At 40.3% G+C, this 144,179-nt stretch overlaps 2 pseudogenes; one reads left to right on the plus strand and one right to left on the minus strand.

Moving 5' to 3' along the window:
• Positions 1-66,023: 66,023 nt before the first annotated feature.
• On the plus strand, positions 66,024-85,491 carry LOC102903296 (ribonucleoside-diphosphate reductase subunit M2-like; annotated as a pseudogene).
• An 18,071-nt stretch (positions 85,492-103,562) lies between these two features.
• Positions 103,563-106,915, minus strand: LOC102903594 (malate dehydrogenase, mitochondrial pseudogene; annotated as a pseudogene).
• Positions 106,916-144,179: the final 37,264 nt, after the last annotated feature.

The following is a 144,179-nucleotide window of genomic DNA, read 5'->3' on the forward strand; positions in this document are numbered from 1 at the left end:
GAGTCCCCTCCTCCCTTCACCAAGGCTAAGCAAAATGTCTCAGCATAGGCCCTAGGTTCCAAAAAGCCAGCTCATGCACCAAGGACATGTCCTGGTCCCACTGCCTGGGGGCCTCCTAAACAGTTCAAGCTAATCAACTGTCTCAATTATCCAGAGGGCCTGGTCCAGTTCCATGGGGGCTCCTCAGCTATTGGTTCACAGTTCATGTGTTTCCACTAGTTTGGCTATTTGTCCCTGTGATTTTTCCAATCATGGTCTCGATATCTCTTGCTCATATAATCCCTCCTTTCTCTTGCCGATTGGACTCCTGGAGCTCCACCTGGGGCTTGGCCGTGGATCTCTGCATCTGCTTCCACCAGTCACTGGATGAGAGTTCTATCATGACAGTTAGGGTGTTTGGCCACCTGATCCCCAGAGTAGGTCAGCTCAGGCACTCTCTCAACCATTGCCAGTAGTCTATAGTAGAGTATCTTTGTGGATTTCTGGGGACCTCTCTCTAGCACTCTGCTTCTTCCTATTCCCATGAGGTCTTCATTTATCATGGTATTGCTGGAGAGCAGTTAAGAGCACTGGCTGTTCTTAGCCAACATTATAATTCACCTTTTTGTAGTGTCTAAAGTAACATTGGCTCTAAGATATCTAATAACCCCAAGGAAATAAGTTCTAGTTTTCTGTATGTGCTTTCCCATTTTCCATCACTTTAGACTTTGGGAATAAGATTCAGTCATTTTAAAACTCTGTGACTTGGCATAGAATACCACTGGCATTATTAACTTTCAAATCAACGAAGAGAGGAGAAGAATATTTGAAACAAAGAGCTAATGGCTGTTTTCTTTAATATATGATTGAACGACTAAATAGTGAGGCCTTTTCATTTGACACCAAACATAAAACCAAAAGATTAATTTTTTTATCTCTAACTTCTGAAAAGGATAGCGTTGGCAGGTGTGTAACTGGTTTTTATTTTATTCTTTCTTAACTAGATATTGTTTGTGGCATGAATGATATCATTCATTTAATGTAATGTAGTGTGTGTGTGTGTGTGTGTGTGTGTGTGTGTGTGTGGTTATGGCAATAGATTGAGCTATACATTGAATTTCAGAGTAGGGATAATCCCTTCCTGATGAGCATTGCATTAAAAAATAGGACAATCATGAATAAAGTGCTTGCCTCACCCTCATGAGGACCAGAGTTCAGATCCCCAGCATCCATGTAAAAAACGGGGCCCAGCAGTCTGTACCTGTAACCCCGGTACTGGGGAGGGAACTACAGAGGGGCCGAGTGGTTGAGCTTCCAGTACAGTGAGAGACCCTGTCTCAAAAAATGTGGAGGAGCTGTTGAGGAAGACACTGTTAACCTGTGCTCTCCATACACACAGACACCCGTGTGCCTACATACCTGCACATGCATCTGCACACACACAAATACATAAACACATAAATACCTACATACAAACATACAACGAAAAAATTTGAAAAGGATCATTATCCATGCACTAGGTATAGTTGAACCCCATACAGGTGCCCTAAACTTTCAGCTGGAATATCACTAAGACATAAGGTGAACTAGAATGCAGTACCATGGTACTGATACTGGCAAAACAGGAGCCCACCACTCCCATTCCCAAGCCTGAGTTAAAAGACACAGTCCAAATACGGACAAAGAGCCAGGCGTGGGCTTGTGGATATTGCCGTTACTTCTAGGAGGCTTTTCCTCGGTAATACGGTGATTTAAAAGCAGATGCGGTTTCCCTAACATTGCTATGCTTTCTACCACCCAGCCATTTTGCTCCTTTGTGATTTTGAATGAATTATTGATAAGAAATACTTCAAAGGTGAGCAAAAATTTCTTCTTGGCTTAGCATTTATGAAACAATGATGTTGATGAAGGGAAGAAAGAAAACCACTGTCAATATTTCTCTGAGACTAAACAATAACAAAGTGCCTTCAGGATCCATTTTAATGAGAAATACGAGTGGGGCTCCGTAGAAATCTGGGGACAGGCAGTGCACACTAGCAAATTAATTACCGCTTGGCAGCCAGGCAAATGCATGAGGCTTGTGGTGGCACAGAAAATAAATATTCTTTTAATCAGCGATCTGGCCTCTTTTTCTCTAAGGTAACATCCAAGTTTAAATGTGCAAGTCACATATATTTAAAAAGGGATTTCAAAACAAGGTTTTCACCTGGCTTTACTGATTACTACTTTCAGGTTAGTGTTTGCACGAGATTTCTGCCACGTAAGGCACAACTGATCCCTTCGTCTTGTCCATGGTCAGAAAACAGGGCTATCATTACCGACAGCATTTTCTCTAAGCCGGACTCTGATCTGAGCTGGAGTAGGCATTGACTTTCATCAGGGCTTTCTGGATCGATGGTTTGGATGGTGCTTGGATAGCTAAGCAGGGTTCCCGTGCCCTGTTTGCAAGGCAAAGCTGCGTCTCCTCCCCCAGGTGGAATTTCTCAGTTCAAGGATTCACCACTCAGCCGCCTCCAGCTCCCGAGGTTGGCAGCGGAAGGGACAGCCGCTGTTCATGCACAGAGTCTTCAAAGAGGCCTGCGATAAGAGACTCTGGGATTTTAATGGCGTAGTGAATTAATTCACAAACTCGCTGAGCACAAATGATAACTTTGCTACATTTTCCAGTTGCAATTAGGAGGGTTTGCATTGTTTTCTGGGATAAACGGGTTAGTCCTGATTCTTGTAATGTAATGTGCAGCACACTGGTGTCTGGGAAAAAAAAAAAGAAAAGAGAAGAAAAAGCTGGTTTCTGGATGTGTGAATTTGCCCGTAACCAACCCCTGAAATGGTTGCAAATTAAAATGAGAGATTTCTGTGATACAGGGTAGCATACCCTTAGCCTTCAGACCCACATCCCTAAGGGGCTGGCAGAGCCCCAGCAGCGCAAACCACCCTTGTCCAAACATATCCCCAACTTTTATTATATTTGGAGCGCATCCAGACTCAAGGCGCAATCTTCATTTTGTTCTTTACCCTGTTACTATTTTAGTGACTGTCTTTACAATGAGCAAACACATGGCAACTTCTAATTTCTGGGTTTGTTTTGCACAGGAACTGTTCATATCTTCACGTATTATTTCTGATGTTTTACCCTAAGAGTGTTCCTATTAGAAGAAATAAAATTTTATATTTCAGAGACAAGTCTCAGAAACACAAGTGTTTTGTTTTCAGGGTTTGATTGGCGTTATCTACTGAATTTTGAAATGTGTGTTTATAGGTTAATAAATGAGTCTGTGGGCTAGTGCCTTTCAAAAAAGCATTTGCCATTCTTTTCCTTTATTATATTGTTAAACTATGAAAAATAATCAATAAAATCTTTTATCTGTAGAATGCCCAGATAAGTACTGGTTATACATAGTATTTTTAAAATGGTATTTAAAAAAATACCATTTGATGATATTAGAGGTGATAAATGATAAGCTGCTCTGTCTTTCAGACGACTGACTTACGCTGAAATGATATATTCATTCAATACAATGAATATTCAATGTAATTTAATAAATATTCATTGGACACCTGTGCTAGGCCCCAGGGACATTAAGATGAGAAAGATTCAGTATTGGTTACTTACTGTGGAGAGTGTTTTGTCCTTAAATATTCCCTCCCCTTCCTATAATAATATTATACCTCTCCACCTGTGTCCATGTATCTTCTAGTGTGTTCTTCCAAAGAGGATGAACTCAATTCTGATGGGTCATGTGACTATGTTTCATGCCACATCTGAGTAATAGTTTTAAAAGGCATTGTGTGTTTTGCTCAACTCTCTTCTCTCTGCTGTGGGAATGCATGATAGGTCTCAGCAGAGAGGTACAGCTCCAAACCCCCCAAATAACCCTAACCCTTATCTGAGTCTTGGAGAGGAAAGACTGAGCAGAGTGGAGGTAGAAGAGCCACTGCTGTTGGGTCATTTTTGTTAACTGTCCACCATTTTTAGGTCAGAAGTTGCTTTTCTGTGATGATGAATATACTCACAATGCTTTGCATAGTGTTGGCCTACAGTCCTTCTAAGACATTTAAAGTTCTGACTGGCCATACAGAAACATGAACAACATCTATTTGAGGAATCCTGAAATGACACAAGGGTTGACATGGGCTGTGAACTGATTTTTTAAAGGTTCTGTTAGTCTCACTAAGACCACTACCACAATTTTTGAGCCAAATTTAAAGCAAGCTTTATTAAATACTGGCCAGGATGATAGACACTGCCCAGGTCCATACCTGGGATTCCCAGAATATGGTACCAAATTACATTAGTCAGAGGCTTATAAAAGAAAACTCACAAGGCTACATACTTCACACTTTCATCCCAACAGGAGAAAGCACATATCCTAATGAACTTCCTGATTATGTATCTCCTGCTTACATGTGATCAAGTACACATTCTGTGCAGTTGGGGCAACCAAACTACAGGTTTACAGAAATGAAAACACCTGACTTTTTATCTTGCATGAACAACAGCCCCCAGCTGTTTCAGCTGTTTACAGATTCCAGAAGTTATCCGTCCTTGAGCAAGAAGGGCTTACAGGGTACAGGCATTTTTGTTTATAGAGCTCTTGAGCACAGTAATTTAAACTTGAAACATAACTTTAGCCATCACAGTTATTTGCTGTGGGATCTTCTGTATGTTAAATGTGTTGCTCTGATTGGTTAATAAATAAAACACTGATTGGCCAGTAGCCAGGAAGGAAGTATAGGCGGGACAAGGAGAGAGGAGAATTCTGGGAAGTGGAAGGCTGAGGCAGAGAGATGCTGCCAGCCGCCACCATGAAATGCGAGATGTAAGGTACGGTAAGCCACGAGCCACGTGGCAAAGTATAGACTAATAGAAATGGGTTAATTTAAGATACAAAAACTAGATAACAAGAAGCCTGCTGTGGCCATACAGTTTGTAAGCAATATAAGTCTCTGTGTGTTTACTCGGTTGGGTCTGAGCGGCTGCAGGACTGGCGGGTGAGAGAGATTTGTCCTGACCGTGGGCCAAGCAGGACCAGGAAAACTCCAGCTACAGTTATTCTGATCAAAGTTTAACATCATCAAATTTTAGAGAATTAATTGTGCTTCTGATGCTATGGTGTGTTTGATGCAAACTTATTATTAATAGATAGATCTGTCAAAATTAGAGATTTCTGGGGCTGGAAAGAAGGGCAGCAGTTAACAGAAAGTTCTACTTTTGCAGAGGACTTGGGTTCAGTTCCCAGTGCCCACAGCTGCCTATAACTCTACCTCCAGGGGATCTTACACCTATTTCTTGCTGAGGCTTGTACCTGCACTCATATACACATGAGCACACACACTTTAAAAATAAATGAACCTTTAAAATAAGTTAGAAATTTCTTCCCTCTTTGGTTCAGAGTAAGTGCTTTGAGGTTTTCAAAAGGAAAAGGTCTACATACTAGCACCAGAGTTTTATCCCACCTTCTCCATGAAAGAAATAATATCAAGTCATGTTCCTATTTGGCCTTTGGTTCACCTGTCCTCTGCTGATGGAGGGAGTCCTCACCACATGGACAGACTCCTGGATCCTGTGATGGTTTATGTGGTGATGGTCACATGAGCAAAGGTCAAGTCCCACTGTAAAGGGAGGGGCAATACAATCTCTTTTCTTTGGGAAATGTCCATGAACCAAGGATTATATCTCATCACAATTTAAAAACACATTCTTTGGATTATAAGAGGTCTCCATAGTGGTTTTTGTTTCTTTTTTGTTTTTTTATGGATTTTCCCTACCCACAAAGAACATGAAGGCTTTTGAAATGTTAAGTTTCAGTGAGTGTTGTTGACGACATTGTCTTCTGCCTCTCTGCAGGTGAACAGTTAATTTCACTGGAAGGGACATAAAAAAATGGGCTTCATGGAAGATTTAGAAAATTCAACAATAGTGACTAATTATGTTATTTGTTCCCCTTGAGTAGCAAGCAGCATCAGTTGTTTGGGGGCCTGTAAGGGGAACTGGCCCCTCTGGAATGGCTGGTCATGAAAGTGCCTCTAAGTATGGGTAGGTAAACAGGAAGCTAGTGTGGAGAGAAAATTAAGATGCAAATGAAACATGCTCGAAACTGTATGTAGAACTTCATGTAAAAGAACATGAATGGCAAAGTCTGTACTTTGCAAATTAACCAAAAACTTATGCTATTCAAATGAGGCCTCAAAACCATATTGTGCAGCACAAAAACCTCATCCTTAGAGCATTGGCAGTGTTTGAGCTACTGAACTCTCTGTCCCAACCCTCTTCTCCCCCCTAGAAGTGTTGTCTCTTAATGAACTGGCCCTGCCCTGCTTCTATGGCAATTGCTTATTTTTTTATTTTATTTTATTTTATTTTATTTTTGTCTGGGACACAAGAATCTGAAATTCCTGTGGAGATGTCCAGTGAACTAGGGTATCTGCAAATATGGTTGAAAATTTTTTTAGTAGCATTGTAGACTTTCTTCTGGGACCTTGAATTTGACTATAAAGCACAAGGTACATGAACAAAGAGTCAACAAATCAAGGGGGATTTATTGAAGGAAAAGAGAAAACGCTAGGTGGCCCAAGGAGGACATGAAAAGTGTATGCTGAAGAAGAGGCTGTGTCTAGTGGTTTTTATAAGTTTAAGTGAGCTCTGTTTGGGTTGTGCATATACAGACTAGGTGAGAATTAAGGACCAATCAGGAGAGAGTCTGATAATCTCGGGGTGGGTTCTCAATTAGGTCCAACCAGGTCCTCTTCACCCCTGAAGTTCTAGAAGATAATGATAAGATGAAATGAGGAAGACAGCCTTTGGCTATCATAATGCTTGGAGAGCAGGATGAAATGGTGTTTACCTACTGAGTGACCATGCTCCCTTTTCTGGCTGCTTGGTCAGAGCCAGGGGACTCCTCCCACTTTAATCAACAGCATGATGAAATGACCAGAGCATTGGTGTATATATTAAAGATGCAAATTCTGAGTCACATTTCATCAGAATGTCTAAAGATGAGGCCTTGCCCTATGTCTGTGGACTATCTCTGAGGTGACTTTCATGTACATAGGAAGGTTTCAGAGCTCACAGGTTAGGACCTAGTGTCTTCTTGTAGTTTGTCCTTGGTGAAGGCCTAGGACTTCTCCACATACCCGTGCTAAGAATAAACCACTGCTTATTTTGGAAGTAGACATCAAAAACAGGAGGAACCATGGTTCACTCTAAGCTCTCCAATGGGCATTTTTAGATAAAGTGTCTGTTCCTGAAAGAAATTCACACTCAAAGCAGCCTCTCTTTGAACAGTTTTTTTAAAAAAATTCATTTGCTGCCTTGCACATCCAGATTGCCTCAAAGCAGGCACCTTAACTGAAGGCCCACCAGAGGAAGGTGAAAGTCGGGTCGACTTCACACACTGCCGGTGGCTGTCACCACCACTACCCTTCAACACCGTACCCTTCCTTCCTTTCCCTGGGTTTCCTTTCCTGGGCACACAATGTTCTTGTCTCTCAAGCACCTTCCTGCAGCCTCAACTTGAATATTTTTAAAGCAAATATTTAGGTTGGAGCTGAAAACCTTCTTATACCATTTGCAGTGAAGTCCATGTCTCAGAAGCTTTAGTTAAAGGAGGAGAGAGAGAGAGAGAAAGGGAGAGAGAGAGAGAAAGGGAGAGAGAGAGAAAGGGGGAGAGAGAGAGAAAGGGAGAGAGAGAGAGAGAGAGAGAGAGAGAGAGAGAGAGAGAGAGAGAGAGAGAGAGAGATATCCCCTGTGCATTTGAGGAGTACTGGGTTTGCTTGAAGAAACACAATGATGGGTCACAGGTCCTGTGGGAAGCTCAGCAAGAAAACATTTCAAATGTGTAGCAGATAAACCCCTCCAAGTTCCAGAGGGGGAAAGAACCCCAAAGCCCTTCTCCTTGCTGCCCCAAGTTACGTAGGCTATGGATTACTTCATTGGGCATCCCTGTTGAAAAATGAAGACCTTATTAATTATTTGAAGTTTGAAGTAATTAAGCCAGGCACTGTCAGGCTGACACAGTTTTTCCACAGCAGGCGGCAGGATTCTTTCAGCAGAGTGAAGGATTTTTTTCCTTCTAGCCCCATATGCTGGGCTACAGGTGAGCCAGTTGGTAAATATGTGACACCTTTTAATTACACCTCCCTGCAAGCTGTAGCTTGCCTTACGATTCCTTGATCCCATGTTGTTCTCTTAAAAAAAGAAGATAGACACGGTTGAGCTTCATTAGGAGGGGGGAAGAAATGGAGGAGAGTCTGCTGTCCGTAGAAAGCAGGGAAGTCCCAACGCCCTGGTAGGTGCTGTTTCCATATGTCGGGTCCTCCTATGACCTTCCTCGGTATCTCAAGAAAGGGTCCTATGTTTGCTGGCTAAGCTGGTGCAGGGATGTTGGGAGTGAAGCTGCAGGTGTAGCTCAGTGGCCGAGCATGGATAAGGTGTCCAAAACCCCCCTGCACTGCTAAACCAACAAAGTTGCCATGTTGGCTTTTCTGGCAGAAGCAATTTATTAGCAGGCCCATCCCAGTAAGGGGTAGGAAAGACTGAAAAGATTCCCTCCCCTTCTGGGCTTTCCCTGCAAATTGTACCAGCTGCAAGCTGCCCTGCTGGAGTCTAGCTGCCCAATGCAGAACTCTGGAGCTCAGATCTGCTTATGAGAGGAACAGGGCTGGTGTTGCTGACAACACTGGACTGGAGAGGAAACGTTAGCAGGAAAGGTAGACTTCTGCAAGGCTGCGGGAGTTTCCTAAGTTCTGTGTTTTAAGAGGCTAAAATTCAAAGGTCTTCTGTAGTTGTGACAGCTTGAATTTGAAAGACTTCCCCTCCGCAAAGGCTCATGTGTTTGACACTTGGCCTCCAGCTTAGGGGGCTATTTTGGGAGATGGTGGAAACTTAGGAAGTAGGATCGGCCTGGAGGAAGGTGTGCCCCCCTCCAGGGTTGAAACTTTGGAAATTGTACTGGGTCCCTTGTCCTGTGTCTCTTCCTGATCACCATGCCCCTTCCACCATAATGGTTGAAGCTTTGAGAGAAATGAGTCCTTCTCCTAAGATGTTGGGTCAGGATTTTATCATGAGATGAGAAAAGCAAGCTACTCCAATGGCCAGGTTCCTAACCATCCTTTCCCTTATGCTAGCAAGAACAGAACAAACTTATTTTGGCAACCTGACCCAATATCCCACACAATGAATATTCCATATTCAACACCAAGTTCAACAAGCTGACATGCCTTCCACAGCCCCGTGCAACAAAGCAAGTCTCCATCCTGGGTGGGTCTTCCGGTGTAGGAGAAATTTCCCTTCCTTGGCCTCAAAATTTATTGGTTCTTACTTTGTACCTTCTGCTGAGTACTAGCTAACTAATTCAGTAATGACATTTGTAAATCTGGGAATATAGAGCTGTAGGTAGAGTGCTGGCCTCCTATGGATGAAGCTTTGGGTTCAGTCATCAACACTGCATAAACTTGGCATGGTGTACACATTTGCAATCCCAACACTCAATAGGTGGAGAATAGATGATCAGTAATTCAAGGTCATCCTTGGGTATATAACACATTGAAGACTAGTCTGGGCTACATGGGACCCTTGCTCAAGAAAACACATTACCCTTATGTGTTCATCCACTTCCTCATGCATCTATCAATTATTCAACAACTCTGTATTTCATGATCTGTAAAATGTGAGCAGAAGACAAACAAAACCCCTCCTTCCTAGGACTTACCTTTTAACAGGAAAGACAATCCCTGCTGGTACTCAACTTGAATGTTCCAAGTTCAAATGCTCAAAGAGCATATTAACTCTTCAAAATGTTCCCAATTTCAAGCTGAAGTCTTACAGAGTAGATAAAAATCCAGTATAAATACTTTGAAAAATGATTTATATACTTTATGAACAGTTATAGGAAGCCAGGTTAGGCTTCTGCATCACCTATAATATAGGCCTCTTCCTATAAAATATAAATAACTTAATAGTTGGTATGATGAATAGGGGAAGGGTATGAAATGGGAGGGAAAGATTTGAGCTCCTGTCACACTCTGGTGGGTCCAAAGACAGGGCTAAGAGGGAGAACACTCACCTGTGAGAGAACACGAGACTTTATAAAGTTGACCAAGGCTGGGGACCTATGCCCATGTCAGCAGCCTGGAGCCTCTGAGGTCAGTGCTTGTGAAAAGATGATTATAGTAGGATGGAGCCCAATAAACAGAAATAAACTGTGACAAAAATAGTATGACAGCCAGAGGCTAGAGGGTAACACAACGACTTCTTGAGGATGCCTTCTGGAACATCTTAGAATAATCTCAGTGGGGGCAGAGAACAATGAAGAAGAGGACAGAGATTAGATGAGAGAGGAAAGGACTCGTGTGGGGCTGGGGGCTGGGCTTTAGAGATTTATGCTGTTATGGGCTGAGGACCTCTGAGGCTTGAAGACTAAGCAGGACAGAGAGTATGTTAGTTACTTTTTTGGTGCTGAGATAAGACACCACAACCATAGGCGACTTGAAGAAGCAAGAACTTATTTTAGCTTCCAGTTGAGGGAGAAGAGTCCATCACAACAGAGTGGAGGCGTGGCAGCAAGTGGCAGTCATAACTGCAGGAGCAGGCAACAGTGACTCCACATCCTCCACTGTAAGAAAGAAGCAGAGAGAACAAACTGGGGTGGCAGGAGGCTTTCAACTCCCAAAGCCCGCCTCCGGTGACGCACTTCCCCAGCAGGGCTGTGTCTCCTAAATCTCCCCAAACAGTGCCACCAACTGGGATCAGATGTGCAGATATGCAAGCCTATAGGGAACATTCCTCATTCAAACCTCCGCAGAGGGCTAAGGAGTGATGTGAACAAAGGGCTATGAACCTGAGTGAGGGACCAATGACTGTCGGAAGGAGACTCTTTCCCAAAGAATCCCTGAGAACAGGGCCAGAAAGATCTACACTCATACTACCCAGATTCCCACTTGGTTTTCAGTGAAAACGTGAAGAACACAGCCCTCCCAGTGTTTGAGGAAACAGCTGCAGCTTGACTAACCTGTGTTGTGTGATATTAGAGTCAGAGGGAGGAGCTAGCCACTAGCTGGCCATAGAGGTTTGGAGGACTGTGGACAAGAGAGGAGACAGGAAGTGGTAAGGCAGGGCTGAGGGAGGATCTCACCCTTTTGGATGGAGGAACCATAGAGGTAGAAAGCAACTATGGCTGCTCCCTCTTCTCTGATCTTACTGGTTCTTACCCTAATATTTGACTTTTGATTTTTTTATTGATAAAGATGAACTAGATTAATGCTTCCAACCTGGTTAGTTTTTAAAGTCTGAGTGTATCTGATACACATTTAACCAACACATAACATTTCATAACAAGAGCTGTATTAAAGAAACAACTGACCAAACAGCTAAAAGGAAAGAAAAGCCGGGCATTTCCAAGGTAGGAACAGTGAGGATGCACTAAGGACAGAAGGCATCATTTGGTCCTCCAGGAAACAGCTCTCATGAGCCTGTCATCTTTTACCCCAGTGAAAAGGATGCTGTGGGCTTGTGATTATAGACTCCTATTGATTTCCAATTTTCACCAGGCATGTTCACATCCCTAGGGCTCTGGGCACTTGTGGATTCTTATTAGTCTTGTAGTAAGGAAACTATGATAGTATAATTGGCTCAGTGTAGCAATAGGAGGCTTCATTCTACTTTCAATTTAGTCCTTTGTTTCAGTGTCTTGATTATATTTGTTAACATCTATTTGAAAGCTTAACTGCTTATGTATGTAACTGTGCACACACACACACACACACACACACACACACACACACACACACACACTTTCATGCTGTTCTGCTCAAAGAAGTTCTCAGAGACCATTTTTTTTTTGTCTTTTTTGAGGCAGTTCTCTTACTATGCCACCCAGGCTGACCTTAGATTAATGATCCTCCTGCTTCAGCCTCTGGAATGTCAGGCTTATACAGGTGTAGCTCACCATGTGAAGCTTGAAGTAATTCTAAGAACGTCAAGACATACATGTGTTATGTTTCTGACCCCAGCCAACCAAGCAAGAAATCAAAACAAACCAAGCCAAACAGCAGCAGAAGCATAGCAGTATTCCCTTGTTCCATGAGCACAGTGCGTGGCTGGTCTGGGATCCTTAGCTTGCTGTGAATTTAGTGTCTCCAGTGACACCCACTGCTTCCTCCAGCTGCTTCCATGTGGAATCTGCATTTGGGTAGTACTCTTTTTATATAGTAGAGTGCTGCCTAGACAGACTGAGCTATTACCATAGAATCACCCAGAAGCACCCTTTACAAATCAGTGTCAAGTACTTTTACTTTTTTCATTATGTAATATGTGGGCGGCACTTTTATTTGATCTAGGTCAAAGACTTCCCACCCAGTCTTCTTTTCCCCAAAGTAGATATATTCATGTTCTTTATCTTACTAGTTAATACAAATTCTGAGGCTATTAAATTAATTGATTAATCTTTTGGATAAAGTCTAGGCTGAGGCTCCCTATGAAGCCAGGGTTGGCTTGAACTCCTGATTTTCCTGCTTCTGCCTCTCAAGTGGGATGACAGCTGTTTGCCAGCATGCCTAACTCAGAGGCTTGGCACGTGCTAACCTGTAGACCCACCTTAAACCCCAAAGTGGTTGGTCAAAATGGAGGGGAAGTGCAGATGCCTAGAGATCAACTTGCTGCTGAAAAGAGGGAATATTTTTAGAGAGCTGACCAGGATGAAGGACAGTAAATATTTTTATTTCTTTGTTATGAGAGAGGAAAAGAGTCCCTGCTTTTGAATAGTATCACCCTGCACTTCTGGGTCCCCTGCAGCTGCAGCAGCAGCAGAAGAGAGTACACACCTAGATCCAGCCTCTGCATTTCCCACTGTTCACTTGTGAGATGAGTTTGACAAGTCTGCATACTTTCCAGTCTTGCCTCTAATTTTCATGCACACAACCTTAGAAGAGATGGGAGGGAAAACCCACAGCTCTGATAGAAATAAATGTAGCAACCTTGTAATCTTGAAGCCTGTGATTAAAGAAAGACAAAAACAAATAAAGACCTTTGGGTTTAGATGAAAGCACAAAATTATTTCTTTGCTTCTACCTATATTCTTTATTTCTACTTTCTGATCATTCTACTGAGACTAGATTTCACCAGAGTCCCTAAGGTAATGGGACTTGGTGACTAAGCCACTGAGCCATGCAAACCCCATCTGCTTACTCACTTTGACATTTTAATAATATCCCATTTGGACCTTTGCTTAATTTTACTCTGTGTGCTACATCTTTGTTTTAACATTAGAGCAGAAATAATTTATTATAATGAATACTATAAAGTCTCAGTAATTAAAACACACAGAGAGATTTTGTGTATCTCAACTATGTGTAGTGGCAATGGGAAATAGACTTTCTGAAATCCCTCAGTAGTCCATCAAATTGTCCTCTTAATTATTGTTCATTGTGTGTTTTGTTTGAAATAAAGAAAAAAAATTATGCCATGCCTGCCCCTGCCCCTGCCCCCACCAAGAATGCTATGCATAAAAAATAAATACCTTATTTTGTTTTCATCTTATTTTAAATATCTGGTATGTGAAGTGAAATGAGCTACAGTATCCTTATGATACAGGATCGTCTTAAACATCATTGTCGATGACAGAAGTGGTATTAACTGCTGACTTCCTTCCTTTTATAAATATGTGATTTCTTTAAATGAAGATTGATGATGATTTAGAACTTATGTACATAAATCACACATATTGTGACAGACATGTAACACGCTGTGTGTGTTGCCCTGTGGGACTTGATTGTACTGAGCATATGTCACAGTCACAAGCTTATTAATTATTATTGATTAATTCATATATGCCTTCTCATCACACAGAGCTATAATAAAGGGATATGGTCAGAAACAAGAATTAAGGCTTAGATATACATTCAAAGACTCCTCTCAAATATTTAGTCACATTTTGGTAGGAAAGGAAGTACACCAAAATGTTTTCCTATAGCCTAGATTTTGCAGAAGACACAGATGGGAATCCAAAGGAAAGCAAGTGGTACTTCAGTTGCACGATGTTAGGCTGCAAACTGAAGGTTACCAGACTACAAAACCATGTTCAAATGTGAAGAAATTTAAATAATAGAACAGTTACATGCAACATATTTACTCTTCATTCCTAAGTAGCCTCAGTATTGCAAGAACCGGCCTGTTAAGGCTGCTCTAATAAACTAATGATCATTGCTTAAATGTATAGAGTGCTGTTCAAACATGACACCTTTTTACATATGTTATCTCCTTTAGTCTATTTGATAATGCTGTGAAAACAGTGCAGAAGAGGCCTATAAAGTTAAGTGGGTTGTGAAATGTCCTTGGTCTCATAAGTTGTGAAACAGATTCTTGATGTGAGAGTGTGACTTTAGGCCTCATGCTCTGACTTTGATCACCACCATGGTTGGGTAACATTATATCCCGAGCACATTTCAGAGTTTATTCATTTATTTCAGTCCTTATAAAGCAATGTCAATGGCTTTGATGTTACTAACTATCCAGTGATCTATAGAGGTTATATAGAAAGTGAATGAATTCTCTATGCCCAGTTTATTAGTTCTGCTAAATTTAATCTGTGTAGGAAAAACAACAGCAACAACAAAAATGATTGTGATGGCCAGTTTTAGTTGTCAACTTGTCACAGTCTAGAGTCACTTGGAGGATGAGTCCCAGTGAGTAATTATCTAGGTAAGTTTTGCCTGTGGTCTTTTCTGTAGGGGTTTGTCTAGATAACATTAATTGAAGTGGGAAGACCCATCCAGTGCTGGGTGGCACTATTCTGTAGGCAGGGATCTTAAACCACATAAGAATGGAGAAAGTAGTCTTCATTTACCATGGTCTCCTATTCCTTGTTCTCCCTCTCTTTTCTTGATCCAGCTAGGATCTCCCACTCTCTTTCCCTCGACCCTCGCCCTTCATTGTTCCCACTCATGTCCAGGCTGTTCATGTAGATCTCATCCATTTCTCCGTGTCTTTCTTGGGGTCCCGTTTTCCAGGTAGCCTCACTGGTGATGTGAGTAGCAGTCCAGTCATCCTTGTTCCACATCTAGCATCTTCCTATGAGTGAGTACATACCATATTTGTCTTTCTGAGTCTGGGTTACCTCACTCAAGATGATTTTTTTCTAGATCCATCCATTTGCCTACAAACCTCATGATGTCATTGTTTTTCTCTGCTGAGTAGTATTCCATTGTGTATATGTGCCACAATTTATTTATCCATTCTTCAGTTGAAGGGCATCTAGGTTGTTTCCAGGTTTTGGCTATTACAAACAATGCTGATATGAACATAGCTGAGCAAGTGCTCTTGTGGTATGATTGAGCATTTCTTGGGTATATGCCCAGGAGTGGTATAGCTGGATCTTGGGGGAGATTGATTCCCAATTTTCTAAGAAAGCGCCATATTGATTTCCAAAGTGGTTGTACAAGGTTGCATTCCCACCAGCAGTGGAGGAGAGTTCCCCTAGTTCCACATCCTCTCCAGCATAAAGTGTCTTCAGTGTTTTTGATCTTAGCCATTCTGACAGGCGTAAGGTGGTATCTCAGAGTTGTTTTGATTTGCATTTCCCTGATGATTAGGGATGTTGAGCAATTCCTTAAATGTCTTTCAGCCATTTGAGTTTCCTCTGTTGAGAATTCTCTGTTTAGTTCTAAAGCCCATTTCTTAATTAGACTGTTGGTTGTTTTGATGTCTAATTTCTTGAGTTCCTTATATATTCTGGATATCAGTCCTCTGTTACATGAGAAGGGGAGGAAGCAGAGAGCTAGGGAGGCCCACGGAGATCCACAAAGATACCCCCGCAAAAGACTGCTGGCAATTGTCGAGAGACGGCCTGGACTGACCTACTCTGGTGATGGGATGGCCAAACACCCTGATAGTTGTGCCATAAACCCCATCCAAGGACTGAGAAATCTGGATGCAGACATCCATGGCTGGGCCCCTGGTGGAGCGCTGGAAGTCTAATTAGTGAGAAAGAGGAAGGTTTATATGAGCAAGAATTGTTGAAACCAAGGTTGGATAAAGCACAGGGACAAATAACCAAATGAATGGAAGCACATGAACTATGAACCAAAGGCTGAGGGGCCCCCAACTGGATCAGGCCTTCTGAATGGGTGAGATAGTTGATTGGCTTGATTTGTTTGGGAGGCATCTGGGCGGTGGTGCTGGGTCCTGGGCTCATTGCATGAGTTGGCTGTTTGAATCCTGGGACTTATGCAGGGACACTTGGCTCGGTCTGGGAGGGGGGCACTGGACCTGCCTGGACTGAGTCTATCAGGTCGATCCCAGTCCTCGGGGGAGACCTTGATCTGGAGGAGGTGGGAATGGGGTGTGGGCTGGGGGGAGGGGGGAAGGGGGGGAGAGCAGGGGAATCTGTGGCTATTATGTGGAACTGAATGGTGTTGTAAAATAAAAAAAAATCCTAAAAAAAAAAAAAAGAATGGAGAAAGTAAGCTGAGCACTGCTAAACATGCATTATTCACTGCTTTCTGCTCTTGACTGTGGATGTAGCATGAGTAGATTCTTCAAGTTCCTGATGCCTTGAATTCCCTGTAATGATAAGTATAACCTTGTGAGTCAGATAAGCCTTTCCTACCTAAAGTGCTGTTGTTAGGTAATGTATCACAGCAACAGGAAAAGAATCTAAGACAATGAGATAGAGATTTTCCATTTTACTTCTCTATCTATCATCTATCTATCTATCTATCTATCTATCTATCTATCTATCTATCTATCTATCTATCTATCTAAAATCATCTATCTGTTTTTGAGATAGAGTCTCACTGTGTAGCCCTGGCTGTCTTGATACTCACTATGTAGACTGACTGGTCTGGAACTCAGAGATCTGCCTGCCTCTGCCTCCCAAGTGCTAGGACTAAAGGCTCTTACCACCACACCTGGTGAGAGTTGGGATTTTAATCAGATGCAAGATGATTAAAGAAATAACTCACTTGTAAAAACAGACACAAATTCTGGACCGGAATAGTCCAGGTTCAGATTATGAATCTCACATAAGTAAGTTGAATTGCACAAATAATCTCCATGAATTTTCTCTCTCTGTTTCTCTGTCTCTTTGTCTCTTTCTCACACACTGTAGTACAGTATACACATGTTTGTGTGTGGGGGGGTGGGTTCACATGTGCCTTTGGGCGGAGACCAGAAGTTGATGTTCTAATGTTTTATTCTATTTTTCTCTACCTTATTTTTGAGATAAATTCCCAGACTCAACCTGGAATCCATGAATTTGGCTAGGTTATCTGGCCACTGAGCTCCAGGTATCTATCCGACATGACACCCTCACCCTGGGAGTGTGTGCTGCCATGCCTTAGCTTTTATATGGGTGCTGGGGTGTGAACCCAGGTCCTAATGCTTGCATGGCCCCCACTTTTACTGAGCTATCTCTCCAGCACTATAACAGTCTCTCGTAAAAGACGCAGTATAAATGAGATTAGTGTAACACTGTAAGCATTTGGTAATTGCCATTGTTACTAGTATATTTCAAACATTTTATTTAGGTACCATATTTGGTCCAACCAGAAAATTCTATTGACATGGTTTTAATATTTAAGTCACAAGTAAAGTATAAGGACAATTCTTAACAATTTCTGAAAATTTAAAATGTTTGAAGGGCTAGGTATTAATAATATTTTCTAGGAAGTCTGGATAAGCATTCCTGATTCATGTATGAAATTGTACTTGAAAGATAAGGAACTTATTAAGAATTTAAAGGTCACGTATAAAATATGGTCAGAGGAAGAAAGTAAGAGCTCATCGCATTTAAGACCAATTGGTATATATCTCTGTAAAAGTAAGGAAGTCAAGTTTATGTTTGATGGTATCAGCATCCCAGTGTAAACTAAACTAAAATAAAAGCTATTAGTTGGGATCCAAAGCTCTATAAACAAGGTGTCACCTCTTAATATTGGGAAATGCCAATATAAGAGCATACCATAGTTAAACTAAAAAAACAGGGAAAACAGCCGAGAGAACTGGAATAGAGAGATGGCTCAGCCCTTAAGGGTATTCACCGCTCTTCCAGAGGACCCAAATTAGCTTCCTAGGACCCACATGGAGTGGCTTATAATTGATTGCAACTCTAGTTATAAGAGATCCAAAAACTCTCTGGTTCTCTGGACACCTGTTCTGAACACACACACACACACACACACACACACACACACACACACACACACACACAACCAAAATGAAAACAAAACAAAACAAAAAAACCCTAAATCTTTTTTAAAAACCTATAAATTGTGAGATAAAAGCAGAGGGGATAGTCAGTGTTTTGAATCTAGTGGGTAATAACTGATTTATGAGAAGAGAAGGTTGTTTCCCCACTTTCTTCTTTCTTTGCATGGTGTATAAGTGACTGATGGATAATTAAAATTAGAGGCAAATTTTTAAGAAATCAGGAAATGACATATTATTACCTATAAGATGAGAAAGGCAACAGAAGTATGGGAAGAAAACCCCAGGGAACAAAGCCAGAGAGAAAGAAGTCCGCCTGGCCATAATGATAAGAGCAAAGGCAGCATCCGCAAAGGCCTTTGGGGAAATGACAAATATGAAAAAAAAATTGAAAAAGACAAGGATCTAGAAATGTAGCTCTGAAACCACAACAGGAAGCTCTTCGAATTCATCAGCTTATTTTTAAAAACGTAGACAACCAGCTAGACAGACAAGTAGACTGTAGGGATCAAAGAAACTCTGCCATACTGTCTCCAAAGACTGTAAGTTTTGAAACACAGATGTTGCAAATCCAGATAAAGGTTTCAATGAAAGATCCAGAGGAAAGTTCACCTCCTGCAGTTTTACAAACCAAAGAGAGGCTGAAGCATTTTTTCTTTTTCTTTTCCTTTCTCTCTTTCTTTCTTTCTTTCTTTCTTTCTTTCTTTCTTTCTTTCTTTCTTTCTTTCTTTCTTTCTTTCTTTCTTTCCTTCCTTCCTTCCTTCCTTCCTTCCTTCCTTCCTTCCTTCCTTCCTTCCTTCCTTCCTTCCTTCCTTCTCTCTCTCTCTCTCTTTCTTTCTTTTTTTTTTTTTTTGAGACAGGGTTTCTCTGTGTAGCCCTGGCTATCCTGGAACTCATTCTGTAGATCAGGTTGGCCTCGAACTCACAGAAATCCACCTGCCTCTACCTTCCGAGTGCTGGGATTAAAGGCATAGGCCACCATGCCCGGCTAGACTGAAGCATTTTTAAGTCAACAGTGGGAACTCTTAAAGTCCTACGTAAGTTTATCATCTATCAAAAGTCTAATGATTGAATCAAATGTCTTGTAAGAATCCTAGATGTTGAAAGCAGATCATCTGAGAACATATAGTAGATGTTGAAAGCAGATCATCTGAGAACACATAGTACTTCAAAGAAGTGTTCAAATCTTAATTGAGTAGTATCTCTAGTTAGAAGGAATCTATCACTGCACTCCTAAAATTTAGAAGACATAGAAAGCATTCAAGCAAATGAATTTACACAGGAATATATAATTGCATAACACACACACACACACACACACACACACACGCATACGCGCACGCACGCGCACACACACACACACTCATACACACACACACACACACACACACACACACACACACACACACACACACACATACACAAACACCCCTATTCAGTCAGTAAGCCCAGCTGCTTCATCTTGCTGGAGGCAGCACCAGACTGTTTTCCAAAAGAAATCATTGCCCAGCTGATTGTTGGAAATGCAGAACTTGCTTTTCAGTAGTATGAAGATTATAAATGCCTGTTAGCACATTAAGTTCACAATAAACAAGGACACACTTGCTAGCCTGAATCTATAAGGTTCTAACAGCAACAGCTAAGTGGACTAATTAAAGAGGATGTTACCATGAGCAGTCATCTTACCAAACTTTCTAATTTGTGGTTCTTTGAAGAGGTCTAGAAGTCTTCTTCTGGAAGTTCTTCTGAGTTCCTAGTAGTCAAGGACAGACAGACAGTTTAATAATGTTTATTATGATCAAATTTATGAGGCAGATTAGATTGCGTGTGTTATAGATGTGAATGCTCTTTATAGTATAATACTCTCCCTTCAGTTATTGAATATAACTGCATTTATAGTTTGTCCAGTTGCATGAAACTTCTTTTGAGACCCTTGCTTTTAAGAATGCTTACTATTGCTAAAGTTTCCATTTCTAGATTTCTCTCAGTTTGGGTTTTCTTTTTTGATTCTGTCCACTTTCAGATCTTGAACTGTTTTCTTCATCTCCTTTGTATTTTCATAGATTTCTTTAAGGGGTTTATTCATTTCCTCTTTAAAAATCTCTATTATATTCATAAAGGCTATTTAAGAAAAAGTTCTTGTGCTTCAACTATGTTGCAATACTCAGGGCCTGCTGTGGTAGGGTTGATGGACTCTAGGAGAGATACATTGTCTTCACTCTAACTGATTGTTTTTAATGCTGGCTTTGAGGCATCTGGGGTTGGGAAGATTATAATTCTAGATGCTGATGTCTGGTCTTGTCTTTGTTGGATGTGTTTTTTGTTCCTTGGTTTCTGTTGCTCTACCTTGTTCTTAGGAGTGTGTGGTGGCTACATGTTGCCTCCTAGGAAATTCTTCTTGACAGGTGTGGCCCACAGGGGTTCCAGGTAAAACGTGTTTCTAGGTATTGGGAGCTGACACTTAGGAATGAGGATGGGTTGGGGGTGGGTCTGAGGTGGTCCACAAGTGAGAGAACAGCAAGGTATTCCCCCCAGAATCTGCTTAGTCCTCCTGGAATGGGGTCAGAGAGTGAGGAGAGGCTGCAGCAGCTGGTCTGTTACAGAGCTGAGGATTGGGCTTGCAGGAGCAGAGAGAGAGAAGATCTGCAGTGAGCCTACTTGCTTACCTAGCTTCAGTGGCCTATAGGTTCCCAGAGAATGCCTGCTGGAGTTGGGAGCTGGAATAAAGCAGTGTGTAAGGGAGGGAAGTTTGGAGCGGAAGATCTGGGAAACAAACTACTCTTAAGGGTAGGCAGGCTGCTTTCCCAACAGTAGACCACTAACAGAAAAATAAATTAAAGGTATCTTGGGAGGTTCCTTGTCACATAATTTCGTGTTGGGGCTTTTCCTTTTTTCTTTTTAAAAATGTTTTTTATTATTCATATATATATATATATATATATATATATATATATACACACACACATATATATATAGTACCCTATAGATCCTTTATGTAAATATTATGTCTTCCAGTTTATTGTTTTTATGGTATGACTGAGTGTGTGAACAAGTGTATCTCTGTTTCTTACACCTTTTCTTGGGCTCTTTTCCTTCTTTTTTTTTTCTATTCGGATGTGTTTCATTTTATTTATTATATTATATTTTATTATGGTCTCTCAGAAGCCTGTTTCTTTTCTAATGAGACACCAAAAGGGGGTGGATGCAGATGGGAGGGGGGCTGGAGAGGAAATGAGAGGAGTAGAGAGAGAGGAAATCATAATCAGGATATATTATTTGAGGGAGAATTCTATTTTCAATAAAAGGAAAAAATAAAATAGAAAACAGAAAAGAATGCTTACTTACTATTCATTTTTTAATAATTTGTTTGATGATAAATATCCTGCCAAGAATGTGGCATTCAAATCATAACTTTACTCATGGGGTCCTTTTCCACATCAGCAAACAGTTCTCCAGGTACCACCTAGGTATCTAATAATTCAGTTCAATCAAACTCAGTTTAGACTACTATAGTCAGTGCCAAATCACTCAAGTCAAAAATGTGTCAGTCCCTACTTTAGACGCCAATCCCAAGTCCTGGGCTTGAATTTCAAACTGACTGGCTACAGTTGGGAATTTCCATCCCACGTTCCTCATGTTTGAAGTCTTGCTAGAGCAGCTCAGGGAATTTAGGTCCAGTAGTTGGCTTACATTTTCCAGTGTAATATAAGTAATATAAGCCAGAACAGCAATGTGGAGCAGAGAAGGAAGGGACTGGAGGTGCGGAGCAAAGGACATGAGGGAGAGCTCAGCTTCCTGCTTCTCGCGGAGCTCCAGTCTGCCAGATACTTGGCTGTGTTTTCCAGTTGGGAACTTGTGGAATCTGCTTGTCCAGAGCCCAATCTCCAGCCCTTCTCCCTCGCCCTTTCTTAGAGAATAGCATTGGGCTTGAAAAGTTGATCCCCTCCCCACCCCTGCCCCCCATCATTTCATCTTTGCTGAGACCAGCTCCATCCCGAGGCTCCCTAGGGGCGCCTTCTAAATCACCTCATTAGCAGAACTCAAGTATGATTGAAAGGGGCTAGTTATGAACAAAAAAAGGGACTATCTTACACATCATAAAATCCTAGAGATTTTAGGGCTCAGTGCCAGTAACCAGAGACAGAGATCCAGTGAATATATTCCTCTTTAGAGTACAATTCCCAAGCTACTTGTCACAGTCCATTTTGTGTTTCCGTTTAAAAAATTACCCGAGGCTGGATACTTTATTTTAAAAAGAAGTTTATTTAGCTAGCAGTTCAGGAAGTTTAATATTTAATATTAATAACATGCCATCATTGTTTGCTCTGCTCTTGTGAGGGCCTTATGGAAGATGGCATTGCAATGGTGTGTGTGTGTGTGTGTGTGTGTGTGTGTGTGTGTGAATGAGGCATAGGCAGAAAGGGAGTCAGAGAGAGGTGGTGAAATTGCCCTTTCAATAGCTTATCCTCCCAGGAATTAGGAACTAATCCAGGTCTGTAAGACCCACATTAGCCCCTTCCGTGGGTGATGCTAGCACCCTAGCACCCTATACTGGAATTATACCTCTGCGGGACAAGGATCCAAACCATGGCTCTCCATTATAACTCTGTATGTGTGCGGCCCTGGGTTCAATCCTCAGCATGCAGAAAATAAGGAGAAGAAAAGATGGGGCCAGTTCGTGGAGTCAACATAGCATCTAAAGTGGAAACTTGCTTTCATCCATTTCCAATTGTTTATACTTGATCAAGTTATATAATGTTCCATAGCCTCAGTTTCTTCATGAGAACAGAGCAGGAGCGTAATAAGTTTGCAGAATGTTTTTGAAGAATGCAGTTAAATTGTACAAAAGACATTCTTAAGCTAAGCACAGTGGTGTATGACTGTAACCTCATGATTTTAGGAATTGGAGAATCATGAGTTGGAGCCAAGCTCGGCATAAATGGTGAGTTCAAGGTGAGCCTGAGCTTTAAAAGGAGACCCTGACTCTCAATAATGAATAAGTAGTTCAAAAGGGGGCATTTTTGGTCTGGAGTTGAGAAACGTGGAATATATTCATGTGTATGAAGACTACAGAGAAAGAAAATTCTGCAGTAGTAACAGCCTAGAGAGGAGAGCCCTGCTTGTTATGTAACCACACTTATCCCCACCGAAGAACACACAGATTCATGTTGGATTGCATGGGTATATTGGGGCATGGACTTAAATATTTCAAATCTGTCACATGGGAATCAAAACATACCAGTTTGTTTTGTTGTTGTTAAATATTATGGTAATATGGAATAGTTGGTGTCAAGATTTCAAGGTGACTACCATTGAACACATTATTGGAAGAAGATGCTGCCAATCTCATCTCAGGACCCAAGTTATATATGACAGCTCTACTACACTGCCTGTGCACACACAGCTGGGTTAATAGATGGTAAGTCATCACAGTAAGGTCTCAGTGAAGGTTAAACATGGATGGTACTTCTATCTTGATGTCGTTTGTTGAAGCTGGTGACTTTGGGCTTTGAACACGTGGCCTCCTGGACTTGAGCAATGGGAAATGTCTAAGCCTCAAGGTCACTAAGGTGGTGAGTCTAATAAGAGACCAGCAGCCCATAAAGGAGTGCCCAGAGGTACCCTTTCCATCCAATTGGAAGTCATTCATCCTCTTTTCCAGCTGCTAGAAGTGAATGGAGATTTGTCTTCAAGATAATCAGACCAAGGAAAAGAAACGAGTTTTCTTCTGAGAACCTTCAGCAGCTAGCTAGCCCTCAAATAGTTTGCTAGTCCATGAGTGACTCAGAGTACTTTGTAACTCTAAAGTGCCCTAATCCTTTGGCATCAGAAAATGTAAGTTATCTTTAGAGGAAGGCACCCTCCTCCCAGATCTCAAAGTACAGCCAAAGCAATTTTCTAATAAAAATAAGCATTTTGACAATAAAAATCTCATTAAATACAGAAGGAAATATGGTACCATGCAACATAAAACAGAAATATTGTAACACAGAAATAGATCCCCAAAGACTTCAAACATTGGTACACAAAACAAATGTAGCTATTAAGTTTAAAGAAATAAACAAAAAGCTTTAAAAAAATCTAGAAACAGCAAGGATTACTAAGCACATGTTGAAAAGAAATAGAATTTATAAAATTGAGAATTATAGCACTGTAAAGTATTGCTTCTGTATTGGTTACTTTGTGTTGCTGTGATAAAATACTATGACAAAGGCGACTTGTAGAAAGGGGGGAGGTTATTTCAGCGAACTATTCCAGAGGGGTAAGAGTCCATCATGGTAGGGAGGTGTGGCTGTAAGCATCAGCATGGTAGTGAGAACAGGTAGCTGAGAATTCTAATTTTCAAATGCAAGCACCAACCAGAAAAAGGGAACCGAGGGTCCAAGGAGGCTATGGAATCTCAAAGCTCTCCCTGAGTGACATACTTCTTCCAGCAATGCTATGTCTCCTAAACTTTCCCAAACAGTGCCAACAACTGGAGACTAGATATTCAAATACCCTAGGGGGGGGGGGCGCATTTCTCATTCAAACCACCGTAGCTTCTTCTAGCTTAACACGAATAAACATTATCTCATTTACTTTTAAACCACGGAATTTTCTGATTTCCTATTCTTAAAGCCAGAGAATCATTGGAAATAGAGCATAGGAGAGAATAAAATGGATCACAAGTCATATTTGATGAGAGTGATAGCTAAGGTTTTCCAAATGTGATCAAGGATTTAATTCATAGATTTTTTTTTTTTTAGGAATTGTACTCGTCAGGGTCCTCGAAAGGGACAGAACTGATAGATTGAATATTTGTATAATAGAGACTTATTAGAATCACTTACAGGCTGTGGTCTGCCTGTCCAACAATGCCTGTCTCCTGACAGAAAGACCACCAATCTAGTAGTTACTCACTTCATGAAGCTTGATGTCTCGGCTGGTCTTCAGTCTGTGTTGGAATCCCAAAGAAGTAGGTTCTAATACCAGCAAAGGAATACCTCATCAGGAGAGAGGAACTTATCAGGGAGAGTGAAGGCAAGCAGGCAAAGAGCAAGAGCTTCCTTCTTCCATGTCCTTTTATGGAGGCTGCTACCAGAGGGTGTGGTCCTGACTGAGGGTGAGTCTTCCCACCCTAAATGATCTAGTTAAGAAAATCCCTCACAGGCTTGCCCAATTATCAGTGTGGTAGCTGATTCCAGATGTAGTCCTTGATAACCAAGATTAGCCATCGCAGAAGCCAAATAAATCCCAAGTACAAGGGTTTTTTAAAAAATTTTATTTTATAGTTTAATTTAATTTTACATATCAGCCACAGATTCCCTTGTTCTCGCTGCCTCCCCCTCACCCCCCGCATTCCTCCCTAGCCCACCCCCATTCCCATTTTTTCTTTTCTTTCTTTCTTTCTTTCTTTTTTTTTTTTTTTTTTTTTGGTTTTTCGAGACAGGGTTTCTCTGCGTAGCTTTGCGCCTTTCCTGGAGCTCACTTGGTAGCCCAGGCTGGCCTCGAACTCACAGAGATCCGCCTGGCTCTGCCTCCCGAGTGCTGGGATTAAAGGCGTGCGCCACCACCGCCCGGCTCTTTTTTTTTTTTTTTAAAGAAGAAAAGTTTTAAAAATGGAGAATAAACCAACTCAGTCACTTAGCATCTGAGGGCTATAACCGTTTCACAGAAGACAGACATACAAGGTCACAAAGTGTGTATTCTTAGGATTTGGTACCATGTATTTTTTTTTTTTTTACCTCAACCACAGCTTTAAATAAACTTTTCAGGAACACTCAAAGAACTAGCCGTCATCAAGAAAGGGCATGTGTTTGTGGAGTTGACCTACAAATAGCTACATCGGAGAGTAGCTAAGAGGTGCTGAGAGACTCACTTGTTTCTAAACCACACTTAAAGCCAGAGGGAGAGTCATACACATTGGTCATAATGGGAGGATCAACGTTTGGTGTAGCCACGACTCAGGGGAATTGCCTGCATATTTCTCCTTTATAACTGTGGGTTGTATATAGCAGATCAGTATTCAGAATGGGGATTCCACTGCCCTCAGATTTACTGTGTGGCTAGATGCTGTATCTGCAACAGGAAAGTGAATTTCTATATTTCATTGACATTTTCAATAATAAGGATCGAAACAGAAAAGATTTTCTATTAACTGTCCCTGGTGGGAAAAGTTACATTAACGAAAAATTCCATTCTCTGAGGCACTCCTGTTAACTTAGGTTTTTACTTTAAATTGTATCTATCTGTCCATCATCAAAGGACTAGAAAAATGTGTTAGTTGTAAATAAATGACAGTGACTGAAACTAGCAGGGAAAATTCTTTCCTCGGCCTCTGCATTAATTTCATCAAACTAATTTTATGGCAGAATTAAATCTATTTTGGTGATCTCATGGGATAATAAGAATATTAATTGTCTGGAACAATATATAACTCATCAAAAAGCATAGTTCATTCATTTATTTCCTACATAGAGATTTATTTATGATCATAGATTTATCGTTTGTTAACATTTATAATTTCTGGGAATGTAGAAGTAAATATTAAACTTATAAAGCTATGAGATGATAATTGATATTAATCTTCCTCCCTTGCCAAAACCAGCTATAAAGCTGGACTAAGTATGTGAGAAAAATTTTAAATTTTGTAGTATGATCAGCATAATACCACAATGTAAGGACAAGAAAATAAGAAATGAGCCTTGCCATTTTCTGACTCTGCCATGCCTGGTCCTGGTGACCTTACCAAAGAGCATGGTGTCCTCACTAAGCTAGGGGAAGTGAGATCAACAGCTGGGTAGTAATGATAATGTCAAAGGAGGCAGAGACTGGGGTCTATACAGAGTCAGAGACCCACAAGTACTTATATGAGAACCATCAGGAATTTTTGGCTGAGACTGGTTTTATACATGTGTATGGTAGAGCCACTTCATTCACTAGATTTTGAGACAGAGGCACAAACAGAAGTTTCCAGCCTTTTGAAATGGCATCGTGATGTGCTTGGTCATGTACAGAAGTCAGCTTGGAAAACCGCAAAATCGAGTTACAAACCAAACAAGAAAACAAGCCACATGTTCTAAGTAAATTTACAGTATAGTGTTAGGCCTTAGTCATAGCTGTCCTTGAATATGTAGACTGTGGTTTGGACAAGCTTACTAGAGAAGAATTACCTCTGGGTAGGATGGTGCCTGAGAATGTAGAATTCTGGCCCTAAGTCCCTCTATCTTGATGATTCCCTTGGGCAGTTGGGATGCAGAAAAGCTATATTTTGGAATAAGGTGTTGATCTAAAATGCTACCTAATTTGTATCCTTCCTCCCAAGGTCTAAAATTATTTTTCAACAAGATCTTCAAATGAGAGAATTTGGGGGTTCTATCTTTGAAAAACCCACTGGGCTTTGTGTGGATTACAACATCAAAGCCCAAACCCAAAATTTCCCTAGTACACAGTGCTCAGGCAGTGATAAAACTATTTACTAACAAGAAAGAATCAATAATTTTCAGAAGAATATAACAGAATTGAATCTCTATATACTGGCTGCAATTGAACCTTCAATAAAGCATTACCAGATCTGTAAAGAAACAGAAAATTTTGATTCTCACACAAGAAGCAAACTGGTAGAAATGACACCTGAGATGTTTCTCCATTCAGAAATATTTGTTTACTTATTTTTATTTGTCTGTGCGCCATGTGTGTGCAGTGTCTGTGGAGGGCAGAAGAAGGCATCAGACTGGAGATGCAGACTATTGTGAGCTGCTATATGGATGCTGGGAATTGAACCTGGATCCTCTGAAAGAGCAGCAGCCAGGGCTCTTACCCACTGAGCCATCTCTCCAGGCCAACAGTTATTTCTCATAGGTGAGAAGGACATAAAGGTAGACAAGTGTAAAGACCTTGCTCTCAAGGGCTTTATAATTTGGTAAGAGAAGCAGATATATGTTTGGTTTTTTTTAATACTGCCAAGAGTGGAATGATCAATGCTAAAACTGTGAGGTTGGTACAGTTTGGGCTCAAGTCTACAGGATGGATTTAAAATGTTCACCAAATATTTGACATGGATCTCAAAGGATCAGAAGAAATTTGCAAGGTGTGGGAAGAGGGAATCAAGGCAGTTCCTGTTGAGCAAATGTAAGACAAGTTCACTCCCAGCTAGGCTCCCAAGCTTGAGGTGATTAAGAACAGCCCTCTTGGGGCTAGAGAGATGGGTCAGAGGTAAAGAGCACTGAGTACCAGCTATTCTTCCAGAGGACCTGGCTTCAATGCCTAGAATTAACATGATGGTTTGTCTTCATGCCTCCAGGCACTAGGCATACATGTGATATACAGGCATAAGGCAACATACCTATGTAATGGGTAGCTGTTCCAGCTTTGACCTTGAAGCACTGCCCCTAGTGAGGCAGCTGGTAACTGCTACACCTGCCTATTGACCTGCCCCTGGGGCATGGCCTTTTTGGACCCTTAAGACCTGAGAGGCATAAGTGCTCACTCTCTTGGCTACCTTGTGATCCTGAATGCTGGACTGCAGACCAAGTCAGAGTTCTCCAGAGAACCACGTTGGATTGCGCCTCACCTCTCCTGGATCCTGTAACCAGTCCCTGTTGTGCTGGTTGTAAGTTTACTCAAAATAAACCTCTTTGACTATCAGATAAGCTATGTGGAATTGTCTCATTAATTGCCACTTTATCTGGCATCAAACATGGGGTAAAAGTTTCCACCTAAAATCTGAGAGAGCTTAAGAAGAGATTATAAATGTAGCTAAGAGCACTTTCGTAGTTCATGTCACTCATGGCAGGCCACAGTACAGTGATATGTCCCCTGGCCATGCAGGTTTGTGGCTTGTGGGCCTGACCTACAGCATGGGGGATTCCTGCCACTGCCGTACACAGAAGTGTCTCCAAGTCTCCAAGCCATGCAGCATGCTGTGTGACAGAATTAGCTTTTGATAGAACAAACAAAATGAACAAATAAATAAAATAAAGAGGTTTCTGGGCTACATGCTGCTGGATGGAGGCACGGACCCACTGCCTCCCAGAGTCAGCAGAGAGCATGGCTCCCAGAGCTGGTGGTGGATTACTTCCGCCATGTTCGGAAGTTGAGGTGGGCTGAGTCAGCAACCAAACCTGCCACTTCTGTCCCAGCCATGCTGCAGTGTAAAGCAATAGATTCACAGTAAGACAGATTCAGATGGAATAAACCTCTAAACAGTTTGCAAAGTGTATAAAAGGTATGTAGGTTTGGAAGAGAGAGAAAAAGGAATATATACAGTTATATAAAGAAATAGATAGTTTTAAAAAATAAAATCTTTAAAGAGACAGTAAAATTAATATAAAAAATAAGCCACGTAAAGATGGAAATTGCACACAGAGTCTGGATTATATTGTCTTTGGGATTTTTAACTCCAAAAAGACCACTTGATTGTGAAGGTTGATGAGTTAAACCAATATGTATATTTTAAAAGTATCTTGACTTCAAAATTTATGTCTAAGGATATAGTGCTTTGGAAAAGAGCTTCTGCTTTTATTTCCATAGAGAATGAGAGCCTGTGGATTGCTTCTAGGCTAATATTATTTGATCTAGGAAGACCCTCTGAGAGGTCTCCAGATGTTCCAACATCCAGAACAGCTTCAAGGCAACTGGCTCAGACAATGAAGCCTCATAGACTACTCCAGTCAGGACTTGACCATAATTCTTAATTTTCTTAGGATCTCCATAAGATTGCCAATGCTCCCAACCAGCAGGAAGTAATATGAAGAGTTATGCCCAAATCCCAAAATATTGTTTATGAATGTTTATTTTTATTTAAAGCAGATTGATTATAAATGCAATCTCTTTCTGAAGAAGAAAAGGGATGATATTATAGATATGATAGGATGAAAGGGTAGATTATTGAATCTACTTTTAAAGAGTAAAAACTTGTTTGAAATGTTTTACATTGCTATAGATTTTAATTTATTACAAATTTAAAGTTAATTTTGTTATACTGCATGTATATTTCTACTCTTATTTAAGGTATTATGTTTGTACAGCTCATTTGAAATTGTAATGTGTAATTAAGAAATACAGATTAATAGTCATCTAGGATAATCAAACATAATCATATTAGTTAAATTCTTTAGGTATATAAAGGTATATTTCAATTAGGTAGGTAATTTTCAAACACTTCAAAGACTTATAGAATATGGCATGTAAAATGTTTTACAAACTTAGACTTTATGGATAGTGAGAGACATCTGCTTCTGGCAGCACCAATTTACTTCAAAGAGGAAGATGGGCATCGAAGACATTCCATATGGAGTTTATCTTCTTCTAGGCAAAAATAGCCATTTGGGCAAGAAACTGCTCTTGCCTGGACTGCTGATAATATGTTGTATAAACTGGACATATGGGGACCATAGGAAAATGACCACTGAATTTGCCAAAACAAGGTGGAATGGTCCTTTAGGTTCCTGCTTCACAGAAGAAACTGCCAGATATTCTACAGGACACAAAGAGAAGTGACTGAGAGACTCTGGACCTATAGGCTGAAGATGGATGCCCCAATGTTGCAGAGGAACTTTGGGTGACTGTCCAGGCAGCCAGCTCTCTGTCATTCTAGATTTTTGGAAGTTGCTTATAATGCACTTCTTGTTCACTTAGGTAATATTTTATCGTTCTGGGGTCTTTGATGTAGTTGAAGGCTAGATAGTAATAATTTTCCTTGGTTATCATAACAGATATTTAGATATGAAACTTTAGCCTCATAAATATAGGATAGATAAAATATTTTCTTTAATTTTGCCAAATACAAATGGACTGGATATTGTAATTATATTTCATGCTTGATAACTGTTCTGTTATATGTAACTTTACTATGTTAAAGTTAAAACTTTCCTTTTTGATTAGACAGAAAAGGGGAAGTGCTGTGGGATGTCTTTTTATATGCTGTGAATATGTATTGCTCTGATTTGTTGATAAATAAAGCTGCATTGGCCTATGGCAAGGCAGCTTAGAGGTAGGTGGAAATCCAAGCAGAGAGACAGGAAGAGAAGGGAGAGGCAGAAAGAGATGCCATCCAAGGAACAGCATGCCAGCAGACCGGTAAGCCACAGAACACATGGCAAAACATAGATTAATAGAAATGGGTTAATTTAAGATATAAGAGCTAGCTAGTGAGAAGCCTGAGCCATTAGACCATACAGTTTGTAAATAATATAAGCCTCTGTGTGTCTACTTGTTCAAGTGGCTGTGGGATAGGTAGGACACAGGAAAATTTCTGACTACATACCTATATGGATAAAACTTTTTAAAAAAGCAAGCACACCAAACTGATCTCTTCATTAAAACAGGAACAATAGTTTTAATCTCTCTCTTTTTGGCGTTCTTGTTAGGATTAATGGAATGGTCCAGGAATAGTCTCTGACTAATGATAAGCACTCAGTAATGTTAGCTGTCATCACTCTGGCAGAGTTATTTAGTGTATTTTGGAAGAAGCCATGTACTCCATTGTGGCTACAATATACACAAGGCAGAAGATTTTTGGCCAGTGAGTTAGCAGGAAAACATCTGCTACCAAGCCTGATGATGTGAGTGTGATACCTGGGACCCACGTGATGGAAGGAGACAACTGACTATTGAAGGTTGGCCTACCTTAAATAAATTAAAATGTAATAGAAATTGCAAAAAAAAAAAGAGTGTGGGGTCAAAGCTAAATGAAACAGAACTATGACTGTCTTAGAAGTATGGGCACTCAATCATCTCAGGGCAAACCAGATTTTATGGAGTGCACCCTGGAGAGACAAAACAAGCCAAACAGGAGGGAGTCAAATGCATCATGAGAATCCAGAGGCTAAGGATGGGCTGAGAGCAATTGTACTCTCCCAGCACACAAATGCCACTTCTCCATGTGAAAGGTTAACAGGCAAAATCAAGGTCACTATCGAAGCAGCTCGGAGTTCAAAGAGGCATGGGTGCAGGTAATGACTGCAGATGGGAGGTAAGGTCGACACAGAAGAAAATTGTCAATTAGCTTCAAAAGGAACCAGATGAAACCTGCTCTTGAGCTATGTTAAGAAATACAGGCATTGTCAAAAAAGTAATGACTGATAAAAACTGAAGTGTAAGTGCTGCTTAAACTCCACTGGTAGAGAGAATAGCAATGTGTCCTCCATTCTAGAAAATTAGACAATCTCCTAAAATTGCACATTGATGCTACTTTTGTATTTTCACCTACTTTCTCTAATGCCAAAGCCAAAGAACCTTACTAACAGCAACAAATATCCAATTGCAAGTGTTTCTGTTCCCAGCATACATCCCCACCTTCCTCTATCCATCAAACCTTGATTGAAAGCCAGTGCACTGCATCATGTCCAGAAACATTTGAAATTTGTCAAACAGTAGAGAAAATGAATCTGTGAGATATGGGCTTCCCTTAAAAAATGACTTGTTCAAATGTAGACACCATCTGGAGGAAGACCAGACTCTTCACGCCCCCACTTGCTCGTTCATCAACTCTTCTCCTTCTGCTACAGTGGATTAAAAAAGTGTGTCAGTAAATGGAAAGAGTCTTAGCCTGCATCCTTAAAAAACTTCTGCTCTTTGGTTATGAAACTACCTGTTTAAGGTACAAATGAATCAGGCTATTCAAAATACGTGAATGTTGCAGATAAAAACAGATAAATCTCTGAGATCTATTAACTATGGAATAATAACCACAAAAACAAGAGCCAACAGGGACATTTGGTGCTATTTATTTATTTATTCATTTGTTTATTTATGTTGAAGGATGGGTTGCTTTTACCCATCTGTCTGTTTGTCAATCCATCCATCTATTATCTATCTTTCTAACTATCACCTACCTCTTTGCAAATGTGAGAAAAATTTCTAGGCTATATATTTATCAGGCTAACATATACCTGCTAGGAACAGTTAAAGAGCAATGTTTAATACTCTGAGGGCAGGGAGTTCTTCAATGTGCCTATATAGGACATTTCATAGAATCAATGGCTTTTGCTCACTGGGAAAACAATTTCAGTTGGAATTCAGCTCGGAAGGTTTTCCCTATCCATCAAAAAGCCAAGACTAGTTATAAAGCTCTTTCCATTGCCACAATACTTGGAGAGTGACAGTGAGAAGTTCAACATAGCCAGAAAGAGATGTAGCCATAAAGCACAGCATAGAATTCAAAACCATGTCAGATTTACTCAGGGCTCATGTTCTTCTTCTGTGCTTCTCTCTGCAGGAAAAAATGTGGCCTTTGAACTAAGAATGAAAAGGAGTTGAGTGCAAGCCACTAGATAAATTTTGCAATCTCTCTACCTTTTGTCTTCTTCATCTTTAAGTGTATAGCTATACTTTGCTGAGTGCATAACAAGAATGAAGAATAGCCAATCATGAAGCTGTGGAGCTTCAAGTAACTATGCTTTCTTTTACGTTTACATAATGCTTTGTAAATAAAAGTACCAAATAATTGCTCCTTTCTATATTAATTCTCTAGGAAAGGAATTTATTACCTTATAAAATTTTTGATTGATCATATTACCCACAATATTACTAGGGCAAGAAAATGCATATTAATGATTTAGTAGTACTTGCTTTATGTAGTGATAACTGGTACAAGTAGATTTCTGCCAGGTTGACTTTTGTCAAGTATTTTACAGTAATCCAGGCAAAGAGGGGTTAAGACATGGTCTGTGAACTGCAAGCCTGCAAATCATGTCTACTGATGTGTTTAATGTGGTCTTCACAGTGCTTAAAACCTGGGATGTCTTTAGAGTGGATATGTGCTTTGAACTCACTATAGTCCCCATTTTCTTCATTCGTATATGTTTTTATTCTATATTCATGTGCTGTCTTCTCATGAAACTTAATGGTAGGATTTGTTCATTTAGAGATTTTATTTAGGAAATAAACCTTAGTTATCATGTGCAATCTGGGAGGGAAATTTCATTTTCTTATTAAATAAATCACAGTTACTGACTAATACTGCAATAGAGCAAAGCATGAAATGCTGTGTCTTAGTCGATGTTCTATTGCTATGAAGAGACACCATGACCATACAACTTTTATAAAGGAAAGCATTTGATTGAGGCTTGTAGCTAGAGTTTTCCTGCCTTGCCCACAGTCAGGACAAATCTCTGTCACCCGCCAGTCCCACAGCCGCTCAGACCCAACCAAGTAAACACAGAGACTTATATTGCTTACAAACTGTATGGCCATGGCAGGCTTCTTGCTAACTGTTCCTATAGCTTAAATTAATCCATTTCCATAAATCTATACCTTGCCACGTGGCTGGTGGCTTACCGGCGTCTTCACATGATGCTTGTCATGGCGGCGGCTGCAGTGTCTCTCTCCTCAGCCTTCCGCTTCCCAGAATTCTCCTCTCTCCTTGTCCCACCTACTTCCTGCCTGGCCACTGGCCAATCAGTGTTTTATTTATTGACCAATCAGAGCAATTTGACATACAGACCGTCCCACAGCAGAGGCTTGCTTACAGTTTCAGAGATTTAGCCCATTATCGTCATGGCGGGAAGCATGGCTGCACACAGGCAGACATAATGCTGGAGAAGGAGCTGAAAGTTCTACAATTGGATGGATCTACAGACAGCAAGAAGAGTGAGCCACTGGGTCTGGCTTGGGCTTTTGAAACTCCAAAGCCCACCTCCAGTGACACACTTCCACCAACAAGGCCTCATCTCTTAACCCTTTCCAATGGTGCTACCCCCTAAGCACTTAAATATATGAAGCTATGGGGCCATTCTTATTCAAACCATTGCACTTTGTTTGACCATCTAAACAATTGCTCTTAACCTGTTAGTTCTTTGGTCAATAGTCATTATCAGCTTTCAACTTTGATTCCATCTATAACCCCATGTGGTTTTAGAAAAGAAAATGTGGCTTTGAAACATCCTGTAGGGTAACCTTTAATTTCTCTGAAGAATTTTTGTACTTTTTATTAGCTTATGTATTAAGCAAAAAAAAAAAAAAAAAAAAAAAAAAAAAAAAAAGAAAAGAAAAGAAAAAGAAAAAGAAAAAGAAAAAAAGAAAGAAAGAAAGTAGGCTCTGCCTGTGGCTTGGGCTAGCTTTGGGCAACCAAGGAAGGATCATAGATTTTAGGCCAGCTTGGGCAACTTAGTGAGACCCTTTCAGAATTAAAAGCAAATAGATGGCTAGAGAGCTCTTAGCATGTTCAAGGTCCTTAGTTCAATGTCTGGTTACCACGCATACACACAAAGAATAACCTGGCATGTTTAAGAATTTCCAAGATTTTAGGAGTTCTTTTATGCATTGGAAGGGTACAGTGAAAGTTTGCCTATGGAATGAATTAATGATTGAATTACAGAGATGGACTGAACAATGTGAGGGAATGGTAAGTGAGATGGAGTTGGGTTTGGCTGGCATTCTTACAAAAAATTTGTTTTTATTGGTTTAGTGTCTCAAGCATGCATCTGCTGCTAGACCCAGCATTATTTCTTTATTGTACTTATAGACACAGGCATAACTATAACCCATGAATATGAATAGCTAATAAAATATCTGGAGTCAGAGCAGTAGGATCTAGACTAGAATCCAATTTTCTTATTGTCTAGCCATTCAAGCATTAGGCCTTTTTATCAACCCATTGTTAATGGGCTGTAAGTAATACAGAGAGTCTGGGGAAATTGAGGACAAAGCACCAGGGAGAACAAAATAATTCCTGGCTCAGTGAGAAAACAAATTTTTTAGAGTCAGGAACTTGAAAAACAGTTACAAACATGAAAGAGGCCATGGCTCCAGAAGGACAGGGCCTCTGAAGTGGAGAAGATACAGTTTTCTAGTTTTAGGAAGGTCATACAGGGACTTACCTGTCCTGAGCATGTGGCTTTGCTATGGTTTGGATGTAAAGTGGGCCCAAAGGCTCATCATGTATTCAAGTCTTTGGTCTCAAGATGATGGGGTTATCCAGTTAGAGGTGACTAGATGCTGATGATGCTAATCATTGTCCATAGGTTAATTCACTGTTGAGTTCATAGCTGAAAGGACAGTTTGGGGGTGAGATGAGTAGAGGAAATGCTTCACTATGAGCCTGTCTTTGTCTTTGGTTCACTCATCTTGTTCTCTTCCCCTCATCTTCACTGAATTGAGCTACTTTGCTCTATTGCATGCTCCTATATGATGCTCTGTCTCACCATATGTGAAACCGGAAACAAAGGGCCATTTTAAGGTAGACAGAAGCTCCCTAGACCATGAGTCAAAGTAGATCCCTCCTCCCTTGAGTTGTTTTCTTTCAGTGATGAAAAGCCACTTAATACTGGCTTCCTTTGAGAAATTCCCAAATAAATTACTTTTGAAAGGGGTTTGTTTCATTTATAAAATTCTCTGTGACTATAAAAATATCAAACAGCAAACCAGCCTTGAGTAAAATAAATTATGATACCTTAAGATTATTTGGAAAATAATTAATACAACATTTCAAATGACAAAAGGGCACGGAAAATACATACATAACTGCATATGCACTCACTATCCAGAATCAACATATGGGAATATTTTGTCACCACTGCTTCCATTTTCTCATTAAAATAAACAAAAATTACAGTTCTTTGTTTAAGATTTATTTTTAATCATGTGTATGTGTACATGAGTGCAGGTGCCTGGCCGATCAGAAGTGTTGGATTTCCTCGGATCTGGAATTACAGACAGGTGTGAGCTGCCCGAAATGGCACCAAACTTGGGTCCTCTGAGAAACCCATATGTGCTTTTAAGCACTGAACCCTCAGCCCCTAAATTTCAATTCCAATTGAGGCTTAAGACCTACTCTGGTGTTATTTCACCCTGTCTGTCCTGAGGACATTGGATATCCATTTCTCTATTTTCGTTATGCGTATTAGAGAGTGTTGTTTGTTGTGTCACACATATTTTTTTTCTATAGTTGCTGTTTCCTGTAATAGAGATTTAAGAACTTGACACATAGTTCTAGGCCACATAATAGGCGGCCAAACAGCATTCTGCCTAAGGAATGTCTCAGGATTTGTGCATACATCCTCTCCTACTCCCAGAAGGATTTTTTTTTTTTGTAATAGACAATATATATATATATTGCCACAATTGCCCCAGCATGCCTCTTTGTGCACCTGGACACAGCTTCTTAGCCCTGCTTGACCAAAGTTTGTGCAGATTCATCTTCCCTTGATGTAACTAAACTGTACTTAATGTGTTTTTACTCCACTAAGACATTCCTGCAACTTTACATTTCCCCCCAACATTTGATACTAACAGAATTTTGAACTTGTAATATTTCTGAAGTGATGGGGTATCTCATTGTGGTTTGGTTTCAGTTTCTCTGATCACTGATGGACTTTCATGCTGTCATTATATTAATTGGTTATCTGAATTTTCTTTTATGTGAAGTTGCCTTTTATCTTTTTCTATTTGCTTTTCTTTTATGTGGTTTTCTTACTGATTCAGGGGACTCTTAGAGTCTGGATTGTATGCCAGACAACATTTTAATGGTAGTGTTTGAAAGGAAGCAATTCACAAAAAGCCAGTATGTCAAAAAGATCTTTACCTCCATTTGGTGATGAGATGTCATGAGGCTACTACCATTTGGAAGATGAGCTCCTTTTGTCCTTTCTTTTTCTTTTTTACATTTATTAATTGTTATTCCATATGTATGAGTATTTGTCTGCATGTATGTATATGTATCACATTCATGTCTGGTTTTTCTGGAGGTGAGAGGAAGGCAAAAGATCTTCTGGAATTGGAATACAGACAATTGTGAACCACCATGTAGGTGCTGGCAAATGAGCACAGGTCCTTTGGTGCTCTTAACTTCTGAGACACCCCTTTCAGCCCTCTCGTGTCTTTTGATTTTCTAATGAACTGAAATGAACTCCTTTATTGGATGTAGAGAATAGATGGTTGAAATTTCAGATATTAATTTCCTTCAATTACATTGAAGTTTGTTTAGTCTAATATGGGCAAACCTTGCTCAATAGAAAGAAAGCTGAGCTAATAATAAATCAATGCTAGTTTAAAATACTATAAGTTAAGAACTGTCTTTACTGCTAAGCATCAAGGCTCAGTGAGACAGACCGTTGTAGAATAAGGGCTGTTTCCCTTCATGATTGCATGGCTGACCGGAGTTGTAGTGATAGCTTGCTACTGATGACCGACATCAGGAGAGAGTGAACATAGATTGATTAGGTCATAACCTCATCTTATCTCTACCAGTATTTGGGTTACTTGTCACGACTGACATGTTAGACTATGATTATATTCGTATCTTAAACTTTTATGGGGTCAAAATGATCTTCCATAATGAAGCTTGCAGTTATTACTGATTCAAAGTCATTATAGTCATAAAGATTGACAGTGGTGACAATCTGCATATGGGTAGGGCTTGACCCATTTTCAAGTGGCAATGAGTTAATGGAAGGTTGGACTTGAAGTTATTTGCAAGCAGGTATCAGTTTATGATGTTAATTTCTGATCACAGGTGATGTACAAAGTCTTACAAAGACTGAATTGAGATCATTTTGGTAGCTGTTTCTGGATTTAGTGAGAAAAACTGGTATTATTTTTCCAGAGGCACAAGAACACACAGTCAATTTGCTGACTCTAGCTTAAGTCTTAGGCCAGTACAATAAAATAAATTCTTGTAGCTCACATATGAGTTAGTCAACCTTTCCAAGGCCAGGAACACCAAGACTCTAGTTAATATTAATTTGTCTTTTCCTGGATGTCCTTTCTATACACCTTTCTTGATGCTATATAATAACAGGAAGATCCTAGTAACATAACTGACCATTGAATCAAACTAATAGGAGAATCACCTAATTTATCTCATTATGGTCTATTTATTGAATAATTGCATTACTATTAGTGTACCCCAGTAGTATATGTTTAAAATAAAAATAAGTAAGTTATTTTGGATTTCTCAAATATTTAGACTTCATAATATATTACTTTACTTGATCTCAAAGATGCTCATGGTTTTACAGTATCAAGAATACCTTAGCTCCTTGAGGACCACAACTTAGCCCTTTGTGTCTTTCTTCTCCTCTACAAGATCTCGGTAAATAGCAGCTGGATTAAATTGCTTCTGGGGCCCATGGAATCTCAGTTCTTGAAAGCTTCTTACACAACTGTAGGAAAAAAAGGCCAGAGTGTTCTTGGCATTGCCAAGAAGGAGATGAGAATGAAAATAGAAAGTATAGTGTTACTCTTGAAGATCGTGTTCTGGTCACTGCATTTCCAGAATGTTATAACTGACCTGGAAAGGGGCCAGAGACAGGCAGGTTTTAGTTGATAAATGTGCTGGAATGGTTTCCCAACAAGCACAAATAAAATGACTAGCACTGTGGCCTCACTTAAATCCTTTGACCTCCGAGGAGCATCTCCAGTGAGGCATACATAAGGAAGATGCTGACAAATGTGGCATGAACACTCTAGGAGGGCATCCTCCCTCAGACGGGTTCATGGAGAGGATCCTTAGATGGGGCTGCCAAAGGAGCCTTGGCACAGGTTGTTACATGCTTCTTTATACACAGACCTAACTAGCAATGATCCTGAGTGAAACAGAACATCGATTCTGCTCTGAAACACTCAGGCATATAACAACAGCCAAGTTAGGACTGAACTAGATTACTTCCAGGTAACTTTACTTTCAAATCCTTGTTAGAGCAGTCAGAAGCCTTCGTAAGTTTCCATTCAGACTGTACATTCTCATTTGCTTAGCCTTACAAGCCAGCTCGGAGACATACTTAGATCTAGTTTCAGTATCTGTTTACTTCTTATTCATCCTGTTAGGAATTCTCTAGGCCAGTGATACTCACGCCAATGCTTGCTATTATTTTTGATACCAGGAAGTCAATCAAGACATTGCCCCAACCATGATTTTCATTGATTCATTGATGACCTTGGTCACCTACCTTTACCCTTACATGAAAATAAAGGAAAGAACACTGTCTTCTATGAAGAGGAACTCCATAAAATTGTAATTCATCCACCAAGTTTCTAAAAGTTAGTAATTAAGTAAAGAAAGTTTGTAGTATTGAGGTAATCCCTACTCTGAGTTATTCTCTTTTGTACAAAACAGTGATTTCTTTTTCTTTTTGGTTGTGCCTTGGGTTGAGAAACTCCACTTTATAAACAACTTTTAACTGCACTTTAAGGGTAGAGGAAGATTGTGTACCAGGGTGAACCTCTAAACAACATTTGTCTGGTGCTGTGGGATGTCTTTCTGTATGCTGTGAATATGTGTTGCTCTCATTGGCTAGTAAATATAGCTGCCTTAGCCTATGGCAGGGCATAATGGAGCCAGGTGGGAAAATTCAAGAGAGATAGTAAGAGGAGAAAGGAGAGTGGGAGGAGATGCCAGCCCACCATCCAAGGAACAACATGTAATGGGACATAGGTAAAGCTATGGAACATGTGGTGATACATAGATTAATAGTTATGGGTTGAGTTAAATTATAAGAGTGAAGTAGTAAGAAGCCTAAGCCATAGGCCATATAATTTACAATTAATATTAGGCCTCTAAGATATTATGTTATAAGTGGCTGTGGGACTGTGGGGCTGGGTGGAACTGGAGAAACTTAAAGCTACATTTTGGTGCCCAACATGGGGCTCAAACCCACAACCCTGAGATTAAGAGTCTCATGCTCTACCGATTGAGCAGGATCCCCATGAGATTACCAGTGCCTCCAATAGGAAATCTCCAACAGTGCCTTCCTTCAAGCAGGAAGTAGTATTGAGAAGCTATGCCTAAATTTCCAAAATACTGTTTATAAATGTTTATTTTTATTTAAAGGGGGTTGATTATAAATGCAATCTCTGAAGAAGAAAAGGAGATATACATATGATAGAATAAAAGGTTAGATTATTGAATCTACTTTTAAAGAGCAACAACTTGTTTGAAATGTTTTATATTGCTATGGATTTTAGCTTATTGAAAATTTAAAGTTAATTTTGTTATGCTGTATATATATTTCTACTCGTGTTTAAGGTTTTATGTTTATGCAACTCACCTAAAATTGTAATATATAATTAAAAATACAGAATAATTAGTCATCTATGATAATCCAACTTATAGTCATGTTAGTTAACTTTTCTAGGTATATATAGATACATTTCAATTAGGTAGGTAATCTTCAAACACTTCAAAGACCTATAGAATATGGCATTTAAAATAACTTAAGAACTTAGACTTATCTGGACAAGGAGACATGTCTGCTCCTGGCAGCACCAGCTACTTCAAAGATGATGAAAGACATTGAAGAAATCCATTAATGAAGTTTGCTTTCTTTTTGGCAAAAGTTAGCCATTGGGGGGAAGAAAGTGTCCTTGCTTCAACTGCTTGACAGATGTTATATAAACTGGACATACAGGACCTATAGGAAAATGACCACTGAATTTTGTCAAAACAAGGTGAGATGATCCTTCAGGTTCCTGCTTCACAGAGGGGACTACCAGACATTCTGCAGGACATAGAGAGAAGCAACTTAGAGAACCTTGGCCTATAGGTTGAAGATGGATGCCCTAAGGTTTCAGAGGAACTTTGGATGCCTGTTTAGGCAGCCAGATGTCTCTGTCATTTCCAGAATTTTGGAAGTTATTTACAATGCATTTCCTGTTTTCTCAGGTAATATTATATCCTTCTGGGGTCTTTGATGTAGTTGAAGACTAGATAGTTATAATTTTCCTTCGTTGTCATAAAAGATAGATTAGGTGTGAAAATTTTAACTCACAAATATAGGATAGATGATAGAATGTTTCCTTTTAACTTTGCCAGGTACAAATATACTAGATACCATAACATAATTCTTGCTTGAAAATTGTTTATTATATGTAATTCTATTATATCAAAATTAAAACCTTCTTTTTTGATGAGACAGAAAAGGGAAAGTGCTGTGGGATGTCTTTCTGTATACTGTGAATATGTGTGGCTCTGATTGGTTGATAAATATAGCTGTATGGCCAATGGTGAGGCAGAATAAGGTTAGGTGGTGTATTCCAACTGAAGAGAGAGGAGAAGAAAGGAGAGTGGGGAGATGCTGTGAGCCACTGCCAGGAGAAGCAAGATGTAAAAGCACCAGTAAGCCATGAAGCCACGTGGAAATGCATAGATTAATAGAAATGGACTGAGTTAAATTGTAAGAGCTAGCTAGAGAGAAGCCTGAACCATTAGGCCATACAGTTTGTAAGCAATATAAGCCTTTGTGTGTTACTTGGGTCTGAGCAGTTGCAGGACCAGGCAGGACACAGAAAAACTTCCAATTACAGTCTGCATAGGCTGTATAGGCAGCATAGACTGATGATGAATTACTTGGTTCAGAGGGTTGAAATAGTGTCACTCTATAAGCTTATTGGGATAAATTGAGATAGCCAGGGCACATGGGTATACTAAAATCACACTAGATGAAGAAAAAGATAAAAATTCCTCATCTGGATCCCATAATGTGGCTGACACCTAACACTATGATGGTCTAGTCCCACCACTGACCTTTCACCTGACACCCGGTGTGTACATGAAAGACTGACAGACAGAGGACTCCTGGCTATCCCTGAGGCTTTGGTTCATTTTGATGTCCCAGCTCACCTGTCTGCACATGGATGGGCTATTTCTGTTTGACTTGGTTCTGCCTTTCACCTTGAGCTCAACTCCACCAATTCTGTCTCCATCCTGACTCTCTCACAGCCTCAAGCCTCAACAACAGCTTCTTCTCTGTGCCTGGTTTTTGGTTTGTTATCAACCCAAACTCTACTTACAGTTTGTGAGCTCACTTCTAAATCCTCTTAAACTCTGATATAACCTAGTTAACTTCCATTCATTCAGTAACTTATACACAAAGAGATAGCTTTATTTACCATGCATTTTGTGACATGGGAGTTAATATTCATAACCAAGATTAAAACAAAAGAACCCACATTAATCTTGACCAGGTTAGCAAGGTAGGTAAGATTATCTAAGAGATTGCTGCCCTTAAGACTGCAATACCTTATGAGTTTATTGCTATTCAGTAAATCCTAACAATGTTAAAACAAACACAAACATGTTCATCTGTGGTTTTGATGATACTTTCTCACCTAGATGTCTATTTCACAAAGTTATAGACCTAAGAAAGAAAGCCCCAAAGAGCCTAAATTTAGTTAAGATAGAAACAACTCATTATTTTGCCAAAGCAAACATATTAATCCTTGTAGTTAGTTGTTTTTTACTCTTTTGGCTCTTTGGCATTTTTGGGGGGGCCCACCACCCAACTCACAAATAAATCACACATGGAGGCTTATTCTTTCTTATAAATGCCTGGCCTTAGCTTGGCTTATTTCTAGCCAGCTTTTCTTAAATTATCCCAATCTACTTTTTACCTCTGAACTTTTTCCTTTTCTAACTTCTGTATATCTATCTTTCACTCTTACTCCATGGCTAGCTGTGTCGCTGGCCTCTGGCATCCTCCCCTCCTTGTTCTCTTGCTCCTTCGATTTTTTTCTCCTTTTCTCCTTCTGTTTATTCTCTCTGCCTGACAGCTCCGCCTATCCTTTCTCCTGCCTTGTTATTGGCTGTTCAGCTCTTTATTAGACCAATCAGGTGTTTTAGACAGGCAAAGTAACACAGTTTCACAGAGTTAAACAAATGCAACATAAAGCAATGCAACACACCTTTGCATCACTAAACAAATATCCCACAGCAAAAACAAATGTAACACATCTTCAAATAATATATTACAACAGATCCTCATTGTTTATAACATTGGGAGATGATAATGAAGGACAAACTGGTTGGTTCACTATGAGTCTTACACGACTGGACTGCGTACGTGATTGTATTAAATATGGCTTTTTGTTGCTACTATCTTTATGTTTATTACAGTGTGGAAGTGGTATTTTTAAACCTTTTTCAGTTTTAACCAACTTACTCCAAAAGAAGAGAGGTTAGTGCTATGCCTCCCTGGCTCCATCATAATAACAATAATGCTGATTAAGATAATGCATATTCATTGATAAGTATTATGAGCTAAGTGCTCAATATAGATTTTCTCATTAACTTCATAACAATCCTGTTTTCAATACTGTTGTATGGTAGTTTGAATGAGAGATACTCATCATAGGATCACATATTTGAACACCTGGTTCCCAGTTAGTGGCACTCTTTAGGGGTATTATGGAACCCTTATGAGGTACAGCCTAGCTGGAGGAAATACATGACTGAGGACTGGCTTTGAAGGTTTATAACATCCCCCCACTTCCTGTGTTTCTTTCTCTCTTTGCTTCATGTACATGATTGGCCAGCTTCCTGCTGCCTACATGCCATGACTTCCCCACTTTTATGGTCTCTATCTCCCTGGAATATAAGCCAGAATAAAGTCTTTTTTCCTTTAGTTGCTTTTGGTGATGGTATTTTATCACAGCCACAGAACTAATACCTGTTGCTATAATTGTTTTGCAGATGAAGACACAGACACACAGCGTCTAACTTGCTTGTCCATGTTTCCATGCAGAACATAGCCATAAACTCTGCCCATGTGATTATGACCCTAACATATTTGCTACATCATGTTACTGTTGTTGGGGGCTGTAGGCAATGTTTCTTGATGGTGTACCTGGCCCAGGGAAGACTGATGTTGCCGTATTCCCCAGGCCTTATTAAAGTACATAAACCCATTTCCTGATGAGATTATGCCAACTGGAACCAGAAACTAAGCAAGTAAAGTTAATAAATCTGCTTATGCCTAGGAACATTGGTGGCTGAATGTGAAGAAGGCCAAAGCAGATTTAAAGTGATTGAAATGACACAAGGTGAAGTAGATGAATTGCAAAAGCATGTATGAACAGTATTGCAGGAGAGAAGCAAATTCAGTAACAATTCAATTTCTGACCACGTGCAGAGGGAAAACAAGGGTAAGAGAGTAGAAGAGTCAAGGGTAATGAACAGCTTTATTACTTTTTTTTCATTGTGCTACTACATATGGGTTTCTGCTGCTATTTATTAACATGCAGAGAGGTTCAAGTTACCGTAGGACGCTGATCATAATGTTCTGGGAGGCTCATTGACACGATGTGGTAGAAAATGTGATTTGAAGTCTGATGATCACTGCAGACCAGCTGCTCTTCAGCACTGTCAAATCCTGAGGATAATTTAGAAATTGAAAGTAAAGTCCTTTGAACAGGCAGACTTGGTCCTTTTGGGTGAGTTAGTCATTTTTCATCTGTAGATGAGTCTCTTTGGGTGACTCAAGGGTTGGTGTATAGTTTCCAATCAAGCTACCTTGGCTGTTCAATATATATGTTATCCAGCTTTGAGTAATGTAGAGACTTGGATGTTTACACAAACAACCCTCGGATGTCACCGTTTTCCATTTAGACTTTGGCCTGGGTCAGAGTCTAAGGACATCATTTACAATGTGTATTTGTGGACCAGATGTATAGCCTTCTCAATATCCTTTTCTCACTATAAGATGAGGATAGTTATGATTGCAGAGCCTCACAAATAGCACACTATCTGGAAAGGGTTTGGTAGAACCCCAGCACATAGCAGCCTCTTCATGAACAACATTAAATATAATTATGTAAAGTGACAATATGGTGCCAAGAACACAGAGAAACTCAATGCATATTGGCTGAGTTGAATAAATGAAAGCTGAGTAGCTGTCCTCAAGCAGTAAAGCTGCTTTTTAGGTTTAGCTGTTGCCATTATTGTTAGCATGACTCTAATAAATAGCAACTGAAACTGTGTTACCGGGGAAGGTGTGCCAATGAAGCATGATCCAGCTTTTCAAGAGGTTCTAGAAGAGTATGGCCACATTAGTAGTCCTTAAATCATCACTTATAGGTAGGTTGCTAACTGAAGTGTCTATAGAGCCTGCCTTGGTTGTAGATAAGTCATTTATCCTTCAGTTTAGGGAATGTATTGGTTAGTTTTTGTCCACTTGACACAAACTAGAGCACTTGGGAAGAAGGAATCTCAATTGCAGAACTGCCTCCACTAGGTTAACCTGGAACATTTTCTAGACTTGTAGTTGATGGAGAAGAGTCCAGTCCACTGAAGACAATGCCAACCCTGGCCGGGTTGTCCTGGGTTAGATAAGATTTGAGCTAGGAGGCAAGCCAGTAAACAGTAGGTCAGGGTAGTGTTCTCAACTTTCCTAATGCTGTAACCCTTTAAAAAAGTTCCTTGTATTGTGGTGACCCCACCAACCATAAAATTATTTTCGTTGCTACTTCATAACTGTATTTTTACTACTGTTATGAATAGTAATGTAAATATTTTTGGAGACAGAGGATTGCTAAAGGGGTCTCGACCCACGGGTTGAGAACTACTGCTCTAGGTCATCTGCTTCAGTTCTAGCCTCTAGGTTCCTATATTGAGCTTCCCTGGCTTCCCTCCATGATGGACTACTATCTGTAAGCTGAAATAGACTCTTGCCTTTCAAGTTGTTTTTGGTAAGTGTTTTAATACAGCTACAGAAATGCAGATTGGGACAAGGGTAGGTCAAATGATTATAAACTGATAATGTGGGCATTGTACTAAAATTATCAACGTTTATATATTCTAAACTTATATATTCTATATATTCTTTATATATTCTAAATTTATATATTCTATATATTTATTAAACATGTAAGGCTATTCTGCTGTTATGCAAATGCACCCCCACATGCCTAATAGTCTCTGTTGTGCATTTTTCAAATAGATTTCTGTTTGTCTTCCAATTTTTTAACGTTGGCAGGGATACAGAGAAATGCATTAGAACCATGAGAAAGGCATTAGTGCCAGGATGATGGTAAATAACCCCTGTGTCATAGGGAGCATGCAGGGCTGTTGTCACTAGGGTACTTGTGCCCTTTTAGTGAACACTGCTCAAATCTAGCTGGATTTTACCATGAAGGAATTTGAGCAAATTATAATAGCTTCTGACTTCTCAAGAGAAATTGAAATTAGCAGTCTGATACAAAATTCACTAAATTCCAAGGTTGCCACAAATATTTTTGGAACCCTACATGGGTGAATAAAGGCTATTTTCCAGTTGAGCATGGCCCAGTGGTGTTTGTGATAGAGGGCTGGCTTCTCTGAAATACTAGTCAATTTCTCATTGGCTGAGATGCGCATACTAAGGTTGGTCCTAGAGGGACCCAGTTTCTGAACCTGTGATCAGAGCTCAGTGAGCAGTGAGGGGATGAAGTAGGGAGACTAGAACTGGGAATGAGCTGCAGCCCCTGGATAAAGCAAACATAGCAGCAGCTGGGCAAAGGTGTCAAAGAGAGCTAGGCAGGCATATCAGAGCGTTCCTAGAGCCACACTGGAGGGAGAGGTTTGAGTGCAGGGGCCGGTGGGTAAGAGAGAGACAGCGTTCACAGAGCAGACGGCAGACGTCTCTCCATAAAGCCTGTATGTAGGAAAAGGCCTGGCTGCAGGACCACTGACAAGAGAAAAGAATTAAGAAGAATGAGGCAGACATGAACTAGAAGTGGAAGCTGAAGATTTGGTTTCTAGTGCGAAGTCAATGAGGTCAAGAACAGACAACATGGGGGCTGGCAAGATAGATCAGTGGGCAGAGACGCTGGCTGTGCATTCCTGCAGACCTGAGGTTTAGCTCAGAACTCATGCAAAGGTGTAAGGAGAGAACTGACTCCACACAGCTGTCCTCTGCTCTCTACATACATTCCATGACACATGTGCCCACACACATCACACACACATGCATACACAGATGCACAGACACACAATAGTAGTAAACAAATCAACAAATCAACAGCCTGTTGTAGAGTGTCCCAAGTTAGAGGACCAGGTCTCTCATTTGGCAATATAAACAGGCTCAGCCCCAAAGCCCAAGGTGGAGGGATATATATCTGAGACAGAGAAGGAACTAGAACAAACCAGAGCTCTGACTAGACTTCAGCTGTAAAGCAAAGAACCAGGAAGCCAATATGTCAAGAGAGCTGATCTGTCTTTACAACAAGAGAACACATTCATGTTGATAAGGTGTAGAGAGAACCATGAATACAGTCCATTTGCGCTGAAGATGAGCTTATATGGATGAGGGCTTAGAGGGACAGACTGGGCTTCTCTTAAGAAAAAATCCTTTCTGAAAACACTTCCAAAGATCTGATTCTGTTGAAAAACTGAATGCATGAAACTTCTGTTGAAAACTGACTGATGCCCAACGTCAGTGCATGATTCTTGCTTAGCATTTCAGCTGTCCTTTGGAACTTGCTGGGTAGCCTGGGGAGGGCCTGTCAGATGATCTCTTTGCAAGAGAGGTCAATGAACTTCTTGGAAAAAGAATATACTTAAAATGAAGATAAGCCACAAAAGGGTGGGTTGACTCAGCAAGGCAATCTAAACTATGCTAGAGGGTCAGGATCAGGGTGGAAAAGTTTCTATAGTGATTGTCATTGAGAGTTTATCTTGATTGGAACTCACCCAGGTCCCAGTGGACTCATGGGTAAGTCACACTGAAAGCAATTTTGAATTTAAAATCCTTAAACCATGCCATCAAATATTCTGAGCAGTGCTCGGAAATATTGGCAAAGACCTTCCTACCTTATCAGATACACCAGTACACTTTTGACATATCGGAAGCTTGTCTTGATGGTAAGAGGCAGAAACCCTTGGTGGTGTTCTGGTGTCTTTCGGGAGACTGACCCTGCTTTGGTTGAAGGTGGGCAGAGCTATAGAGTTAGGGTGTAGCAGAAGAAGGTCCGCTTACAGTGCCTCTAAGCAGAGTTCTTGTGTGTTCATAGATGAGGCATCTTCTACAGACAGGAATACTGGGAAATATCAAGAGACTGAACTCTTGCTTGAGTAGGCAGGGTAAGGACTACAGATGGTTACTGTTCCCATAACCTTTTGGATGCTTACAAGTTGTTAAAGCTTAGTAAACACTTATGTTCTGTTGGGATGTGAAATACTCGTGCTCTTCTGCTATCAGGCGAGAGTCCTCAGTGGGTCCTTGTTTCTGTGTTAAACCTGAGCTATTCTGACAGCATTCACAGCACCTTGAAAGTTAGTATCTTTAGGCTCCTTACCCATAGGATTTCTATAAAACCACCTGGCCTGCATCATTCTTTATAATTTAGGAGAGAAACTAATTCTTTATATTTAAAGATCTATAAATAGATATATAAGGGCACACACACATTTTCACACATATAACATACCAAAGAAGTCAGAAATATGAGGGAAAAGGAGTGTTTTGGAGCTGGTAGTCATGGCGTCTGTTGTTTGAAAGGCTGGGTCTCACTGATCTCAGCTATAGCACCTTCATTAAAGGTGGGGCTTTGCAGGACCACAGGTGAAAGAGAACGTGCAGAGAGGGAAGGGGTAGGCTCCTGTCTCGCTTTGAAGTCTGTGCAGAAAATTAAGTGGCTTGTGAAAAGGCTCATGTCATAAAAATGTGCTAGTTTCTCTAGGAATAACACTGTGTAAGAAGCATATTAATTCTTTCTTTCTGCAAGCCTTTTCTGGAATAGGGTTTAGATCAAGAAAACAACCCCTCCCCTCAAATAAAGTGTAGTGCATTGTTAGGCAATTATATTGTAAAATTTTACCCCCATATATAGGGTGTCTTTGGCAGACACTCGTGGTCCCGTGTTTTTCATTGTAAGTGGCTGATATCAGTACTGACATCTTCCAGATGTTACCAGCTTTGATTTTTTTCCCCCTGTGTTGCAAACGAGTTGGCATGGAAACAAGTCTTTGCTGGCAACATGACATATGATTCAAGGCAAAATGCATTTTAACACAGATGAATAGTTCAGGAATCTGCCTTTAACAAAAGTCATTTCGAGAGCTGTTTTGAATCTGCTGGTGTTTTGTGACAACTTTTTCAACTTAGATGGAAAAAATCAAAGCACTCCATGTTATGCAATGTAGCTATTGCTAAAATGCAAGTTCACTCTCCCACTGCAGAAAACCTTCAAGTTTACAAATGGACTTTAGTTATAAGGTATTGGAACAAAAAGCCTTGCTCAGTGGAAATTACCTACTTGTTTTAAAGAACGAATCTCACTAAAACAAAATAAATATAGGCTGGCAGTGTGCTCTTCAATCCAAGGGCTTGGACTATAATTATTCCAATAGATTTGGATTTTTTTTCCCTATCAAGAGGGCCGTGGAGAAATAGGGAACAAACAGATTCTTTTCATGTTGCCCATGAGCTGCTATTGTTCACCTACAGAGACTCCACCAAGGACTAGGAACACAGAATCGTCTAAATACTCCGATTTGGTTTGTTTGTTTGTTGGTCCCAGATATTGGTAAGTTCAAGTGGCCATTCATTTCTGGGCACAGAAGGAAATATCTGCCTCCCTGGTGTTCTTGCAGGACAATATGCTGCACGATTTTAGGGAAGTGAGCTGTGAGTGAAAAGAGCAGAAGCCACTGCCACACCCAAGCACTGAGCTCCAGACTTTTCAGACTCTCTCCCCATTTTACGGAAAGGGATGAGCACACGCTCCAGAGAAAGAGAGTGGTTATAGAGTGTGAGGTCAACACTAGCTTTGGCCTTCGTGACCACAGTATCAGAATCTTCAAAGCTATTCCATGAGACACATGAAGCTGGGTGGAACATAGAGCTTCTTGTGTGTTTGTGAAGGCATTGTTATTCTGAATTTGCAGAACTGTGTAGAAAATTCAACTCCTGTGTGCCACGGTTGAAATTATGCCTCTGAAATGGAGGCTTGGTGTCCGGATAATGGTATTCTACACTAATGGTGTACTGTGAATGAAATCAAGGGACAGGGGACGGTGCACAGCTGCTAGGGAGCAGATAAAGGGTTTGGCTCCCCACACTCTGGTTTTGATGTGCTGGTGGAAAATGCCCACTTCAGCTCATGAAAACCTGCTGACAAAAATTTGGTCACCGATGTATATATGTAGGTGGTTGTTGAAGGCAGCACCATGGAATTCATAAGAAATGGGGATGTCACAAAGCAAGAAACCCGGGAAGTCTGACTAGGCCTTGACCACAGACAAAGCTCTTCTATGTCCTCCACAAGTGAATAAGGCCTTTCAGGTTCTATTGCAATATTCCTAAATCTTGCATTTACTTGTTCAAAGCTCTAGTTTAAATTTCAACATTAAGAAAAATCCATAAGGGGCTGGAGAGATGGCTCTGTGGCTAAGAACACTGACTGTTCTTTCAGAGGACCCAGGTTCAATTCCAAGCACCCATATGGCAGCCTGCAACTGTCTGTAACTCTAGTTCCAGGGAGCTGACACCATCACACAGATACACATGCAGGCAAATCACCAATGCTCATAAAGAAATAAATCATAAAAAAAGAAAAATCCATAAAAGTAGTAATAATATGAATCTATGAACCACATTCAGCACACACCTCTCATCAGGCTTCTTACCCTGTGGTCATATATCTTACACCATATATCCTGTGGCATAGACATCCTGTAGGCCAAGAGAAGCCCAAGGATATGAAATGATCTTTGCTATGAAGACAAAAACTGCCTTGGAGATGATTCTGTTAGGGTGATACATGTGTTCATGGATCATCACATTTCCATGCTGAAAACATTCAAGATTGGTCTTGTTGGGTCTGAAGAGATGGCTCAGTGGTTAAGAGCACTGGCTGCTCTTTTAGAGGACCCAGGTTCAATTCCCAGCACCCACATGGCAGCTCACACGTGTCTTGTGACTCCAGTTCCAGAGGATCCAACATCTTCACACAGACATACATGCAGGCAAAACACCAATAAACGTAAAATTGAAAAAAAAAAAGTAAATTGTCTTAAAAAAGACTCACTGGGTGGTGGTGGCGCACACCTTTAATCCCAGCACTCGGGAGGCAGAGCCAGGAGGATCTCTGTGAGTTTGAGACCAGCCTGGGCTACCAAGTGAGCCCCAGGAAAGCCACAAAACTAAACAGAGAAACCATGTCTCGAAAAACCAAAAAAAAAAAACAAAAACAAAAAAAACAAACAAACTTTTTTTTCCCCCACACAGCAGAAGGGCTGCCTCTGGTTTAAACAGATGCAGGCTATGTGATCACAGGTCGAAGCCACTTGTTGCTGTGGGCTTTACTTTTTGCATCTTCATGGGGTCTTGATCTGGATAGTTTCTATGAAGTCTCCACACAAGAAGCTTGACTTCCTCCATTCCCACATGCAATGATGACCTGTCACTTCTCTTCATGTCTCTCTCTGTCTGGGATGCAGGTCTCTATTTCTATTTTCCTTGGTAGCTTCCTTAGCTGGTCCTCTTGCCCATTATTTTAATAAAACAGAAATCTTTGGTCAAAAGATGGCTTGGTGGCTAGAGGTACCAAGCCAGTTGGAAGGAGTGAGCTGACTTCCGCAAGTTGTCCTCTGACCTCCACATGCAGGGTTTGGCACCAAGGATTCTTAAATATTTTCAGCATAGAAATGTGATGACTTCCTCCATAGTCTCTGTACTCACACATGTATACACACACACACACACACACGCACACACACACACACCAATATACATATCTATATACACATACACACCAGCACACACAGACACACCCTCAATAAATATGAAAACAAAACATAAATCTTACCATATGAATCTCCTATTTAGGATAGTCAGTGTTTTCCTAATGCATACAGTTGAAGCATAAACATAGCACATAAATTTTTCTAAACCTAAACATGGTTTGCTTTCCTAGCCTCAGTTCTTGAATTTCATAGTGGCTTCCACAATTAGTATGCATCTACTTTAGCAATGTGTGTGTGTGTGTGTGTGTGTGTGTGTGTGTGTGTGTGTGTGTGTGTGTGTGTTTAGTTGAAAGTGCCCTGACTGCAGCCCCTTACTGTCTAAAATTTTTTTGATATTTTGAGCTTCACTTGCTCTAAGTGGATATTACTTACACACAGAGTCCTCCTTCCCTAACTGTATACTTTCTCATCATCCTTTGTGATAGTTCTTCTAACGTTTCTTCTTGAAGCGCTCTTGGTAGACAAAGTAAGCCACCCATTTCTATATAACTTTTCCACACTGTAGTGTATACTATGGAGCTATTACTTAGGGGTGTGTTGTCTACATTATCTACATCTCTATGACCAATAGATTACCGATTCTTCAGATACAGGAGTCCAGAGAATCGTATTACAGCATCCTCACAGTCGTGGTTAGGGTTTAGTGCCCAATCAAATGAAGAGATGCCTGCAGTAGTAACACAATGACTAAGCTTTGTAGTAGGAAGGCTTCTCTGGTCCTGCCTGGCCTCGTGGTACTGCAGCCACTTATAAAATAATCACTCAGAGGCTTAATATTATTTACAAACTGTGTGGTCTATGGCAGGCCTCTTGCTAGCTATCTCTGATATCTTGGATTAACCTATTTCTGTTAATCTCTCTTTTGCCACGTGTTCTGTGGCTTACAGGTGTGCTGGTATGTTGTTCCTTGGGCGGCAGGCTAGCATTTCCCTTTGCCTTTGCCTTTCTTCTTCCTGTCTCTCTCCTGGATTTCCTGCCTGGCTATAACCTGACTTGCCATAGGCCAGAGCAGCTTCTTTATTAACTAATGGGAATGACATAGATTCACAGCATACAGAAAGACATCCCCCAGCAAAGCTGACATTTCCCAATTATAGTAACAATTTGAATCAGTTTGATAGAATATTTTCTACATGCAAAGTGTTGTTTTCTAGGCTTACATGATGACTAAGACTCTGCTTCTACCTCTAAAACCATGCCATTCTATCTCAATTACACATACATTGTGACTGAAGATTTCTTCCAGGGAGCTTGCCTTGTCTTTAAGAGTATGCCATGTTTGTGGAGTATAGTTCACCTCAGAAAGTCATATTTACTGAACAATGCAGTTATTATCATTTCATATTATATACTGACATTTAAAACTGTGTAATACATGTCCTCCCTAAACCAGATGATCTACAGATATGTTTACAAAGTGTCATAAAGAGCAGTTGCAAGTGCTCATCACACAGTAGGGGCTTTGTAAACAACCACCATAGATTTTGTATACTGACACAGCACTAGGAAGTCTAGAGAATCTCTCTACAGTCTCACTCACCAGGCAATGCTTTCCACGTGCCTGAGGGCCACTGCTCAGTGAGCTACTGCTTAGACTGCTTATTTATGAATGTTCTTTATAGCATTTAGTGGTTGGATTGCAGCCTAGGGGCACCTAGGAGCCCTGCTTCTCAGTGTTAATTTCAGAATGATGTGGCAAGATGGGAGAGCTCTCATCCTAGGCCACCAGCAGCACAGAGCGATTCCCTCTGCCATCTGAGTGTGAGTTCACAGTGCAGGAGGCGAGTCTTCCAGTTCTGTGCTGGAGGCCTGTCACGGAGGGGATACTGCAGTGAGTGATCAGAGTTCACACTGCTAAGGCAAAGCAGAAAATGATTTCTTATTAGCACTATCTGTAGCATTAATAATAGCAATAGCCATGAAGTAACAAAACAGTCTCTGTGTTTGAAATATAGAAGTGAAGTAATTGGCCCAGAAAGACATTATCAGCTGGAATGGTCCATATTTGCTTGATTTACCACCTTCAAGCAGTTCAAACAGCTTCGCCCAATAAACTTAAATGCCCAAACTGTCCTGCCTCTGCACGGGAACATCCTTTATATTCTTGTTTCTATAGTTCTGAACACTTGCTGCAGAAATAAGAAATCAGAGGAGACCCAATTTATTTTACTGATATTTGAAGGTAATTTTTCCCTTAATGAATGCATCTGTTTGGATGATAAACTGTCCATTAGCCAATGCTCAAGTGGTTTTATGCTCTCTGTTTTGATTACAGAGCTTTTAATGTAGTGTTGCCTCTACTCTCTTAGAATTTGCACTGTAATCCAGTCATTCGCCAAAAAGAACAGATTGGAGAAAAGGCCAGGCTGATTTTTCCTTCCTCAAGTATTTTAATTTATTAAATAAATGACCTAATAGACTGCATCAAGATGTATTTCTCTGCTTTGGACTGACCATATTGAGAGTTCATCAGTTTCAGAATGCTAATTAGATGTTAGTATCCCATGTGTACAAAGAGATAATGGCTTCAGCACAGAGAGCACATAATATCCAAGGCTAGACTCTGTTTCTGGTACCCAGAACAATTGCAGGACTTGCTGGATTCTTTCTGCTTTTCAAAGGGGTGGGTATGCCACTTACTTCCTGTCAGACTTATGAGGGAATGTGTTCAATGTAGTGTGAGCAGAAGACACCATACAATGTGGGGAATTAGTTACACAGTTGCTGTTTCTGTCACATTGTTAATGGGAATTACACATCGAAATTTCCCCGTAGCAATGGCTCACAGTGGGCACTGGAAGGATGTGAAAACACAGGAGAGAATTCAGATAATGTACAATATGGTGACGGTAGTTAATAACACACCATATTCTTGAAAAAAAATGCAGAGAGGAGAGGATATATTCTTTTCACAAGAACTAAAGCCATGCTAGTTGATGTCTGAGTTAATTAGCTGGATTTACTTCATCTGCAATACACATACACGTCAGAGCATCTGATTATACAGGACTCATACATGCCGTCTTAAGTCTTATCAATTAAAACAATAAATTAAAAATAGAATTCAAATGATTAATAGTGTAGTCTTTTAGTCTCATTGCCTTTCAAGCTGCTTTTGGAAATGAGTACATATTTATCTTACATAAACACTCTATATTTCGGCTTCCTGTCAGAATTGGTATATACTTTAGTTCAGTGTGGGTTCTGCTTCTGATGTGAGAAAACAACATTTGACAGTGACGTCCAGGTTCACCAGACCTTCATGGATAAAACTACGGAACAATATTAAGCTGTTTTGACAAGTAACTTTGCATTTCCTTAGTATTTATTCTGCAGTATCACTTGGAGCCTGACCCACTAAAGAAGTAATCTTCATGACACTAACTTGCATAAATAAAGGCCAAACAAACAAACTTTGGATGCAGTGATGTATCCAGAGATATATGTCATTGAAATCCAATATTTTTCTCAAGCAGAAATAGATAAAAATCGTGTGCATATGCCACAGCTTTTTGTTTGTTCAGCCACTGGTTTATACACTTAAAAGGCTGCAAAATCCATCCCTCTCTCCCAATGAAAGACCTCATTTACACTACACTCTAAATTTTAGACAACTGTCGTAATATATGGAGCCCCTCAAGTTGAAGAGGATGTGTCAAGACTGGAGAATCCTCGGCCACCACTGCATTAAAGCTACCTGATGCTCTCTGGGGCTCACAGGGGGGCAGTCATATTTGCAACATTTTAAGGCTCCCAGGAGCAGTGTTAAAAAGGCAACTTTAAATATTTATATGCTGGATAACATTTAATAGTTCTTTCACAGGAAAAAAAGGAAGAGAAAAAGAATGGCCAGTAACAATAGTCAATTTGGGTAGACCAGTATTTACAATGAAGGCTTGCTTCTGTCCATTTTCAGTCAAGACATTGCTGAGAATATGGTGCATATTGTAGTTAAAAAAACAAAAACAAAATGCTTATCACTTTCTCCTCAATGTGTTAGATATGAGAACTCCAGAATATGGAGGTTCAAGGGTCTCACAGCCCATGTGCACCAACGGACCCTGCTGTCACAGTGACCACACCCTGCTACTCCGGCAAGGTACAACCCTCCTGATCTACCTTTGGCTTGATGCCAGGTGGTGGAAAAGGAACTGGTGAACTTTCTAGTATTCCGCCTCTGGCTTACATGCTTCCCAAATCCTGATCCCGCCATTTTTTCAAAGCAATTATGTGAACTTTTCAATGTCCCTTCTCTTCTAGGCTATTTTTCATTGGCAGTCATAGCTGTCATTTGGTGTTGAAATGTGTAAAAATTCCAGAAATGAGCCCGTAATCGGGTCGGTTGGAAATATCGTTTTTTTTTTTTTTTCACTTTTAATTTTTATGGGTCAAATACACAAAACCCTCCAACAGTTAAGGGAACCCCTGTTGATATATTAGTTATAGCAGGAAGCTTCAGAGTCCCGAAAGGAAGGATAAAAGAAAATCTGGTGAACCAGGAAGCCCTGGAAGAACACTGCTTCCAGTGATACAGTGATGCCACACCCTTGGTGATTTAATTGTCTTTTTAGGTAGATAAAACAAAAGCAAAAAACAAAAAACAAACAAACAAAAAAATCCCTAATAGTAAAATAACAGGAAAAATAGTCCAAATGCATGGTATAGAAAGCAAATTAGAGGGATTTAGACATAAAGACAGCATGTTGATTTGTCACAGGAACCTTCATAGTCACACACAAGGGGGAACCTAGTAACTATGGAAATGCTGGAAAACTAAGAGAAACTGAATACCTGTATTTGGCCTTCTGTTTTGGAGTGGAAAACTTCAGAAAAATGTAAGGGAAGTGGATTTCACCCACTCTTAACTCCTCATCACCTAGTGTGGTACCTAGTACATAGTAAGTAGATATTTCTTAAATACTTACTCAGTGGAGGAAAACATGGGTGAATTGCTAGTCTGCTAAAATCCTGAACTATCCTCGAAATCTCAAGGTGGGAATTAATAATCTTCAAAGGATATCCAACCCTGGTGGATGCCTAGAAGGTGCTGAGTGGTTTTCAATAATGACTGACATCTATTGGGGAAAATTATAAAGGCCACTCCATGTAGTTAAAAGGAAGATTTATTTAGTGGATGACTTACAAATGAAGGAATAGATAGGTTACGGGGGACTGGGGAACGTGTATCGCAATCCAGCGCTGTTCTCTGGAGCTCTGCTCAGTCAACCTCCACCATCCAGGGTCAGGAACAGGGAGAGCCTTGCCCATCCAGGTCTCGGGTCTCCAGACGCCTCCCTTGGCCCCGCCTCGTAGGCGTGACAGTTGCCAGAGTCTCAATGGGGGTTGGAACTTCCAGAACCAAGCTGGAATAGCTACCCACTACAGACATCTGTGGTCCAGGCACGATGATGAAAGTGTTTGAGCATAAGAGTTAAAGGCAGAACGGGGTTTCAGGAATGTAAGTCACTTCAAGCACTTTACATTGTATTTGGTACACACACTTTCAGAACGTGGAATTTAGTTCAGCCTGGCTCAAAGAAAAAAAGATCTACAGCTCATAAAACCTTCGGGTTTCTTGTTTGCATTTTTCCAGAATCTGCACTGGTCTCAGTTATCCCAACCTAGATAACCCCAGAGACTTTGTCTATAGTCAAGGAGCAGAAGGCTATGAATGCTCAGCTCCCACTCCCCCTTTTATTTGTCTGAAAGTTAGAGTGGACGTTCCCACTTAAATTAATCCAATCTAGATAATCCCTCACAGGCATGGCCAGAGGTAAACCTAATCTAGATATTCTCTCATAGACATGCCCAGAGGCTTTATGTTTGGTTGTTTGTTTTCCAGGCAATTGTGGATCTTACAATAAATATTAACCATCACACAAAATGTATGAGAGCCTGAGATGAATATCTGGTGAGGTTCTGTGATCTGCTATTATCTATGGCAAAGCTACAAATTCATATATTGGCATGCTGTGTTAATAATGACTGCTTTCAGACATACAGCTTACTGCTTGCCATTGTATGAAGGAAGCTCTTACCAGCCCTAGAGAATGTTCAAACTAAACTATGTAGCCTTAGAGTAAATAAGTAAACAGATGCTTTCGTAAATATGGATCTATTTAATAAATATGGATATACAGATCTTCTATTTCAGTGATTATATAATTTGTGTATTAAAATCAGTAAATTTTTTCGATGATTTATTTAATAAGTATTTACTGCAATGACTACAAAGGGACAGCTGGGCGTTGGCTCAATGATAATTGAATCAAACATGGTCCCTATCCTCAAGGAGCATTTAGCCTGGAGGAAGACACCAAGGACAGGCTCCTGTATAAAATGGTATGTTTTGAGCTGTACTGGGCACTTTAGCAGCACACAGGGGAAGGTAAAGTTGTACTTAGAGGCAAGAACCAGCAAGAGAAAAGTCCTGTGTCTAAATTGAGCCTGGGAAGATGACGAGGAGTGAGATCGGCTGAAATGTCCTTACATACTCTTACAGTACCCAAGACGGCAGTGTATTTAAACTGGTTCCAAAAGATTTTATTTATTTAATTATTTATATATTTATTATCTTATAAATTTAACAGTTTGAGTGCTTGCCACGGATTCAGCTTTGCAGTAGGAATTGGATGCAATTTACTTCAGTAATTGAGCATTCTACAATACAGTCAAGGAGAAAAAGTACCTATACTGTTCTGTAATTGTTTTATACTCAAGTTATATAGTTAGTAGTCATACACGCAGTATAGGCAATAACTTCTAGGGGACATCAGGAAAATGAATGATTAAAATGGGGTTGAAATGGAGAACAGGATTTGAGAAAAACATGGGTGAAAGATATGAGATAAATTGCTGTGGATATCACTCTATATAAATAAAACACTGATGGCCAGTGACCAGACAGGAAGTATAGGCAGGACAAGGAGAGAGGAGAATTGGGGAAACAGGAAGAAGGAGGGGGAGACACTGCAGCCACCGCCAGGACAAGCAACATGTAAAGACACCGGTAAGCCACCAGCCACGTGGCAAGGTATAGATTTATAGAAATGGGTTAATTTAAGATATAAGAACAGTTAGCAAGAAGCCTGCCACAGCCATACAGTTTGTAATTAATATAAGCGTCTGGGTGATTATTTTATACGTGTATTGTGGGACTTCGGGGCTTGGTGGAACCTGGAGAGAAGCCCTCCAGCAACAATAAATTATAGGACAGGACAAGTTGGTAGAGCAGGATTTAGTATTGGGCATGAATTTGGAAGTGGTGGGGTTGATTAAGGAGAAGATGTCAGGGCCTATATAGTGTTCAAGCTGTACAGGTTTTTGTTTTTGAGGCATGGTCTCATGGGCCTTACCATATAGCTGAGGATGATTCTGAACTCCAGATCCTCCCAAATTCTGTCTCTTGAGTTAAGGGTATGTGTCTCAAGTCCATTTATGTGGTACTAGGGGGCGTCAAATTTAGGACCTTGTGTATGCTAGGCCAGCACTCTGCCAACCAAGGTACATTCCAGCCCTTGAAATCCAGGTTTGACTGACTTTTATAGATTTTTGTAGACTCCTGAGTAGTAAAATGACAAAGACATGCTAATCATCTGTCAGCAAGATGGCTCACAAGCTCCATCTCAAGTCCTTTCTCTTGATGGGGCAACATTTTGCATAACAGCAGACCTCCAGGGGGCTTCTCACACAGAAGGAAGTTTTTCAAGCAGGTAGAAAAGAGATTTCAGATGTTTGAGGCTGTCTGTTCTTTCTGTGTAGGGGAGATACAGAAAACCTTCTCAATCTTTCAAGCTTTCTATAGTACAATCACAGGTTCAAGCCATAAGTCAATATTCCAACAGATTATCTGTCTTATTCTCAGTGCTGCTGAAAATTATAGAAAATTTGAAAGTACTGAGGATCAAGCCAGAAAAGGGAGTCCAAAGATGCCAGTGAATAAGTACGGGATTGAGAACTCAGAGTTAAGTGAGAGACTTGCAATCTATCCTAAAGGATAATCGATTTATTTGGGCAGAACCCTTTAAGACAAAGAATGGATTTATGAATTGCAATCATTTTCACTGCCTAAGAACAGGTCATATTAGTCCGTGGTTCCTTCCTCTCAATCTGCCACAGGTTTATCATATGCTGTTCTGTCTGAATAGGTTGCTTATAGCCCCCCTTTTCCAGGAGACCTTTGTGCATTGTTTGGTCTTTCCCTATTTTATCTTCATGTTTCAGCCTGAACACAATGCCTGCAAAAAGCCATTCATTGGAGAAGTCCATCATTCTCTTTCATACTAATGGACACTTATCCTCCATGGCACTTGTAAAAATATGTATTTTATATTCAGTGGCTCTGGACAGAGAGAGAATTTGATTTCATCCGCCAATGTGTCCTTGGCACCTACATTATGTCTTGCATAGAACATGCCCATCACACATCACTGAATAGGCATGCACTTCAGCTGCTGTGTGTAAGAGTGGATGGCAACTTCGGTCTGGAGTTTAAGTAGATCAATAATTTGGAGTTGCCTTGACTTGTGAGCCAGCCAATATACAGGCCAATGATCAAAATCATGTTCTGTCCTTCCAAGACAGCAAAGATCTGTACTGAATGACATTCTGAATCCTTCACTTAGGGTTCAGGGAAGGATACTAAGAGGGATTCTGTAGGTCTGTTGACTTCATGACATGAGTCCCCAAATAAGTTCTCATGGTTTCAATGTTTCTAATGTTTAATGTTACCATCCTTTATTCCAGCTATTCATACCAAAACATGACAGGATGGAAAATACACTGAATTAAACATTCCAACTAAAAAAATTTTCGAAATTACCTACCAATTAGTAAATCAAAGAGGAGTTTGTAACCACTTAGTGAGTCTCTGCTTTTATAATTTGTCCCATGAGAAAAGGACAAGCGATCCTATGGGAGCTTCGGTTGTGGATCAAGTCAAGATAGTCAGGGCCACTAGCTGCTGTGTGGAGCTGCAGGATTTGTGTCCAAAGGACTCTTCTTCAGTGCTGAAGGTATTTGTTTTTCAGTGGATATTACACACCACTCATCACTCACACACCACATCAGGGCCTTATCAGCATCCCGAGTGGTGGCTGCCTCTAGTGGATGAAGACTTTCTCAGCTTACTTAAAGGGGCATCAATCATTCTTCATTTTCGGTGTTCCGACTTGCTCATCAGTTAGTAACAACACTTCCTGCAGCCTTGAAAATTACTTCTGAATAAACACAGGGCCAGGACAGCTACAGTGATTGACAGTTCTGAAGTCCTCCAGTGCTTTATGTTTCAAAACCAGTGTGTATGCAGATGTCTCCTCATTACTGATGTGTGGATGTCATTTAGTGTAGCTGCCTCTGAGAGAAGAATGGCATGGGTTAGATTGTCGAGTGTCTTAATGGGGATTTTGTGCCTGCAGCAGACATTTTAGAGAGCTCTGTATCAGGGTTGAGATTTGAATGGGGTGGGGGAGCCACTGCTTTCACAGTGCAGCTCACAAAGTTGTGATATGGGAAAACTTTCTTTGTGGGTCACAGTAGCAAAGCCAGAGCTCCTTGCTGCAGGCCTCCTGAGATAAACGCAGGTCTTTTCTTCATAAAGAATTAAGCATTCTGCTTTCTGGGCTTGCTTGGACTTTTGGCTATCTGAACAAAGATGGATGTGAGCATGGATTGGGATGTGACAAGGGGTCAGCAGAGAGAAGGTAATGGATTAACTAATAAGGTGATTCATGGTAGTGGGCAAGATCTGCTCATGTATTTTCTTCTTTTCCAGGCACACGATGACATAATCTGCTGAGTGCCTTTCTCATAGGAACATAAAGAATTTTGTGGCAGGTTTGAGGCGACTATTTCTAGGAAAGGGAGGATTTGTGGATCTTTCAGTCTGAGTGAAGCATCAGTCTTCTCTGTCTGTAGATCTTAGCCACCATATTTGCATAATAAAGTCAGTGGTGGCCATCTACTGTTTCTAACTGGCCATATGTTGGATTTCATTGGCTGCTCCCATTGCCTAAGGAGTCCATTTGGTATTCACTCAGATGGTGGTAGCAAGCCTATTGGCATGGAAGAATGATCATCGTGGTCAACAGTGCAGAGCTAATGATCAAGCTCAGAGCTTGGGCTCTGGGTTATTCACCCATTATCAGTTACAATCAACAGTAGCACAGCCTGAGGCCTAACAACCACTTAGAAGGTATGATTATCAGAGCAGCGAAATCAGTTGGACTACCACATTCATGCTTAACTGCCTCCACTGGACTTTTAACTCTTTGAAAACTAGTACTGTGCTTTTTTTTTTTGTTTATCGTTGTTTTAGAGGAAAACAGCTCAATCCCTGGTCTAAGCAAGTAAATGTTAAGTAGTGTTTGACAGAATACCAAGGTTTTCCCGTTCTCTGGATCTCTACTTCCCATCCCCCTTCTCTCTCTGGTTTGTGCTCTGCCTTCTGATCACTGATCTCAGGACGAGGTCAGTGATCCAGGTTCAGTATGTATTCACTTCAGTGAAACCCCAAGTCTGGCTTTACTGACTGTACAGGGATTTGAGTAGGTGTGTTATTCTAGCCATTCGGGACAGGAGTAAAGATAACGACAAAATAGGAACAGGAAAGGGTGGATCAAACGTTGTTCTTGGAAACTACCAGGGCCATCACTCCTCCTACCTGCACGCTAAGTAACCGGGTGAACCCAAAGGCAAAATGCTAATGGTTTAAAGATGTTAGCTTTTGTGTCTGAATCAGATGGTACCGTTGCTGGAGCACCAAAAGATCATTTGTTCATTAGTTCATTTTCAGTTATTGTAACCCCTCCATATGGCAGGCACAACCTTAGCCATTGATAATATAAAGTGAGGCAAGATCTTCATCAATGAGTCACTAGGTCTAGCTGAGCCATATGTGTGAATAGTTGCGCCACATTAACTAATCAGTGGCTCAGAGGGACAACCGCATCACAAAGTAGAGTTCATCATTTACTTTTTGATTCCCCCCCCCCTCTTGCGTGTGAGGCCCCGCTTCTGTCTTCTGAGGCAAATGTTGGGTCAGGATCAAATCTTGCACTTGGTCAGGATGTTATGGTTCTACAGTCTCTCATAGTTGTGTGACCGAGGACAAGAGTCTTCAGAGACCTTCCATGAGCGGAGAAGGTGGGGCCCTCCTATGGATGAGCGAATACTAACTAGAGTACTTGTTTTTCTAAACTTAAATAAAGATCCCAAACCTTTAACTAGGTGAGCTTTGGTGAATTCATGAGATTAAAAGGATTGACTGGAAGGCTCAGCAAGTAATACAGGAACAAACAAGAAAAGAACTGATCCCTTAGGAACAAGTAAGAAAAAAGGAATGTGCAGATGAGACAGTCCCTTGTCTTAAAAATGAGAGAAATGGGCCTTCCCACTGATGCAATGACAGTGTGAGAGAACCCTGTCTACTAGTCCCCTTTGGTTATTCGGTGTCTACTTTTCTCTTCAGACACTTTGCTTAAAAAAGAAAATCCCAGCTCCCAAGGTTGGGCTGAGAGACGGGATGGAGCACAGGAGGTAGGCACTGTCAGGAAAGATGTTCCTGGAAGGCAGAGAGGGACAGACGGAGAGCTGGCTCCTCAGGCAGGTTTCCTGACTGTTACCATGTGTGTCTCCCCGCCCCCACCCCCCACCTCCTGTGGGCTCTTTGTCTGTCTCCTAGCACCATGAGGATTCAGGAGAGTCATGACAAGAATCCCCTCATGTGCCTGAAGAGGAGAACAAAGTTTTGGATTTTTTGACTTTTCCCATGGAAGCCTTTCATAGAAACTGACGTGAGATTTTAGATTTCAGGAGCTTTGCCTCATTAAAGAAGCTCCAAGCTCCTCTCCGAGTTCCTGCACTTCTGGCTCCGATCACTTGCACAAACATTGAGAACAAACATTCTCCTCCCCAACGCCCCGAGGCCCATCTCAGCCAGCAGCTAGCAGCTCCTTTGCCTCTCGCAGGGCTTTCTCCTAGGACTGAAGATTTATCTTGGCCTTACTTCAGACATTCCCCTCTGCTCTTTCACCGGCTGCATTCTTCTCCAATGTTTCCTCCCTCCGTGCCTCCCTTGGCACTCATTAATTAACTGCTCCTCGCTGTGTGACTAAATGAGAGCCGTTGTATTTGGCTCTATAGAGAAATATGACATTTTGCAAACACACACACACACACACACATACACACACACACACAGAGAGAGAGAGAGAGAGAGAGAGAGAGAGAGAGAGAGAGAGAGAGAGAGAGAGAGAGAGAGAGAGAGAGAGAGAGAGAGAGCTGAGGAAATGTCTTGGGTAACACATCGGCAAAGGAGGTAAACTTAGAGAAAAAAAAAAAAAACCCGTCTCTTAAAACCTGTTGAAGCAAGTAACCAAAACAGAAAGGAGGGGGAACCAGGTTGATTATTTGGTGACATTTACTTATTCCGACATGATATTTTAAAAGGCAAATACAGAAGCAGGAACTTGCTATTTAATTGAGGTTCAGGTATTTCAAAGCCTGCTTATCTCTCCAGCCCGTCTGGTGTTTCCATGGTGTTCCTTTTCCGCTTCTATTAGTCTGGAACGTGGGTAGCAAGCTGATGAACATTTTTAATGAGTAAATCCTTTTCTACACCAAATTTTATAGATAATTAAATCTGATTTATAGGGCAGGCTTCCGAGACAGTAAGAGAGGGAGGAAAGGAATGAGAAAGGGGGAGGGGGCCAATTATTTGAGCTCGGAGTGGGCCTGGCTGAGTGGGCTCTGCTTTGTGTATGTAGCTTTCCCTTTCCCAGCAGGCACTCTGCTCTGCAGGGCTGGCAAAGCTGTATGAAAACATAACGAGCTTTAGGGAAGGGCTTGGCCATGGGTTTTTTGTTTGTTTGTTTGTTTTTGTTTTTGCTAATTTGGTTCTTTTTTTTTTTGATAAAAGAAAAAAATCTTTTTTGTTTATTGTAATTTCTCAGATGAGTCCTTGGTTTAAATATATGAATTCTTTAAGAAATTTTTTTTTTTTAAACCAGACCTGGTGGCACACATTTTTAATCCCAGCAGTAAGGAGGCAGAGGGAGGCACTCTTTCTGAGTTTGAGGCCAGCTTCAAAGAAACCCAGGACCTTCCAAACCCTACTTTGTATGAAGCCAACTCATGGCTGATAAAACTGTTGAACTGCCAGCATGTCTGGCTGAAGTCAGCCATGCTTTGGAGCATGTTCACTGTAAATACTGCAAAGCCAGTTGTCTCCACAGTGCTGATTTGGTTTTGATTTTTAGGCAAGGAAGTTCTCTTGCCCCAGTAATAGAACCTGATCTTTATTCTGTGCTCGTTCATTTTACTTAAACTTGTGCCCAAAGCAAAAAAAGTATGCTGAGGAGTTTACCAGTGTGAAACAATATGTATTAAGTATTTATTAGCTCTGGAGCAGAACCTCTCTAGAAGCTAGAGATGCGGTCATCAGCTGTGAAGGCTGTTCAGACTGATTGTTTGCGGTGTGAAGTAGATTCACTCAATCGAAGAAAATGTGGACAAAAGGAAGTCGGAACATGGAGAAGGTGGGAAATGCACTGGCCAGATTCACATGCTGCATCTGTTCGAGGCAGGTTAGATTGTAAGGGCTCGCGTTTGTGACTTGCAGGACTTGTAGGACTTGCCTGCCCACTTGTAGGACTGGTAAAAAGTAACCAAGTCAGAAATGGTTTCTGATGTGCAAAGCCCAGGGCAGTGCCTGGAACCTAGCCAAGTGTATTCATTGACCTTGAAATGCTGTGTGAAGTGGTTGTTTGACCACCCTCCCACTCCCAATAGCCATATCGGTTGTTAGGGACTGTTGTACTCTTTGATTGGCATCCATCAATAAAATGAAGATTGCATTGGTTGAAGTCACAAGTCCTGCTCTATTGGGGGTTGTGGAAAGCTTCAGTACACACCAGATTTTTATCAATCAAGTTTCCTGGTTTGACTCCTCTCTGAAGGAATATGTTCAACATACGGTTTTAAAAGCCAAGATCATTCCCGGAAGTCAACCATCATTATCACTGTCGATGATCACAAGTGACACATGTGTCAGGTACTTTACATAAAAATTTAAAACACAATTAGTCCCGTGAATACGACACTAAATGGCACACTGCCAAGTTGAGCCTAATGCTTAGCTTCCATGACGGCACTGGGGGAGAAGCACACGGGCCTATGGGAAGCTTGCTTACACCTTCTTTTCTCTTGATTTATTTTCCCTGACAAATACATATCAGCAAGTAATTTATTAAAAAAAGAAAAGAAAGAGAAGAGGAAAAAAAAAACATACAGAAAATGAAAGTTTAGTCCCTAGATGCAACTGCTAACAGGAAGCTTCTGCTTTCTTGTGTCTGTGTGTTAACATGGGACATAGATCCAGTGTCGTGCGACCATAGCTTGGTCTCTCAATCATAGAGTCCACACGAGTCTTTTCATGTGTACACACAGGAGTCCACCTCTGTACTTTAACAACTTTACAGCGCTTGCTGTAAGGTTGAACAATAGCTTAATCAAGTTGTATTTAAAACTGTGATAAGGATTTAGGGTTAGTTCTTCTGAATGATTGATTATTAAGATGAACCATATTCACAACCCAGAATTTATTTTACTCTTATTTTTGATATCAAAGCACATATGCTGATATGCATATAATACAGATAATATATCCACAGCATAAATATGTACACAACCCCCAAATCATCTGCCCATTTCCATTTCAGTCATAAAATAAATTAAATCTCCCCTTTAAAAACCACACATGGACAGGTTATGTTACTTAAAGATGGGCAAGTGAGGATGGTAGCTATTAGTAAAACTGATTTAAAAAAAATAGTGCAAATTTAAAAAAATCTTTGTGGCTCAAACCGTTATTACTATTAAAACAGTCTCCCTCAGGGGGAAATAACCTAAGGACCCAAGTTCCTTTCTTAGAAGGTTATTAAAATGTCTCTGTGGTTTATTGATTTTTTTTTTTTTTTTTTTTTTTTTTTTTTTAGTTCTGCTTCTTTAAGAATATAAGAGTTGCTAAGAGGATTGGAGCCAAAGTGAAGTGCTAGAACATTCTTGTCAAGACTGTGTTTGAAAACAATAGGAGTACCCCAGGACTCTTTCATTATGAATATCGCTCATTCTAACCAGGCACCCCCACTACTTCTGCTCATCATCTGAAGATGCTTAGCTCTTGCTAGTGGCTGGTTTGCTTTTCTCAGGAAGAGGCTGGGATTAAAACTTAGTGGGTATTCCCCACCATCTGTCCTCCTGCCAGTGTCTTGTTCTGTTGTGTTTGGGTGTTGGTTCCTCTTTGCTTTCATTCCTTCACCTGGAGCATGGAGAGTTTTGTGTTTTGTCCCCGTTCTTTGTGGTAATACTGTTCTGAACTTCAATACAGCCTCGTTCCAACGTTAAACTCTCTCCTTGTTCCACTTTGTTGAACAGACATTTAAAAGCACAGAATGGTCAGCCGGGAACTGGGGAGATAGTTAATTTAGGCTCTCGATTGAAGCGACTGGGAAACAAAACCCAGAGAAGTTAAGTGACATGTTTGGAATCTTTATACAAATGAGAGCTAGACCTAGGCTGCATTTCCTGGCTCTTAGTTCTGCACCGTTTCTGTGCACCTGTCTGCCTCTTAAAGCACAGTACCCTTTTGAAGGCAGGGCTGTCCTCTCCTGGGCCAACCTGTGTTCATCCACCTTGGCTCCCATTGGGGCCTCTGTACCAAGAGGTTTTAACTGACAAAGACATAGTGATAGCCCCAAACTATGGATGATCTGGATCTAAGCAACAGTTTTAAAAGTCATCTATTTAATGTCAGATTCTGTGCTGTAAGCTGGAAACTTCTGACCTTCTGGCTAATGACTTCTCTGTCCTTTGGAGCCTCTAGTGTCTTGTGGAGGGACATGTCTTAGGTGATAACTTTCTCTTGGAAATATCTGTGGGATTACTTAGCACCTTCATTCAGCTAATTCACCATATTATATACTATTATTAGTATTATAAATTATATATATGTTTATGGAATTTGGTGGAGAATTAGCATCTCTAATGATAGAATCACACGATTTCTCTGTGCTAAATATGTAGATGGTTAATACTGTCCTAGTTTCTTTTTCTATTGCTATGATATAATACTCTGACAAAAGCAAGTAGTGGATGAAAAGGTTGTTTAGCTCACAGTGCAAGGTATATTTCATCATGGCGGCGACTGAAAGTAGCAGAAGCTTGAAGTAGTTGATTACAACATTGTACCCAGAACTGGGAAACAGAGAGGGATGATCAGTTCCCTTTCTCCATTCATATGGTCCAGGGTCCCTTGCAAGAAGTGATGCCACCCACAAGATGTATCTTCTCACAGCAGTTATTATAATCAAGATAACATCCTTCACATGCAAGCCCAGAAGTGATCCCACATTTTGTCAAGCTGGTGATCGACAATAAATCACAAATACTACAGACTAATAGCACTGATTTTATGGCTAGATAGCTTAGGATTGGAAGCTGGTTTTATGCCCTTGCTACCTGCACAGATGAGGACTACATCAACACAACTCAGTTTATTCATTAGGAAAATCGGCATAACAAGGCTCGGTATGAAACATTGCTGTGATATTCAAGTAAGATAGTATGTAATTCATTGTCCTTTATGGGGACTTCCACCTTGTAAGTCCCTGGTAAATGCTACTTGGCATGGCATGGCTCTTACCCGTCTCTTGCCTTTACCTTGCCAATTTTACGAACCTGTACAAAAGTCCTGTCTGAAAGAAGGCATGGGAGAGAGTTGTAAAAGTCTAAACATATCAATTTTCGTTTCCCCCTTTCTTTTCTTTAATCAAGAATTCTTGCTGAAGGTGCTGCGTTATAAATGGACTCTTCAAAAGCCACTTGTAACAGTGGTCTGATCATTTTTTCCTTGATGAGAAATATTTTGGTCTATTAGCGAGAAGAAAGATCAACTGAACATTAATCAAAAGCTTCATCCTAAGTAGAAGTGTGCATACATCACAGAGGCTGCCTGGCAGAGGCCGGGTGCAGTGCTGGATGTATTGACTGGGGCTCCGATTGCTGAAGTGCAGCCTCGCGACTGTGCTCACGGAGCAATCTTCAAATAGTCTTAAAAATCCATATGTGCTATTATTTTTAAAGAGGAGTTTATTTGATTTTATTTTACTTACATTTTCCCCCTTCTCTTAGGCAATTAATTTCTTGCTGGTACTGTGCCTAGAAACAGTAGGAGAAAATGAGTTGCTGGAAGTGTGTTTTTAAATTAGCAATCATCTCAGAGACGTGTGCACTTAGTCAATGTGTTTATTCCTTGGTTATTGCCTGTTTTCTAAAAATACCTAGACATAAGCTATGTGTTTCTTGGTAATTCCCTGATCATGATAAAGTCTGCCAAAATTTGCCATTTTGGGGTTCTTGCTTTCATTTCTGGGATTATGCAAGGAGTCCATCTCATCCAGGTGTTGTATCTTCCCCCCAGAAATCCTTCTGTGCTCCATGTAAATATACAATCAAAAATTTTGGACAAAAGTCATTAGAAGCTGGGAAGATAGTTAATAGAGAAAAGAGTTTGTTTTGCTTTCAGCATGAACATCTAGGCTGTGATCCTGCGCCCCCCCCCCCCCCCGTGAGAAAACAGTGTGGCGGCACACATCTGTAATCCCCATGTTTGCTAGTGGATATGCACACACAAACGCATACACACACACACACACACACACACACACGCACGCACGCACGCACGCACATCCCATCAAGCACAGATACAGAGCACACACACTCACACACACAGTTATATTTAAGATGCCATACCAAAAGCACAAAGAAAAATAAGTAAACACACAAACCAACTAACACTCTTAGAAAGATTTGAAAGGGAACTCACATTTAGAGCTCAGTAGTGAAAAAAATAATAATAAAGGAGGTTTCACAGGGTGTAAATTCCCTATAAGGGTGAAGAACTGTTCTTTAGCTATTTGCCAGCATGTCATTGTATCAGTAAATAATGGGACAGAATTATCCAGGAAGCAGTGATCAGGGGGTGTAGGGCTAGAAAAGTGTGAATGTGTGTGCCCATGTGTGTGTGTGCCTGTGTGTGTGTGTGTGTGTGTGTGTGTGTGTGTGTGTGTGTGTTTAATAACATCCACTAAACTCTCAATCACACATTGTCTTTTCCCTCCTTTCTCCTTTTCCCCAAGGCCCTCTGCTTTATCTAGTACGCCTGGCGTAGCTTTAGAGATGTGATACTGTATCAGGAAATAGGGAAGTATAAGTTGTGAGTCTCTGAGGAGTATTGCATTGGGTTTATAACCCATTTGGAAATGTAACCACAATTTCATTTCATCCCACAGACCCCCATGGAGCAATAACGGTGGAGAGTCGGATGATTCACCTAATTTCTTTGATGTAAATTTAAAATTTCTCCTGACAGATTATGTCGGAGGACTGAGGCTAGAATGCATCATCCTGAAGAATTTTTTGCAGTTACCCAGAAATGTGGGGCTAGAGAGAACAGATGCTTGGAATGCCAGTGACATTTCCAGGTTTTTATAGCCCTGGTACATAGCCCACTAACTCCAGCATGCTTCACACATGGAGAAGGCTCGTTTGTCATCTTGATGCCAGGATGGCACCTCGTAGCTCTAAACGAAATGGATTGCTTCTTTCTGCCCCCACCCCAATCCTGGCTCAGACAGTCAAGGTAGAGACACATCAGGCATTTATTGGTCACCCTGTTTGTGCACGGAAGGCAGGGGGCTATTGGTATTTACTTTGTAGTAGAGGAAAGAAAAGTCTCCAAAAAATGCTCACAGCAGCAGAAAGTACAAGTTTCTTCTGTACTCAAAGCATGATTTGTTTGGCAAGAGTGACCTCATTGTGACTCATATAAATAATAGTCATTAAAAGTGCATTTAAATTCTGAACAATTAACATTGAAACAGACAGTGAACACCTATACATACCATTCTTGCTATTTAAACAAAAGCTTTTTTTTTTTTTTTCAGGGCAACTCAGAAACTTGCCAACATTGAAAATCTGGACAACTTCCCAGACAGTAGATACTTTGCATTTTGAGTTGTACACATTATAGTCATAAAAACTCTAGGGCAGGTTTCAGGGAATTATCCCCCTGTGGCTTGACCTTTAATGTCACCAAAGAATATATTGAGGTCAAAATTGCTCTTTTTTTTTTTTTTTCTTTTTTTTACTGCTGGATAAAGGAGAATGGCAAAGGACATGATTTGAATCAAGTTTCTAATTCTTTGGAAACCTAAAAAGAATAGCAGGATCAGCCAATGTCCAAATATCTATCAAGTGCCCAAAACATGTTCTAGAAGTTACCATGTTCTCCTGTCCTCCATGCCAAAGTGTTTGCCAGCACTGACGTTCCTATTCTGTCAAAGGCAAGATACAGGATCTTTTCAGGGAAAGTTATAATCCTTAACATGCTCTCATTAAAATTTCTAGTTTCTTGAGGCTAAAGAGATGGCTCAGTGGTTAAGAGCAGCACACATTGCTCTTGCAGAGGACCTGAGTTTGGTTTCTGGCACCCACATTAGGTGGACATCTCTCTCTCTCTCTCTCTCTCTCTCTCTCTCTCTCTCTCTCTCTCTCTCTCTCTCTCTCTCTCTCTCTCACACACACACACACACACACACACACACACACACACACAGAGAGAGAGAGAGAAGCATACACTTAATTAAAAATAAAAATAAATCATAAGAAAAGGATTTCTAGGTTCGGTTTGCTTTTCTCTAGGGCAATTTGTTCTCTAGAACAAATGGGAGTTGTTCACGTTGGACTTAAGGGTCTGTGGATCAGGCATCTCTGGAACATAGCACATATGTGGGCAGGGAAGCAGGGAGGTGGCTCTTAGGACACTGGACTCTGATCCAGACAAACTCTGCTGGGAAATATGCCTTCTTGTCAGTTCACCCACGCTAGGGCCTCCAAACTCTGTTGATCCTTCTCCCTTCCTCATCTTTGATCACTAGGGGTCACTTAGGCAACCAGATGATGGGCTCTTCTGTCTTGATTAGAGAATTGGGCTGCTTGAGTCTCATTTGGCAACTGAACTCCATTTTCAACTTGGGTCAGTCTTGGTCCCAGGTAGACAGAACCCGAACAGAGGGGAATGATTCACCATTTCAATGTCTGGTCGGTCAGATTGCCTTTGTACTCTGTCTATCATCTTCCTTGGGGAAAAAACTCTATCTTGAATCCCAACTCCAGTGACTTCAAGAAATCCTGTGGCCCTTGTCTGTTATCCTACAGTCCTCCAGCACTGTGATGCTGCTTTGCCACTTGCGTCATTTTGTAGAGCTGAACTTTAGTGCTTGTACTTGGCTCCCTTAACTTATTGCCAGATTTCCCTGATATTGACTCTGCTTGCTGCCAACTTAGCTCCTGATGCTGGCTCCGGCTTCTCTGCCAGCACACCTGTTGCTTGCTGCCTACTGTCCCCTGATGCAGATTCGCCATCTGCCCAGACCTTCTCTGAATTATTTCCTGCTGCTGGGAATGTGTCCCCTTCCTTAGTATCTGTAACTGTCAGAGCATAGTTTGATATGGACAAATAAACAAAACTTCCAAGGACCAGGATGTAAACTTAATTCCTTCTAGTCACTACTCAGCTTTGTCTATGCCATATAATGTCTATGATGCATGCTACCACAAAGCAAATAGATACACATCTGTATTGGTGTGTGTGTGTGTTGTGTGTGTGTGTGTGTGTGTGTGTGTGTGTGTGTGTGTGTGTATGGTGTCTCTGTGTGCACTTGTGCATGTATGGCATGTGGTCAATGTGTATCATTCTTCTAGTCCTCTCCACCTCTTTTTTTTTTTTTTTTAAGATTATTATTTTATGAGAAAGGGTCTTAGTACACAGGATTGGCTAGCCTGAAATTTGCTATGTAGATGAGGCTGGCTTGGAACTCACAGATCCAATGGTCTTCTGCTTCCTGAATGTTGGGATCAAAGGCATGAACCACCATGCCCAACCTGGTTTTATTTTGTTTTTAATTGTGTGTGTGTGTGTGTGTGTGTGTGTGTGTGTGCGCGTGCGCGCCTGTGGGTGTAAGTGCCTATGGATGCCAGAAGAAAGTTTTGTATTACCTGGGACAGAAGTTATAGGCAGTTAAGGGGTGCTTGGTATGGGTGCTGGGAACTGAGTCCAGGTTCTCTGTAAAGCAGTATATGTTCTTAACCATTAAATGATCTTTGCAACCCCTCCACCTTATCTTCAGAGACAGGATCTTTCACTGAACTTGAAGTTCAGTTTAGTTAGATTGGTTCTCCAGTAAGCCCCAGAGATTTGCCTGTCTCTGTCCTCCAGCACTGGAATTACAGGCACACACACTATATCCAGATTTTATGTGGGTGTTGGGAAGCCAAATTAACAAGGAGTTCTTTCTGTTTGCTAAGCGGTACTTTACCCTCTGAGACATGTCCCCAGCACCAAAACTGAGATTATCTGCAGAAACATTTCAGATGATGAGCCACTTACACCGTATGCTTGTTTAAGAACAAATAAACAAATGGAGTAGCATCAATATCCAAAAGAAGCAAAGCAAGCTTGGATTAGAAGGTCTGGGAAGGTGGAGGCAGTGTTATTAAATATACATGATTTGAATAGTTCTGAGGATGTTTGTTGATGGGCCTCAGCACAGCCAGATGGTGGCTGCCTTTCAACATGCCTAGGGATATTTATGAAGTGACAGGAATTCCTGAAAGGGAGATATGTATCTCCTGCTGGGGCAAGAGGAGAGACAATGGAATGCTCTCACTGGTCGGATGTCAGCGGGTTGCTGAAGCCCAGTTAGAAAGGGAGAGAGAGCTCTTGGTGTTGACAGAGAGAAATGAGAAAGAGGCTTAGAGAACAGGGAGGAGTTGAGCTGGGGTTAAGGGCCTGAGAAAACAGCAATTTGAAAAGGATTAGGAGGAAGGATAGCAAAGACAAAATAGAAAAGAAACAAGATTAGCTAGTGACAGCTGAGGGCAGGAGGCTGGAGTGTTAGAAGCACAGAGACAATAGATAGAGCGGATTACATCGGAGTTCAGTTTAGGGAGACTGATAAAATACTGAGCTGCAGAGTTCAGTAAAATACTTCATAGCCTGAACCAGGAGGCCCCCAGTTTAGAGCAAGATGCTGACCAAGAAACACATGTGCTCCCAAAGTCCAAAGAGTATGTCAGTCAGAAGAGTGGTCACCATCCACTGGTTTAGGTACAGAGGGGTCTAGGTGATGCCTAGCAGAGATGTCAGGGACGTCAGAAGACTGGGTCTAAGGGATACAGGTCGATGAGACAAGAAGCATGCATAACACTTAAGTACGGACAGATTCGAACCTATGCAAGGAGAAATACACAATGGAAGCTACGTTCTGAACCAGCTCTTAACGTCTACAGCTTTGGGCAGCTTCCATGCAGTAGAACACCTCCAAGGGGTGGCATCACAGTGGTGCAGAGGAGTCACGAGTTCCTGCCTGATGGCTTTGGTTCGAGTCCAGACTAAGCGTTGATGATCTATATAACCTTGGATATATTATTTAATCCCTGCCCCGCCCCCAAACTGTAGACTAATGATAGTTGCCGAACTGAACTGACTTTACCGAACGTCACCGAGGATCCAATGAGATAACGTTGCTAACAATTTCAAAGATGCCTAGTCATGTAGCAGCCTGCTCACCAAGAGTGAGTGAAGTGTGTCCCCTCCATTATTCTACAGATGCGTCAGTAGACAATTGTTAGGACTTCATCAAACACTAAAAACTAGAGGGATTATAATGAGAAGACGAGGCTTCTGTCTTCCCTTTAGCCACTCTTGGGAAGTTGGATGTTTGTGGCAGAAGGCAAGGGAGATATTTCCTTTTTAGCTTGGATTTGCTTGGCTTTGGCAGTGCAGGGGAGGGGCACTCAAATAATGGAGTCAGCCAAGGTCTCCATGCATTCAACGTACTGAATGCAGCGCAGTAAGAAAAAAAGTTTGAAATAGGCAGCATATTTAACCCTGCAGCCAGCAAGTACATTCCACCTGACAGGAAGCTAGAGGGTTCATGTGTTGAACTCTGCAAAGGTAATTTCACGTCAACAAAAAGTAAGATAATAGATGGTGTGGGAAGGATTGCAAGGCTATAATACATCTGAGGTGGGGAGGAGAGTGACTAACCGGAGTGAGGCCATTTGAAATAGTCAGCCTTGGGTATATTTTAGAATTGTGGATCTATTTATAAGATCTGCACTTATTATTTAGCTTGTCTTCTTCATGATTCTGAAGACTTTTATGGAGCGTGAGGCTGAAGAATTGCTATGTATCAACAATGCACCCGTTTGAATACTTGCCTGAAATGTCGAGACCCACTACTGCCAGGAAAGGCAATTACTTCCTGACTTTCTGGAGAGGGGTGTTAGGTTTTATAAGCCTGGAATATGCTCCCCCACTTTTTTTTTTTTTTTGGTCTAATATAGTCACAAAGCATTTCCACTTGGTTCAAAACGTCTGTTTTTTACTATCTGGAGAATTTAGTTTTCCATTATTTATTTATTTTACTTTTTACCCACTTGTTCATTTTTTGAGCATGGATGTGTGTGTTCGCGGATGCCAGAGAGTGTGTGTGCCTGTGCGTATAGGTGAGTGCCAAGTCCAGATGTCAGTGTTTGGTGTCACACTCTACTATAGTTTCAAATTAAGTTTTATTACCTTCCTTTATCTGTGTGTGATGGGTACATAAGAGCGCAAATTTTTGGAGTTAGTTTTCTCCTTCTACCATGTGAGTCCTAGAGAATCTATCTCAGATTATGAGGCTACATAGAAGGCTGGGGCTTATTGCTAGCCCCTTACTTATTTTTTTAGACAGGTTTCTCCCTGAACCTAGAGGTCATCAATTTGGTGACACTATCTAGGCAGGGAACTTAACAATTCTCGTGTCTCTCCCTTTTGCACTGCTGGGTTATAGACACACTACTGTGCCCTGCTTTCACATGCTTATCTGTCAGTCACTTTACGAACTCCACTCTCTTTTCAGCCCCAAGAACCTCATTTTGAGTTACATACTTGAATTTAAAAAAAAAAAGTGTGCCAGGTGGTGTTGGCGCATGCCTTTAATCCCAGAACTTGGGAGGCAGAGATAGGCGGATCTCTGTGAGTTCCAGGCCAGCATGGTCTACAGGGTAAGTTCCAGGACAGGCTCCAAAGCTACAGAGAAACCCTGTCTCAACAAACAAACAAACAAACAAACAAAAGTGTCCATAGAACAAGCAAAATCTTTGAGTCTTTGAAGTGAGTGAGTCGTAAGGTGGAACTCACAAGAATTCCTCAAAACATTTGTTCCAAAGGCTTGTGCTGTGCAGTGAGACCGCTCTGGTATTGTTAATCCGAAGTCAGCTCCTTACAGAGGCCATGTATGTGCATTCAGCTGCAGCTTCTGGGGATGCCATCTGTGGACTCATTCTCATCCCAAGAAGTGTGTGGTGGCCTCACACTCCTTATTGGTATCTTTACTGAGTGACGGAGCAGAGCCGACATTGACTCCCATCTGGCGTTCTTGGCCATTTTCAATCTCTGTGCAAAAAGAGGCTGCAGAATCTTCCCACATCTTCCCGTGAACAGACCTAACCCCAGGCTTGTTTGTCATGACTACCAGGCAAAACTCTCCAGTGCCACGCGACTTGTTTTGCTGTATCCTTTCGTGAGATTTATTCTTGTTTCCTAAGTACTCTTACGATAGCTGTGCTTTCCGTATTTGGTACAGGATGATCTCTGTAATGTAACTGTAGATTTCAGGGGTATGGATTCTGATCATTATACATTTCCCAGATGGCTGTCAGGTACTTCTAGATGTTTGCAACAGAGGCAGTAGATATTTGAGTATCTGTGCTGTTAGACTCTGTGACAACCAAAGCCAGAGCATGAGGCTTTCACTCTACCTGCCCTCTCACTTCCAGCTGAGAAGCCTATTCAAATGATCCCCCCCCCCACCAAAAAAAAATCAGGACAAAATTAATCTGTTCTGAAGATCATGGATCCACGATATTCCCTATCAGGAGTTTGAACCATGATAGAGTTGAAATGCAGTAGAAAGGAGTCACAGTGGGTTGATGACACAGCTCCCCTCTATGATATGGTTACAAAGTATTCTGAGAAAGAGTGATTTGCTGATGAGGCCAGATGACACCTACTCAGTGGCATGACCCATGGGGGAGATGGAAACACTTTCCTCAAATTCTTTTTCCTCTAAAGCTGGTGCTCTTGGCTGTGGCTAGACTGGGGGGTTAGAAGGTTTATGTACATGGGCCACCCTAAACTGGAGTATAGTAAGGGATGGGTTCTTGCTGAACACCAGTGGACCTCCCCGGCCCCCCCCCCCCCCCCCCCGCTACAAAGATGCCACAGAAAAGGGGCTTGAATAGTGCCTCAGGGTGCATAGCACGGACAAGAGGAAAAGCAGAAAATAGGGTCTGTGAACTGCGGTGGCTCTGTTGTCCATCTGCTTAGAGATGGGCATGTGCTCTGTCTCACCGTTACTCTGGAAATCAGATCCTAATGGGCGCTGCTTCCATCTGCCTTGTAGCCCGAGGTCTGGAAAATGATTACTAGCCATGGAGATAAATGGGGATTGGAAAAGCATCTGTGCTTCTTTTCCTAGGCAAATACAGCAGAAGCAGCACCAACGTTTCACTCAAGGATACATAATAATAAGGGGCTGTGAGACTTTTTCCATAAAGAATATGAAAAACAGAGTACTTAAGAATAGATGGAAAAAATTTTAAACAGTCTTAAATGAAGCAGAAATAGATGCATGGCATCAACTTTGTACACCTCATAAAATTCTAAAGAGCAAGGACTATATGGAAATAAAATATGAAAGAGGGGATAAGCGACAGGAGCTAGGATAGGAGGCGTCTTATGCCCACAACTAAGAAGATGCAGAAGTACACCAGAAGCCTCAAGAAAAATAAGGCAGATGAGGACAGTAGTCTGGGGTGGCCTTGGGACCTTACAGGAGGGAAAACGATGCGTTTGGGGAAAAAGGACGCTGTTCTAACAAGTGGTTGTTTTACCATCGTGCAAAAGGAAACAAAAGGAAAACATCAATCAAGGCCAAAATCATGGTGACATTTTGAGACTTCAGAAGGAAACGTGTAGCTTTAAGGACCTTCCCATATGAGGTGAACTCGAACAGCTAGGCACATTATTGGGAAATTTAACAACTTCCATGGTCATCTCTCCAGACACTCAGAGAAGACTCAAAGTTGAGCAGGTCTATGAATTTTCTCCCAACAGTAGCTATGATGGTGATGATGATGGATGGTAAATTAAAAAAAAAATGACAAGTACATCCTGTGCATATTTAGTGCAGCAGATACTGTTCAGTATGCTTTCTTCATAGTAGGTAATTAAAACCTCATAATGCATTTGTGATGGAGATATTATAGTCTCATTTTACAGAATAATGTTTCCAATAAACCTAATGAAAAGAGAAGAATAAAAAGGTATAAAATAGCAAGGAATCAGAAAAGGTCCAAAATGTAACACTTCACTATAATTAAGACTAGCCATCAAAATTACACAATGAATGGGGCATATCTGAATTCCCTTATTTATAAATCAGTCAACTTCAAATGAAAATGGAACAATATCAGAATTCTATATCAGCTACAAGAGTGCTGTCTTTGTACCTCAAGCAACTCAGAAAATTTAAAAGTAGTAGGAAAGTCGATAACCTTAAAAGTAAATGAAAACAGAAATACTACCACTAAGTAGATCTTAATGGAAAACAGCCTTAAATGGAGTAAACAGTAATCCCATATTGAAAAATAACAGCAGTGACTTAAAGCTGGCCAGCACTGTGGTGTTTTAGAAATAGCTCTCTCTGTCTGAAATATTAACAGCAAAAGGCAAATAATTGTGTAGAGAATTAAAATGGTTTCAAAACAGATGATTTCCCAGATTTGATTAATATTTTGTTTCTGGAAACACAGATAATATTCTTTTGTATGGAGGCAACTGATATCTTTTAAATTTCAAAGTGTATTAGAAAAATCTTAAATAAAATGCAAATAAAAAAAGAGAAAAATGTGTATGTGGTTTATTGTCTCATCATGCTGCAAGAAGTTAATTATAAACATGTAGAAGAACTTGATCCACTTGTGTGAGAATTCAAAGCCAATGTAAATTTTTCTAGATAACTGCTGGGTTGAACTGGGAATTAGAGCTGCAGATTTGATGCTTAGGACATAGGGGTAGTGAAAAGGAGACACATAGCAAAACATGGGATCCCATCAGAACTGTAATTATAGGTATCTACCAATTTCAGTTCATTTATTATTAAGTAAGAATAAATGAATGAAAACATTTTATCTAAACATTTAATTCATAAAACTTAAAAAATACTATAAAAACAAGGCTGGCAAGATGGCTCAGAGGTTAAGAGCACTGGCTGCTCTTCCAGAGGTCCTGAGTTCAATTCCCAGCAACCACATGGTGACTCACAACCATCTGTAATGAGATCTGGTGCCCTCTTCTGGTGTTCTGCAATGTATACATAATAAATCTTTAAAAAAATACTATAAAAACAAAGGGAAAAATTAATAAAGTAAAAGCTGTAGGGGGCAAATACAGAACAGAATTTGGAGAGTAGGAACATAAATGCAGGGCTGGTTCTTAAAATGTGAATAACTATTTACTAAGAGAAACCATTCCAGATTTTCAAATCAGAAATGTAGTACAACAAATTCAATATATAATTCTAGAGCAAGAGGAGAGCTTATCAAAGGCACGTGCAGTAGTTTCTTTTCTAGCATTGTGACAAAACACAAGGTCTAAGACATCTTACAAAAAAGGATGTTTAATTGGGCTGGTGGTTCCAGAGGGCTAGAGTCCGTGACAGAGAAGCAGAGGCCCAGTGGCAGGAACAGCTGAGAGCTCACATCTTTATCCTCAAGTGAAGGCACAGAGCACCCTGGGGATGCTTTGAAACCTCAGGGCTCACCTCCAGAGACACATCTCCTGCAAAGGCCACACCTCCTAATTCTTCCCAAACAATTCCAGCACCTGGGGATCAAGTGTTCAAACACTTGAGCCTATTAAGGCCATTTTCAATCAAACCACCTCAGCATTGGAAGATTTCACCCAACAAATCCAAGCTATGATTGAGGACCTAGTTGTGAGAATCTGGTAAATGGGTAACTGTAGAACAAAATAACATTTAGTAAATTGCTTTAATGAAAGGAGAACGTAGTTCATTAAAATTTTGGAAGTGGTCAATAGTATTCCCAGAAATAAATGAAGTCTAAATGTTTTTATGATTAAACCCGAAACACTTTATAATGCAATTTAACTTATTGATTCAGTGTGCTTAACCACTCTAATAAAATATAAAAACAAAACTTATCAAAATTATAGAAGATTCTAAACATAACACATATCAATAAATTGAGTTTATTGGTTATATGGAACTTCACTAAGTCATATTAAATTAAGCTTCTAAAATAGAAAGTTGCCTCAATAATAGGAAATTCATTAGCAATGAAATTAAGAAGTGAAATGAGGAAGACTGCTATGGCACATAAACGATAAAAAAATTTGACATTGCCCAGATTCTATTTATTCCATAATAATATCTCAGAAAATTAATCTAGATCAATAATCTGATACGTTACAAAGTACTTATCATATATATATATATTTTTTTGGTTTTTCGAGACAGGGTTTCTCTGTGTAGCTTTGCGCCTTTCCTGGGACTCCCTTGGTAGTCCAGGCTGGCCTCGAACTCACAGAGATCCACCTGGCTCTGCCTCCCGAGTGCTGGGATTAAAGGCATGCGCCACCACCGCCCGGCTACTTATCATATTTAATGAATAAGTTTCTGAGCCATTCCTAAGGGACAACAAACACAAAGATGTCCTTTGAAACCGTCTATAATTTCCTATTGAACAGTAACTCTAGGCAATGTTACATGCTCATAAAAAGAATTTAGATATACAGGCAATACAAATGAGCAGATTACATATGACATGAGTTCTTGGCCTGGGGAAATGCATTAAAACTAACAGAGCATGTGAGCATGCTTTCTTCTTCTTCTTCTTCTTCTTCTTCTTCTTCTTCTTCTTCTTCTTCTTCTTCTTCTTCTTCTTCTTCTTCTTCTTCTTGTTCTTCTTCTTGTTCTTCTTCTTGTTCTTCTTCTTCTTCTTCTTCCTCCTCCTCCTCCTCCTCCTCCTCCTCCTCCTCCTCCTCCTCCTCCTTTATCTCATTCTGTCCTTCAGGATATTGCCAAGGTTGGCCTTGGATCCATGATAAATTCCCCCATGCTGGGAGTACAGGTATAGCGACCATGCCTGGAATAAAAAAACATTCCCTACATTTGAGAAATTGAAATTCAATGAAAGCCAAATATACAACTTACACATAAAAAGTAATAATGAAGTAATAATGTTTTAATACATGATCAATCATCTGAATTGTAATATAAGTGAAGCATTAGTCATTTTAGAAACAAAATCTAGGTAATTCCTAGAACAAACTTGACAAGAAAGGAATGCATTCAAATCATTTCAAAATTTGAGTGCTGATGGGAAGTAAAATTTACTTTAAAAGAATCTTAGAGGATAATTATTTTATTAGATATTGTTATATGCTACATCTGGAATTATATAACCTGATATAAAAATAAATCATAGAAGTCTAGACATTTTTATAAAGATACATATATCCATATATATGTTTGACCATGTATGCACTTGAACAGTTGATAAATAGTGAAAGGGCCCAAGATATTATGGAAAGCAGACAATTTATTTCCTAGTTGTTGTTAGAACATAAAAATAAAACAGATAATGCTATAAAGAAGACTCCATATGGCTTATGTATCTAAATGTGAAAACCATAAAGCTAACAAAAACAACACAGAAGAATAGTTTTCTAATTGTGGAAAAGCATAACACCATAGAATCACGAGATAGACAATGACTGTAATTGATTACAATACATTGAAGATTTTTATTCAATACTGAGCACCATTGAGACCCATATCTAGAATATACATGAGTCTCCAACAAATAAACAAGAAGTACATATGAACCCCAGGAGAAAAATGGTCCAAAGATGTATGTAAAGGAAATTCATAGGAGAGGAAACTCTAAGGACTAATAAACTTTCAAAGAGATGCTCAAAATCATTAGTAATTAGATAAATGCAAATTAAAGTAACAATGATGTATCCCCAAAGACCTGTCAGATGGATAAAACAGTAGCTAATAAATGCTGGTGGAAGGAGAGATTATGGGTATACTCTGGCTTGGCTGGTTAGATTATAGGAGAATGTAACAATTCAGAAGCATTCTGCTAATACCTAACAAAAATGAAAGTATCTAGTATTGCTGAGATTCCACTTTATACAAAACGGTAGTTGAAAATGAATGAGGCTATTTCTTAAATCATTGTGGTGGTGGAGAGGCAATGGAAGCAACCCAGTTATCTTTTGTTGAAGGAAGGGTTACATGAGTGTTATGGCTGCATGCTACAGACAGGCACATCACTCAAGACTAATGTGTAGACACATATTCTCATTAATCTTGATAGATATGTAAAATCTTATGTGCAGTGATAAAAAAGCAAGACAGAATGAAAAATTTTTAACATACAATAGCATTTATGTTAACAAACAACACAGGTATATAATTAACTATTTCAAAAAAACAAACCCACATACACATATTTTCCCCAAATATAAAAACCAATGAAGTTGGGGTTTTTTTTAGAGGAAAGGAAGGAAGTGGAAAAGGAGAGATGAAAGAGAATAAATAAATGTCTAAATAAGAATAGTTTTTTTTAAGAGAATGAAGGAAGGATAGAAGAAAGGAAGGAAGAAATGAAGCAAGGGAGAGCAGACATTAGTTTCTTCCACAGCCAAAACAAAATATTGCTGGACAGGTAGATCAAATGACATATCTCACAGTTCAGGGGCTTGAAGACCCAAATTAAGGTGCGGCATCTCTTCTCTTCATAGTATTCAGATACCATCATTCTTTTTTTCCTGTCCTCATGTGACCTTTTCATTATGTGTTTGTTATATTACTTTTATTGCTGTATATTAACAAATGTCTATTTACCCCAGATATGGCACTAAGGACAGACCAAAGAAATGATTTTAGCCTAGTGAACCACTGAGTTTTTTAGGGTTACTTATAAGAATAAATTTGAAGGCTTACTTAGAGAACCATGGATGATTCAAGGCAGCAGCACCGTGGTAAAGCCAATCCCAGCATGAGCAATAATTCATGAAAACTGTATTCTGTAGCTCTCTACATGTCTGTTCGGGACTCTTGGTTGAGGGAGTTTCCTTTCTTCAGAAATTGTGACTGCTTTTATAATCTTGGGAAGAGGCTTTATGAGTCTCATGAATTTCAGGAACTTTCTGAGACGTCAGAATTGTGTTTACTTCCCAAGTCTTGTAAGTCTCTCTCTTCCCTTCAGGAAGAAATGTTTCAATTTGGAGGAAATAGCTATACCCCAACACTTGAGACATCTCTTCCTCGTATAGGGTCTTAGCCTTGTGATCTTATTTAACCATATTTCTTTCTGGGTCCTCATCTCCCAATAGTCACAGGGAGAAGAGTAGGGTTATGTTACTCTATATGTGTAGGATGTTCCCATAGGCTCAGATGTTTCATCCTCAGCTTGGCACTGTCAAATGATGAGTCTATAACAATAGAGCCTAGTAGGAGATTTAGGTTTTAGGGTGTGTGTCCAAAGAGAATGGTGGGACCCAGTCTCTTTCTCACTCTATCTCTGTTTTCCTGCCATCATTATGGGAGCAGCTTGTTGTGCTATGCACTCTTGCGATGATATGTTACCTTATTCAGTTCAGTTCACACCCTGAAAGTTATTGATGCCTCTTTGCAAATCACCATGATTGGATGAACCTTCTACTGTTATTGACTTTCCTACATGTAGTTCCTTTTGTACATCAGGCCTGAGGTAATATTGGTTTTCAGGGTTTTTTTTTTTTTTGACCCAAAATAATACTCTATTCATTGGTGCACAAGAGCAGCCATGACAATTTTGAAGAAAAGATTAATATAAAATTACCTGTTTTATGAGACAAATTTTAACATATCTCATGTGCTGGCTTTCTTTGCAGTCAGTGATGGTAGAATAAATGAAAATTCAGTGAGGTGATTTAGCCAAGAAGTTCTAATATAAAAGCTTACTGTCATAGAAAACATACTTTCAGAAATGGATAGTCTCATCACTAACACAATAAAGACTCTAAAGAAAGGGAATTTCTCTTCAGTGCCTTTTAAATGGAGCCCTGTGTGAGAAGAAGACAGACTGTACTTGGTTGGGGGACATGAAAGAACTAGAAGAGAAAACAAGCAATTGAAGATGAGGCTATGGAGAACATGTTGTAGCCCTTGACACCGTGAAAGGAATCTTCTTTTCTGGTTCTTTCATATCAGTGTTCTGGCTCAAGAAACAAGGATGGGTGCCCAGCCGCATATTTTCCAATGAGCTTATTAGCAGAGACTAAGGTTTGCACTGTGACTTTAGCTGCCTGATGTCCAAACACCTGGTACACAAAGCATCAGAGCAGAGAGTAAAAGGAATAATTATCAGTGCTGTTAGAATGGAGCAGAGGTTCCTGGACGCCTTTGCTGTGAAGCTCACTGGGATGAATTGCTTTTTAATGAAGCCGCACACTGAATCCATGGCAGCCTTGCTTCTGCTGGGTCTGGATTTTAACAGAGTTTTCAGAGTAGAAAATCCATTTGGCTTCACAGAGAATACATCCAGGGAAGGGAAGAGTAACTTCTTTGGGAAGAAAGCAGGTGACTCTCAGGGGATGGGAGGGAGGCTGAGTACAACAGAGAATTCTTTTACCTTGGATGCTGATTTCTAAATGAACTGAAGATGTGCTGTTGTTTTGAAGCTTAACAACAACAAAAATAATGATATACATATCCATGAGGTCGCAGAAAGGGAAAAACACAATAGAAAAGTAAGAAACTGAGGATCGGGAAAATACCAAACATTAGAGAGTAAGAAAACAAGAGAATGGCTACATACCCTCAATAGCTCTAAATGATAATAGTCTCAACTTTCCAATCAAAATGTACAAGCCAGTAGGCTAGATTAAAAATGAAGACCAATCTATTTGTTGCCTGCAAGAAATGTACCTAACTAGCAAAGACAAACACAGCCTTAGAGTGAAAGAATGAAAAGAGATGTTCCAAAGAAAAGAATAGGTATAGTCATATTTATACCTGATGAAATAGACTTCAAAATAGAATTAATCAGAAGGGATAACAGAACAAATTGACCTAACCATCATCTAAAGAATTCTCCATTCAGACTTCTAGCAGTACAATCAATATTTTGTCTAAAAGTAAAACAAAACAAAACAAAACCTAGAAATCAACTGAGAGAAAAACTGTAAAAACTACATAAATTCATGGAGATTGAATATCACATTCCTGGGTGATGAATGAATCATCAAAGAAACCAGGAGGGAAACTAAAAGCTCTTAAAAAATTATGACATGAAGAATCCATGAGATACTATGAAGGTGGTATTAAGAGGGTAGTTTATATTTATAGATGCCTGCATTAAAAAAATCAGAGTGGGAAAGCAGTGACTGGTAGATCCCTGTGTGTTCAAGGCCAGCCTGGTCTACACAGCAAGTTCCAGACCAGTCAGCAATACATAGTGAGATCCTGTCTTAAAAACAGAATAAAATAAAATCAGAATAAACAGTATTAATGGGACAGTGGGGCTGAGATTGCATGCATGTGCATATCATGCATGTGTGAGAAATTGTTACACCTCAAAAATTTAAACAAACAAGGAAAGGCCAAATCTAAAATTAGTGAATAGAAAGAAATAATAAATATCACAGTAGAAATCAATCAAATGGAAACAAGAACATGAAGAATTATATTAAGAGGTTTTTGGAATTGATAAATAAAATTGATAAACCCTTAGTCAAATTAACCAAAACAAACAGAAGACTCAAATTAATAAAATTAGAAAGAAAAATGGGATATTGCAAGAGACAAAAATGAAAATCAGAGACCCATTAGAGCATGCTTTGGAAACCTAAACTCTAATAAACTAAAAATCAAAAAGAGATGGATGAATTTCTACACATGTATTACCTACTGTTGTGGATATTGTTCTATATAAATAAAACACTGATGGCCAGTGACTAGACAGGAAGTATAGGCGGGACAAGGAGAGAGGAGAATTGGGGAAACAGGAAGAAGGAGGGAGAGACACTGCAGCCACCGCCAGGACAAGCAGCATGTAAAGATGCCGGTAAGCCACCAGCCACATGGCAAGGTATAGATTTATAGAAATGGGTTAATTTAAGATATAAAAACAGTTAGCAAGAAGCCTGCCACAGCCATACAGTTTATAAGTGATATAAGCGTCTGAGTGATTATTTTATATGTGGATTGTGGGACTGTGGGACTTGGTGGAACCTGGAGAGAAGCCCTCCAGCAACAATCTACCATAATTAAGCCTATAGCACACAAACAACATAAACCTAACAAGGGCAAACAATGAGAATGAATCAACAGTGAGAAACCATGTCTAGACAAATGGGTTCACTGCTGAATTATACCAGACCTTTAAGAGAGAACAAACACATGTTCCTCAAGAAAATACCTACGATAAAAAAGGAAAGAATACTGCCATTACAATGACAGAATTACTCAGAGAAGGCCACAACAGAAAAAAGGCAATTACAGTATTACAGACCAATTTCCCAGATGAACACAGATAGAGATATCCTCAATAAAATAACCACAAACCAAATTCAAATGTGTATCAAAAAGATAACTCACCACAATAAAGTGAGCTTTATTCTTGGGTAGAAAAGTTGGTTCAACAGGTGTCAAATGTAATACACCACACTAGTTAATTTAAGGATAGAAATCCTGTGATTTTTCAACATCTCATTATAAAGACTCTAAGAAGCGAGGCACAGAAAGGATGCCCTCCAACACAATCAAAGCTATATACAACAAACTAAATGTGGAAAAACTTGAAATATTCTACCAAAATCAGGAACCCAACTAGACTGAGTCCTACACTGGAGAAATCTCAGATCTGACAAACATTTTCAACAGAAGTGACAGAATATGAAGTTAGCATTAAAAAATTAGCAGCCTTCCTATAGACAAATAAATAACATGCCAAGAAAGAAACCCAGAAAACAGCCCCACTCACAATGCCTCAAAAAATAAAATGTCTTTGCAAAATCCTAACCAAGGAGGTGAAAGACCTCTTTAATAAAAAACTTTAAAACACTAAAGAAAGAAATAGATAAAAAAAAAAAAGACTGGAGAAATAACTTCCACAATTACTAACTGGCAGACTTTATATGTACATTGTGAAAATGGCTCCAATAATAAAGGTGATCTGCAGATTCTATGCAATCTTCATAAAAAAAAAAAAACCCTAATGTCATTCTTCACAGAAATGCAAAACAACTTTAAATTCAAATGGGAGCACAAAAGACAGCGGATAATCAACAGTGCTGGAGGGATCACAGTACCAGATTTCTTTTCTTTTTTTTTTTTAAGACAGAGTTTCTCTGTACAGCACTGGCTGTCCTGGAACTCACTCTGTAGACCATGCTGGCCTTGAACTCAGAGATCCTCCTGCCTCTGCCTCCCCAGTGCTCGGATTAAAGATGTGTGCCACCATGCCCAGCTCGCAATACCGGATTTCAAATCTTGCTACAAAGCTACAATAATGCAAACCAGACACACATCAAAACAGTAACATGGAAGACACAGAAAGTAAAACCCACACAGCTGTAACTACCTTCTCTTCTCTGCCCAGTCCCTCCCACGACCTCCCCTCTCCCCTGACCCATCTGCTCCCCCTCCTCCATTTCTCTTCAGAAAAGGGTGGGCTTCCCATGGATATCAACTAGCTATGGTATATCAAATTGCTAGGCACCTCCTATTAAGGCTGGAGAAGGCAACTTGGTAGGAGGAAAGGGTCCCAAAAGCAGGCAACAGAGTTGGAGGCAGCCTCTGCCACTGTTAAGAGTGCCCCCAAAAAACAAAACTACATATAAGCAGAGGGCCTAGGTCAGTTCCATACAGGCTCCCTGGTTGATGGTTCAGTCTCTGTGAGCCCCTATGAGCCTAGGTTTAAATACCTAATTTTTGACAAAGATATAAAAACAAAAAACCAAAACGAAAAACCCCAAACATTATGGAACTTACTCCAAAAACTAAAAATAATATTCCCAGATGACTCCCAACTATATATTCCTGTGAAGCCAGCAGGATTCTAATTCATTTGACTATAGAGACACCTGCACATCCATGTATATCACAGCACTATTCACAATGGCTAGTTATAGAATCAGCCTAGATGTCCATCAGCAGAGGAATGAGAGAAGCAACCGTAGCATACATACATAAAGATATTTTATGCATTCTCAAGGAAGAATGAAATCATGTCTTCTGCTTAAAAGGGTTGCAACTGGAAAACATCAGGTTAAATAAAATACATTTACTCAGAAAGACAAATAGCATATTTTTTCTCTCATATAGGGATCCTAGATTTTACATAGATGCATAAAGGTAAAATTATATGTAATATATATATATATATATATATATGTATGTGTGTGTATGTGTGTGTGTATACACATACACATATAATATTAAAATATTATAATTCTTATATTTGTATCTTATTATAAATGTAGTCTTAATTGTCTTCTTTTTCCTAAAATTCAAAAAGAATAAAAATGAGATCCTGCTCCGGACCTCCCATCTGGACAAGAGGTGAGTGCCTGGGCTCAGACCCAGAGAGGCCTGCCCCTAGATCCCATCCCTGGGCACCAGCCATTCCAGGGAAGACCTGCCCAACTTGGCCCAGGTTCTGGCCATTGGGCAGGATCCCCTCCACCTCCATTGGGAAGGTTCCCCTTCTCTGAGACCCCCGGCAGACCCTGCAATCTCCACGCCCTGGCCCCACACCCATCTGCCTGAGACTCCAGCCACTTCCTGAGACTTAGAGACCAGCCCCCAGCTCCCTTCCTGCCCTGGATCTCCCATCTAGACAAGAGAGAGAAGCTTCCTAAATCTGTCAGCTCTGTCTGGACCAAGAGCGCTGATAAGACCAAGAATGAATCCACAAGGAGATGGGCAGACATCAAGGCAGAAGTACATACAACAAAATGAAGAGCAATACAGCATCACCAGAACCTAGCCCTCCTCCAACAGCTAGACCTGAACATCACAAAATGGAAGAAGCAGAAGAAAGCAACCTTATGAATAACATCATGAAGATGGTAGAGGCTTATATAGAAGAAATTACAAATGAAATTGAAAAGACAAACAAAAAATGGGGAGAAAGCTATAAAAACCTAGAGGAAAAGACAAATAAACAGAAGAAAACAATAAATCCCTGAAAGAAAACATGAATAAACAATGAAACAGATGAAGGAAACAGTCCAAGACCTGAAAAGGGAAATAGAAAAAATGAAGAAGACACAAACAGAGGGAATGCTGGAAATAGAAAATCTGAGTAAATGAATGGGAACTTCAGATGCATGTATAACCAACAGAATGCAAGAGATGGAAGAGAGGATCTCTAGTGTTGAAGATACGGTAGAAGAAATAGATTCATCAGTCAAAGAAAACACTAAAGCCAACAAAGTCATGACCCAAAATGTCCAAGAAATTTGGGACACCATGAAAAGGCCAAACTTACAAATAATAGGGATAGAAGAAGGAGAAGAATACCAACTCAAAGGCACAGAAAATATATTCAACAAGATCATGGAAGAAAACTTTCCCAACTTAAAGAAGGAAATGCCTATGAAGATACAAGAAGCCTATAGAACACCAAACAGAATAGACCCCCCAAAAAAGTCCCCTTGCCACATAATAATTATACAACTAAATGTACAGAATAAAGAAAGAATATTAAGAGCAGCAAAGGAAAAAGGCCAAGTTACTTATAAAGGCAAACCCATCAGAATAACACCTGATTTCTCAATGGAGACTTTGAAAGCCAGAAGGACCTGGACAGATGTAATGCAGACACTAAGAGACCATGGATACCAGCCTAGACTAATATACCCAGCAAAACTTTCAATTATCATAGACGGAGTGAACAAGATATTCCAAGAAAAAGTCAGATTTAAACAATACTTATCCACAAACCCAGCCCTACAGAAAGCACTAGAAGGAAAATTCAACCTAAGGAAGTCAGATACATCCTTGAAAACACAGGCAATAGATAATGCCACAGCAGTAAACCCCCAAAAAGAGAAGTACACACATACTACCACCAAAAAATAACAGGAATGAACAATCACTGGTCATTAATATCCCTTAATATCAATGGACTTAATTCACCTATAAAAAGACATAGGCTTACAGAATGGATACGAAAGCAGGACCCATCTTTCTGCTGCATACAAGAAACATACCTCAAATTCAAAGATAGACACTACCCAAGAATAAAAGGCTTGGAAAAGACTTTCCAATCAAACGGTCTTAAGAAACAAGCGGGTGTAGCCATCCTGATATCCAGCAAAATAGACTTCAAACTAAAATCAATCAAAAGAGATCAAGAAGGGCATTACATACTCATCACAGGAAAGATCCACCAAGATGAAGTTCAAATTATGAACATTTATGCCCCAAACACAAGGGTACCCACATATGTAAAAGAAACATTACTAAAGCTTAAACCACATATAAAACCCCACACATTAATAGTGGGAGACTTCAACACCCCACTTTCACCACTGGATAGATCTCCCAAATCGAAACTTAACAGAGAAATAAAGGACTTAACTGATGTTATGACTCAAATGGACTTAATTGATATCTACAGAACATTCCATCCTAACAAAAAAGAATACACCTTCTTCTCAGCACCCCATGGAACCGTCTCTAAAATTGACCACATACTTGGCCACAAAGCAAATCTCAACAGATACAAAACAATTGGAATAACCTCCTGCATTCTATCAGACCACCATGGTTTAAAGTTAGATTTCAACAAGGAAAACTACAGAAAACCTACAATGTCATGGAAACTGAATAATGCTCAACTGAATCACCAATGGGTTAAGGAAGAAATAAAGAAAGAAATTAAATACTTCCTAGAGATCAACAAAAATGAAGACACCACATACTCAAACTTATGGGACACTATGAAAGCAGTGCTAAGGGGGGAAATTCATAGCACTAAATGCCCACATAAAGAAGTTGGAGAAATCTCACACTAGTGACTTAACATCACACCTGAAAACTCTAGAACAAGAAGAAGCAAAGTCTCCCACGAAGAATAGATGGCAGAAAATTATCAAATTGAGAACTGAAATCAATAAAGTAGAAACAAAGAGAACAATAAAAAAAATTAATGAAACAAAGTGTTGGTTCTTTGAGAAAATCAACAAGATAGACAAGCCCTTATCCAAACTAGCCAAAAGACAGACAGAGAATATCCAAATTAACAAAATCAAAAATGCAAAGGGGAACATAACAACAGACAATGAGGAATCCAGAGAATCATCAGGTCATACTTCAAAAACCTCTGCTCCACAAAACTGGAAAATCTAAAAGAAATGGATAATTTTCTCGATAGGTACCACATACCTAAGTTAAATCAAGACCAGATAAACTATTTAAATAGTCCAATAACCCCTAAGGAAATAGAAACAGTCATTAAAGTCTCCCAACCAAAAAAAGGCCAGGACCAGATGGTTTAGGCACAGAATTCTACCAGATCTTCAAAGAAGAGTTAATTAATACCAATACTCTTTAAATTGTTCCACACAATAGAAACAGAAGGAACATTACCAAACACCTTCTATGAGGCTACAATTACCCTGATTCCTAAATCAAACAAAGATACAACAAAGAAAGAGAACTACAGACCGATCTCCTCATGAACATTGATGCAAAAATACTCAATAAAATACTGGCAAACAGACTCCAAGAACACATCAAAACAATTATCCACCACGATCAAGTAGGCTTCATGCCAGGGATACAAGGGTGGTTCAACATACGAAAGTCTGTCAATGTAATACACCATATAAACAAACTCAAAGAAAAAAAAATCACATGATCATTTCACTAGATGCAGAAAATGCATTTGACAAAATCCAACACCCCTTCATGATAAAGGTCTTGGAGTGATCAGGAATATAGGGAACATACCTAAACATAATAAAGGCAATTTACAGCAAGCCAACAGCCAACATCAAATTAAATGGAGAGAAACTCAAAGCGATTCCACTAAAAACAGGAATGAGGCAAGGCTGTCCACTCTCCCCATACTTATTCAATATAGTACTTGAAGTTCTAGCCAGAGCAGTAAGACAACATAAGGAGATTAAGGGGATACAAATTGGAAAGGAAGAAGTCAAGTTTTCCCTATTTGCAGATGACATGATAGTATCCTTGAGTGACCCCAAAGATTCAACCAAGGAACTGATACAGTTTATAAAGACTTTCAGCAACATAGCAAGATACAAGATCAACTCAAAAAAATCAGTAGCCCTCCTATATACAACTGACAAACAGGCTGAGAAGGAAATCAGAGATACATCACTCTTTACAATAGCCACAAATGATATAAAATACCTTGGGGTAACACTAACCAAGCAAGTGAAGGACCTATATGACAAGAACTTTAAGTCCCTGAAAAAAGAAATTGAAAAAGATGTCAGAAAATGGAAAGATCTCCCATGCTCATGGATAGGCAGGACTAACATAGTAAAAATGGCAATCTTACCAAAAGCAATCTACAGATTCAATGCAATCTCCATCAAAATCCCAACACAATTCTTCACAGACTTGGAAAGAATAATACTCAACTTCATATGGAAAAACAAAAAACCCAGGATAGCCAAATGAATCCTGTACAATAAAACAACCTCTGGAGGCATCACAATCCCTGACCTCAAGCTCTACTATAGAGCTACAGTAATAAAAACAGCTTGGTACTGGCATAAAAACCGACATGTGGACCAATGGAATCAAATTGAAGACCCTGACATTAATCTGCACACCTATGAATATATAATTTTTGACAGGGAGCGGGCAGGAGGGAGGAGAACAAGGGAATCCGTGGCTAATATGTAAAATTAAATTAAATTATAAAAAAAGAATAAAAATGAACGGGTCTTTTTGTAAATATAAGAAAACCTTACTTTAGCCCTCTGATTTTATTACCTTGCTATAACAACGCCCTGCTGCTGAACAGTGGGGCATTTTAAACAGCATCCGGGAACCATGAAGAAATAAGACTGAGGCTTTCATGCCACAATATGTCATCAACTAATTTTCTTAAGTTGCAATCTTGGGTCAGATTCTGTGTTTTGTTAACTGTATTACTACTCATCTCACTGATGATGAATAATACACCGTGGCAAATACCCAATAAAAGTAATTTAAAGTAAAGGGTTCCTTTGCCTCACAGAACTGTACAGTTCACCATGGTAGGCAGCCATGGTCACATGAAGGTAGGTGATCACATTGCAGCCATAGTCAAGAAACACAGGAAGATGTGTTAGTACACGGTCTCTGTTTCACTCATTTAGGAGCTCAGGCCATGGAGCGAGTGGTCCTTCCCTCATTGTGAGTGGTCCTTTCCACTCAGCTAGGTTAAGTTAGGTAATCCCTCACATTTATAACTGAGGTCCATCTTCTAGGTGATTCTGGACCCTGGGAATCAGACAATCACTATCAATCATTACATTATCTCAGGTAATTATTTTATTAAACTGGTATTTTATTGATGATTTAAAATTTCCAAATTATGTTAACAAGAAAAATATACATTCGAATCCTCCCTTCTAGAGTAGGATGTGTTATATGTTTTTATAACAACTCAGATTGCAGGTACTATTATTACAATTGAAGTGGGTCAAAAAAAAAAAAAACCAGACCCACTATGAATGAAGGGCTAGATGAGTTCCTGCTGATGATGTAAGAGGTGAGCATTCTGGCATTCACTACTTCATGTTGGCTTGGATATACGCACTGAAAAAAAAAAGGGGAGGTCACTTTTGGTGATCCAAGTATTACCACCCCAAAAGCTTCCTGCTGGATGATAGAGCAAAGGCTCTTTGCCTCCTTTTCTTACTCCCTACCTGATCTCTCCCCTCCGTTCTTGTATCTTAGCACAGCCACACCTAAATCTTCTCAATATTGTGTGTGGATGCTCTTGCACAATGTTGGCAGAACCGAGTAGTGGGGACAGAGACTGAGTGGATAGGAAAGTCTACATTGTTGATATCCAACTCTACAGAAAAAGGTTTTCTGCTCCATTCTATAGAAAAAAGACAAACAAAGCAAAACATACCCAAAGAGACAAGCAAACAAAAAGTGGAAATAAACGGGTATTTAACTTGCCTTTTCTCTTAAAAAAAAAAAACTGCCTCAAAACTGTCTTGGTTTTATTTTTACAGGAACAAAGAATGCAGGCATCCTCTCTGGCACCTGTTACAGAGCCATTCCTTAAAAGAGCTATTTCCCTAAAACGCATCCACAGGGCCCCAAGTGGTTCTCTATAGATTTATGCTGACAAGGTAACAATGAACCGCTCATTTCCCCATGGAACTTAGAAGCTATTTGAGCAAGAAGTATACCCTTAAGCCCAATGAAAAGCTCTGAAAAATTGAGTGCAGACGGACCTGGGATTTGAGCAGGTGCATGGGAATGAAGTCAGTAAACTTGAACTTAAGTGTGAGGAGTTCTTAGATGAAATGAAGACTCTGGAAACAATAGCAAGGAAAAAAAAAGGAAAAGAAAAGAAGTAAGAGTGGTAGCAACCAAGAAGTAACTTAAGGAGCCACCTGACAGGGCATTTAGTTGGTCAATTTTTTTAATTGCCTATAGGAATAGAGCTCACTCTGACACAGAATGAGACAAGTTGTGAGGAAGAGTTCTAATGATCTTTGTAGTTGTCATGTCTGGGGAGAAAGCAGGTCATTTTGTCTCATGTGGAATGAAACAATACCTCTAAAGGGAGATGACTGTGTCCAAATCTAAAAATTGTGTCTTAGTGATTTTGTCATATAGACACTAGATATATTAGTAGAATCCAAAATGGAAGATGCAAATTGATGGATGGAGAATTTGCAGTGAGACTGGAAAAGAATTGGTGGAAGAAAATCAGGATGCACAGTCTGCAATACCCAGGCCATGGAGAGAGTGGCTGCAGGGTAGAGCATCCCTGAGTGTGCTGAACCCAAGAGGACAGACAGATGCAGTCCAGAAGAAAGGAGGTGGGAGACCAAGAAGGACTCATGGGGTGAGCAGAAGGTAGATCTATGGAATCAAGAATGGAAAGGCAGGTGAGAAACAGTTTCCATGGTACTAATTCGTGTGTTGGCTCTATCTACAAAAGGGATTTCTTTGAAATGGTCCTCTCTTCCAATTTGCAAAAGGTGCTCAGTTTTATCTTTACTGACTGTGGTTTTCTGCTGGCCTCTCTGTGAGTGATTTTACCTCAGTTTACCTCAGATCCCAGGAATAGGGAACCTTCCAGGCAAACATACCAGGGCGGGAAACCAAGCTACCCCTGTGACTTAGTAGTGACTTCTCCTGTGCCTGAGGGACACCACACAATCCAGCCTGAATTAATAAGTATCCCAAGTCTGCCCAATTGTTTAATTACATATGCTCCTTAGCTAATGTCCCATGTTCTTCCCTTATATAATCTCGGAGTTACTGTTAGTATACTGAAGGCCATGGGTAGGACTTTAGGCCCTTATGCATCTCAGTTTAGGTCACATTGAAATACATTGTTTTACCACCATTAATATCCTTGCAGTTTCAATGCTTCTCAGGCCCAAATGTCTGCATCTGGTTTGTGGAGACCTTTGGAGCCATACCACCTGAACTAGAATTCTGGAAATAACTATTTGTGAATACTTGGTTGCCAGGGTTACAAAGGAAAATAATGATTATAATATATCTAATTATAACACATATAATACATTGTAGTGACACTGTGTCCCTCAATATATTGTGCACCCTAAAATACTTATCTGAGGTCAGAGAACTGGACAGCCACTAGACAGACAGAGATGCCAGAAAATGGTGGCACTCACACCTTTAATCCTAGAGTTCCAAAGGCAGAGATTCATCTGGATCTTTGTGAGTTCAAAGCCACACTGGAAACAGCCAGGCATGGTGGCATACCCCTTTAATTCCAGAAAGTGATAGCAGGAAGAAGAAAGGTATATAAGGTGTGAGGACCAGGAACTAGGGCTTTTAGGCTTTTAGCAGCAGTTCAGCTGAGATCCATTTGGATGAGGACACAGAGGCTTCCAGCTTGAGGAAACAAGATCGGCTGAGAAGTTGATGAGATGAGGCTGTGGCTTGTTCTGTTTCTCTGATCTTTCAGTATTTACCCCAATATCTGGTCCCATGTTTTTTTTTTGTTAATAAGACCTTTTAAGATTCGTGTTACAATACACTATAGTGCATATAATGTATTCATTACTTTTCTATTGTGACAAAGCAGCATTAGTAAGGTAACTTATTCAGGAAAGTATTTAATTGGGATTATGGTTCCAGAGAGCTAGAGTCCATGATTGCAGAACAAAGGCATGGCAGCATGGAGCAGCTGGGAGTTCACATCTCAAAACTTAAGCAGGAACTAGAGTACAGTGGGCACAGGGGAGACCTTTGAACCTCAAGCCCACCCCCAGTGACACAGCACTTCCAACAAAGTGTTAACTCCAAATCCTTCCCAAACAGCCACCAACTGGGGTGTCATAGATCCAAAATTTAGCGGGGACATCCCATTTAAACCATCACATCTTCTTTCAAGGAACTTAAAATCTGGAGTTGAGGGTGGTGGGAAAGAAAATATGTATACATTAAAAAAAAAAAGCTAACCAATAGTGAAAAGCCAGTAAATGGAACACAATATACAGAATTATAGCAGGTGGTTTAACCCACGCAGATATGAACTATAAAACAGATTTCTTTTCATTCCTGAATTTCTTGAAAAAAATCTCAAATTGGTGATTCAGTTAAAATATAGTACCTAGGGCAGTAGTTTCTGTTAAGGTTATCCTGAGGGTCATATCTAAGTGGCATAGATAACAAAAAAGACCATGCATATATTTGCATTTAGAGTGATATGATTTACATGTTTTTGCATATGCACGTGTGCTGTGCATAAAATTATGTTAACTATATGATCTACCCTTATTCACAATATTAAAGTTTAAGTAAGTAGGCTGGAGGGGGTCAATTCTTGCTTTTTCTTGCATTGACTCCTTAACACATCCTCTGCCACTGATCTATCTATATTGTGGAAGAGGTAAAGAAAGGTGTATAAAAATAAGGCTACAGAGAGTTGAGTCCTGACAGGGGTTCATACCAGGTTTTTACTTGGAGAGCTCTGTATTTGCTTGATGAGGTTCCTTTGTTCTCACGAAATCAAATGTAGTTATGTGTTCTGTGTCAACAGAGGCTCAGCCAATAATTAGCAAAAAATGAGCTTGTGCTATTCATAAAACAATTATTTCCATGTGTTTTTCCCCCTGCTGTCCTGTATCAGATACAAATTCCCTGAGGGGATGAATGTAAGTGGCCATTGTTAATTGAAAACTTCGTACTTGCTATTAGTGGTCCTAAACACTTTCTATGTTTTGCTTGCCAGGCTGGAGGTCAAGTCCATGGCCTCATACATATAAGACAAGTACTCCTCTAGCTGAGCTCTGCCTTTAGCTCTATGTCTAAAAAACAATAATGACAAAGTTAGGAGTGATTATCTCTACCCTCCCACCATGAGAGTTATAACGGATAAATGAATTATCCAAAGCTCTACAACTAGTAAATAGGAGAGCAGAGACTATTAACCCATATTGGGTGCCTATGGCAAAATACAGGTAAGGTATTACCTTCATATTTGGTGCCAATGGCAAGCTACCTGTTCAACTCCAGAGTTGTGCTGAGTGCGGCGCATGAGTGAAGCAATTCTTTCCTGCCTTTAAACTGATCACCCTGTGGGCCTCTCTCATTCAGCAAACAATCGAACTGCTTTCCCACTCACAGAAGCCATAAATCCAGTGTGCCACTTTAGAATATTCCTACTTATCTACTCTCACATTGGAACCATCAAATGGTCCTCATGAGTCTGTCTTCCAGTTAGTTCCCAGCGCTCTTCCCCAAAGATTCAGCCAAAGCATCTTTCGCTCATATCACCATAGGCAGTAGCTTTCTCCTTTCTTCCTGACTCTGGAGACTGGGGAGAAGGACCCAAAAGTGGCAGAAGACATCATGGACACCATTTGCTCCCAGAGATTCATAAAGATGCTAGAACAATGACCTTTCCTGGATTTGTTAAAGAAATTCCCGCATGAGATTCTTACAGGTGAAATTTGGAAAATGAATGTGTTTTTAGATAAAGAGATGGTTTAAGAAGCTATAAAACATACATAGGGTATTGATAAACAGGGGAAATTTCAAATTAAGAGCCATTTGATCTGGATAGACCTGTATTGTAAGAACCAATAGACAGGGACCACTCCTTGTGTACAGTCATCATGTTACAGAAAGCTGGCGGAGAGGACCTTCAGTCTGGAAAAGACACTTAGACCTTAGAAGCCCCAACAACTAACCTCAGATGCTTCCTGGAATTAATTTCTCATCATTCATGCCAACTTGGTTTCTTTCTTTTTTTTTTTTCACTCCCCAGTGTAAAATGCACTAACCATCATGAATTCCAGACATTTATAACCAACGTTTATTATGGATTGATTGTGTGTCATGGGACTGTAAAATAAATAATACATGAGAGCTGGGATTGATAATTAGTAACACACAAGTAGACTTCATCTTTAAGGAGTTAAAAACATCAATTCTTTAGTGTGTGTGTGTGTGTGTGTGTGTGTGTGTGTGTGTGTGTGTGTGCAGGCATGTTTGTATGTATGCTGGGGCTTTGGGTGGTATTCCTCAGGAGCCATCCACCTTCCCAACCCTTCCTTTTGAGACAAGATCTCTCATCTGGATCTGTGCCTCACAGCTTAGTACAGGCTGGTTGGTCAGCTAGCCCCAAGAATCCCCTTGTCTTTATTTCGCCAGTGATGTAATCATACGCTTAGACCACTATACGTGGTTTTTTTTTTTTTATGGTGGGTTCTGGGACTCAAACTCAGGTTGTCATTCTTGCACACACAGCAAGCACTTTATCAACTGAGACATCCCCCCAGCCCAGTCCTTCCATGTTCACAGGTTTCATAGGAACTTGTAAGTTGGTTTTCATAACTACTCTCCCCGTTTTACTGATGAGATTAAGGGAATACCGAGTGTATTGCTGTGTATCACACTACCAAGGAAGGTGAAATCCCAGGACTTCTGATGTCAAATTCTTGCTCCCACATCATGCTGTTAAAGTGATGGGGCAATGTATTGATTAACAGACTCAATGATTCACCAGTTAAGCAAATGCTTATTGAACATTTAGCCTTTTCTAAGCACTTGGGTATGTCAGGGAACAAAATAGATGAAGATCTCCGTTCTCTGGGCACTGATTTCTTGGCAAAGCCTTAATATGCTGCAAATCTCCCTTTGAAAGGAAGGCTTCTGGCTGGTGCTCAAAGAGGCTTTGGGATTCTTTCCTCTCAAGGAAAGTATCCTTATTCTATGGCCTAACTAGGTCCTCACTAGGAAGAAGGTTGCTTGGACCACAAGTTAGAGGTTAGTCTTTTTTGACTACAGTCCATTGATTTGGCTGCCTGTAGCAGTTATGACAAAATTATTTTGAGCACAAGACTGTTTGCATCTAATTAATTTAAATATACACACACAATCATTGGAAAATTAAGTAGACAAAAACATTTTCATGCATCATAGGCATTTTGCAAACATATACAGTGTAACCTGTTAATTACCTTTTTCCTTCAGCAACCATTTATCTTTGTAATGCCTTGCCTAATAACTCAATGCTTCTTGCTTACATTTTAACTGCTTATTACTTACTTTCCCAAGCTGTTTCCAAAGGGATTGTTTTGTCCTAAATAAGAAGGAATATTGTAATAACACAGAACAATAAAAAAAGCAGATTAGTGTTGGAGTTTAGATCAGAAAGCATTGCTGTGTGTTTCTAAAAATGATTACAATGACAATGTTTTCAATTTTGAATGAAATGCATTTATTAAGTAGATAGTGAGGAAAAATGAAATAATTGTGATTAGCATACATAGAGAAGCAGCAAAGAGCAAAACATCATCAAATTGGGCTCTCACAGTGGGTATCTAATAGAGATAGTTAGGGTAGTCCAATTGGGAGAGCAAACATAAGGTGAGGTCTTCAAATCTGGATCTTACATTCAGCAGTAATCAGCTGCGGGGAAGCTATGTGGAGGCAGGCATCATTCAGATATCTGGGTGAAGCAGAGTCTTTCCTCGGGTGAGGCTTCCAGGTCATAGAACAAATAGCTGAAGATAGCTACCATTGAATCGCACACTCACAACATCCAGTAGAAACCCAAGCACTGGGGAATTGAGGATGTCAGTGGGATTTCATGAGTAAGAAAGTCCCAAGAAGGGGATCCCCTCTGGCTTCTCTATGGATACATTTCCATGACTGAACTTCTGGCTTCTCATTCCCACTGCAGGCAATTTTACGTTATAGAATAAACCATAGTATCCTTGATTGGAGATAGTTTACATTCCAGCTGTTCCAAGGACACTGTACTTTTAATGTCTTAGCTTTGTGCTGTTTTCTTTTCTCCTTGTTACGGATTTAGGGGGCCTGTCTACTTTAGGAGACAAGAAGAACCTCCCTGTTACCAGAGTCTGCTTTTAATAAGTTTAACCACTATAAGACATCTTTTCATTATAATGTTCATTACAAGCAGGAAAGATCACTACAATAGCTAGAGAATACACTTAGGTAAAATGAAACAATGAACTACATTCTAATCAGTATCCTCTTATAATCAGTATCCCCAGAAGCCCTTTAGAAGTTATGGAATAGAAATCCTTACTGGGATAGGCAACTGGAGCATGTATGAAATGGCATCACTATTACCTAATCCTACATTTATACTAGGAATCATCATTTTGTCCTTTTACCTCATTCCCTGTGGGAAATCTGTGACAAAATTCATCCCTGTTCAAACCTCTACCTCCCTCTGCCCTCCTCTCTCTTCGTTCTGACCTTCTTTGTCTGTTTAAAGTATTTCCATAGAGCCCAGTTTCTTCCTTTTGTCTCCAAGCAACCACCCTAGGAAACTGCTGTGCTCCAGCTGTGCTGGGCCAAATTACTTGAAGTTTGTTATTTATTGCATTTTTTACACCCTATTTTGAAGACGTTTTAAATTTTGTTTCTTATTTTAAACTTATTTTGACCTATGAATACAAACATAAAATCTGAATATATGAATGCAATACCATGTTATATTTCCATACATTTATACATTGTGTAATGTTTAAATCAGGATAAACATATTTATCCCCTTTAACATGCACATTTCTTTATGATGAAAATCTGCAAAATAGTTTCATCTAGGTTTTTGAAATATATTGTACATTATTGTGATGTACAGTTACCCAAATGTACAATATTTTATAGTATTTTAAGTGAGCCCTATTTTTTTTTCTGATCTTCATGCCTTTGCATAACATTCTTTTGTTCCTCCTGTAGAGAACCTTCCTTCGAGTCTTCCTAAACTTAAAACCTCATTCTTCATAGTCAAGTAAGGAGTCATTTCTTCTTCAAACGAAATGGGTACTCTGTCCTAGATATCCTTCCCTCTTCTCCTAGCCTAGGAAAAATGGTTTCTCTCCTTTGCCCCATTACCTAGCACTTCTTAGGGCCTAAATAAAATGGCTTCACTTTTGCTCCAGTAGTCGGCACTTCTGGCTTCTTTTCTTTGTCACTGACATGGAAAACAATAGAGAGGGGATCGATGCTATTTGTCAAGGTGATGAGGGGTGGGATTTGCCAGCCTTCATTTGCTTCTTATTTCTTACTACTCTTTACTTTTCTCTCTACAAAGACCAAAATGAAATTTTTACCCATATTACATTAGGTGTCTCAGCAAAACAAGAATAGAGTTTTCGGTGCTGACATTGTCTTTGATAACTCTGGGTGGGGTTTTTGTTTGTTTGTTTGTTGATACTGTTGTTTGTGTCCTTCCTTCTTTCCCTCCTCCCTCCCTCTCTCCCTCCTTTTCTCCTTTTCTCCCTCCCTCCTCTCCTTCTCCTCCTCCTCTTCCTCTTCCTCCTCTTTCTCCTCCTCCTCCTCCTTTTCTTCTTCTTGATACAATGGTAGCAGATGGTGGTAAATGTCTGCTTACAACACCCCAAAGCAAGATATATGCTGTGCCTGCATTCACTCCTCATGGGATTCCTTAATCAATCCCCTTCACACATTTTTTAAAGTTTCCAATTTAAACCATCTACTCTCTTGTTATTTAGACTCATGTATGTCCCATGATAGCCAAGTGACTGACTTTTGTTCTATTATTGATATATGGATAGTATCCATTCACCTGGGTCATCTATGCTAGCCTAAGATACATGTCTAATTTGATAATTCTTAGCAATGAGAATGTGTTCATATAATACAGTTTGAGAAAACCTAGATGTCTACTAATACCATGGAAATCAATTCATTTTATTTATACCAATTCACTGATGGAAAGAATACAGGAATAATTTTACTATACAACATAGTAACCTAGCCTCAAACATTTGCTTTTTATATCTTCTTTAATAATCTGTCTGATATTTCTTAACAGCTATCAAAAATGAAAAAAATTAAATTTACAACAGCAAGAGTCTATTCATTCTATGAAACACACTTTTCCCCTAGGAACACAATTTGAGCACCTTTAAAGTGAGTCATGTGAATAGAGTAAATCTGTCCTACTTAAACACCATGACTGAAGCAACTTGGAGAAGATGAGCTTATTTGGCTTATGCTTCCAAATCACTGTTCATCTTCAAAGGAAATCAGAACAGGAATTCAAACAGGGCAGGAACCTGGAGGCAGGAGCCGATTGCTCAGAGATGACCTTGGCAATAATTTTCTCCTCAAATGGAGTGATTTTGCCAGTGCCCAGGTTCTTCTCCAGGTCCTTTTCACCCAACAGCAAGGCTGTGGAGAAGTAAGTGTACTCCATCTCTTTGGACTGAACAAAATAACACCCAAAGAAACCTTCCTTCCCATTCATGGCATCCACAGGGAGAAAACCAAATGGGTTCCAGTGTAAGCCATGGAAAGAGTGGCAGAACCTGCTCCAGCCTTGGCCTTCATGACTTCCGTGCTAGACTCCTGGATCCTCCTGGTCAGTGAGGTCAGCTGGTCTTGAGGAAAGTCAACCTCGGGAGTACACTGAGAGATTAAGTAGATGATGGTCTTTCCAGCGTGGCCACCAATGACAGGCACATTGACTTGAGCAGGATCCAAACCCTTCAGCTCTGCCACAAATGCTTTTGCTCTGACAATGTCAAGGGTTGTCAACCGAAAATCTTGTTGGGGTTGTATTTGCCATGCTTCTTGAAAACTTCTGCTGTGATGGGGATGGTGGAATTAACTGGGTTGGCAATGATGCAGATCATGGCTTCAGGACGGTGCACAAGTGGCCATCGAGGTGGCCACAATGGTAACTTTGGTGTTGAAAAGTTCATCCCATGTCATTCCTGGCTTTCTGGACACTCCGGCTGGGATCACCACCATATCACAATCTTTCAGGCAGTCTGGCAACTGTTCATGTCCTAGGTAGCCTTTCACATTCACTCTGGTCTCAATGGGATCCAGTGCCACACCAGGTGTGTGAGCAATATTGTAGCAGGTCAGGCATCTCACTAGGGGGCTGTTCTTCAGGAGGAGTGAAAGGGGCTGCTGCCCAATGCCCCCGGAAGCTCCCAGCACCGCTACTTGGGGCCGGCAGGGCACGGACCTACAGCAAAAGAGCTAATAGCAGACAAATCGAATCTCAGTTCTTAGCTTGATGAGATCTAGAGTCATCTGAGAGACAGGAGACCTGCCCATCTTGATTAAGTTTATTGGGGTGGCAAGACCTATCCATTCTGTGGTTGGCACAGTCCTGGACAATTTGGGCTGAGCACAAGTATTCATTGTTCTGTGCTTCTTGAATGTGGGTGCAATGTGACCAGTAGCTTCAAACTCCTGCTGCTGTGACAATGCTTCCACAACCTTATGGGCTGTCTCCCTGAACTGCAAGCCAAACAAACCCTTTCCTCCTTGAGTTATTCTGTTCTTTTTCTCATGCATTAGATAATAGTAACAGGAAAAGAAACTAAGACAGGAGACGAGAGCTGTCAGAGCAGTGGGAGAAGTTCAGACTAATCTCTTGTGACCTCAGATGGTAAAGCACGGGCATGTGCATAATTGTTCTGTAGGTAATGGCTTGATTTAAGAGAGGCAGCAATCTCTTCCAGTTAGAGCTGACCAAAGCAGGGACTGGGCTTTTTTGTTTGTTTCAGTGTGGGTTTCCTATACTGAAGGTCCAAACTCAGTCTAGTCTTCGCTTTCCTGGGACAGCAAAAGGGATTTGGTAGCTTCGGGGTTTCTCATTGGTCTCTCAGTGCTCACATGCATGGGTCTGTGAACAGTATACCGGAAAGAGAGCTTAACTTTTGTTAGAGTCTGGAAACTTCTACGTAATCATTTTGGAGATGGAATTGAGGCACAGAGAGGTGAAAACTGAGGCATAGTTACATGGCCAATGGGAACATATTCTTGATGGCATTATGCTCTAATATTATAACCATGCTTCTCTTCATTTCTTCATTTCCTTTTTCTTTTCAGTTTCTCCGCTTGCTGAGTTGGTAATGAACACTACATACTTGAACTATGGATTTTGGATTTTTTTTTTGAGACAGTTTCTTTCTGTAGCTCTGGCTGTCCTTAAACCTACTATGCAGACCAGGTTGGCCTTGAACTCACAAGTTCAGAGATTAAAGGTGTGTGCCACCACTCTGGGATGAGATTTTTTTTTTAAATCCCATCCTCTCTCTCCATTCCCTCTATTCTTTCTTCCTATCTCCATTCCTTTTCTCTCCCTTCTTCTTTCCCTCCATTGCCCTTTCCTTTCCTTTTCTTCCCTCGCTGTTCTCCCCCCTCTTTCTTCTCCTATCTCTCCTCCCTTCCTTTTCCTTCCCCCTTATCTTCTTCCATTAATGTTTTTTAGAGCTCACCATGGATGCTCTCTTGGAGAAAAGATATTCTAAATAGGTTGAAGTAGGAACTTAGGCTAGTTCTGGCCTGACACAGTCTTTCAGCCACTGTTTCTAAGTCCTTTACACTGTGGCAGAGTCTTTCATGGGAAACTATTCTGCTGAGTCCTGGCTCACCAGCCTGCTCTCTAAAAGCAGGTTCTAAAGAGACCTGAGTTTGTAACAGAGGCACATTCATTAGATTTCTTGATGCTTTGAAAGACACAAAACCATAAAGGATTCTTAGAAATTCCGTAACAATGGCTCCTGTTTAGTTTGAACTCAGAATTTCTTAACATTTGAACATTAAGCAAGGAGAACCCCATTTATACCTATACATATTGCCCATTCGGTCTATAATAAACACTGATAAATATTATCCTATGAAATCCTATTACATGGTTTTGGTGTCCTGGAAAGTAGCAACAAATGGCTTTGATGTCTTGTTACCTAATTTCTTCCAGATGCTCTGTCTCTCAATGGTTCCTTTCTCTCCCATTTTACAAGCTAAGGGGAAGATACCAAATTTAAGCTTTTTATATCCTATATATGAACCATCCTCCACTGGGTTGGTCTTCTTTAAAGGGACTAAAGCTTTCTCTCATCGCTCACCTTGCTATTTTCCTCTTGGAAGCCTGTTATATTTAATACAACTTCCTTTGCCAGAGGTATGGAATGTTTATGTATAGGTCTATATATTTCTTCTTTAAGAACTTTCTAGGAATGTTTTCCAAGAATTCTGAACCTATTTGCAGCAATACATTTTAAAGGTAAGGTAAATCCACTCTAGAATTGAAAACTACTTGATTAACTAAGTAAGAATTTAGAAACACATTACAACTCATTTTATCACCATGCCAATGTTTGTGCCAAGAGAAGTAAGTACTAGAAGAAGCCCAGGCACCCAAGTGAGGCCAGTCATGGCAACATGAGTCAGGACAGCAGTATGATAGATCAAACTCCTTAATCTGACCTACATTAGGGTGAAGGAATATGACAGCGTGATTGTCTTGTCTTTCATGGGCAGTAATTGGTCTGGTGAACCTGAGACAGCAAAGGGCAACGTCGGAGTGAAATGAAAAGGGACTGACAACCCACTGTGTTTCACGTCCATCTATGCCATTTCCCATTTAACCCTCTTAATAAAGCTGAGAGAAACATTGTGGTTTCTTCACTGTCTAAACGAGGGACCTGTATTGTCTAAATGAAGGGCCTGAAATATAAAGAAACTGAGTTATTATTTTTTTTTAAATCACCTAATTACTTCACATTGAAGTTGGTATTCAAACTCAGGTGCTTTGAATTTTAGTGGTGGTTCCAGGAGCTATTCAGCAAAGGGGAGACAAGCAAAGTTTGACTGAAATAATAATTTCAGTATTTCCACAGCCCATGCTCTAGCCAGGTGGAGGCAGAAAATAAATTCTTGCATGGGAAAGAGACAAATTTTAGATGGAAATATAGCTTTGACTCTTTTCTGGGTTCTTCAGGAAGCAAAGTAACAAAGGAGGGCAATGTGGGCTTTCCAAGGTGCCAAGGAAGTGAATGGATCTGTACACAGATGTTCCCTATTATGTTCATGCCACAGAATATGAGGGGCCAGGGTCAAGGCTACAGGGTAGGGAGCACTACTGGTTTGTGTCAGTGTGAGGGCAAAGGGTGCAGGGATTGGCTGTGACTGAAGTGTCCATAGTTAGAGCAGTTATCACAACTTCAGAAGAGATCAACACCTACTGTACAAAAGGATTTTTAAAAATCCAATAAATAAAGCTAAATGGAGCTGCTATACTGAACGGTGGCATGCAGCCATGGCTTGCTGGCAACGTAGAACATCATTGCATAATAGCTGAACACAACCAGCTTGCTGTGCCGGCAGCATGAGGGCCCAGCCTGCAGAGAGCCAGAGCAAGATTCTGATGTGATGGAGCAAGTGACATGATTTGCAGGTGCTTTTGTAGAGCATTTCGTGGGTTGGCGACTTTTCCAGGAGGTGGGGAAAGCTTGACCCCAGGCCAGCAATTCTGCTACTAATTTTGAGTTGGGAAAGAAGCCAGGAGGGGTGGGGACATGGTCTGGAATCCACAGGTGGTTTCTGATTTGTCTCTTAACAGAAGAGAATGGAAGGGAAAACGCAGCAAGCCTCTAATACAGCATTTGTGTATTCATCTTTAACAAATGTCTCATGATACGATTATTTAGCTTAATCATCTCTCTCTCTCTCTCTCTCTCTCTCTCTCTCTCTCTCTCTCTCTCTCTCTCTGTCTGTCTTTCTCTCCCTCTCTCTGTCGTGTGTGTGTGTGTGTGTGTGTGTGTGTGTGTGTGTGTGTGTGTGTGTTTCCAAATATGCTACAGGGATGGTTTCCATCAACTCTTGGGCTATAGCTGCTGTGCCATGCCAGAAACGGGAAGAGGGGAGCCTGAACCACATTCCTTACCTCAAAAGGAGAAGGAATGAGCTCATGCTTTCAAACCTGTTCCTCCCCCGTGCCACCGTTTCTCTGCCTTCCTTTGATTTTTCTGTTGCCCATCATGAAAAACACTGTTTTAATTTTAAGAAGAAAAACAAAAGGGAGCTATTTTAAAATAGAATATTAAATATGAGAGCGACTGAAGCACTGCATGTTTTTTTTTTTTCTTTTTAAATTAAAACAGAGAGCCGGTGTGTGGATATCGGAAATAGGTGAAGCTTGAGCTCTCCCTACAGGCTTTTGTTACAGTAGCTGTCTGAGAGGAGTGGCAGAAACTAAAAATCATCATGAAGCATCCACTGAAGAATGATTTCCTTTGTCCAAGACAAAGCCACAAGCTGCCAGTGACACATTGCCACGTTTTTGAGCCACAGGATCTTCTTTGCCTCTAGTGGCTCTCAGTTCTTTACTGGAAAATAAAAGAAGAATAATGATAAAACAACAATAACAAAAAACCAAAACAAAACAAAAAACAAAAAAAAAAAAAAAAAAAAAACCAAGCACAATAACACAACGCAGAGCTACCAAGGCTTCTTTCTACTGTGTTGCTGTCTCCCCAGGCTTGGCTTTGAGAGGAAGGATTACCTTGGACTTTCCCATCCTAGGCTGGGCTCCATATATCCACTCCAGATGGGATTTCCATGGAATAATTCCCCAATAGCCGAAGTCCTCATTAAGAAACAAACGGACAGCAAAGTTGCTAATCGGAAAGCTCATACCCTAAACCCAAAGGCAAAACTGCCCCTAGGAATTCTCTACTACAGCATCAGTCATGCATGAGATCAGAATAGTAATTCATATTAGCCATAAGTCGTAATAATAATCAATAACAAGTCATCAGTGATTGGGTTATTTGTTGCCTGTCGCACATTTTTCTGCCTTACCTTCCTGGGTCTTCTCAACAAGGTACACAAGGATGTGCGATAATCCTCTTTCACAGATGAACAGCAATCCCATTCCAAAATTAAGCCCCTGCCCAGGGTTGCCCAGCAAGTGGGACCTGGAGGCAGGGCTCAAATCCAAGGCCTTGACTATTAAACAACTGGCTAAACCCAACTGCCTTTGTTAACCTCATGCTATGCTGTCTCTGCTTTGTGACTTATGGGGATGCTTATAGGTATTTGTGATGTAAGAGCAGCTGTCACTTCCGAGAGCTTCACTGTTCTTCAACAAGTACATTATCACTCCTGGAAAGCTCCACATGGACAAAGTGCTCAGCAAGCACATCAAACACTACTAAGAAGACCATGGCTGGTGAGAAGCATATGAGGGAGGATCCCAGGGGATGGATGTGTTTGATAAAGAATGAAGATTGTACTTTTTTATACCGTCCTCGAAGGGGTTCAGGGGATGTTGTGGGAGAGGGGGTGGGAAGAAAACAAGGAGGATGGCTGTGAACTATAATACCTTCCAGGCAAGGCATGACCATTTGAAATCCCACAGGCTCAAGGCAAGTGCAGATACCTGCATCAGGTTTGCCCAAGAATGAGTCTGTCATGGATGGACGAGGGACTCAGGGATCCTACTCACCACTCCTGAACATAGATTCAGAGAGAGCCAAGATTACTGCCTTCAGTGGTGTACCCATTGTTGGTGCTATGATACAGCAGGTAGTTTCTGTCCAATTGTCACACTGATAGCCCTGGTTAAACTAAATGACTCATAAAAGAAAACCAAAAGTCACAAATCATGGAAAAGTATATTGGAGGGCATGGGGGCGGTGTTGATAGTGACCACTGGTAGTTGAGGAAGCAGAGTAAGCAGAATATATTAGATACAAGGATGAGATTGTCAAGTGACAAAATTAACAAAGCTTGAAAAAATGAAAAGGGTGAAGAAAGTGGCGAGAAGGAAGCATTAAACACAACGGAACACATGACTACCACCACTACTGAGTGAGCCAAGGAAACACAAACTGATGGTATGAGAGTCAGTGTGGGGATGCTCTGAACTGAGCAACGGCAGAAAGCAGACAAGGAGAGCTTCGTTTGGGTTTTTAAGAGTTAGAAATTAGGGAAGGGATTTGACACTCATGCATTTTACAAATATTCCCTGAGAACTCTGGATAAAAGCATTTAGTGTTTCAAGCCTCTTGGTGCTAGGGATTGAGAGAGGTAGACAAATAAGCAATGCGATGTCTGTCGTAGGTGCTATGATGGAAAGTGTACAAGGTACAGTGTGGGCAAAGATAGACAAGTAGCTATCATGAGGTCACCATAGAAGAGGCAACAGTCTATTGAGATCTTGAAGGATGAGACAGCTTTAGCCCAAAGAAATGGGAGGAGAGCTTGGAGAAGAATGGCATCCTAGGAGGAAACAGGATGTGCAAAGGCATTAAGGCTGGAGTCTCTGGGGATTTGTGAGTAGGTCTGAACAGATGACTGAAACAGTAGGGTCAAAGAGGCTCTGGAGAGATGTAATCCCAGAGAAGCTGAAAGGGTCTGGATGCTTTGAACGGTGATGCTGAGAATTTGGATCACATTCTGTATGAAAAATACTTATGTTTTAAAAGTCTCCCTTGAAGTGATATGGCTTGAGTTGAGGAGATTGACACCGAGGCAGGATAAGGAGATGGATTACTGAAATAAAGAAGAGAAACAAATGAAGAAAGGAAGGAAATAGAGAAGGGAGAATCCAGGACTGACTGGGGGCTGGAAGTGGCCTTGTGCCATGTATTGAAATTAGCAGTGAAATCTAGGATTAGGATACATGGGATGACTCTGACATTTCATATGAAAAAAAAAAAACTGGCTAGTTTTACAGAACGGTTAAATTATACAATGGTTAATCTCATACAATGGTAAAATTTCCACTTTTGTACTATTTCATTCATTAAAGCAACCATATTCTTAAAACCTATCCATGTCTTACAGAATCAGAATTTTAATGCTTACCGGGATGTCAGAAATCCTCTAATCCTAAACTCCCCCTCAACTGCCCCATCTTATAGATAAATCATTTAAATGTGAGACTTTTCATCTAGAGGAACATACATTAAAGTCAGGGCCATGAGGTGACCAGGTGTTTTTCACATAAGGGCCACATGGTACATTTCTGCTTGGGCTCATTTCCAGGAAAACTACTTACATTCAGATCATTTTGCGTCCCTTTTAATTCAGTTGCCAGAACCTTTACATTAGCAGAGTTAGCATTCAATGCTCTGATCAGCTCAATCAAATGAATAAAAGCATCTCTGCTCTGTGAGAAGAATTTTGCCTCATCTTTCAGTACTTGGTCCTGTATTGCAGCTAGTATACTGTTCATTCATATCCTTGTTGATGTTGAATGGGAGGACAGATTGCAAATAAATGTATTAACAGTTGATTTCCTTATAGTCAAGAATATAACTCTTTATGTTTTCCATTTATGGCCAACATTGGAATGACTATGAGATTTTTGTAAGTTTAGGATAAAAAAAACAAGAAAACTTTTTCTTAAGACTTAGAAATTATCTCTTCAGGACAACAATTAGAAACATCATGGGAATTGTGGGCCTGTAAAATCTTTCCTAAGGCTGTATTTATCTTTGTGTGAATGCCTTCTTACTAACAGCACTTGCTACATATTTTGCTTTCCTGGTTTCTCCGGTTCCCCAGACTCTTTGCTGAGAGATTACCTTGACAATTCAGTTGTGCATTCTCCTCTTCACCTCCAGTTCAAATGGTTTTGTCTGAATAAGTTTTTGAAAAATGGAAAAGACAGTTATGAAAAGACACCAACTCAGTCCTGAATATATACAACTTTAAAAGATCTAATAATATATTACAAATAACTTAGCTCAGTGTACCTTACTAACGTAGCTTACATGAGGCACTTAGTTTGAACCACAGCCCTGTTAACAAATAAAATCAAACTGTAGTGGAAATACCAACTAGCAAAGAAGTACCAACTAGCAGATGACTCAGAGAGTGGAAGAACTCAACTATATTCATATGGGTTCGAACCTAAGCTAATGCTTTGCAAATTCCAGCTTCTAGACACAGTTTCCTACAGCTTTTTTAGGTTGGGAAGTGGTGCTGAAATCCCTGTCTATCTGACCTTATGTAGATGGTCTTTGAGTCCCATGGTCATCAAAGGAAATTTCCAGTGCACTTAGATATATTTACAGGGACATACATTGGAGGCTGGCAGTTAAAAATATTCTTTCCTTGGCAAACAGGATCTTTGATTTAAAGGGATAACTATGGTGATCATTTCTTCGGGCAGTTTCTTGCAGCATTTGCCTTCCCAAGATAAGAAGGGGCTCTAAGAAGCTAGTGGGTCTCGGCATGCTTAATTCGATATATAGCCCCTCCTTTAATAAATCCCTTAGTTATAAGCATGCTACATGGTAATCACACACAGTCCAGCTTGAATAAGAGTAAAAGAAAAGCAGTTTTCAATTGGGAATGCTGACTTGCTTGCCGAGTCAGGCCAAGACTTGGTAACACGTTAGCCCTATCTTGGGTTCTAGATCCCAAATCGAGAACTTTCCTGTTTTGTGGATGAGGACTGGGTTGTAGACTAGTGAGTGATAAGAGATAGCTCCATTGCAAGCTCAGCACCAGGTACATTCATCTGCTTGAGCGACTTCAGGAGCTCACCACAAAGTTGTATGGAAAGAAAGGCCTATGAAAACCAGAGAAAATGGCTTTAACATGACATCGTGTAGCACCCATGTTTTATAAACTAAGAGCCAGAATTTGGCATTTTACAAGTCTGGATATTTTTGATGGCAAAGGAAAAGCATAGCAGAATTCAGAACTAATTCTTAGGTGCAAAGCTGGTAAATGTTACTTGATATTACATGTGGTAGAACTGTAATTGGATTCTGTAGAAAATTATACTTTTGGTCTGCCATCAACTGTGGTTTAGGTGGAGTCTGAACTTCAAATTAAGTAGACAGTCTGTCTTTATACTTTTTGTGTTTTTTCTTTTTGTGTGTGTGTTTCTTCTTCATTATGGCTGATCGTAATGAATACATTTACTTTTATAGCCCATTAAAGTCATACACATTGGGGGTGCCTGGAATGATGACTCATTTGGTAAAATGAGTGCTACAAAGTCACAAGGAGCTAGGTTGAGATTCCTAGCACCTATATGAAAAGGCTGGGCACAGTTGCACGAGTCTGTAACCCTAGGATACTAAGGCAGAGACAAGAGCTCCCTGGCCAGCAAGTTTATCCAATTATTGGTGTGTTCTCATGAGTTTAGTGAGGATCCTGTCATTTGATAGATCAATAGCTAGCTAGCTAGCCAGCTAGATATAGAGAGGTAGATAGATAGATAAAATAAGGTAGAGACTGAGGAAAATATTTAACATTGACCTTTGACCTCCATGTGCATACTTATACATGCACTGTCTTATTTAATGTTTCTATTGCTGTGAAGAGACACCATGATCATGGCAACTCTTATAAGGAAAATATTTAATTGAGGTGGCTGGCTTATAGTTTCACAGGTTCAGTTCATTATCATCTTGGTAGAGAGCATTGGCAGCATGCAGGCAGACATGGTGCTGGAGAAGTAGCTGAGAGTTCTACATCTTGCAGGCAAGAGGAAATCAATGGAGACACTGGGCAGTATCCTGTGCACAGGAAACCTCAAAGCCTGTTCCCACAGTGACACTTCTTCCAACAAGGCCATACCTGTTCTAGTGAAGCCACACCTCCTAATAGTTCCACTCCTTATGAGATTATGGGGGCCAATTACATTCAAACTACCACATACACACATACACTACCCAGGCACACACAAAGTCACACATACATGCAAGTAACAGGGAAGTAAGTTTCAGAAAACATTATTCTTACCAAATGTATATAGATTCTTTTGTGCTCTTTTCAATTATGTTCTATTTTTTTTTTAATAAAATCCTGGTGAAAATCCTTAACTAGACTTTAAGCCCCACTAGTAGACTATAACCTGAGTTTGAAAATAAAAATCACTCTTTAAGATAACCACTGTAAAATCAACCAACTTGACCTAAATCAGGGAAACTATCTCATCTGTGATGTAGAAACCTGAGTAGATGTGAGATGGCCCTACTTGACCATATGAAAACAGATGCAAAGAAGTGTCTGGTGCTGGAAAATTGCAGAGGAGACATTAGTTTTTTTGGGGGTGGGGGAATTGTAAGCTTTAGAGTCCAGGGCCATCCTTCTCAGAATGAAGCCTTCACTTGGTGGTAGGCAACCCAGAGAGCAGCGAGAAAGAATGTTATTTTTCTAATAAAATATGGAGTTGCTATTAATATTATTTTCTATGGCAATTATAATCTGCTGTAAGCCTGCACTGCAGGGACTGATCTTAATTCTCTCTTGTGTGGAGCCTGGCATCCTGTTGGCAGCCAGTACATGTTTATTATCAGTAATAACAATAATAATCCTGATAATGATAACATGGCGATTAGACTCATTTGCAGTAACATCTAAAGCTAGGATTATAAGTGCCCCTTTCCTATGGTTTCCATTTTTATTGCACACAGTTTATCCTTCTTCTGACTGCAAAACAAGTGTAGTTCCTATTCCCAGTCTGATTTAGTCCATTCGACAAATATTAATACTTTTGAGTGTGTTTCTTTTCCTTGTGGACCTCAGAATTAAATGCCTTTTCATTCGCCTTCTTGTTTGTCTTACTGGAGTCGCTGATGAGGTCACTGTAGTGAGAGCAGCGTGATTCATTTGTCAACTGTTCCTTCAGAAGCCCCAGAGAGAGCACAAATTTCCCCAGACCATCATTTTGATGTTCTTTCTGCGATAACAGCATAATTGATCTTAATTTTACAAAATTTTCAGTGATTAGCTTATTTTTTTAAAATTAAGAAACAGGGAACTTGAAAATCAGCATGTACTTTCTTTCTAGTCTGTCACATCACATCATTTCAAAATTGAAGCTCTGATTCAACAGTGTTAGGAACAGAAAGAACGAGGGAAGAATCTACCTACCAGTGAGGGGGTATGGATGCCCAAGGGATAAGTGTGACAGCAGGAAAAGGGGAGGAGCCCAGGGGGTTCGAGTGGAAGGCAGTGTCCAGTACACGGCAGAAGCAGCGGGTTTCAGTATGGCTTCTGGAATCCACACATGGGAATAGAAGCGGGAAGAGATGGAGCAGTGAGGGGGTAAGGGATTTCCCCGTAGGGAGAAAGGAGAGGTGGAGTGGAGAAGAGCTCCATTTCCTGTTCATGCCTCCATGGAGAGGAATTTTGAACTGATGCTTCTGTCATATCAGCAAGACTGGATCAATATCTGTCTGCTTGACTTCATTCAGACATTCTCCCCCCCCCCCCTTAGGTTATACACACAAAATAATGTCAATATTCCCAAGTCCGTGAATGGATTGGAGATTTCAGCACCATCTCCAGTGTTACGCATCACATGTGTCTTTACTTACTTTTGAAATAGATGCATCTGTTAGTTGTTATCACAACTGAAATACATTGGAAGGATGAGATATGGGCAAAGCTGTGAGTTGGAGGTATGAACTGGACATCATAGAGTATGTGCTGGTTAGGGCAAACTGGTTCTGGTTGCCTTGATCACTGACAAGAGTTTTAATAGTTTCTTCATTTTTCATGTGGAACTAGTAATACTTTCTGTCCTGAGTTGTTCTGTGGATTAAAGTATAAGAATAGATACAAAGTACTTAGCACAATTTGTTATGTTATAGAGTGTCAGCAAAAATATTTATTGTTATATATTCATTAGAAGGCTGTGTTGTGAGCATTTTCTAAGACAGAGTAAGAAATTACAGTTTATTTTACTTTTTAGAAAATTTGGGCCGGACAGTGGTGGTGCACGCCTTTAATCCCAGCACTCGGGAGGCGGATCTTTGTGAGTTCGAGGCCAGCCTGGGCTACCAAGTGAGTTCCAGGAAAGGCGCAAAGCTACACAGAGAAACCCTGTCTCGAAAAACCAAAAAAAAAAAAAAAAATTGTAAGTGTGATATATAAATGTGGAGAGAGAGAGAGAGAGAGAGAGAGAGAGAGAGAGAGAGTGAGAGAGAGAGAGAGAGTGTGTGTGTGTGCTCACAAGAGCCTCTCTAGAGGCCAGAGAAGGATGTCAAGTATCCTGCTCTAGCACTCTTTGCCTTGTGTTGCTAAGACAGGGCCTTTCACTGAGCTCAGGGTCTTTCAGTGATCCCAGGGCGTGGCTAGTGGCCAGTAAGCCTCAGCAACAATCCTGTCTCCAGCCGCCACAGCACTGAGGTTACAGGTGCACATGAGCCCACTAAGGGTTTTTACATGGATGTTGAGAAGACCCAGCCCCATCTGTTGGACTTTTTATGTCAGCTAGCATCTTCGTCATGAGTGCACTGTGACACATAGGTTTCAGGTGCTGGTGAGGAAGGCCAAGTGCATTGAGTTTACAGAGGGATAAGTAGTCACTGATCATTGGCAACATCTAATACCTTCTGCTTTCTCATACCCATTGGTATGAGAAAAAGCTGAGCAAAATACATGCACCCTTTGCTCCTAATGTTAAGTAAACCGAGGCTTTCTATAAATTAATATGATTTTCTTACATAGCATGACACAAGGTCATCCAATTTGCCAGAGAAATGCCACTGGGTCTGTTGTAAGGGGAAAGTGCAGGTACATTGTGTTTGAAGCTGCAACTACTGTGTCAAAAAATATAAAAGCCCCACTCTGCTTAGTAAATGTATTTGCTCGGGCCTTAATAAACCATGAATGGGAAAAGGTTAATTGACAAAATGATACTTGTCTAATGCTGTCCCGAGTAGCACACTCAGGCAGATGTAAGAGGCAGGGATCCTGCTGTGCTGACAAGCATGATGATTATAACTGACTCCTTTTGCCCTCAAGGGTGTGCAGCTTCTAGACGCTTTCACCCTGGAATCTCACTGTCATACTAGAGCTGGTCCAAGGTGGTTAGTAAAGCTGTGAAGCCAAAGGACAATGGAGTTCACATTTAATTTAAGTGTGGGGAGAGAAGGCCAGAGACTGACACTAACCTCAGATGTTGGGTGGAAATTCTACTTTGCATTTACACCTCCCATTTACTGAGCATTTAACCATGTACCAGTCACTGGGTGTAGTGCCCTAGCTGTGGGTCTCCTATTCCCTCACTGATCCAGTGAGGTAAGCATTAGCCTCCTCCTGACACACATAATGAAACCAAGGTCACCACAACACTCATTGCATTCTACTTCCAGTTTCTAGACACACTTGGTTATACTGGCACATGAGAGGACAATTCCTTCTTTTTCTGGCTGGTCGAATCATTTATGGATAAAACAATGGTCATAGGTTTAGTATCTGACTGAGCACAGAGAGCAGCAGAGAATTCCTTAAGCTTGAGACAGGCAATTGCTTGACCTTAGACTGAAGGACAGGGCATTCCAAACCTTCATTTTGCTAGCTCGTGAGGGTAGGGCTGCAATTCACAGAGACCCCAGTAGACTTGACTGGAGTTTAGGGGAGATAGAGCTGTCAGGCAGGGAGGAGGAAGAATTCTCTACTCCATCCCTTGTGAGTCATAAGCTGGAACTCCCTGTGACAAAACACAAATTAACAAGAGAAATACAAATGGAGGTTTAATAATACATACAACTCCTACACACAGGAGAAGCAAGCGGGAGAAAGCAGTAAACCTCCAGAGTAATTTTTTTAAGTTTTTTGTTTGTTTGTTTTTGTTTTTTTAAAGATGCTGGGGATGAAACCTAGAGCCTGAGCCTAGGGATTTGTGTGTGCTAGGTGAGTGCTTCCCACTGACCTGTACATTCTGCCTTCTCTTGACCTTTTCCCTGGAGACAGACTCTCAGGAGGTCACTCCTGCTAACCTTGACCTATTCTGTACTTTCCATGGACTTCCAACTTGCAGTCCTCCTGCCTCGGCCTGCTGAGTAGCTGGGATTGTAGGACCAGGCCACAAGGCTCAGCCCTGAAGTAGATCTCTAACAGTTGCTTTTTCTAGTTGGGTATGGGAAAGGGATCCATGAGAGTGGAAGGGGAACAAAGAGAGTAGTAGTATTTTACACAGTACCATAGCAAAAATGCAATGTCATGTGTAGTTATTACATGTTAATAAGAAAACTTATAGGAAATCATCTTATGCATCTGTCTTAAATACCACTGTTCTCTAGAACAAAAAAAACCAATGAGGGTAGTCAGGGGGATGGCTCAGAGGATAAAGGCATTTGCTTCTATGCTTAATGGTCTAAGTTTGATACTTTGGATCCACGTTGTGGAAAGAGAGAACCAACTCCCACAGTTGTCCTGTTCTTCCATACAAGTCATGCCACCAATGTTCCCACAAAATGCCTAAATAAATGAAAAAAATACTTTAAAAAAGAGCTAATGAGAGCCGGGCGGTGGTGGCGCACGCCTTTAATCCCAGCACTCGGGAGGCAGAGGCGGGCGGATCTCTGTGAGTTCGAGGCCAGCCTGGTCTCCAAAGCGAGTTCCAGGAAAGGCACAAAGCTACACAGAGAAACCCTGTCTCGAAAAACCAAAAAAAAAAAAAAAAAAAAAAAAAAAAGAGCTAATGAGACATTTGCTTGGTTATCATTAAACAAAAATAAAGTGTGTTATGCTGATGGAAGCCAATGTCTTCTTCATTTATTAGGAATCTCTAGTATTTGTTTGTGTACTGTTTACGTGTGTGTGTGTGTGTGTGTGTGTGTGTGTGTGTGTTGCGCTTTTGTGCACATGTGCACAACTAAGACAAGATAAGGCCAGAGAAGGATGCTGGGTGTCTTCTCTAGCACTCCCCACCTTATTCCCGTGAGAAAGGCTTCCTCCCCTTAATTGGAGCTAGGCTGGTGGCCAGCAAGCCCCAAAGATCCTCCTGGCTCAGACTTCTACAGTGACAGGTTCATAGATGAACACACACCTGCTTTTTTATATAGGCTCTGGGGATACATGGTCTCTGGGAATTTGAACCTAGGTCCTCATATTTACCCAGCAAGTGCTCTTAGCCACTGAGCCATCTCCTTATTCTCTAAGAATCTCTGGCATTTTAGTCCTCCCTTTCTTCTTGGCATAGAGAGTAAAATGCCTTTACAAGTTGTGATTTTCTTTGTAGGTATAAATTTTTCTTAAGAAAGGGTAACTTTTCAGAGCTCTCTCTCTCTCTTTTTTTTTTAAATCACCTATAGCATCTGAAAACAACCATCTCAAAATAATTCTTCCAGAGGAAACATTTCACAGCATCCCAGGCCTACACAAAGAGCTGCAGGCGACTCATGACTGCTGGGAGAAGGAGAGTTAGCGTCTCCTGTGAATGAGCCCTCATGGATTGTCTTGTGCAGAATGGTAAGCCTTAAAATCACACCAACAAAAACACACTCAGTAGGTATTTGTGCATATGTATACACATGTGTGTATGTAACTAAAATAAAAAAGGGGGCTATCAACTTGATAGTAGGGGCCATGGAAGGAGTTTGATGGAGGGTAGTCGGGGCGAGGTTGGAGGGAGGAAAGCAGAACACGTGATGTTTTCTATTTCATGGAATACACATTGAAGCTAAAATGTAATAAAAATACTAAAAAAATATTTTGGGATTGCATATTTGTTACTGGAATGAAAGAGCTGAGATGTCTATCATTCCAAGGCCAGTATTAGGAGATGCAAGTTGACAGGGTAGAATCAGGTATAGTCAAGGCCTAGCCGTGTTGAGAGTGTAGAAGGTTGTCACCTCAAACCTGTGTTTGGAACATGGGTGTGGAAAGGACTTTGATAAGAGTCCTACAGTTGCCAGGCAGTAGGCAAGAAAGCTAATACAGGTCTCTTGACTATGCAGGGCATGTGTCTCCTTGTTCTCTGGCCAGAGCATCGCCATGGAACTCAACCTCCAGCAGTTAGCACCTGTGTTTTTTTTTATTTGTTTGTTTCATTGTTTTGAGACAAAGTATCACTAGTTAACACAGGCCAATCTTGAGCTCATGATCCTCTTGTATCAGTATTCTAAGTGCTGGAAATCACAGGCTTGCATCGCTATGCTTGGTGCAATTCTTATAGTTTCTGCAACCAGACATCAAGTTGTGTGTCACAAGTTGTGTGTGTTGTATTAATGATTGAGGAGGGTCTTTACAAACCCCACCTTAGACTACTTGCAATAGTGGAGAGGGTGCCTAAACTAACCTACTCTGGTAATCAGATTGCTGAATACACTAACTGTCATCATCCAGTAACTGATGGAAGGAGATGCAGAGATCCATGCTGGGTGCCAGGCCGAGCTCCAGGGGTCCAGTCAATGAGAGAGAGGAGGGTTCTATGATCAAGGGATATCGAGATCATGATGGGAAAATATATAGAGAGGCCAGGCCAAACTAGTGGGAACTCCTGAACTGTGGACCAATAGCTGTGGAGCCCCATGGGACTGGGCTAGGTCCTCTGCATAGCCGAGGCAGCTGTTTAACTTGAACTGTTTAGGTGACCCCTTGGTAGTGGGATTGGGATCCCTCTCTGGTGCATGGGCAGGCATTTTGGAGCCCAGTGCCTATGGTGGGACACCTTGCACAGCCTTGATACAGGGGGAGGGGCTTGGACCTGCCTCAGTTGAATGTACCAAGTTTTGCTGACTCCTCATGGGAGGCTTTGCCTTGGAAAATGTAGGAATGGGGGGTGGTTTGGGGGAGAAGACTGGAGGGTGGGAGGAAGGAGGAGGGGGAACTGTGGTTGGTATGTAGAATGAATAGAAAATTTCTTACTATTAACAAAAAGAACTAAGAATAATAAAAGATAAATATAAAAAAAAACAATGGTATTTAGTTGTGCTGGATTCTGTAAAACTTAAGGGATACTTACATGTTAATGCCGTCACCATTTTAGGTCATTCATCTGTTCAGATTTCAAATTCTGGGAAAACTGGAAAAGGGACTAAAAGCATTTGGGAAGTATAATGTCCCCAGATAACTCTGTCAAGAATATCTTTCCCCAAAAGCTGCCCCATTGCATAGTCTGGTCTTCTGGGTCCATGTTCTGGAGTATCACGTCTTGCACCCCATCACTGCTTCTGCTGACTATCTCCTGGTTGAAATGAGAAGAGCAAACCTACCTATGGATGTACAAGTTAGAGGGACAAACAGTTCCTCTCATAAGATTCAGTCATGCGCCAATCAACATCTGAATATTCTAGTTGGCAAAGGTTGATGCCTACTGAAACCAAGAGGGGTGTGATGCTTTCAGAGCTCCCAGGACTGTTAGCCGGGGTTTAAACAAATCCGAATAGCAAAACATACTTTCAAGTAGGATCTAGTTATGGTTTCACAGTCTAAATGTCACACAAGTACATTCAAGTGTGTCTATAGATTGTTTTGCTGTGCTTAAATTCGGGGGCATTTTGGAGTTTACATCATTAAAATATTTCTTGAAAGTGTGTTGACATTTCTGTAGCTGGTTTTGAAGAGTGTTAAATCTCTCTCCCTCTCTCTCTCTCTCTCTCTTTGTGTGTGTATGTGTGTGTGGATAAATGCCTGTGTATTTGTGTTGGGGTGCATGTGTGCACATTGGAGTTTAATGTTGGGTGTGTTCTTCAAGCATTCCTCACCTTTCTTCTTGAGAAAGCTTCCCACTGAACCTGGATGCTGCCAATTCAGCTGTACTGTCTTGCCAGAAAGCTTTGAAGATCCATCTGTCTCTAACTCTTTCCTCAGCACTGGCACATACTAGCATGCTTAGCTTTTTACGTGGGTAGTGGGGATCTGAACTCAGGGTCTCATACTTGCCCTCAAATGGCTGTATGCCATAAGAGCACACCATGTTGCACATTCCACAATCCATATTTTCTGTCATTTTTATCTCTCCCTATCCATTTCTGGAGGCTGCTTTCATATACACTAGATATCTATTAATTAACTTTAGGTCTTTCTAATCAGTAGATAGTTTCTGTATTCTTAAACATTCCTCCTCTAAGTTATTTATGATAGCCACATTTAGTTGTCAGCTTGGTCAGATTAATATGCATCTAGGACATTAATGAGAAATAACTTTGACTATGTCTGTGAGGGTATTCCCAGAAAGGATTAGCAGATCCAACCTGTACATAGGCAGCATGGTCCCATGGGCTGGAGTCCCAGTCTTGCTTAAAAGGGGAGTAAAAGGAACAAACCAGCTGAATAGAGGCATTCCCTGTTCTTCACTTCCTGGTCCACTGAGACCAGGCGCTTCCTGCTGTCACTGGCAGGAGTCGTTTCCACTCTCGTGCTGTCTCTACCACTCTGGACCGTATCCCATGAACTATGGGCCAAAATAACCATTATTAAGTTGCTTCTTGCCAGGTACTCGATCATAGTAATTAGAAAAGTATTATGTAGCTAGAGTTTTCCTGCCTGGCCCACAGTCAGGACAAATCTTTGTCACCCGCCAGTCCCACAGCCCCTCAGACCCAACCAAGTAAACACAGAGACTTATTTTGCTTACAAACTGTATGGCCGTGGCAGGCTTCTTGCTGACTGTTCTTATATCTTAAATTAATCCATTTCTGTAAATCCATACCTTGCCACATGGCCCGTGGCTTACTGGTACTTTACATCTTCCTTGTCCTGGCGGCTGCTGTAGGCAGTGACCCCTTCTGCCTTCCTGTTCTTTTATTTCTCCTCTCTGTTAGTCCCGCCTATACTTCCTGCCTAGCCACGGCCAATCAGTGTTTTATTTATTGACCAATCAGAGCAACTTGACATACAGAACATTCCACAGCAGTATTATCCTCACCTTTTCCATTGCCCTTTCTCTTCTCCAATAGATTCCATCACTTCTGCACACAACTGGAAACATCCAGAGAGAGTTCTCTCCTCAGACACATCAGAGAATCATTTTCTTTTTGTTACTTTTAGATGATCTAACGGGCTTCTTATGAGATAGAGAACAAGCGAGAATATAGGAAACAGCAAATTTATGAAGACACATGAAACTAATCGTTGATGCAAGAAGATTCAAGAAATGGAGCTTGAGATTTTATTGTCCCTTGGTTTAAACACATGCAGGGCCTGTTTGAGCTCTTAATAGGAACTTCTTTCCAAAAGACACAGTGTCTTTCTCCAAATTTTCACTGAGTAGTAGACAGTGAGTTCTTGTGTCCCTTTACCCAGAAGAAGCAAACAGAGGAGAAACTAGCACAAATAGTGGAGGGTCTGCCCCAAGAACTAGAGTGTACAGGAAAGCTGTGCATGCACGTCATCCATCGGGAGCAACTCAGCAATAAACCCTGCTTGTGTGCTGTTCTAGGTGAACACTGTTGGGGCAAGGTCACGTAGATGAGGATGACTTGGCTGAAGATTATGTCCAGAAAAGAGAAGGACCACAACATTCCGAAGTCAACTTTCCTAAAAGAAGGAGCCCAGGGAATATGTTAGAGTTGGAGTAGGGGAGCATTTGTGGATATTTGCTACATTAATTGAGAAACAAGCAATTCAGTTAAATGTTGATACCCAAGACAGTTGGTTCCATACTGAGAAGTCAACTGCCTTGAGGGAAGAGCCGTCTCTCTCAGGTTAAGATTTTTGAATCAGTGAGGAGAAACAGCCGATCCCTGTATACAGCTCACTAACAAACATTTTTCTTTTTCAAATATCTGTTCTCTCTGATTTTCTGTCTTCCTCATTAGAACCTCTGCTCCACCCTACCATAGCTGCCTTTGGGTACATCCAGATGTGTTTGTGGACCTCACTCACCACCATCACTGCTTAGAGACATGGCCAGACATCAGGAATTTGGTTTAGATTCACTCCCTCCTCCTGAAAGCAGCCTCGATTTTAATGAACAGAAACCCATGACAAAATTAAGAACAACTTGAGTGAATTTAGTGCAATACTTTGAATAACAGTAGAGGAATCCTGGGATGTGAGAAATGCTAATTTCCACCCGTGCTGCTTTGAGCTGAGGCTCTGCTCTAGCCCAGAGATATTTGCAATGAAGAACCCACCGCTGAGCCCGCGGCGCTCCCTCCCTCTGCTCCCAGCACCCTGTGGCTCAGCCCCCCTCTTTATGTCTATTTTCTCCCTCCGCTGAAAACACCTTCCCTGGTGCCCAGCTCCCGCTCAAGGCCAACACCCTGACAGACAAGCAATCTCACAGTACTTGGGGGGGAAACGCTGTTTTAACTAAAATAGATCAGCCGGGATATTTTCTTTGACAACCCTCTCTTCATGCAGTCATTCCTCTCCTACACACTGCCCAAGGGGATGAAAATGGGAGCCAGCAGGGAATTCACATCTGAGTCATCTCTCACCGACTGACTCCCTGGGATCACCTGGACGGCTTCTAACTGCAGACAGGTCTCCCCCACTTTTCCTGAATTCACTGTGCGGCAGGGAGTGCGGCAGGGGGCAGTTAAGAGATGGTTTCTGCTCCTTCCCTCGTCCGGGTACTCACTATCCTCGGGTTTTAGTTTAGCCTTTCTCTACCTCTGTTTCTCTATCTGCTTGGTGAGATGTTGAACTGGACGAGGTGTTCTTAAGCTACGACCATCCAGAGGAGCATGAGAATCATTTGGGGAAAAACAAACCAGAGCTATTAGATTAGTTATTTTTGCTTCCCAGTGCTGGACACATCTGAGAAAAAAAAAAATCAAAGGGTTAAAAGCTTTATTCTATTTTGTTGATGTCTGAGGGCTTTGTCCAAGAGTGCTTGACCCCATGAGTTTGGACAGAACATAATAGTGGCAGAAGTATAAGGTGGAGGAGAGTTTTCCTCAGGCCACACAGGAAGCAGAGAGAGGGAAGAAGGAAGAAAGCAAAGACAAGATACTGTCAAAGACCTGTCCCCAGTTTCCCAGTGACCTATTTCCTCTGGCAGGGTCCCACTTCCAAGTTCCCAGCTCATAGCTTGTTTGAGTTAATTTTAAATGTAACCCCAGATATAGTAGCTTACATAATTGACCTCCTCCTGCTAGCACTAAGATATTAACATCCCAGTTTCCAGAACCTGTTACATTATATGGCAAAAAGAACTTTGAAGGTATTATTAAACTTGGAGTTAGTTGACTCCTATGCATTCAAGAGAGGATTTCCTAGATATATGAATGTGTGTGTGTGTAAAAATATACATACATACTTACAAATAAAACATATACTCACACACATATATACACACATGTAAACATACACACATGAGGCAAATGTATACATGCATGTACACATAAATAAATACACACATACATTTCATCCACCAGGATGCCCCAAATTCAGTGCATAATGTCATGGAGACATGGTAGGAAGCCCGGTGTTATAGGTGGCAGAGGCACATTTATAATGTATGAAGAATAGGAAAGAGTTTTCATAAAGATGTCAAGACAGTTTCAGGGAGAAATAGTTACTTGAATTGGAGAGTACAATTCCTTGAAGCTGAAGAGCAGGGAGGTTATTCCGGAAAGAATATACACAGAGAAAGGATGGTGGAACTGCCAGCTGGGAGAGTGTTGACATGCCATGTGGATGGGAGTCACATCTATGTGAGCCAGTGAGAAGGGAGGTAAAGCCAGGGTGGGCACAGCAAGGCTCTGTGCTGTGTGGTTAGCACAGCACCTCACCATATCATAACAAGGACTTGGGTTGCCCAGCAGCAAACCCTGACAACTCATCTTTCCAGAGCAGCTTAGGAGATTCCAAACAAACACACGGGAATAAAACCCCAATTATATGATTCTTTACACTCCCCACAGTATATTTGTAATTATAAAAATGTCTTGAGTTATCAGCTTTTACTTTATATTGCTCTTCAACAATGTTTTGAGTAATTCCATAAAATAGTGAAAAAAGTTAATTAGAACATAAAACAGAAAAAAGTTTAATTCCTTTTTTCAGTAGGAAGCTAACTGCAGTTTCTACAGGCTTAGCGATAATTCTATTTTGTGAATAACAATAATTACTCATGAATAATTAAAGAATAGAAATGTGAAAAATGTCTAATTAGAAAACAAGCAAATCCCTAAAATTGGGTATTTATTATTGCAATTAGGTATTATTAGAACCAATAATGACATGATGGCAACATAAGATATTAATGAATACTTTATTAGTTATTGAAGAGTATTTTGTTACATCAAAAATAATTTTGACGTTTTCATAGAGACATCTAGCTGAAACTATTATGGCAAGCATAAACAATCTAGGAAAATAACTCTCCATTGTAACTACCATATTGCTCATACATCTAATTAAAAGCAGGTTCTTGCTGAGATGATGTTAGTTCTATCTTGATTAATTGAGAGATGAAACACTGTGAGGGATTGTGATGGTATATAGGGTCGTTGTGGTGGTTAATCTTGATGGTCAACTTAAGTAGGTTTGGGAGCCCAGATCAAGATCAACATTTGAGACTTGATATTGGTTTCTCCAAAGTGATAGTTGCTCCTTCACGTTAGGGTCCACTTCCCAGAGCTTAGAATGGGTGGTTACCTGCATTAGAATGACCTGGTGCACATGCTCCATATGAGAAGCCACCTCTTCTTAAGCTGAGTGGAGTTTAATGCTTGGCCATTTTGCTCAGTTTGGAATTGCTTATAAATCAGAACTGAAATTGGCTTTGCTGGAGAATAAGAAAGAAAAGAGAATTTGGCTTTATGGGACAGCCACACTGAGAAAGACACCATTGGGGCTTATTCCTCCTAGTGAGAGAGAAGACTATTCAACTGTGAAAGCTGTGTGGGTTTAACTGATGCTTCTGAGCTGAGAAAATGACACCATTTGAAAGTGGAAGTTTGTACATTGAGCCTGGCTGTCCCCGCAGTCTTCCCCCAGGACCCTCTGCCCCACTAGGAACCCTATGACCATGGTGGAGATAGGGTTTTGGACTGCCAGTGCACAGACCCCTATGGCTGTCTGGAGAATTTGTGAACATGGATACGCGTCAGCTCAGATGCAGGTCATCTAGCAGCTGGGTGAAGAAAGAAAAGGGAATTGACAGTTGCTGGGTACTGCTACGTGCCAGACACTAATGATCTCATCTATTTTTCACAGCTCTATGAATTAGTCATTATCTCTGTTTTACTGATTCCAAATTTAAAGAAACGAAGACTCTTGTTCAAAGCTATATATTCAGTCATCACCAAACTCGAGGTGGAAGGCAATCTTTGCCCAAGACAATAAGCCACACCTTTCTCTGCAGTAAGCACAGAGGTTAGCTTTCTTGGAATTTCCTGAGCATGAGTATCTATTTGATGATGTTCTAGAAGGAGAGCTATTAAACAGGAGAGAATACTTTAACTTCTACAGTATTTCTCCCCACCTCCCCCAGTTCTGGAGACCCAGGGAAACCCCAGACCTGTTTCAGCAACTTTACATTTGTGGGCAAAGAATGGTGAACAACCTACACTCAGGTTCTTCATCTAGAAAGGCTAAATGAGGAACTGGTGATTACTTAACCCGTCTCAGACATGTTTTTGGTTTGCAAGCTGCTGATGTTATTTAGCCCTCATTCATAAAGTGCAGTGAAAGAAGGACTCGGAGTGTTGCTTTTGGAACCAGGCAGGTCTTCACTGGACCCACGTTCTTCCGCTCAGAGCTCTGTTTTCTTTGAGTCTCTTTTTCCAGATCTTTTAAATGGGAATGAAATCAAATAATGGATGCACAGACCACAAAAAAAAAAAAAAAGGAAAATGAAAAGCAGGACAAAATGTTACCATAACTCTATTCATCCAAGTCATAGAGAAGCAGGGTAGAGACAAGTAGGGGAGTTGGAGAACAGGTTTTCCAAAGCTAAGCCAAGCGTTTTCCGACTTTCCTCTTTATGATAATCCTGGATGCAATTTCAGTAAGTGATCTGTGGACCACATAAGGTTTGCAGGAAAACCCAAATCTACCCATCTGCAGAACACTGAAACTTATTGCTTAAGGGGCACTGTATATTATTGATGATCATTTCCCTAATTTTAACTTTTTCAAACTCAGCTAACATTTTCGTTTGTTGGTTGAATTTTGAGGTATGCACTTATAAAATTGTTTTTTACTGGTGAAACAAATGTGGTTAAGTTTCATTTTAATTCTAACCCATATGAACATATCTGAACACTACCCGCATATTACTCTCCGTCAGTCTATGTGCAGTTCCTCAGTGGGGGGGGGGGTGAGGGAAAAACATCAGCTGTGTTCGCACATCAAAGAATGGTGAATAGATATACCACTTTTCCATTCAAAGCTCAGCTTCAGACAAAGATTGTTACTGATGCAGGGAAAATCACGGATCCCTTTGGGGTTCTTTAGCCTCAATTAAAATAATTTAAGAATGGACTCAAGTCGAAGCTGAAGAACAATTTTATTTTGAACTTAAAGAACTCCAAGGCAGGCTGGCTGTTCACTTTAGCTGTGGCACAGGAGAGAGAGGAAGAGAGAAAGGAAGGCAGCCATGCCATTTAAGGTGGCGTGGAGGTCAGATGCATGATGGGGGAAGAGACATTAGCAGAGAAGGGGGCTTTAGAGAAATGTTGGAGGGACATCCCAAAGTGTTCCGGAAAGTGTCCTTAGAGAAGAGGTAGAAGAGAGAGAAAGGAAGCAGACTTTTCGGAATAATTCAGAAAAGCACTCTGTTCCCTGAGCCTCCGCCTGCTAATTAGAAGCTCCACCTTCTTTTCTCCCTTAAGCTCCCACCTGTGAATCTGAACAAACTTCTTTCTAAAACTCATCTTGTGTGTTCTGTGAACGTCATTCTCTGAGATTAAGACAGGAGAACCGGGAGGTTGCTGGCTTAGTGGGACGTTTGTGACAGTGACCGTTCCGGCCTCTAACTGCTGAGCCCAAATCTCTCTGAGGCAGAAGGAACAGTTTCTTTAGAAATCAAAGGCAGTCCAAACTGTGATAAGGACTGAGAGAGCCCATTCTACAGAGAAAGCAGGAAACATGAATGGGCTCCATTTACAATAGTAAGTCATATACCCGTACCTGCTGCAGAGAGCTCTGCATCATAGGACAAATGATGTTTCTTTTAGCCATGTAACCATTGTTCATAAAAACTATACTGGGAGGCCTATCATTAGTTGATGATAAAGACACTTTTTGGGTTATGATTCAGAGGTATGTTGAACACTCAAAACTGTAGCTGAAGTGTGTGTGTGTGTGTGGGGGGGGTGTACTCACAGAATGTCTGTGTTAAAGAATGAAGTTTCTTCCCTTCGTCCCATCTTTGAACATTTCCTCTTCCAAGAAGAGAAAAAGCGGCCCCTCCCCCTTTTCTTCCTTCCAGGAAAACATGTAGTTATTCTTTTCAAGTTTCCTTAGCTTTAAAATAGGTAATATTTGTAGAAGGAAGGTAGGGAACCAGAGCTGGGTGTGATCTGTCTACTGAGCAGAGAGCAAGAAATAGGCCAAGAGGAATCTGGAAATGTAAGCGTGGCAAACTCCAGAGAGAAGAAGCAAAGAATGACAGTGCCCAGGAGCCAGGCACACAGAAAACTGAAAACAGGTCACTGGCTTCCGCCCTGCGATTCCCAGTAACTGCCAGCGATATTTCTACATAGAGGAACACACTCTGCACCACAGCTCTTCTTGCAGGAAATCGCCATCCTGGGGAGTTAAAATTGCGTTAGGATTACTTCTCTGCAAGCAGCTGACACCAATATGCAATATGTCGTATAAGAAACCCCAAAGTCATTAATCTAAAGCAGGAACTTAAACAATTGTGGCTGACTCTGGAATTAGAATGCCTCTCTGAACCGCCCTTGACGGAATTCAACTTTGCAAATAAAGATTTAATTTCGAAAAACAACCAGATTTAAATGTAAATGACCCACTCTCACCTTGATTCCAACTTTTTAATTAGAATCTTTGGAACTGGATCAACATATTCATTCATTCATTCATCCATTCATTCAATATTTATCGAGACCCTAACATGGGCCATGCATTGTGTTGGGTGTTAAGATAACAAATATGAATAAATTATGATTCCTGACTTTAAAGGATGCACAGTCCAATGGTGGAGGTAGATGGGAAATCAGATTATCACGACAGTTTGAACAAAGACTTTGGGAGCACAAAGCATTCACTCTCTGATTTTTTTTTTAAATATCAATTTGATTCTGCATAGATGGTTATCTGTAAATGAGGGCACCTACCTCAGTTGATCTGTGAAAGAGGTTCAGAAAAGAACAGGAGAATGCTAACCAACATTGTACTACTTTCCTAGAAGGAAATGTGCATTCAGAAATATTTCCACTGGACTTGACCTAGAATTCCTCATTATATTAATAACTGATTCTGGGATAGCTGTCACACTTCAGCCCCTGCCCACCTTCCATGAGAAAGCGCCTCGCTCGTGACTTTACATTCATAAATATGCTCACAATGCCAAGGGATGTTTTTTTTCTTCCATCAATTCATTAGATCTGCTCACATGAATTATTTATATGCAGTGCTAAAAATGATTCTGAAACATTACAAGAATTCAATATCAGTTTTCACAGTGGGATTTCATCATTTTAGCATTGCGGCATGGTAGCCTAATGCAATACTAATACGATACGGTGCTAATAGGGTACAACGAGAATTCTCTCTAATATGCAAACATTTCCATGTTGTCTTATTATTTCTTTTAAGTTAATATGCTATGGTGATAATATGATGAAATGAATTAGCTTCATATCATTGTCTGCATGAGTTGTGCATATTAACGGCATCTTTCTTCCCCCACCCCTTTGAATTCACTTGGAATGAGCTAGAAAACTTACCCTGTAGTTATGCTTATGTTAATGAGACTGTTTAGTAGGAAACAACCCTGCCTTGCTTAGCCAGCTGGAGAAACAATAGATGCGTATCCTTTCTCTTTGGAATGGAATGTTGTTTTCTGGCCTCCCTTCAAAGGACCTCTCTCTATCAGACTGCTTTAGTATTCTTCACTTGTTCACAATTTCAATCCACCCATGTGTTAGACATTTTACCAGCAACATTTAACCAGATTGTATATTTCTATTAGATATGAAGCATATCTTTTCCAAGAGAAAGTGGATGCATGGCCAACTGGCCCAGTGTTTTGGAATATTTAAACACACACACACACACACACACACACACACACACACACACACACACACACACATGAGCCTACATGCATTTACATGAAATGCATAGAAACACACACGTGTTTGTGTGTGTGGATTGTTCATAGATCTGTTAACGTATGTAGACAGACATATGCATCTGCGCAGCTCTGTGTTTGTACGTAAATGACTAGAACTCATATGGAATCTGTGCTATAACCAGTGTTCCTTTTTGGCTGATAAATCCTGGGTGGGTTAGGTCTAGTGAGTATGAATCCTGCAGATTTCAATGCTTATTCATTTTCAAATATATACCCAAAAGCCAGATGCTTATCCAAATCTTCGCTGACATTTGGAAATCATGAATTTTTCACCTGAACCTGTGTGACCTTTCCTCTTGAGTTACTATCAGGTTCAAGTAATTCAGTCTCAAGAATCCCAGATGTCTGTGCTCTCCAGAGACTCCTAAAGCCCCCTCTTATCCTTTCAAATCAAGTTGCTCCAAAAGGGACCTTAATGATGATCTGGGCCTTGCCAGCCTACCTCGTACCTTCATGAAGCTTAGCCAAAGGTGTCTTCGTAGACAAGCATAGCAACCCTGCTAGGAAGTGTGAGACCCAAACAGGAAAATACACTCTTCAGGTTAAGGGTTCTGTTTGCAGTTAAGACAGTTAAGAATAAGTTTCTGTTTGTCTTATGTCTGTTTGGTCTATCTGCACCAGATACACCTGATCACATGTGGGTGGAAGGTCTATGGACAGAAAATACATTAGAATGTATGTTTGTCCCTGGTTGGACCTGATGGGAAATGCAATGAATTGTGGGGTTTGCCTTCTTGAACCCATGCAAAACATGACTTGTAGCCATTTCTTGAGAACTCAGAGATGGACCTGACCAGAGTCCACCACTCTGGACAGTATTTAATTCAAGCTTGCCTCAAATGAGGCATAAGATTGTGGTAGTGGTCTTTCTCTTGACCCATGGAATTAACAGAAGACCATGGCAGTGGGTGATAGGCTGGACCTGTGCTGCATCTTATCCATTAAGGGGGCCTTTCTTGAGCTATAATTCCAATAATGCTGAGTCTTTCTGTTTGAGGAATGCCTCTGAATAGGGAATTTTTTCCCTCCTGTACCTTTGGGTCCCTTGTTACAAACTGACAATGGACAGATTCTTAAGAGGAAAAGACATGTTAATTTAAGTGACAAAGCCATGACAGGAAAGTGAATAATTTGATGTAGAAAACTGTATGTCCCTTTTCACAGGGAAGAAGGAGATAAAGAAATACAGCAAATTTCTGAAAGGTAGAGGAAAATAATTTTTAGAAGACAGAAAGGATTCCAAAAAGCCAGACAATAGCTCAGGACAAAATTCTTTTTAGCTGCTGAGGTGGTGGAGACACAGTGTGGGGAAGCTGGGGATAGAACTTCCCTGCAAACAAACTGGCATTAGGTTGTGCAGACCAACTATCTCCCAGATAGGTTCCCACAATAGACGAGAACTGTGACTGTGCAAGCCACGAGCTTTCAGCCTCTTCTCTTTGTGACTCATCATTCCTGGTCTCTCCCTGAGAGTCCTATGGGGACAGTGTGAGGTGACTTTTCTTCTTTCAGAAGAGCAATCCTCAGACAAGTAAAGAAATTCCAGACACAGCCTGTCCCTGTGTTTGGGATACAGGAGAGAAACAATAGAAGGTTAGAAAGTTTCCCCTTTTGAGGAGGCTTCTACTACCTTCTAATTTCTTTTCTTTCAAAAGTGCTCAGCACTCACAGGTACCATGCTTTGGAACAGTGTTTTCTGAGCTCCTATGTTAGAGTATGGTAACTTGAGGTTGTGTAGTAAGGAGCCTGACTTAGTAGAATGACATAACCAGGCTACTTTAACCATTCTGTAGTGGATTCCTTAATTTGCAAAATGAAAGAGATCACTTCCCATGACATCCATCTCTGCACACCATCATCTGTGACCAAACAATAATAAATTACCTGCTCAAAGGGAGAAATGCTGAATGGGTTTCTGCATTTGGTTGGGGAGAAAGAATAATATGAAAATATGAAAAGGCAATAGATCTGGCAAATGAAAAATATTAGAGTTTGAATTCTGCTTCCTGGAGCTCATCTGTAGACCACATGCTCTATGGACACTGGAAAGCTGTCTGTAATTATGTAGGTTAATGTATGTCTGCAAGATGCCAACATTGGCAAGTATTAATGGATGGATCACTGAGTTGAGTTGAAGTCAACCTTTGTAGGACCACGTTAGTCAGATTTCCTTATTTGTGACAGGGTACTCAAGGATCAATTTGAAGGGTAACAGTTCATTTCGACTTGCAGTTTCAGAAGTTTCCCTGTTCTTGGCTAATGACATGGCAGAAAATCATGAGACAGAAGACTGTATTCAAAGGCACAACCTGATGGCTCGCTTCTTCCAACTAGGTTAGGTTCCTCTCAATAACTACCCCATCTCTAGTAGTTACCTTTGGTACTGCAATAAAACCTCATGACCAACACAATTTGTGGAAGAAATTTATTTTGGCTTACTGTTGCAGATGGCTACAGTCCATAAAGGCAGGGAAGCTACAGCATCAAAGACAGCCATGGCAGAAAAAGCAGGAAGCTAACATTCTTCAACCATAGACACCAAGGAGAGAGAGAGACAGAGAGAGAGACAGAGAGAGAGAGAGAGAGAGAGAGAGAGAGAGAGAGAGAGAGACAGAGAGACAGAGAGAGACAGAGAGACAGAGAGAGAGACAGAGAGAGAGAGAGACAGAGAGACAGAGCAAACTAGAAGGAGGGTGAGTTTATGGACTCTTAAAGTCTTTGCTGATTACGTATGTTCTGGATCAAATCTGCTTCACCTCATCAGACAGCATCATGAACTGGGGCCAAGTATTCTGATCTCTATGCTTATGGGAGACATTTCTCATTCAAACCACCATACTTTCCCAATAGCACCATTAACTGGGAACATTTAAGGTCCAAGCCATAACAGGATTTTAGCAAATTACATATTTTAGGAACTTACAGTCGCTGGTTATTGGAAATAAGTTTTTCATCAGTATGTGGAGAAACCCATAATACCACCTAAAACATGCCATTTTGACATTAGGATTATTTAAAACTGGAGGAAAATTAAACGAACGGACATGGAGAGAAGTTTCCTAGGGATGCCTTTAACCTGACTAAAAGCAGACACTTCTGAGGATGAAGGACAGATTAAAAACCCCACTCCCACAGAAGATTCATAGCCATGTGGGAAATGGAAACTTGGCAGCCAGCTGGACCTTAACATCCACTGACTAAGACAGTTCTTCATTACTTTTCATTACAGTGCTACTGACTAGATCTGAATGTGCGCCAAAGACCCAAGGGTTGAAGGCTTTGTCCTTAGCTTGATGCTGTTGGGAGTTGATGGCCTTGTGTATGTTCCCATCATAAGCCCAGAGCCACTGAGTCCATCAGTCGTGAACTGAAGTCTCCAAAGTAATGAGCCAAAACATTTCCTCCCAATAAGTTGATTATTTTGCATATTTTATTATAGTAGCAGAAGAGTGACTGATACAATTAGTTTTTTCCATATTTACCTTCCAGAGTTTGCATTCCTTATTACTCCGAGTATAATTACCTTTATTTTGTCACTTCCCTGAATATTTGTTACTATTAAGATGCCACATCAGTTCACATTCTCAGCAGCCTTTGATATAACACTTAATGACTGCATTTTCCTGCATATATACTCAATGCTCATGCTAATAATATACATGCTTGTCTTGCTCTTATTAATCTTTCAGCACATTATTTTTCAGGGCCCCAGAATAGGCCTTAGATGTTAGATTAAAAAATACTTATTTATTCATTTTTTATTTATGTGTACTACGTGTGTATGTATGAGTTTATGTGCACCATGTGCATACAGATGCTCTTAGAGGCCAAAGGGCATTGTATCCCCTAGAGGAGTTACCTAATATGGATGCTGGGAGCTAAGCTGGATGTTCTGAAGGAGTACCAAATGCTTTTAACCACAAAGCAATCTCTCCAGCCTCTGAAAGGTAAAATTTATTTTTTTGAAATAGGCCCCTTTCCCTTCCCCTTCATCTGAAATTAGAAAAAGATAGATCTTTTGTAGCTAGAGTTTTCCTGCCTTGCCCACAGTCAGGACAAATCTCTGTCACCTGCCAGTCCCACAGCTGCTCAGACCCAACCAAGTAAACCCAGAGACTTATATTGCTTACAAACTGTATGGCCATGGCAGGCTTCTTGCTAGTTAACTGTTCTTATAGCTTAAATTAATCCATTTCCATAAATCTATACCTTGCCACGTGGCTCATGGCTTACCGGCATCTTCATATGCTCTTCGTCATGGCAGCAGCTGGCAGTGACTCCTTCCGCCTTCCTGTTTTCTCCATTCTCCTCTCTGTTAGTCCCACCTATACTTCCTGCCTGGCCACTGGCCAATCAGTGTTTTATGTATTGACCAATCAGAGCAATTTGACATACAGACCATCCCGCAGCAATCTTTTTGGTGAAAGAATTTTTGAGGGTCTTTGATAATGTGGAAAAGATCCAACCAAATCTCCCTCCTGCTGCACCAGACTGAATGCATATCTAGACCCTTCTGTTGACATTCACCTGAGAATCTTATTTCACATGAGACCCTATGAAAGGCATCCTATTTATGTATCACTTTAAGAGTGATGAGCAATGAATAATAATTGAAAAAAGCTCATTGGTACATACTGGAAGCAACTTGATTTGTTTAGTAGATCACTGTTTCCTTGAAAGTTACTTCCTTTCAATGTATTTCTTCCTACTTGTCACTCTTTCCCTGTGAAAACAGTCAAAGCTGATGATAGTCCTTCACAATATTGAGGCTGTTGTGGTTGGCTTTATGGTGTTTTCTGTATCTTTGACTTTCACTTTTCCTACTCAAGGTATCTAGTTAATTGTGTTAAAAATCTACTCAGTGAGTACAAAATTCCTTAACTATGAGATTTCACTGTAACCCTGATGAACGCTTTCTAGGCTTAAAAATGTCATCAACAAAGTCAGTTAGTTCTTTAATTATATGATTTCTGAAGCTATAGCACCTAATTCCTTGTGTAATCAGAGCTTAAATTCTGAAGAACCTCATATGGATGACATTTCCTCTCAATTTTGAATGGGGATTATTTTAAGAGGATACAGAACTTAGAAATATTTCAATGGAGATGATATTTAAAGCATATTTAGTGGCATTTATGTTTTAATCTGCTTATTGACTAGGCATCAAAGAGAGCTGTTAACATTTTAGCAGTGATTAAAGGAACCAGAAATTATTTGAGATAATGAGAAAGGCAGTATTTCCAGATCATATGTGTTGTGTTGTGTTTTATTGGTGTTGTTATTGTATGTGTGTTGTGTATGTGTTGTTATTGTTGATGTGTGTGTGGTATGTGATGTATGTGTGTGTGTGTGTGTGATGCGATGTGTGTGTGTGTGTGTGTGTGTGTGTTGTGTGTGTGTGTGTGTGTGTGTGAAATGACATAGCTCCTCAGTGAAACATCACCATGTGAAGGACTTTCATTATTTAGACATTCATTCCTCTGTTATTGAGACAAGGAACCCCAATGTCATTTTTTTTTGAAGTTTTCATTATTTAGACATTCATTTGTCATTGAGACAAGGAACCCCAATGATAGACTCTGTATAATGGGCCAGATACACTACCCCCACAAAAAAATTAAAAGTTTCTTCTCTCAAGGAATTTCTATACAAAATTGTACATTGAAGCACAGTGCTAGGAACATCTAGACAGCCAATGATTTTTGTTAAATAAATGAATGAGTGAGTGATTTGACGCCAATCATCAGAACAATTTATTGAAAAGCAATTATATATTGCATGAACATTTCTTATGAAATGCTTACTAACTTGACAATCAGCTATTATAATCCACTCCCTTTAGGCTGTGTTTGCATAATGATAGAACAGCCATGGCATCAGTCATGTTAGAGAAACAGTCCATTTATAGAAAACAATCACTTAATGGACGTTTCTATTAGATGTTGTTTTTATTGCTACTTTTTTAAGATTGAGGAAAACAATTAAAGAACAGAAAAAAACACTTGCTTTTATTGAGCTGTGACATGTGGACCTTGGCCAGTGCCTGTAGATGAAAGCCTAAGTTTTGTTTGAAAGTTTTTTGTTAATATTGCTGATCCCCTGGATAGTAAGGTGGATATTAGAGTTATAAATTCTTATACCGACCCTGATTTTTCACCTAAGCCATTTGATTCAGCTTTACTTCAAAGCCCCAGCGGCAGTAGAGTATATTTTACTTAATTTTTCTCAGTATTTGTTCAAATGTTGCATATTTATGCAGAAAATTTATTCTTTTGTATGTGAATCAATTTTTCTTAAATACAGAAGCCATCCCCTGACTATTTCTTTTCCAGAGAACATCAGCAAAATCTAAAATGAACACTGATAAGTAATTTGGATGTGCATCTAAAATAACAATGGCTGTAATAGTCTTTCTGCAAATACTGCAAAGCGAAATTAAATAAGTGGATGCAAAGGAGTCTATGAGCCAACAATAGATAAATCTGATGAGCGCAGCTGCCCCTCAGCGTCTTTACCTAGAGCCAGGCTGTGTAATCGCCTTAATTTCTGTCCGACACTAAGTGAATAGATGTGCATGTAATCACATGAAACTCGTTGCTTGGGCAGTGGGCAGCATCCTTGTCACCAGGAAACTGGACACAGAAGAGGATTCCAAGCTCATCTGAGACATTGCTGTCCCACAAAGAAGGTGTGTTGAGTTAGGCTTGTGGCCAATCCTCTCATTCTCATCTCCTCAGTCTAGATGTTCTTTCCTTTATGAAACATTGTCAGTTACTAATTAGAGCTCCTAAGCCAATGGGCTCCTTAAGAATCTCCTCACATGGTTGTGCCTCCCTCCTGGATACTAGAGTCAGTACAACTTTGAGGCTTATTTGTCATCCGGGAAACTGAGATCCTCTATTGGGGTTCTAAGTCTCATTATTAAACAAAATTAAGAACTAACTCAGAAGAGATTTCAGGGACAATTTCATTAGAGCTTAAAAGAAAAACCCCAAAGCAGGCAAGTTGTGAATGTTGGCAGCTGCCTGGAGGAGGGAGAAGAGGAGAGAAAGGGGGCCAAGTCACACCTTTTGAGCTGGCCATGGAGGTTAGCCAAGCGGTTAGACAAGCAATTGCACTACAAAGTGGAGGGAACTTCAGAGAAAGAGTAAGTAAGCCTAGAGTACCAAGCAAAACATATTAGGATGCCAGCATCTTAAAAGAATGAAAAAGAAAAAAGGAAAAAAAAGTTATGCTCTATGAGTCAGGACTCAGGAAGTGAGCAGATGCAGCAATCTCATGACAGCCTTGTACCAGCTTCATGAGCACCAACCCTCACCCCCCAGGAAAGAAAAGCTCATTATTTCATTAAAAGGATAAGTGTTCCTCCTATATCTTTAGCATGGCTTGAGGTGAATCCATCATCCCAAGGAGAGATCCCTTAGCTAGGTGATTGACCTTAGCTAGGTGATTGACCTTAGCTAGGTGATTGACCTGCGCAGCTGGGACGTGTGGTTTATTCCCAGCCTAGATTCCATTCTTCTGACCCAAAGGAAGGTTTTCACCCGGGTGGACCTTTGTTCCTATTGTGCAATCACCCTTGCCCTTTTCTTGAGATTACTGTACTTTAAATCTTTTACTTGTGTATGAAAGAAGGTCTCTGAACTCTGTCTTGACTTGTCAGGTAGAATCAATGTACTTTTGGGTAAACACAGAGAATTATCTATTAAAGTTTTAGATATTTTTTTTTTTTAAAAAAATGTCTTTGATAAGTTTGTTTTACTCTTGTATATCATGTGTTGTGACAACCAAGAAAGAAAATACAAGGTGTGCCAACTGCCAAAAAAAAAAAAAAAAAAAAAAAAAAATCAGCAAATCACAACAAAAATACAGTTTGAAAAGATGGAAGAGAGAGCATGAGAACTGAGCAAGGATGTTGGAATCAATTAATTAAACCAGGAATTAAAAAAAAAACCCTCTAATGAATGTGATAAAAAACTCCAATGGACACAGTAAGCAATGTACAAAAGCACACGGGCAACTTCATCAGAAAGAAACTAAAAAGAGCGCAAATGAAGCTTTAGTGATAGACCTGTGCATAAAGGACATGGAAAGTAGTCACAGTGGGTTTATTGATAGGTTACAGGGACCCGAGAGAGGCACGACGATGTGTGAGGGCATGTCACTAAAAACTTAGAAAACTAAAAAGCAAAGAAAACAAAAACTGAAAAAAGAAAGGCATGCTTAAGCAAGATGCAAAGAGAAATATATCTTCTCAACATCTGGGAATGTAATGAAAGTCATAGTTAGGGAGAAATATAAAGCCTTGATATATATACTTTTTGAAAAAAGAAAGATAAGAATAATAATAAAATAGCAATAATAAAATAAAAAAGGAGAGCAAATAAAAAGACATAATAAAAACATGAGAAAAAGGAATTAGGAGATTGATTGAAAATAGGAAACGAATACAAAAATCAATAACATCAAAATATGGTTATTTAAAAATATTAATAAAGTCAATAAACCTCTAGAAAGCTTAAGAAAACAAAATATAGGACACAAATAACTAACATTAGCAGTGAAGCAGGCCATCATTACAGATCCCATGGATAAGGAATACTCTGGTTCTGGACACAGAACTGATACAAATAAATAGCCTGGCTTCTCTCAAGACATGATCTACTACAATCCATGTAAAGAGAAAATCAATTTCTATAGGCCTGTGCATACTGAGGAAGTAAAATCAGTAATTAATAGCTTAAACTGGAGACTCCAAAGTCCTGATTGTTTCCTGATAAATTTTGCTAAACATTTTAGAGAAAAGTAAACCAATTCTTCATAATATTTTCCTGAAGATGGAAGCAAAGAGAATGCTTAATTAATAATAGAAAGCCAGTATAAGGCATTAATCTCAATATCAAGATCAGACAAAGGTATTACAAGAAAAGACAACCATAGAACAGTTTCTTGGAACACAGAGGCAGCTATAATAATAATTACTACTACTGCTAATAATAGTAATAATAACAATTTTTTAAAAAAACAAAGCAAATTCAGTAGCACATCAAAAGAGTTATACACAATAGGTAACTGCAATTTTTCCCAGGAAAGCAATTCTTCTTCAACATTCAAAAATTCTGTACATTAAAGGAATAACAGAAAAATCCCAAGATCACTTGAACACATACAGAAAAACATTTGAAAAAACTCAGAATGCATTCAAAACAAAATCCCCAGGAAACTAAGAGCAGGGGAATTTATTTCACTGTAAGAACATGCTTGCAAAATATCTACAGCTATTGCCAGACTTAGAGGTGTGGAGCTTCAGCTGTCCCACTGCTGTGACCCTCCCACTTTGTTTTCTAACATTGTCCTGGAATCCCTCACTGATTTAGTGAGAGCAGAAAAAACAGGAAAAGATACAGCATGTGAAGGAAGTAATAAAGCTGTCTTGGTTTGCAGGGAAGTGATTGTCTCTGTAGAAAATCCAAACTAACGGCAGCTATGAGAATTGTTGACTGCAGTGGATGTTGACAGTTATCGAAGTGGTTGTTTGAGCATCACACTCATCAGCAAGTCACAAAAGTGGCCAGTTTTTCTGAATCTTTTATACATCCCCAGACCTATTAATTAATTACTCATTTATTTGTTTTTGTTTTGAGACAAGGTCTCAGGTGGGCCTTGAACTCACTATATAGTTAAAAATGATGTGGTGCTTCTGGTCCTCCTGCCTATGCCATTCTGTGATTACAGGCATGTGCCATCATGTCCTGGGGGTCCAACCTAGGGCCTTGTGCACCCCAGGTGAGCTTTTAGCTAGCTAGAGCTTCATACCTTGCTATGGTCCCTTACAAGGTCATGTTAAAGAGATTTCGCTTGTTTCCCTGGTAACTGTTAAATGAAGCATTTTCTATGTGCTTTTATTTGGGGGTTAGTGTTTGGTCCGTTTTACCATTTGATTATTTCTTTTTAAAATAATCATAAAATAGTAACTTTTTCCAGTTACATATTCTAGTAGTAGTTGGGTCTATGTTTTGGAAATAACTTCTCTAACTCTTGTTACTTGAATTTTCACTCTCTTTTTTGATATATTTGATAAATGAACATTCTTAATTTGAATAGACTTTAACTCAATTCTGAAAATTAATGTCTTTTTCTTTCTGCTTAATAAATCTTTGCCTTCCCCTAAGTCATGAAAATATTCTCTTAAATTATCTTCCAGAAATATTTGTCTTTTAATCTTCCATTTATATCCATGATCATCAGCAACTGGCATTTTGTTTAGTATAAAGAATCTTTAGATAGGCACTTTCTTCATATGAATACTAAGTCTATAACATTTTATTTCAAAGATAACTCTTGCTTTGGAGTGGGTGCCCACTCCTCACTGCCAGCACCACCAGCACTTGGGATGTTTAGGAAAGAGAAGTAAGAGTTGGAGGCCAAGGGATGAAGAAATGGCTGGCTCAGTGGCTAAGATCACCGGCTGCTCTTCCAGAGGTCCTGAGTTCAGTTACCAGCAACCACATGGTGGCTCACAACCATCTGTTATGGGATCTAATTTCCTCTTCTGGTGTGCATGAAGACAGGTCACTCATACACATAAAATAAATAGATAAATACTTAAAAAAAAAAAAAAAACAGTTGGAAACCATATGCCACACCAGGGCAACACAGTAGAGCTGGCCCTGAAGATGAGCTTGTTGGGAGATCCTAAGGACATGAAAGCAGAACTGGCTCCGCCCCTTGCGCATCACTACAAAGTGTGAACTCACCAAGGCAATGCAGGAGAGCTCAACCTGTTGGTGAGGACGGAGAGCTGACCAACCCTGCAACTGCCCCGGCCCTAAACCAGGGTTGTGGGTTGGCCCACCTAAATGTTCACCGCCATCTGTGATCTGCTGGAGCACACGAAGGGACTGGTCCTACAGTCCCAAAGCTGCAGGATTTTCACAACACAAGGCAACAGCAGAGTAACCACAAGGAGTTCCAGTGAGGGCCCAGCATCAATAGCGGGGCAGAAACCAGAGGCCTTAAACCAGACTGATGACTTTGCAATGAACACTTCCAAGTAAAGATATAGGGACAAAAGGGTTTACTGCATGACTCACTGTGTCACACTATAGCTTACATGACGAGGTTCCCCCACTTTTTCTCTTTCCCCTTGAATTTTATTGGGGGAGGGGCCTGTAAGGGCAGATATGCAGGGATGGGAAATGGATTGGAATCGAGATGCATGATGTGAAAGATACAAAGAATAAATGAAAAGAAAGTTTAAAAAAATTAGAGGCCAACCTGTCTTAGAAAAAGAAAGAAAGAAAGAAAGAAAGAAAGAAAGAAAGAAAGAAAGAAAGAAAGAAAGAAAGAAAGAAAGAAAGAAAGGAAAAGAATAGGGGAAAAATAATGAAAGTTCAATACTGCATGACTCACTGTGTCACACTATAGCTTACATGACGAGGTTCCCCCATTTTTTCTCTTTCCCTTGAATTTTATTGGGGGAGGGGCCTGTAAGGGCAGATATGCAGGGATGGGAAATGGATTGAAATCGAGATGCATGATGTGAAAGATACAAAGAGTAAATGAAAAGAAATTTAAAAAAAAAATTAGAGGCCAACCTGTCTTAGAGAAAGAAAGAAAGAAAGAAAGAAAGAAAGAAAGAAAGAAAGAAAGAAAGAAAGAAAGAAAGAAAGAAAGAAAGAAAGAAAGAAGAAAGAAATGAAAAGGATAGGGGGAAAATAATGAAAGTTCAATACCACAGGGTTTCACTTTGTCAATTTCCAAGGGCTGCATATAAGTTCATTCTTTCTAGATATTCTGTTTCATGGAATTAGTTGATTTTGTTTTCAGACCACTGTATCTTAATTATTATAACTTTGTAACAGGTTTTTGGATTCAGAATTTCCATGCAACTTTTGAAATTGATATGTGATTTTCCCATATTAAAATATAAAATTATCTAGAAATGTGGTTAGGATCACACAGGAGTCAAAATGAGAAGAATCATGATCTATTGAACTCTGAAACATTCATCTGTAGCATGCTGTAACCCTTTTTGTGCAGAATCTTCAATTTTTCCCAGTAATGCTTCATTATTTTTTGTGTAGAAATCTTATATAAGTTAGACTAATTTTTATAAGTAAGAATTTTTCTATGACATACAATATCAGAAGTCAGTGTTTAGCTAGCTATCTTGTCCATGGTATAGAAATGCACTTGATCCATACATACTGACCTTTCTTTTCTTTGCAGCTCAGTCTTAATTTTATTTAATATAACTGATGGTTCAAATTTGAAGAATATTATTGTGGTTATTAGTTTTTATTTTTCTGAGACAGGGTTTCATGTAGCCCAACCTACCCTTTTGCATAGGCTGGCTGGCCAATGAGCTTCCGGGATTTGCTTGTGTTTACCCTGCAACACTGTGTTCATGGATATGTGTGGCCATTTTACATGGCTTTTTACATGGATTCTAGAGATTTAAACTAAGGTCTTCATATTTGCACATCAAGTGCTCTCATACTTTGAGTCATCTCCTTAGCCCCGTAAAATCGTATTTGTTAAATCAATTTTAGTTACCTCTATCTCTGTTAAAATCTTGTCAGAAACTTCATTGTCTGTAAAGTCCAAATATAGTTGATAACATTATGAGACTGTCATGCTTGCCGGTACCCTTATTCTTTGGTCATCTCTGAGCTTTCTGGTCTCATCTGTAGACATCCTCCTTCATGACCCTCATGCTCAATTTATTTCCATTATTACAAATCTATTCTTTTTTTTTTAATGTGGCAAACTCCTCACAATTATAGTACATTTCAATGACCTTTTTAAAAAAATGTTTCCTTATTGACATTACTAGTCCTTTTTTAAAAATCTTATTTTTTAGCTAATGAACAAGATGAGCTTCCTCTAGACTTGTCTGCA

The sequence above is a fragment of the Peromyscus maniculatus genome, chromosome 6 (assembly GCF_049852395.1).
Source record: "Peromyscus maniculatus bairdii isolate BWxNUB_F1_BW_parent chromosome 6, HU_Pman_BW_mat_3.1, whole genome shotgun sequence".
Taxonomy (NCBI): domain Eukaryota; kingdom Metazoa; phylum Chordata; class Mammalia; order Rodentia; family Cricetidae; genus Peromyscus; species Peromyscus maniculatus.